This window comes from Carassius carassius, chromosome 25 (genome assembly GCF_963082965.1).
Source record: "Carassius carassius chromosome 25, fCarCar2.1, whole genome shotgun sequence".
NCBI classification, from domain to species: domain Eukaryota; kingdom Metazoa; phylum Chordata; class Actinopteri; order Cypriniformes; family Cyprinidae; genus Carassius; species Carassius carassius.
The window spans coordinates 24,159,394-24,282,815 of record NC_081779.1 but is presented as its reverse complement, the minus strand read 5'-3'; the positions used below and the strand labels follow the sequence as shown (position 1 = coordinate 24,282,815).

At 36.9% G+C, this 123,422-nt stretch overlaps 3 protein-coding genes and 2 long non-coding RNA genes across 10 annotated transcripts; 3 read left to right on the top strand and 2 right to left on the bottom strand.

Annotated features, from left to right (window-relative positions):
• Positions 1 to 6,330: 6,330 nt before the first annotated feature.
• LOC132104465 (semaphorin-4A-like) lies at positions 6,331 to 58,592 on the top strand. 2 transcript variants are annotated; one of them, XM_059509949.1, is made up of 15 exons: positions 6,331 to 6,567; positions 34,276 to 34,518; positions 47,580 to 47,740; positions 49,364 to 49,423; positions 49,546 to 49,644; positions 50,024 to 50,129; positions 51,143 to 51,265; positions 51,368 to 51,495; positions 52,500 to 52,681; positions 52,787 to 52,931; positions 53,319 to 53,508; positions 54,058 to 54,173; positions 54,933 to 55,093; positions 55,298 to 55,386; positions 57,181 to 58,592. In XM_059509949.1, the coding sequence occupies exons 2-15, from the start codon at positions 34,425 to 34,427 to the stop codon at positions 58,017 to 58,019; spliced, it is 2,493 nt and encodes an 830-aa protein (XP_059365932.1). In that variant the 5' UTR covers positions 6,331 to 6,567; positions 34,276 to 34,424; the 3' UTR covers positions 58,020 to 58,592. The 2 variants fall into 2 exon arrangements, with proteins under 2 accessions (XP_059365932.1, XP_059365931.1); XM_059509948.1 differs by having other exon boundaries at positions 57,166 to 58,592.
• A 2,413-nt stretch (positions 58,593 to 61,005) lies between these two features.
• On the top strand, positions 61,006 to 73,291 carry LOC132104464 (uncharacterized). Of its 4 annotated transcripts, none has more exons than XM_059509944.1 (9): positions 61,006 to 61,127; positions 66,806 to 66,933; positions 67,252 to 67,368; positions 67,473 to 67,529; positions 68,368 to 68,505; positions 70,905 to 70,955; positions 71,600 to 71,713; positions 72,544 to 72,609; positions 72,793 to 73,291. In XM_059509944.1, the coding sequence occupies exons 2-9, from the start codon at positions 66,838 to 66,840 to the stop codon at positions 72,925 to 72,927; spliced, it is 774 nt and encodes a 257-aa protein (XP_059365927.1). In that variant the 5' UTR covers positions 61,006 to 61,127; positions 66,806 to 66,837; the 3' UTR covers positions 72,928 to 73,291. The 4 variants fall into 4 exon arrangements, with proteins under 4 accessions (XP_059365927.1, XP_059365928.1, XP_059365929.1 ...); XM_059509945.1 differs by having other exon boundaries at positions 61,006 to 61,272; XM_059509946.1 differs by lacking the exon at positions 70,905 to 70,955.
• A 5,137-nt stretch (positions 73,292 to 78,428) lies between these two features.
• Positions 78,429 to 81,927, bottom strand: LOC132104767 (uncharacterized). The gene is made up of 4 exons (XR_009423596.1): positions 81,528 to 81,927; positions 81,299 to 81,445; positions 79,821 to 79,896; positions 78,429 to 78,759 (listed from the first exon to the last, which is right to left on the bottom strand). It is a non-coding gene; the product is annotated as an uncharacterized LOC132104767 (long non-coding RNA).
• Positions 81,928 to 94,004: 12,077 nt separating this feature from the next.
• Positions 94,005 to 97,141, top strand: LOC132104766 (DNA-directed RNA polymerase III subunit RPC7-like). 2 transcript variants are annotated; one of them, XM_059510314.1, is made up of 8 exons: positions 94,005 to 94,194; positions 94,328 to 94,446; positions 95,031 to 95,160; positions 95,385 to 95,453; positions 96,033 to 96,089; positions 96,209 to 96,279; positions 96,539 to 96,664; positions 97,011 to 97,135. In XM_059510314.1, exons 2-8 carry the CDS (start codon positions 94,330 to 94,332, stop codon positions 97,095 to 97,097), a joined length of 657 nt encoding a protein of 218 aa, XP_059366297.1. In that variant the 5' UTR covers positions 94,005 to 94,194; positions 94,328 to 94,329; the 3' UTR covers positions 97,098 to 97,135. The 2 variants fall into 2 exon arrangements, with proteins under 2 accessions (XP_059366297.1, XP_059366296.1); XM_059510313.1 differs by having other exon boundaries at positions 94,007 to 94,182; positions 94,313 to 94,446; positions 97,011 to 97,141.
• A 10,631-nt stretch (positions 97,142 to 107,772) lies between these two features.
• Positions 107,773 to 108,965, bottom strand: LOC132104765 (uncharacterized). The gene is made up of 3 exons (XR_009423594.1): positions 108,875 to 108,965; positions 108,581 to 108,751; positions 107,773 to 107,920 (listed from the first exon to the last, which is right to left on the bottom strand). It is a non-coding gene; the product is annotated as an uncharacterized LOC132104765 (long non-coding RNA).
• Positions 108,966 to 123,422: the final 14,457 nt, after the last annotated feature.

The following is a 123,422-nucleotide window of genomic DNA, read 5'->3' as shown; positions in this document are numbered from 1 at the left end:
GTATGTTCCATTTTACACATTTTTGTAAGTAATTTGTATCAGTCAAGAGTTAGTTTTATATCAGTGTTGTTGTATGTCAGTGTCACTGCAGTGAATGGACGTGTGTGCAGGTGTCGAGTCTGTTTTATGAGACCCTCATCTCTAACATCCTGCTGTCAGTGTATCTCTGTACTTTGGTCAAACCACACGGGGCTCAGATGACGGCGGAGAGGCTATGCAAGATGCCCACGCATTGTCTTTTTGGCATGCACTGTGGGTTTTCAACTCATCACAAAAGACATACAAAACCTCAAATATAGCAAAGCTTATAATTTATAAATGCGTTTAAAGTATTTTTCTTTCTTTGCTAAGAAAAGAAAGACAAAGTTAAATATATGTTCAAGTATTAGTACATTTTGTTATACAGCCTGTTGTTTCATATTTTTTAAGTTCATATCCGCATTGATTCTCTGCTTCACACTCATTCGATATATAGCATTATTTTGATTCTTTTTGATAGAAAATATTATTTATTTTTAGAATAAATTTTCAGGTCAAATTTTATCAATCACTTTTTGCCACACACATTGAACTAAAGAAAGGCTGCATTTCTAGTCGATCATCTAATTCTGGTCATTCTGCCATTCCCCTCCGTCTTGCAGGAGTCAAAATGGCATGTACAGCTTGTTCGGTGAGTGAAATAAGTGAAATGTAAATGGGTGATTCTTCAATTGGGGGCTATTTTGCCATCTTACATTTTGATGAATGAAATTTGGTTGAATTTTGTTAGAATTATGTCAAGACAATGTTTACATGCTTTGATGTAAAGATATAATAATGGCCATGACTGAGCTTAAATATAATTTGAGTATTTTATATCTATTTGCCAACTGGCACTGCAAAACGTCATTCCCATCACAACATCAAAAAGTCTCATAATGCAAAGAATGTATCAAGGAGATCATTTAAACTCATTTATCTTGCAAACATTGTTAACCTTCAACAATACGTATATTAAAAAAAAATGTTTCCATTCAGCGAATTACATATATTTTCTTGTTCTTACCATCAAAATGTGTTTTTCTGTGTTCATCAAAGCACACTTTTGTTTAATTTCTGGAAAATTATTTTTAGATGTTTTTTCTTTGAATAGGTGGATGAGTATTTCATTAGACTTTTCCTGTAGCACCTCAAGATTGAACATAAAACAGTTTTAAATGTTTGTTTGCTGTAAATTAAGCAACGTGGCGGTAATGACATACTGTTCTGGTAATGACATAGTGTTTTGGTAATGACATAAATGTAAAGTGCACTGATACATAAAGCAAATTTAAAGGCTTAAATAATGACTTCTGGTGAGTGTTGTTGAAAGAAATGGACAGATGTGAGGAGATATATAAATATGACACAACCATCAACTTGAACATGTTCATTTCAATCATGAAGAAACCATACACTATTTTCTAGAGAATCAATTGTCACAATGGGATAAAACAGCATAAACATATCCTTCATACATATTTCATAACTATGACTATTACCATTTGGTGAAATATTATATGTTTGGGTTAAAAACTCATAAAAGTTGCATTAGGTCAAAACTAACAATGCATAATGAACCTTGGTGTTTGCTTTCAAACATGTATTTGAACATTCAAAACGTGAATTAGAGATGATAAAGGGAGATGGATGGGATGTGGAGAGAAAGAGATACTGGGCCCTATTTTAAATGACAGGCATAGTGTAGTCACTCAATGAGCAAAGTGTCCTGAAGATTAACTCCAGCCATGCCATTGTGTGTCATCTGGGAGTATTGTGGTGACCCAATGTTTTTGCTTAGGATCTTGCTCATGGTATTAAAATAAGCCAATTTAATTTCATAAAGAATTGTCCTTGTTATAAAATTAGGTTTTATTTAGAATTTAGACTTTGCACTTTTCCTGCAATTTTATTTCTTTAAGTACTTCGTGTCGAATTTTGTCATTGGCTCTTTTATTGTTTTGGTTAACTCTCCATTGTTTGCGTTTCTGTCTTTGCTCCTGTTTTGAAAGTTGTGAGATTAATTTGAGCTTTCCTGTTTCTTTTCTTCTTTTGTATCTTTCCTTTTCTCTGTCAATGTACTGCTGATATTTTACAGGATCTTCCTCAATTTTTTTCTATAATCTCTAGACCTTTCAGTTTATTTCTTGGGAGCCATTCTGGTTAAAAAATAAGAAAAAATAGTTTTAGGAAGTAAGGCATCTAACTTAAGTTTCATTGTAAAATTACACTATTATGCTTCTTTAACTTAATTTATAAACACATAATATGATAAAGATAGTGACCCAGAACATGTCATTACCACCATCACTTACTTACTTTTTCAGACATCAAATAGCACTGTTCTTTCATGGCTGACATGTGCTCCCCTGCTAGTCTTTATTTCCATGGTTACGGCATAAACAAGTCTTACCCTCAAAAAAATCCTTGTTGAAATCATAGACTCTTGCAGTAATGACAGTTTTGTTGTGGACAATACTAAATTGTTAAAAATATTCACAAATTGCACACATATGAACCCAAATTATGCATCAAGTGTCTTTTTAAGTTACTGTTTAAACATATATTGTGATTTTTTAATGAACTGATAAAATTGTATCACATTTTCAGAGCAGATAAGTTTTAAAGTCTGGGTTGGGGACAAGGCCTGAGTAGCCAAATATTAGTGATGAAAACATTTTAAAAAAGGGAAATCATACTGATTTTAGTGTATAACATTTTTTGGTGGTGCAATAATGATTCGGAGTCCTTCACTTATAGATTAAGTCTTTTATAATTAAGTTCATCGACAGTTCCATTTTTTTTATTAACTAAATAAAATAAATATTCGACCAAGAAATTTGAGAAATTGAAGAATGACGCATGCACCTTTTTCAAACTAAACTCCTCTTCATTCATTAGACCTGCAGTAATAGCCTATATACAAAGTCATGCAGCATTTATGAACAATATTTTGGAATATTCTCTTGTCAAAGCAAAAATTTCCATAAAGAGAACAGCTGTAATGTGAGCTTTTCCTTTAAAGCGGAGGGGAAAATCGTCAACATTATTCGGGGGGCGGAATCCATAAATAACCAAAGCGATCTGGGAGTGTAGCTACGTGTGCTGTGCTGAATATCCACGGCACGATGCGCACACTAAATATGAGCCTGAAATATAAAACGTGTTAAGACACGAATGAAAGGACATCACCATTAGGCCTACCTCTCGAGGCCTACCATTAGCCCGCTGTGCGATCATCAACCTGCAGGCGAACTACATCACCAAAAATGAAGAAAATCAGCAAATGATTCAGCCTAAATCTGTTTTATTAATCAATAACACTTGCAAAAAAAAGTAATCAAATCACTTGCTGTAAGACTAAAACAAATGAGTCACAACAAAAGTAGACAAGTGTTTATAGAGTCAGATCAAAAAAGATAACGGTAGCCTATAACCCACTCCACTTCGGCACGCAACCATGCACAAACGAGAGCTCGAGACCCCAGCCCGCCCGCGTCAATCTGGCTGATGTTCATGCATACGCATTCTGATTTGTGAACGTTATTTCATTTTCAGTCTCTGTAAGTATGCATATGGTTTACATTGACCTGTATATTAATGCAGAATATGACAACCACACATTTAATTTTGCCACTAATAAGCTACATACACAATCAGAAATGCTACACAATAGCAAAATCTTCACATTTCTACACTTGCGCGTTGGGTAAAAGAGAAGCGCACAAGAAACCATTTGCGCCTAAAAGCCAGTTTCGAGGTCGGAGCTAAGCCTCAAATCTTCTTTGCTCATATTACTAATCTTACTACCCGCTCTCTTTGTGTTCGTTCCTGACCTATAAACCAGTGAAAGCCTGAGACGACAGTCTAGGTGATTATTCAACATACTGCTTTAAAAATAAATTGCTCAGCAAATGTTGTTTAATTAGGATACAAGTCGAGACGTAATTTTGGAGAGCTGAGAAATTAATCACCTGGGTTTCAAGTGAATTATAAGATCTACATTTGGGTCGCGTAAATCAGCGCGGAACAGGTGCGATGACTGGACAGCTGTCGCCTTTCTGTTCCTCTGAGGGACCAGTCGTGCTCCATTGTGGTGGGCAAATTTGAAATCAAGAATTGGTTATCACGGGTTTGGTGAGGGTTAGTGTTGCTCCGAGATAACAAATGTGGCTTTGAGCTCGTATAAAGGCCTGTGTCAGTTTAGATGACCGCGAACGCTAAAGTTTCACCCCTTTGGATTCACTTTGACAAGCAAAGGAGAACCGGAGGTCAATGCATTTCGAAGAATACATTTGTTGTCTCAAAAAAAGTCAGGTAAGTTTGTAGTTTTAAATTTATAAATAAGTGTTGACCTGTTGTTTAGTAAACGAATCACGACCTGCATGCAAAACTATGGGTTTCAATTCTATTTAATTCAGATTTTAAATGAAAGTTTGTAACAATCTTCTGAGCAGAAGTCGTTCATATCGCATTCAGAAGCATGTTTTGTAAAGCTGATAGTATTTGCAAAATGCCTTAGTAAATAATCCACAGCATTTTTAACAAAACCCTTTTTGAAACCTTGCTTTGCATATGGCCTTATGGTTTGTCTAATATGTGACAAATTTCCTGTTCAGGATGATCAGATATGGTCAAACTGTCACAGACTACCTTGTTTCAGTCAACAAGGAGAAAGAAAAACAGTGACTGCTAACCCCTCCCTCATGTTTGCAGCATGCACACATATGATAAAGTCATTTCTCTGTAATCATTCAGTTATTACTAACTCTGTAAGTTTAATAAGTTCTTAGTATGTGGAGTACAGAATAAAACATTAGGATAAGGTTATTAATTTGACTGTGAACTGTTAGCCAAAAGAGATGAAATAATTATTAAAGTGTTTGCAAAGCTTTGTATAATTATTTTTTTATTCTAATTAATAATATAGCAGTGAACACTCCTTCAGGTAAGACGTTCAATCTTAAAAATAAAGTTTTTTTATTAGCATGGATCCACAAAGAGCCTTTAATGTCCATAGAACATTTGCGCTGCACAAAAGGTCCTTTATAGTGGAAAAAGTTTCTTCAGATTTTCACAGTTTAAAATAAATAAATAATTAAAAATAAAAGATTAAAGATTGTATGTGGAACTAATCATGAAAATATTTGTCTAGAGAATTCATGCAAAATTCCTCTTTTGGGATCTTTATTTTTAGGAATAGTTTTGCCAAAAAATCTGAATTTGCTGAGAATTTGCTAAAACTCAGGCCATACAAGATGTAGATGAGTTTATTTCTTCATCTGAACAGATTTGTATAAATATAGCATTTCATCACTTGCTCACCAGTGGATCCTCTGCAGTGAATGGGTGCCGTCAGAAAGAGAGTCCAAACATCAGCTAAATTCAAACCATCACATCTGGACAAAATATCCATAATATATCCATATCCATAATCCGTAATAACCCAGTGGGCAACTGATGTTGAAAAGACATCAGACTGACATTAAAACTGATGCCAAGATACAGGTCAAATATGCAAATCAAACTTACATCAACATCTTGATGTGATGTTTATTTGATGTAAACTGAGCATCAAAATATATATACATTAAACCAATTTCAGTGTGGGATTAACATCCTAATTTCACTCCAATTTCCACTGGAAGAAATTGCTGCGCAAAATGAATTTAAACGTTACAGCATCTCGACTAATATTTTCATCAAATTGATATCAAGGTGCCTGCTGGGAAACACTTCCTCCAGTGAAAAAGTGCATCCTCTGTTGTTCTCCAACATCAACATCCACCAACATGCTTTACAACAGTTTTGGACTGTAAAGTAGGCTTATCTGTGCATATTTCTCTCTTAATTCAGATGAGACAACTTTTTCCTCTGGAGAAAGCAGTATTCTGAATAGAGGGCTTGTATTTTAGCTTGAAGCAACTGTTGGAAAAAAAGAAATGATAATGATAAATAGTTTCTTCCAAACACGCAGCTTTGCGCATTAATTGATGGACTGGAGTGGTGTGAATTACTTGTGGATTATTGTGATGTTTTTATAAAATGTTTGGACTCTCATTCTAATGGCAGCCATTTACTGCAGAGCATCCACTGGCGAGGAAGTGATAAAATGCTAAATTTCTATAAATCTGTTCACATGAAGAAACAAACTCGTCTTGGGTCGTCTGAGTGCGAGTAAATGGTCAATAATGTTTATTTGTGTATTTTATGGTGGGTGATTTTTTTTAAGAGTTGAATATGTTTCTCCGTGTCTTACGGCTAGGTGGCGGTGTAGTACATCTTACCTCTCTCTTCCCCGTGGGCAAAACAGTCGGCGTTTGCTTATCAACAGCGCGGACACAATAGACACAGACACGCGCGTGTACACGAGAACGTGCGGCGTTTGAAGGAAAGCGCGAGTTCTGTCTCTAAACACAGACTGTGCTTTAGATTATTAGATTACTTCGTGCAGTGACGTCAGTTCGGGGGTTTGTGATTCAGAAACAGACGGAGGACTATCATAACAACACGAGCGCAACATAACAGATCCCGGAGAAATATTTTGATGTGAGTACAAGCATTGAATAGTTGCACGGCCTTGTGAAGTGAAATAAATGGGTCGTTCTGTGTATCTGAGCACAAGACGTTGACAAATCCCAAAACTGCTGTAGTGGGCGATAATTGATAGTGAAGCATGTTTGTGGAGCGCGTGGGCTGTTATCCGAATCATTTCATTTCATGCAGAGTTGAGTTGTGCCGTCTAAACTTTTGCGTGAAACTAACATTGACTGCGGCGGGTTAATGAATGTGTGTTCAGTTAACAAAAACCTGACAAGGATGAAGAAGCACGTGCTTTCACTCTTGTTTGTCTGTGCAAGCAGGACGTGTTTTTCAGTCTTGTGTGGTTCATTTGATTGTTCTATTGTAACGTTGAACATCCCCGTGCTTGCTGAGTCTAGTTTGTAGTTTTTGTGCTTGTTCAGGTCTTGTTTACAGTAGATACATCAAGCAGACACCAAGAACACACCAGGGTTGTTTAGAAGGATATAGCTTCTGTATAAATTCACATTTCCTTTATAAAGCCATGTATCAGCTGCTACAGTATTTCTGTATCTCAGTCCAGTGTTTTCATGAAGTTGTTGAAAAACAATGGTGATCATTTTAATACAGAAGTTTAACAAAATATAAAAATATTGTAATGGATATAATCAAATGTATGGTAATGAAGTCATGCATCCACTAGCCTACCTCTAAATATTTTAGAAAAGTGTTATTTCTGAAGAAGCTCCAGCTTTTATCTAGTGCAGGGGTAGGCAAGTTCGGTCCTAGAAAGGCCACAGTTCAGCTCCAACCCTGAAAAAAAATTCACCTGCCTGTACTTTAGTAATCCTGAATGGATTGATGAGCTTGTTCAGGTGTGTTTGATTAGGGTTGAAGCTGAACTTTGCAGGTCTGCGGCTTTCTAGGACCGAACTTGCCTACCCCTGATCTAGTGCAAATTGAGAGCGATCAAATTTCTGTCTTCTGAACATGATCCAGAGGCGTGAATCACCTGTACTGTGCAGACTGTGTTGGGATTAGTCACTTTCTTCGTGTGTTTTTTTTTCCTCTCTCAGAACACAACTAAACATACATCAGAGCCTGCATGGCGTAGGATCACCAGCTATTTCGTTTGCTGGATTTTATTCATTAAACTCGTGTATGAATAGGTGGCGCTGTCAAAGGTCTTCCTAACATGAGACTCTTGAAGTGCTACACTATAGTGCATCAGCACATTGGCTCACACACCTCATTACATCACTGCTGACTGGTAATCACATCAGCTGTAGTCATGGTAACTGCACATGGGAATGAAAGCTTTCACTGGGAGAGACGTTTTTTTTCTCCTTCACTGACTCATTGCTTTTCCTCCACGGACTAAGACGTGTTGCCTGTTTGCACGCAAATGCCACCACCGTGTTTTCCTCAGGGTATCACTGAATGCTCTTCCGTAGGCAGAGTTTTCCACTTCATCTTCATGTAAGGATTGTAATAGTTCCAATGGCTGTTTTTCCCATCATGCCTTTGTTTTTGTTTTTTAAGACTCATTAATAGTTTTTGCATTGCAACATTCCTCTCAGTGTCAGTGTTAAACGGATTTCCCTTAAATTCTCATTATTGTAATGCAAAGAAAAAGCCATATTCTTTGTTCATATTATTTCATATTCAGTGATATTATCACGTTATGCTATTTCAACATTTATAACTTTTTTTTTACTCTAATACAGTAAAATTAATATAGCTCTGAGAATAATCAGTGACAGTAATGAAAGTACTAGTAAAAGTAAAACTTAAGGATGCATTAAGATAATCGAGTATAATTAGAGATAAAATGTGCTTTATTGACCCTTTGCAGGGAGTTTGATTGACAGGTGATCAGACCAATCATAAAATTGAATCTGCAATTTTGTCGATGAACAAACTTGACAGGAGAGTAGATTAATGTCATAATAAAATGGAAGAGATGATCTAACTCAACTCACAATGCTATACGATTCACAATACGATTCTCTCATGATTTATTATTATTTTTTTAACAAAATGAGATTTGAGACAAATTATAAATGAAAAGATATATAAACAAACCAAGGCTTTGCCTGTGCTCTTTTCATTTAGTTAGAGACAACCACTGGTATTTCATCTATCAATGTGCAACTAAGGTTCGAGGGAGAAATCAGTGTTTCCCACGGAATTAGATTCTATTTGTGGTGGTGTGGTGTTTGGGGACCGGGGAAAGGGGGGGTTAAGTTAAATATATCATATATTTTTAGTGACAAGTACACATTTCCATTGCCAACACTTAGGCTACGTTCACACTGCAGGCTGGAAGCGACCCAATTCCGATTTTTTTGCCCCTATGCGACCTGTATCTGATCTTTTCATGACGGTCTGAACGACACAGATCCGATCTTTTCAAATGTGACCCAGGCCACTTGGGTATGTGGTCCTGAATCCAATACGTATCAGATCTTTTGAAATGCGACCTCCGTTTGAACGGCCAGGCCACATGTATCCGACCCGTACGTCATTGATACGCTCCAAACGTCATAATTCTGCGTTGAAGTAGGCGGCAACGAGAAGATAAACTGATGAATTCTGTATTAGTGAAGCCACTCACATCAGTATCCCACCACTCCTGGCTGCGACTCCGCACCCACATGTTTCTCTGTACCAACGTTGCTAACACTGCTCCACAAAACACCATGGCCAAAAACCTTGCTCTCCTCCTTTTTAATTTTCTTCTTAAAATGAGAAGATTGTAATTGTGCTGGCTCCGTTGGGAAAATAACTTTAATATTGCAAAAAGAGCTCAGCTGTTGACTACTCTGTTGTTGACATCCATGTTTAACGTTAGCTACTTCCGCAAACAACGAGTGACGTCGTTGAGCGTTGAGTACTCTTCTGCGCACGCGGGTCACTTCTGGGTCATTTCACGTTCACACAGGAGATCACAAAAGGTCGCATTTAATTGGAAATGTGAACGACCTTGCAAAAAAATCGAATCTTTTCAAAAAATTGGAATTGAGCATTAAGCCTTGCAGTGTGAACGTAGCCATAGTGTCAGATACCTTAAAGGGATAGCTCACCCAAAAATGAAAATTCGATCATCGTTTACTCACCCTCAAGTTGTTCCAAACTAGGGATGGGACGGTATGAAAATTTAATATCACGATTATAGTGACTAAAATTATCACGATTATCAATATTATCACGGTTTTGTTGAAACGAGATGAAAGTGTTCAAAAATAGTTGATGCTCACACTGAAAACATTTCAGCAAGTTTTATATTTAATAATCAACAAACAACTAATAAAACAAGCAACTCTATGCACTTAATTTAAAGAAAGATTAAATTCTGTGGCATTTCCTTCCTTACAATGAAAAGTGTAGAAGCATAGAAAAGCATAGAAAAGTCACTGACTTTCGCCATTCCTTCTCGAAAAAAAATAAAAAAACATTGTGCGCTGCGCTTGCGTCAGACTGTTGCTGGCTGGACATGATTTAATAGTGAGTTATTAAAACCGCGATAATCAAACACGGTTTTAATAATTCATTTTTAAACGATATTACTAACCTTCAGCACATTTTATCACGGTTATCAATAAAAACGGTTATCGTCCCATCCCTATTCCAAACCTGTATGAGTTTCTTTGTTCTGCTGAACACAAAGGAAGATATTTGGAAGAATGACAGAATCAAACGGATCTCGGTCCCCACTGACTTCCATAGTAGGAAAAAATATATACTATGGTAGTCAATGGGGACCGAGATCTGTTTGGTTACAAACATTCTTCCAAATATCTTCCTTTGTGTTCAGCAGAACAAAGAAACTCATACAGGTTTGGAACAACTTGAGGGTGAGTAAACAATGATAGAATTTTCTTTTTGGGGTGAACTATCCCTTTAAAGACATTGCTATTGCTATGCCATTGCTACACTTTCTATGCTATGACTGCTCCACAGACTTCTTGTTGCAAATTTTGCTCACACACACAAACCTGGAGATGGACACACACACACACACACACACTCAAACTCACAAACTTACAACCCGAATTCCGGAAAAGTTGGGACGTTTTTTAAATTTTAATAAAATTTCATTTCATTTTCATTTCATTTATTTATTCTCTTTTCATGGTAATGCAACACAAAATGCCACAACAACAATCCACACAAACACAACAAAAATACATTCCATGACAAGAAGAACAGGAGTAGGATGAAGAAAAAAGAATCTTATAAACTCCTACCCCATTCTTATAATAAGAAGTTTCAAATTAGATGGCCTAACCGACATGAAGAAAAATAAAAAATAAATAACAACGAAAAAAAAAAAAAAAAAAAAAAAAAAATGAAAAATAACGCAGACCAGATGTAATCTACTTTCATTTTTAACAATTTTCCTTAATTTTTTGTGTTTGTTTTACTATTAATTCTGCTTACACAACACTAAACGAACACAAACAACATTAATGCAATAATGACAACTCTGGCATCAAAGACAATGACGAGACCATAATCATTCATATTATAGTTTTAAGAATTTTCACCATCATCTTTATACAAGTTCAGTATCTTCTCTTTATACTTATATTTAAATCGAACTATATTTGAACAACATTTTAAATCATTCTCTAAACAATTCCATCTTTTCACACCAGAAATTGAAACACACATTTGTTTGAGGGTATTTCCAGCAAAAGGTTGTTTAAAATCATTATTTCTTCTACTTGTCTCACTATTTATAGTAAAAAGGGTTTGCAGTCCATGTGGTAACAAGCAATGTTTTGCTTTATGAACAACTAATAAAGTTTGTAAAGAAACCAAGTCCTTCAATTTAAGTAGTCCTGACCTCAGAAACAGTCCTGTAGTATGTTCTCTTGGAGCAACTCCATTAATTATCCTTATTGCCCTTTTTTGCAAAATAAATAAGGGCATTAAATTAGTAAAATATGAATTACCCCATACCTCCAAACAATACATCAAATAGGGCAAAATAAAGGAACAATAAAGGATTCTCATTGCTTTATAATTTAACATAAACTTTACTTTACTCAAAACAGCAATATTTTTACACATTTTATTTCTTACATAGGCTATATGTGATTTCCATTTAAATTTTTCATCAATGAGTACTCCTAAAAACCTAAATTCTGACACTCTCTCAATAGTTATTCCATTTAGATTCAAACAAACATTATCAGAACATTTTTGATTCGTAAACAACATAAATTTAGTTTTACTTAAATTTAACGACAGTTTATTTTTGTTAAACCATTTCTGAAGTAGGACCAATTCTTGTTCAATAGTTTTGATTAAGATTTTTAAGTTCTTCCCCGATACAAAAAAATTTGTATCGTCCGCAAAAAGAACAAAACATAAAATCTTTGATTCATCACAGAGATCATTAATGTATAAAATAAATAATTTAGGCCCCAACACAGAGCCTTGAGGGACTCCACACTGTATTGTTTCCAACTTAGATTCATGGCCTAAATACTCTACATATTGTTGTCTATTTTCTAAATAACTAATAATCCAATTTAATACTACACCTCTAATTCCATATGTCTGTAATTTAGATATCAATATTCCATGATCGAGAGTGTCAAAGGCCTTTTTAAGGTCAATAAAAACTCCAACTGTGTGATTTTTATTCTCCAATTCTGTAGTAATATCCTCTGTGATTTTCATCAAAGCCATAGCTGTTGAGCGGGTGCTACGAAACCCAAACTGATTATCGTTTATCAAAGAATGTTTTTCAAGAAAATAATCCAATTTTTTAACAAAAAGCTTCTCCAGAATTTTTGAAAATTGGGAAAGCAAAGATATAGGCCTATAATTTGTAAGACTATGCCTATCACCAGTTTTAAAACAAGGAATAATTTTAGCCACCTTCATTTTATCTGGAAAAAAACCTGTATTAAAAGACAAATTAATTATATATTTTAATGGTCTAATAATGCAACGTAGAGTTTCTTTGACAATATACATATCTAAGCCATCACTATCACACGAATTTTTACTTTTTAATTTAGAGACAGTGGAAATAATTTCACTCTCACTAACTTCGTCAAGAAAAATGGATTGCATGACTCTGCTTTCACCTATCCAGCTTTTATTATGTAATGGTATAGTTTTGGCAAGATTTGGACCAACATTAACAAAAAATGAATTAAATTCATCAGCCATTTTTTCACCACATATCTCGACATTCTGTTCATTCATTAAATATAATGGCTGACTATAATTCATTTTACTGCCTATAACCTCCCTTAAAACTTTCCACATATTTTTGATATTATTTTTATTTTCCATCAACAAGTTTATATAATAATCTTTCTTTGCACGTCTCATTATAGTAGTCAACTTATTTTTGTAAGCTTTATATTTATTTTCTACATTTACCGTCCGATATTTTACAAAATCCCGATAAAGCTTATTCTTCTTTTTACACGATTTCAATATACCTTTCGTTAACCAAGGTTTATTATTATTTCTTGCTTTATCATTCAATATTTTTATTGGGCAATTATTATTATATAACCATAAATACTTTTTCAAAAATAATTCATATGCCTTATTTACATTATTTGTACTATAAACATTGTCCCAATGTTCTTTCATTAGATCATCCCTAAATCTATTTAATCTTTCCTCAGTTCTTAACCTAATAACTTTACTATACTTTTCTTTATTTGTTTTTACTTCACAGAAGTGAGTTACAAATATCGGTAAATGATCCGTTGTATCATTTATCAAAAGACCACTTTTGACCGTTTTTTCAAATATATTTACAAAAATATTATCAATTAACGTGGCACAACTGGAAGTTATTCGGCTAGGCTTAGTAATAGTAGGATAAAGGCCTCTACTGTACATTAAATCTAGAAAATCTAAACCACTAGTATGATTTGACACATTCAAAAGATTTATATTAAAATCCCCACAAATTATAGACACTTTATTTTCATTCAACCCAAATAATAATTGCTCCAGCTTGTTATTAAATGCTGTAATACTAGATCCTGGAGTTCTATATATACATGTGACAACAATATTCCTCTGTTTCTTCATTTCGATCTCAACAGTTAAACATTCCATTAAATCTTCTGTTGCAGTAGTCATACACTCAATTGTTTTGCATTTCAGATCACTACTAACATATAGAGCAACCCCCCCTCCTCTCTTATTAATCCGATTAACATAAAATAATTCATAACCCTCAAAATGAAATTCCACACCTTTCTCATCCGTTAACCAAGTCTCAGACAAAGCTATAACAGTAAATTTATTTTGTAATGTGTTCAAATAATCATGTATTTTACCAAAATTTGAATACAGGCTTCTACAATTCAAATGAATAAGAGAAAATGAACCAGCCGTTTCTATATTACTAATAAATTCTGCGTCTGTGTAATATTTACATGTATCATTTATATTTGGAAATAAATTAGACTCCGAGTCCAGTTCATCATAGTCATAGACACATCCTTCTGAATTTTCAGCTTGTGTAGGGATATGTTCACACACTGCGGACATTGCACTCATTTATACAAATTAGCGCTTGCCACAATGTAATCTCCACATACCTTATTCAGTATTTGTCTTTTCGTTTTCATAACTGACCAATGAAAGTCGAAGTGATTCAACGCTGGTTGTTATTTCCCCAGCAGGAGCATGTTTGCTCCTACTGTGGGGGGACTGCCATCCTACAGCCCGCAGCGCTGAGTCCCAATCCGGCTCTTTTCTTGGAACTTCCATCGTTACGCCAAAATCCTTTAATCCCTCAGCTGCTTTTCGAGGGTTTTCAAAAATTTTAGTCTTTCCATCCTGCAGAAACAGCATGAGTTTTGCGGGGTAGAGAATGCGAGACTTGATTTTCCTCTCCTGGAGTTGTTTCCTTGCACTCCTGTACTTTGCACGCTCCTTAAAAACATCGGTGGTGTAATCCTCATCAAAATATATCCGTTGATCCTTGATCCGAATGTCCTTTAGAGACCATGCAGCATATAGCACTCGTTGTTTCTCCTTAAAACTACGGAAACATACGATGATTGATCTGGTGAAGTCCGCGGCACGTCCCGTGGAGACACCTGTTGCTGCGGCGCGATGCGCCCTTTCAATGTAAATCTCTTCCCGGATATTAAGCTGCTCACGAATAAGCTTTTCTATAAACTCAATCATATTACTTCCTTCTGTTTTCTCCGGTACAGAGTAAATTCTTAAATTATTTCTCCGTGAACGGCCTTCCAGGCCCTCACACTTCTCCTCAAGGTACTTTTGTTTACACATCAAATGAAACAGCACCTTAGTCAAATCCATGTTACGATCCTCATTGTCCGCAATCCTCTGTTCGGCGTCATTCACCCTTGTTTTCAATTCTTCAAAGTTCAGTTTAATTTCGCTCACCTCCTTCCTCAGCACACCAAAATTTTCAGCCGTTTCAGTTCGAAATAATTTGAGTTCCTTCAGTATTTCTGAAGTATTATCGGCGTTACCATCGCCCGTTCCCTCCCGGCAGGTTTGGTTTCCTGGCACAATATCCAACAACTCGCCTCGTCTTTGATTTGGTCTTGGCATATTTAGGCACTCTTTTTTTTTTTTTTTTTTTTTTAAATGATAACTTGAAAGTTCAGAACTTAATACACTTTATCTGAATCCACAAGCAGTAGTCAGTCTTCAAGTTTAAGCTTTTGTTTGTCAAGCGTTACACCCTGGCACCGGCAGTGAAAATGAAACTAAAGGAAGTTCAAATCACATGAGCCAATATTTTATTCACAATAGAACATAGATAACATATTAAAAGTGTAAAATTTCTCAGTTTAAACATTTGCTATCCACTTAATTAGCTCATTTAAAATTTAATGCCTGCTACAGGTCTCAAAAAAGTTGGCACGGGGGCAACAAATGGCTAAAAAAGCAAGCAGTTTTGAAAAGATTAAGCTGGGAGAACATCTAGTGATTAAGTTAATTGATATCAGGTCTGTAACATGATTAGCTATAAAAGCTTTGTCTTAGAGAAGCAGAGTCTCTCAGAAGTAAAGATGGGCAGAGGCTCTCCAATCTGTGAAAGACTGCGTAAAAAAATTGTGGAAAACTTTAAAAACAATGTTCCTCAACGTCAAATTGCAAAGGCTTTGCAAATCTCATCATCTACAGTGCATAACATCATCAAAAGATTCAGAGAAACTGGAGAAATCTCTGTGCGTAAGGGACAAGGCCGGAGACCTTTATTGGATGCCCGTGGTCTTCGGGCTCTCAGACGACACTGCATCACTCATCGGCATGATTGTGTCAATGACATTACTAAATGGGCCCAGGAATACTTTCAGAAACCACTGTCGGTAAACACAATCCGCCGTGCCATCAGCAGATGACTACTAAAGCTCTATCATGCAAAAAGGAAGCCATATGTGAACATGGTCCAGAAGCGCCGTCGTGTCCTGTGGGCCAAGGCTCATTTAAAATGGACTATTTCAAAGTGGAATAGTGTTTTATGGTCAGACGAGTCCAAATTTGACATTCTTGTTGGAAATCACGGACGCCGTGTCCTCCGGGCTAAAGAGGAGGGAGACCTTCCAGCATGTTATCAGAGTTCAGTTCAAAAGCCAGCATCTCTGATGGTATGGGGGTGCATAAGTGCATACGGTATGGGCAGCTTGCATGTTTTGGAAGGCTCTGTGAATGCTGAAAGGTATATAAAGGTTTTAGAGCAACATATGCTTCCCTCCAAACAACGTCTATTTCAGGGAAGGCCTTGTTTATTTCAGCAGGACAATGCAAAACCACATACTGCAGCTATAACAACAGCATGGCTTCGTCGTAGAAGAGTCCGGGTGCTAACCTGGCCTGCCTGCAGTCCAGATCTTTCACCTATAGAGAACATTTGGCGCATCATTAAACGAAAAATACGTCAAAGACGACCACGAACTCTTCAGCAGCTGAAAATCTATATAAGGCAAGAATGGGACCAAATTCCAACAGCAAAACTCCAGCAACTCATAGCCTCAATGCCCAGACGTCTTCAAACTGTTTTGAAAAGAAAAGGAGATGCTACACCATGGTAAACATGCCCCGTCCCAACTATTTTGAGACCTGTAGCAGAAATCAAAATTGAAATGAGCTCATTTTGTGCATAAAATTTTAAACTTTCTCAGTTTAAACATTTGCTATGTTATCTATGTTCTATTGTGAATAAAATATTGGCTCATGTGATTTGAAAGTCTTTTAGTTTTCATTTTATTCAAATTTAAAAAACGTCCCAACTTTTCCGGAATTCGGGTTGTACTGACACATTCAAACACAGGCTCATACACTCAAACATTCAAAAAGACTCACACACACACACCGACTCAGACACACACGGGCTCACACACACACACCAAACTGGACCTGGAGGTGGACACACACACACAAACCTGGAGATTGAGGTGGACAAAAACCAACACACACCAACCTTAACCTGGAGATAATAATAATATAATGTCTAGTCTGGTGGCTGTGATATATATATATATATAAACCTACCAACGTCCGTTGCCATGATTTTTGGAATGACTGATCGCGAGAGGGAAAAAATTCCGTTTTAGTCGCATAACATCGGTTAATGGAAACGCCGTCATTTCGCAATAGTTGTTTATCGATATTTAGAAAAAAAACACAAAAGTTTTGTGCGAATCTGTAATGGAAACGCGACAGCGCTTAACATAAACTAACTTCTCAGAGTTATGTTGAGCAACAGTGTTCATTACTAACCATTCAACTCCGGATTGATTCTGGAATCTTCGCTGGGGGAATAAGCATTAAGCACCGGCAACAATCCGTCCTCTAACTAACGCATGCTCATGTTTTGATTCAGATCGTGTTCGAAGAGGAGGGGCTAGTCGTGCGTGCCTCCGTTGTCAGTTTGTGAGAGGGAGGGAGCAAGCAGTGCGCAGCTCTACAATAAAATACAATTGTACCCATATTAAATAGTTAAAAAATCTGAATCAATCCGTGGCAGTCAGCGTTGATATTGTGGCGGGCCACCACAAATTAATGAATGTGTGGGAAACCCTGGAAATAATTTCAAAGGGAAATAGTTCACCCCTTGTGGACCCCAGGCTTCAGAAGCCTGTGCTTCATCTTGTTTCTGACACTGGACTTTAGCCTCCACTCTTTGCTGTTCTTCAAAAGGTCAGATTCTCCCAGAGCAGTCAAACCTGCTTTGATTATCACTCAATTTTCCCCTCAGGTGTTTCCCTGGATACATTTCCGATGGAAAATGTCCCTGATTGGATGTAAGGGACATGCCAATTCTTAATGTAAACAGTACTGCAAAACAATACTGCAACATTTCCTGCAATAAAATCTCAAGACCATATGATGTGTCAGCTAGAGCAATGAAACATATGATTTTTTTTTTTCTTGCATGACAAAGTTGTCCATTCATAATTTATCCATTCTTTATCAGTGGTTTTCAAAACCTTGTCCTAAAAAGGACCTACAATATGGGAAGTTTACAAAATGGGAAACAACATATTTAAGTAATGGGTGAAAGACTGTAATTTACATATCCATTTTTTTTAAATGCATGATCTTACAGTAAACAAGAAGAGGAACCCTCTCAGTTAAATGAGCCGTTGTTTTATGTTTAGACTCTTTTTGACACTTTGTTGCTATCAATCTGAATCAAGTAATGCTTGTGCAGCATTGCACTTGCGTACACCTAAAACTTGTCATTTAAATTCTGTATATCATGACAGACGTGTCGATGTATGTTTAGTGCAAGGTATGGAAAGGCAGAGTATGGGATGTGATGTATATTTGATGTGTTTATCAGGCTTGTGTCACTTTTCAAGCAGTCCTGAGTGACACAAACCTTGACGCAGGGGTTAAACTTAAACATTTTGCTGAATATATTAGCATTATATACTAACATGACTGGCATTATTTGTTTCGGTGTAGTTTTCTTATAAATATTGCTCAAGCACGAAACAAAGCCCCTGTGCATTTATAGTGGACAACCAAATAGGATGTCAGATGTTTAATATCATTTATGAACTATTTTAGGGGTTAAAGTTAGGGAGTTACGCAAACTTGTGTAATCACAAAGGCCACGTGTAAAGTGGGAAGTTGGAAAATGTGCTGCTTTAAATGACATTTCTACAATTCTGGTTTGTCTTGACTGTCCCTAATTTGACTGTGGTTTAGACATTTTTGTACCAGTTTGAACCTGCTTTTGGCTTTGTTAAACCAATTACAGATACTTGTCAAGAAATTAGCAATGGCAGAGTTTTAAGGGTTTTGCTAAAGAGGAAGTTTTGCAGCACTATTCTTACTGTCTTCATCCAGAGTTAAACCAAACTCGCAAATTTATTTTGGAGAAGGTTCCTTCTTAAACTATCATTTACTAACCAAAATCAAAGTGAATTGTAGGGCTGGGTATTAAAGAGCAGGTCATATGGTATTTTAAAGTGTCCTAATATTGTGTTGGAGTCCCCTACAACAGGTTTAAATGCATCTAAGGTCAGAAAACATTGTAATTTTCTCAGAATATATACATTTGACATTAGAGTCATTTGCCAATGATTCCAAAATGATTAGTTCCTAGTAGGGATGTGCACGGATAGTCGAACATTCGAATATTCGTTCTGCTCTTATTATTCGATAAATAAAAATGATATTTGAATTTCTCAACAACAAAAAACAAAGTTCACAATACAACCTAATTTGGTCACTTTCTGTGATTCTCCACGGCATATTTGAAGATGTATGCAAGCAAAATATAATTAATGAATAAGGGGCCATTCACATATCGCGCCTAAAAACGCGTGGAAAACGCTAGGCGCGCTGCTTTCTCCTTCTCCAAAGCGCTCGGTCAGAAGCGCTCCTGAGGCGTCTGCCGTTGCTAAGCAACAATGACGCGCTCTCTCCATGAAGACGCGGAAATTTCAGCAAAGGATAAATGGATTTGCATCACAAAAAAAATCGCTTTCAGTAGCTCTGCTACTAAATTTATTTCAAAATGGCAAACCATATACAGCTATGATCAGCTCCTTCATCTTGGCTGAGCTTTCAACGTTGTTACGGGAAAAGATAAAGCTGAATGTTTAGTTCTTGTCACATGACCTGCGGTACGCTTGCGGCATTCTGAAAAGTTGAGATGTTTTTAACTCGATGCGGTGCGGACACGTGTGCATGGAAAAAACGAGCATACCGCGCACCTACATTGGAAATAACGAACTTGAGCGCGCAAAAGACGCAATATGTGAACGGCCCCTAAGAACTGCGGTCTTCTACAGTACTTCAAATATGCCGTGGAGAATCACAGAAAGTTACCGAATTCAAGAACACTGTTGCGGCATCTCTCAAGCAACGAATAAACACCGCTAACTTGGAGAATGCAGTGAAAACTCCTCTTCTCGCGTCTGCCCTAGACCCTCTGCACAAACATCTCCAGTTTCATGATGAAAACATGAGAGAAGTTAGAAAAAAAACTTTTTTGAACATTATCAGAACATTTTCCTTGATGCGAGTGGTGCGGATGCTGCCGCCGCCACCAACGATGAAGAGGATGCAGCAATGCCCACTTGTCGGAAAAGGCTGAGCCAGTTCTTCAACGATGATTACAGCGAGTCCAGCCGAGACGAGTGGGAACAGTTCTTGCTGGAGCCATGTATTCCACCAGATGAGGATCCCATTTAGTGGTGAAACGAAAACACGAAGTGCTTCACAAAACTTAGTCTCTTAGCACACCGTTGTGAGTCCCGACAACGTCTGTGCCGTCAGAGCGCGTTTTCTCCGAGGCTAGCCTTATTGTTAACAGACTAAGAAGCCGACTTTACCCCGATCATGTTTACATGCCCGTGTTTCTTAACAAGAACATGTAAAACAATAGGGAAAAAAAGCAAAAAAGATTTGCTAACAGTTGAAAAGTTAAGTGTAGGCTACGTTTCCAATAGCCTAATTGCTGCAGGATGCTTTACGTTTTTTCTCTGTTCACTTTTTTTTGGCTATTAATCTGTATGTTTGCACGCATTGTTAAAGGTTTTAGGGGTCCTTGAGCCAGTTAGCGAGTGTTACCAATGACAAAGCACCTTTACATAAAACAATAATATAGTGTACTTATAATAATGACAAAATACAAAAACACTTATGCAAGGCAAGCGAATCGTGCACACAGCTAAAGTTAAGCTGCTAAACTGTGATCACTTAAAACAATAATGGTGGATAGTAGTGCTGGGCGGTATACCGGTTCATACCGAAAACTGGTGTGTATTTTCGTAACAATATTCATTTTTCATATACCGCCATACCGATGTATTTAATTACTCAGCGTTCGGAACGAACGTTATGCTGCGCCGTGGCCGCGTGACACTGTTTCAGACGGACCCTTTACAATGTTGCACTTCTAAGCAGCGACTGCGAGGCGTGGTGAGGGTAAACTCAGCTGTGCTCTGGTGTTACGTTATAATGCCTGTTTCACACATACTCCGTCTGCAGCTTTTAAGCACCCATGTTAACGGTGTAGCCGCACTGGGTTGTACATTATAATTAACTCAAATGATATATAGGGAATTTTAATAATTAATCAGGAATATGATTAATATATATCTCATATGACAGTTACATTAAAATTATTGAAGATGAAAAATAGGTCAATTGTATATATCAATAACTCATTACAAGGCACTGTAATTTACTCATTAATATGTCAATATTCCATTCTTCATATCAATTATAGTGATATCTCTTACTGTAAATTACCGCAAATCAAACAGTGGTTTGTCCAGCAAACGGCCGTAAGATTAACTTATCAACTTTCAATAAAGTTATCACTTATAATTCAAGGAAAAATATTATCTGGCCATGAAAACATTATCCTATCATTATGAAATTTTAGTTACTAAAAAGTAAAGAGCTAAAGATCAGACATTTCATTCACTCGTGATGTGAGCGTTTAGACTGAGGCAATCATGAATTGATGTATCATTAGTTCAATTATTTAAAACCAAACTACAAATCACACAGAGTAAATATGCGTACGACAATACAGACAGTAACTTTGTACAAGACATAACGGAATCCAAATGAGGGAGAGAGAGAGAGAGAATGTAGAGTTCCAACGAATGTAGAGAGGAACTTGGTAAGTAAAAGAAATGAAAACAACGGAGATGAAAGCTCCCGAAGGAGCCATGAGAACGGCTGTTCTCTCAGCCGCCGTGCTGAGATCAACGGCGATAGAAGAGCGGAACAAGAGCGCGAAGAAGAGCAAGAGGAACAAGGAGGAACTTCCTGGGTCAGTTCTTATGGCTTGACTGTTCAACAACCAATGAACGTCAGCAATCTGAAGCTGGAAAAACGTTCCTTTGTCTCTGGGGAACCACCCCCTCGCGTGAGTTATAGCTGACAGAATTGAACATTTTTCTTAAGAAAGACTGTATTTCTGAAACGATGTAATTTGTCGTCGAGATTCGACACCATCGGATTTTTACGATTATAAAGATACCATAAATGGCATATATAACTGATATAAACATGACGTTACATTCATATGCAGAATTACACACATTTAAAGTTTGATTAACACATGATAAAACTGCAGATACTCCAATTTATATGGGGAAACATCTACTGCACAAAAAGGCAATACCCAATACATTTAGAATACATTGAGAAAATAAAAGGGTACTATTCTCTTTTCTAAGAGTTAGCTTTCCTGTCCTGTTTGTTAGGTCATAAAGTTTTACGACCTGGTCAGGGGGGTAGGGTTACAACTCATGATTCTATTTGAGAACATTAAAATTAGGAGAAACATTTCCAATTTACAAGTCAGCAATTTATAATCCTCACATAACAAGGATTAACCATTTTATGCAACACACAAACCTATTCAAAATACATATTATTAAGGACTTACATAAAGAGTGTAAAGAAAAGTTTGTGTGTGTGTGCTTGTGTGTGTGTGTGTTGTTGAATGTTTCGTTTCTCCTTTGAGGCTGATCACGTGACTGTGGAATTTTTCGTCCAGAGTGTCGTAAATAATTTAAATCCAGCCAGGCTGGCGCCAGGCATTTAGTTTAGAGAGAGTTGGATTTATATGCCTGAATTCAAAATCTACAAGCTTTGGGTTTGCATTGTTTTAGATTCAACGAACCGTGATTCATTAGTTCAGAACCAATGAATCGATGAACTGCATAACCGTTACAACGGATTCCAGCGTTCATAGGAGCGGTGCATCTGCAGCAAGGAGCGGTGCATCTGCAGCAGTGCAGCGATTTGTTAACGTACTGAGTCTTTTTTTGCTGTGCTGCATGTGCTGAATTAAAGTGAAACATGAACATGGATTGACACGGAAATGCAGTCATTTCACAATAAATGTACAGTCGTGGCCAAAAGTTTTGAGAATTACATAAGTATTAGTTTTCAAAAAGTTAGCTGCTAAACTGCTTTTAGATCTTTGTTTCAGTTGTTTCCGTGATGTACTGAAATATAATTACAAGCACTTCATACGTTTCAAAGGCTTTTATCCACAATTACATGACATTTATGCAAAGAGTCAGTATTTGCAGTGTTGGCCCTTCTTTTTCAAGACCTCTGCAATTCGACTGGGCATGCTCTCAATCAACTTCTGGGCCAAATCCTGACTGATCGCAACCCATTCTTTCATAATCACTTCTTGGAGTTTGTCAGAATTAGTGGGTTTTTGTTTGTCACCCGCCTCTTGAGGATTGACCACAAGTTCTCAATGGGATTAAGATCTGGGGAGTTTCCAGGCCATGGACCCAAAATTTCAACATTCTGGTCCCCGAGCCACTTAGTTATCACTTTTGCCTTATGGCACGGTGCTCCATCGTGCTGGAAAATGCATTGTTCTTCACCAAACTGTTGTTGGATTGTTGGAAGAAGATGCTGTTGGAGGGTGTTTTGGTACCATTCTTTATTCATGGCTGTGTTTTTGGGCAGAATTGTGAGTGAACCCACTCCCTTGGAGGATGAGAAGCAACCCCACACATGAATGGTGTCAGGATGCTTTACTGTTGGCATGACACAGGACTGATGGTAGCGTTCACCTTTTCTTCTCCGGACAAGCCTTTTTCCAGATGCCCCAAACAATCGGAAAGGGGCTTCATCGGAGAATATGACTTTGCCCCAGTCCGCAGCAGTCCATTCACTATACTTTCTGCAGAAGATCAATCTGTCCCTGATGTTTTTTTTGGAGAGAAGTGGCTTCTTTGCTGCCCTTCTTGACACCAGGCCATCTTCCAAAAGTCTTGGCCTCACTGTGCGTGCAGATGCGCTCACACCTGTCCGCTGCCATTCCTGAGCAAGCTCTGCACTGCTGGCACTCCGATCCCGCAGCTGAATCCTCTTTAGGAGACGATCCTGGCGCTTGCTGGACTTTCTTGGATGCCCTGAAGCCTTCTTTACAAGAATTGAACCTCTTTCCTTGAAGTTCTTGATGATCCTATAAATTGTTGATTTAGGTGCAATCTTAGTAACCACAATATCCTTGCCTGTGAAGCCATTTTTATGCAACGCAATGATGGCTGCACACGTTTCTTTGCAGGTCACCATGGTTAACAATGGAAGAACAAGGATTTCAAGCATCACCCTCCTTTTAACATGTCAAGTCTGCCATTCTAACCCAATCAGCCTGACATAATGATCTCCAGCCTTGTGCTCTTCAACATTCTCACCCGAGTTAACAAGACGATTACTGAAACGATCTCAGCAGGTCCTTTAATGACAGCAATGAAATGCAGTGGAAAGGTTTTTTTGGGATTAAGTTAATTTTCGTGGCAAAGAAGGACTATGCAATTCATCTGATCACTCTTCATAACATTCTGGAGTATATGCAAATTGCTATTATAAAAACTTAAGCAGCAACTTTTCCAATTTCCAATATTTATGTAATTCTCAAAACTTTTGGCCACGACTGTATACTAATTAAAGCTGTTTCACACGCACATTCACATTTAAACTAATGTCTATAACTATGAAAGATTGTTACTGTTCTGTGATTAAAGACTCACAATGCTGGAAAAAAATATATATATATTATTTTTTTTTGTTTACATATGAAATCAAAACAATGAACAAATGTGTTTGTGGACTAAACAGATGTGATTAGTAGCGGACTGCAAACACGTCTTATGTGAAAGCACAATGAGTCTGTGCCGCGGACTGCATACACACTGCAGACGGAGTATGTGTGAAACAGGCGTTACAGGGAAGATGGATGCTGCAGAACTAGTAGAACATGACACAGAAGAACTTGTGCCAAAAAGAGGAGCCTGGTCTGTTGTTTTTTAGGGTTTTTGGTTTCCAAAAATCCGACATTGACCAAACAGCCGTTTTATGCAAGTGCTGTCGGACTAAAAGCACGTCTTGGAATATCAACCAGCAGAAAATTCATTGTACACCTGATTATGCATGAACAAAAAAAAAAAAAACGTCATAAACCGGGAAACCGGCATAATATAAAAAAAAAACCGTGATATGAATTTTTGTTCAAACCGCACAGCATACGATACCGTTTGTAAACCAAAATGGGTCTACTGTAATGTCTTAAGAACTTTTAATCAGAACGCAGAAAAGTTGTATCACAGGAGCAGCAGCCTATCATTCGCTCGGCTCTCCCACATTAACCCTATAACTGCTGGTGCAGTAAAATAAACCGCAATTTCACAATGATTATAAAGTCTGTATGCTACACATTCTATATTATTAAACAAAGTAATTAGAAAAACCTCAATCTACATTAATCGACACATTCTTAGGAAATGGTGGGTTCACAGAAAATTATCAGAACTTCATCAGAGAGTAATATGCTTTACCTGGAAACCTAAAGCTGCATTGGGGATACATCGCATATTAGCACAAAAACATATATAATATAGAATTGTATAATATTGATATTTTGAGCACTCAATTGAAAATGTACATATAACGTATTAATCATACTATTTACTGGTTGTGGTTAGGAGAGCTTGTCCAAATTAAGAAGATTAGAAGCTAATAAAGATAAAAGCCAAGATTAGAGAAGCAGTCCTTGATAAAATGACTTGCACAAAAAAAAGGTTTGATGTATTTCTGTGGTATCCTTGAAGACCGCATCTTCTCAACATGATGTAAACACACTAATAGCAGAAGTGTTTGTAGCTTTGTGTTCGTATTTCGTGGGCGGGATTATGCTGGTGGTATACACCGGTAACATGCAAAAGTATTAAGACTCCTTAAGGCGACTCTCTCTTTTGAGAGACAAAATCTTTATTTATCATGCACTTTTTAAAAAAAATAAAAAATTGTTTTCATTGAAGGATAGCTACGTTATAAACCGCAAAAGAGATATTTTTCAAAAACCCATATGACCTGCTCTTTAAAAAAAATGTATCCGATACCTTGACTCCAAGACCGGTTGCTGAACGATACTTTTTTTTTATATATATACCAATTTTATGAAATCCATTTTAACAAGATGACATTACCTAATAAGGTTTTTTCTTTTCTTTTTTTTTTCAGTTTGTTGAGGTTTTTTAACTTAAAGATTGATCTCCTAAACTACTGCACAAATGTAACTGACACAATAAATCAGTGAAAATAGTTTTCAGTGCAAAATGAACAGTTTAAAGTCAGTATGTGAGTATCACTGCTGCATGCTTAAGATTTTAAAATCATTCAGCAGTTCTTTTAAAAAATGAGTATGTCCACTTAAGGAGACCAACTAGCCCTGTCTTCACTGATGATGTCCCCAGGACTAATGCCCCAGGCTACATTTACACTAGTACATTTTCGTTTTAAAACGCATAGCTTAGACAGAATCATAATTTCCATTCACTTTCCACTGACTTACATGATCTGATGTGCATTAACTGTTTCTAGCGCTGTCTGCCTGTGTTTTCTCCTTCACGATCGCTGTTCTGACACGGAGCTCATTCGGTGCTCATCTGTCAATCATATTACACGTTCATAACGCGGCCTGTCTCCGCGTTATACACTTCCAGAAAAACATTTACAGGGATGAAACACGATGCCAATAACACAATTATAACAGTATATGATTTGTATGATTCTGCCTATTTTTATAAAACTTTTATAAAAGTTTATTTTAGAAATGCTAAGCAGGTTTAGTGATTAGCTTTACATAAAAGGCTACAAATAACATATTTATGCAACATTATATGACCAAAACCCTCATTAGATCGCAGTAATTTATTAAAAACACTGGTTTAAAGTGAGTTTTGAGTAAAAGCATAGTATACATTTTATAAATGTATTATAATTTATCTTTAACACTATTCTAATTATATTCTTAAAAAAAAAAATCGAACTACCTTTCTAATCTTTTTGTATTCTATTTTCTTTTCATTTATTACGCAAGTGTGTGTGTGTGCGTGTGTGTGTGTAAAGACGCTAGCTTGCTCTATTCTTTTTTTTTATTCTATCTGTTTTTTTTTATTTATTATATTTAAAAGCCCATGCTATGTTTACTGTGTTAACCTAACTGAGACTTGTTATAGCACTTATATTTCATTGCTCTTTTTGTTGTTTTTGATTGCTTCCACTGTCCTTACTTGTAAGTTGCTTCGGATAAAAGCGTCTGCTAAATGAATAAATGTAAATAAATTGTCTTATGCAGAATTATGCTACAATGTGAATGTAACCTAACACGGCCAATCAACAGCACATGATTTAGGCAAATTACGCATGCTGCACGCTTACTGGCTCACAGATGTTGATGAGATTAACCCTTTAGTTATCAGAATTTAGTACAGAATGATTTTACTGTTTTGATACTCAATACTATCGAGGTGATTCAGTCGGTGCCTAAAAAGTCGAACTTGATACCCAGCCCTGGTGGATTGTATGTAAGTGGAGTTGGAAATATTGTAATATCCGAGTTTGGAGAAACGTGGTATTGACTTGGTCCATGTCTATTAACTTTGAGGTCAGCTATATACAATTATGCTTCCCAATGGGTTGAGGTTTTGCTGGTTAGCATGGTCCTTATAACCCCTACTAGTATATATTGTAATTATACCACCGCTCAAGCAAATGATTTGAGAAAGGAGAAACCATATCTTTCTTCATTGATGGTACTTGCATTTTCTGCAATCAATATTTAAATACTCTGCATTTATATTTTCTTGTCTGCTGCTTATCACAATAAAACTCTTGCTAACTGGACTTTGTATAAGTTCTTATGGTGTCAGTTAACTGTGTCATAGTCTCAGCCTCAGACGTCACGCCCACAGACTGTTGGGTGAAAGTCTGATGCATATGGGACACCAAATTGAAACCAATTCAGGAGTTCTGACAAAGTCGTCATTGGATTGGTTAAGTTATACAGTATTTCCGGGAGACGTGCGTGTCGTGTTCTTTAACATTCCACCTGGAAACAAAGATACCAAACCCCCCTCATGTTAGAAGAAAGTCGCCATGTTTACAACTGTGACAATGAGCGCTTATGGGGATCAGCTAAATGCTGGATTTTCAAAAATATGTGAAATATTTAAAGTTTGTGGCATAGAATCTTTAAAATATGTCCAAGAGATTTACACACTGGTCTGTTATTGTGGGGACATTTCCACTCCCCTAAACATGATGCGGCACAAAACAAAACATGATTGGTTACTTTAGCTGTCAGTCATTTGGCCTCGTTGGCAGTCCTTGGCCATTCAAAGCACCCAAGGTTACCAGATATTCTGCTGTCAGCCTGAAGGTCTGGCTACTCGAGACTAACAGTGTCATGACATAATTTTCTGTGGCTCTAAAATAAAACCTGAGCAAATCTGAGCACCAATGAGCAAAGATGGCAGAATTTCAAAATGCGCCAGCCAAGCAGCTGTCATTGAGAGCAATGCAACCAGATAGCACTCTCCAAATAATAAATATCTTTGGTTAAAACAGGAACCCGTATAGAGTTCCTGTGCAATGCTGTCACACTACATCCCATACGGTTTGTGTAATTTCACACTCTTCAGGAGTTTGCTAATCACTCATCTGTTCTCACACACAGGAAAGCTATCTTGCTCTGTTTAATCAGATGTGAATGACTCTGTAGTATTCAGTGTCTGCTGTCATATGATGGAAGTGAAGATATGACTCAGATGAAATTCCAGCTGAGTGTCATATGTGGTGGATCAAAACTGCAGTATCCAACCAACACTTCTTTTAATTTCAAATGTCCATCCAACTGGAAATGTTTTGTGTTGAAAATCTAGTCTGGTTTATAGCCTCAGGGTTTCAATGTGCTATTAATTTAAAGAAAATCGTTTTTAAATTGGATGGGATGTCTTATAGAAGAGTTGTTCAAAGTTAACTTAAGAAATTGTTTATAATTTTAAGGTAACACTTCAGTTCAAGGATCAATTCTTACTATTAACTAGTTACTTAGTAGGGCTGTGCAATATTGAAGAAAATGCCTTATTTGATTTGCTATTCGATATTGACTTATGTGTAAAATCAATAAAAATTAAATATAAAAAATTATTTAAAATTAAAATGTATATATCCATTATTTTTCACTTTCACATTCTTTCCTGGAAAAGAACCAGCAGTATTTTAGCATTACATAAAAAGTATATTTACTACTACAAGAAATATAATATATTTAAAGATATATTCTTATAAAAGTTAAGACTCTTCCACACCCTCCTAAAACACCTAATTTAAACATGCGCCCACATCTACGTCACAATGTGGGAAGATTTGCATAATTCCGCCCAAATGTTCTCGTAAAGAAAGTTGTAAACCTTTGATTCTCACTGTTGCCGCCAGTGCCATGTCGTGGAGATGCTGTTTCATTGTAAAAGAAAAAATACTTTGTTTGGCCTTCCAAAAGAGGACGCAACTAGAAATCAGTGGTTAAGTTGTATTTACAACACTGTTCCAGAACAGTTCAACCTAGTGTTGTCAAAAGACCCGGTACTTCGGTACCAAGTCGGTACTAAAAAAATTTAAATGTGACGGTACCAGGTTTCTTTAAGTACCGGTAGTACAGAGGTCCCGTTCAAACCCGGTTCAGCGCTATGATTTCCGCGAAGCAGAAAATGAGGACGGAATCTCAAAATCCAGTCATGAAAATGAAACTTACATTTTAATATGGACAGTCATAGAATTTGTCAAAGTTAGCATAAATTAATTAAATCAAATCTCCATATGGACCAGTATCTGTAAATGTTAAGCCGCAAATGTTGCTTGAAATATGAATCCGTGTTCTGCGCGTCTCTGTGTGAATTAATGAATGGCAGAGACGTGCGGGTTTGTTTACTACATAGACTGAAGCGCATGACGCTTGCATTAATTTCAGCATCTGAGCTTCAGAGTTCTCTCTCCATCAAGCGATCTTTTCAGTTTCTCACACATGCAAAAGAGAGAGAGAGAGAGAGTGAGAGTGAGAGTGAGAGTGAGAGTCTTACCACGCTGAATCGACACGCTATATGTAAACTATTCTTTATTGTCTTTTCGTGTAATGGAGTTCATTTAGAATTATTCATATTCATTTTTGAACAAGCAGAAGACATACCGGTTTCTCCGGTAGTGGGCGGAGCTAATGCGCAAATGGCAATTTCATTGGCTGGGCGCTGATTTAGTACCGTCCCTGTTTTGATTTCAGCAAATCAGTTTGACCGAACGCAGACAACGTGATTAATATTCATGAACCCAGCAGCTCATCAATTCATAGTGCACTGGATATACATTAGTATGATAGTAGAATTAGTAGTAGTATTATCTTTTAATAATAATTAATATGAATAATAATTAATATGATCTATTACTATTTTTTTTTACAGAAACCATCAATGACCAAAAATATCTTAAGCATCACCACCAGTTTTAAGTTCAGTTAAAATTACAAATATGCATTCATTAGCCTAAAAGTTCATTTTTACATAAAGGCATTGTGCTAGAAAAATTACTATTATTTAGTAAAATGTATGTGATACTGCTACTACTGTTGAAAAAATTTATAAAACTTTATTTTTTAAAGAAATAAATCACAATATTTCTTACATGTTTTTATTTTAATAGAAAATCCCCTTTATTTACCAGAAATAAAATGTTTAAATTTCATAAATTAAAAGACAAATTAAATTTGGGTAAAACTTGTTTACTGTTTTTCATAATTATATAACCTGTAGAAAAACTTTAAACACAATTGTAAATAAGTATAAAGAATGGCATTGGTTTTATTTTTAGTGCTAAAAAGTTTTTTTTTTTTAATTAAAAAAAACCCTGCGAAGTGGACATCACACGATATTCTGCCATGATTCCAGTTTGAACCTAACGTTCCATTAAAGTGCATTGAAACGTGCAAGACGTGAATTTAAATTGTATTTATTTACAGAGGTATATGATGTCACACTTGTCCGTGTGTGAAGACATTAGTGTTTGATATGGTCATTTTTCAAATCGTCTTATCGTCAGCCCGTGAGATCGACGATACACGATATTATTGTGCATGGGTGGAGCAAGAGCGAGACTCTTTGTTCTTGTCATAGCATAACTATTTGGTGTTTTAAACCGAGCAGGTGCACGCGAGAGAGAGACTATGGAATCACCAGTAATCTAAAAAATATACTTCCAAACATACTGATAAACTAACGTTAAATATAAAAATACTGTATTTAAAACAGCTAGTTCATATATAGTCGGATGCAACTGTCATATCGCGCGTCCTGTGACAAATTTGCCGCATCTACGCCTGGAAGTTATCAGTCTAAATGTTCTGCAAAATCAGTCAACGGTGAAAATCAATATTCGATTTAATTTAAAGTCCAGCAGTTTAACATTAATATTGGGCCTAAACCAACACATTAAATATAAAGTATTTAAAACTAGGGATGCACCGATCAAGATCGGCCGATCAAATGCGAATCTCATCAGTAAAGCCGGTTCTCTGATCAACGGTAAATTCCATCAGGTACGTGATTTCACATAGAGCAGCTGTTACTACACCGAGCCATTGTTAACTGACTAGCTGCGCAAATCCACGTTCATTATCAGCATTTATTTGCGCAGCTTATACTAAAACCCTGTCAAACAGAGCCTGATTACTGGACTAAGTTATCTTTCACATCTGATTGTGCTAATACTGTCAGAAACACAGAGAGTTTACATATAAACACGGTTGTTATGTCTAAACGAAGTAAATAGTTGAGAGAAAAACAGAAGCATGCCTTTGTATTAGATACATGCAGGTCTCCGTAATGTAACTCCGATTGGATTTGTCTGAAAGAACATCACGCACACCTAGGATGCTTTGAGGGTGAGTAAAACACAGGCTAATTTTCATTTTTGGGTGAACTAACCCTTTACGACCAAAGTCAGGATCCTGTTACATATGCATTTTCTTTTTCAGCTGTTTACTCTCTCTTAAGACCTAAATCGTGGTGTTTGAGGATACTTGCAAAGACCAGGATTCTGACGCATATAAGTGTGTTTATGTAATCGTTCAAATACAATAAAGCGGCAAAAAATTTGCTCCTCTCACACAGAAACTGAAACGATGCTCTAAGTTAGCTCTGTTGTTTTTCTTTCAACGGCTTAAAAATCAGTTGTTTAACTGCAGTGCTCAAAAATGTGTGTCTATGCTACAGATGTAGTCCCTCATTTAGAAACAAGCTTCTCGTTTTGTCCTGGCTGGTCGTTCTCCACCTGGTTCTATCTCCCCTTCATGCCCCGTGGTGGCGTGCAAAGATCGCAGTCATCCACATGATGAAAAAGTATTACCATAAACTATGTATTTTGCAACACCACAAAATAAACAATCAAGCATAATATGAAATGATAGACTTTTAATTTCGTCTATCCAATATATCATCATATCACTAACCCTAGGTGAGGGAGGTGAGGATGAAACTATAGAGGATAGGTGATGGGGGAGAGTGACCGTAGGTTATGCTAAAATGTGATCTTCGGAGGAGTGCGAGTTGTGTTAGGAGTCCGTTTGAGGGTTAAAGGGACGAGGAAGTGGTCTGAGATGTGGTAAAATGTTAAATTAGTGGAGAGGGCAGCAGAAGTGGTAGTGTCCTCGGGTTTGATCCAGGTCTCAGTTAGGGCCATGAGGCTGAGATTTGAATGAGTGTCAATAGATTAAATAAAGTCTGCTTTGTTTACAGCAGACTGGCAGTTCCAGAGACGAATTGGAATAGAGAGTAAAGAAGTAGAAGACATTTGGAAGAACATTGGTTCAACAGATCACAAATCTCAGTTCGGATCACTTTTTTTTTTTTTTTTTTGACGCAAGGACCCATGTTTTATCAAACTTGATTCAAGGTTATTTAGTTCAGCTGGCCACGCCTTACTAATTAGCTAAACGAGAACAAACATGACTTGCCACATATACGCAGTAAACAAAGATTTCCTAGCAACAACAACAGTGCAAAAATCAAATGAGAATGATATAAAAACACTAACAGTACGTTGAACCTATGCTGTTGACTGCTTCTCTCTAATAAATGCTAAATTAAACTAACTAACTAACTATATTTTTAATAACAAAGATAAAATAAATTACTTTTTTTTTATCTTCATCCACTTTGGCCGAAATATCTGCCATTCTTTAATAAATACCGGTGTGTGTGTGTGTGTATATATATATATATATATATATATATATATATATATATATGTTGATTTTACAAAACAAACTTTTATACCTTTTTCAAGAATGACGCTAAACATGTCTCATGGTGTAACCATCAAATAAGAAGTAATATCATGTGTATAGTTTACCTGTCACCCTAAGATTTTATACTCTAAATAATGTAAAAGAATTTTTATTCTAGAAAGTAAACAAAAAACATTCTCCTGAAATAAGAATTATTCAATTATTATATACTTTTTAAATGCACAATGGTCAAGAGAGCACTTCACATCACCAAGAGTTTAGTAAATCTTGGTTTAAGCACAAGACACCAGTCACCATGTTTCTGTTTTTGTCTTTCAGTGATTTCCATTATATACCGTATTTTCTGGACTAAAAGTCGCACTTTTTTTCATAGTTTGGCTGGTCCTGCGACTTATAGTCAGGTGCGACTTATTTATCAAAATTAATTTGACATGAACCAATAGAAAACATTACCGTCTACAGCCGTGAGAGCGCCCTCTCGCGGCTGTAGATGGTAATGTTTTCTCTTGGTTCTTGGTTCTAAATAAATGCGACTTATAGTCCAGTGCGACTTATATATGTGTTTTCCCTCATCGTGACGTATTTTTGGACTGATGCGACTTATACTCAGGTGCGACTTATAGTCCGAAAAACACGGTAGTCATAAGATAAGACATGATTCAGCATGCTTTATCCTGTAAACCCTCCAGCTTCATTGAGTTTTCCATTTCCCACTTCACATTCACTGATGAGAGAAACCCCACTCCGTGTTTTCTCCATAGCTAAATTTGCTCCCAGTTTCTGATCCGTTTTAAAGTTATTTTTATTCTATTTTGTAAATATGTAGAGATATGGCCTTATTAAATGGAAGTATAAGCATATTGATCCATTTGCACTATGCACTTTTCATGGTCACATTACAATTTATCATCACACTGACTTTCTTTTGATGGTAGTCCCTTTTTATATCCTCCCCCAGTCACTGGTGAAGATAGTCATGTGCTGATGTATGGAATCTCTTGACTTACTTAAGCTCATGCAAAAATTCTGATAGAGGAAGAGGTGACTTTAGAGGAAGTGATGACTTAGACTCGTCTAACAATATCTAACCCACTCTTAATTTTTCTGAGCAGATGAGATGACGGCAGACTCCTTTGGCAGTTTGAAGTGGTGTCCCCGTGGGTTACTCAGTGCTGAAAGGACAGGAGCAGAACCCGACAGTGACCGATAGACTGGTCTTTGGTTTCAGCTCATCTTCAGCGGCCTCTTGGTTTTCATCAGGATGGTGCATTCAGCATCACTTTGTGCCTGTCTGTCTCTTCTGACTGTCCTCAGTTGTCATTCTCATGTCCTCCCCCGACTCTCTTTTCCCATGGGTAAGTGCCATTGAATACCTTTTTTATTTTATTTGTATTTTATATTTGAATAACTTGTGAGCTGCTGACGTTCTCTTTATCTTCGGCCCATAGTGTTTATCAGAAAGTGAATTAAGATGAATTTTATAATCAAGTATAGTCTATCATTAAACGGTTTAAGTACTAAGTGCTTCGGTTTAAGTACTTTAGCTTAAACTATAATTCAAAATTTTGCATTGGCAATTCACTGAAATTAACTGTTTAATCTAATATTTATATTTTAGTTTAAGCTTTACTTGAATTAACAAACTATTTTTTTATAGTTTTAGTTTTAATTAACAGTAACAACATGGTTTCAAAATGTCTTCGCTTTTTTCTGTAAACTAATAAAAAATAAGCATGTTTATTTTTTAATATGTTAAGTGGTAAATTAATTAAAATTAAATTACATTTTATTAAATTTCACTTGAGGGCCTTTTTAGAAATGTCATAAATTATAATATATGAATAACAAAGTTTATCAGGAATTCTTTTAATGTGATCTTGTTTAAAATGAAATTAATAACCACCTACACGGCCGTGAGATGTACCCTGGTTCACTTGGTTTAGCCGTGCTCTGCAGTGACTGGTACAGGTACTTACTGAAAGACTTGGATTAGATGAGATGCTTAGATGAGATTGTGATTATGCCACAGACCTGCAAGAACATGGCTTGTGTTTTCAAATTCAGTGTAAATGCAGTTTAAAAGTTATTTGTTTTAAGAAAAGTTACTATGAAAAAGGAATACTTGATATGCTGTTGTTTTCTTTGTGTGGCTAATGTAAGAATGTCATAATCACAATTGTCCATATAGTTCCATTGGAGAAAATAGTTAATTGTAAAAAATAATAAATAATACTTATACTGATATAAAAATAATACCTATATTATCAAGAATACATCATTTCAGAATGATTTTGCAGACATTAAGCATTAGAGTCAGTCTGCACAGATTCAGTTTGCACAAAATGTTTATCCATTTTTATCATTTATTTATCTTTAAATTGCAACTGGGCTAGAAGTCTGTTAAAAATCTTTCTCCTGGACAATGATTTAGTTTTTCACTAACAAGAAAAGATAAGCAGGAAGCCTAAGAGAGATCATTACAACAAATATTGTTTCATGTAGATCATACTTTTTGCTCTAGAAAGCATTGGATGTGCGAGGAATGAAAGACCTCGCATGGATCCTCTTTAGTGGAAGGGTCTGTCCCTCACCTCAATAGGAGTTTTGGTGCAGATGTCCTTGAAAGGCCTCTTGATATATTGCTGAAACTTCTAGATAAGGTTTCATATCTCCTGTGGCCTCACAATAACTTAAACAAGGTCCTTCTCAAAGGTTATTAAAATCTAGGAATTGTAGCAGAATTTATTGCCATATAAAGCTAGAATTTATCTGACTGTCACTGTTTTAAATTTTGTTCTTATATGTTTGCTTTGGTGTGGATTAGCGGTTTACTAATTTCACTTTCAAAATATTTTTTTATTGGTATGATTGCTTAATATATACTACAGTATTGCCACAATATAAATGCAAAAAGTCAGTATGCTCCCCAAAGCAGCATTTATTTATTTTTTTATGAATGAAGTCCCTTGTTCTGAAGCAGAGTTATTTAAAAATAACAAAGCAGGGCAGAATCAGGCTGACCTGGCAAAAGTAACAAGAATCAGTTAAAAAGAGTTTCCTCTTGTTTATCTGAACAACTAAAAGACAGAGGTACAGTTGTTTAGACATGCAGATACATCAGTTTTGCTAATTCAGGTTCAGTCATTTGACTGTGAGTGTTTGCTTACTCGTCATGTAAATGGCCAGACGTGAGTGTGAAGATTACAGGGCTTAATTCAGACTCTGAGTCTCTGTTTCCCAGCGCTACCAATTACAGCACATGTCAGAGTGAGTCAGCTCACACTCATGCAGGTGATTGAGTCAGATGTGATGTCGACACATGCAAACCGATAATTACTGCAGAATGACACTAGCTGCAGAAACATGAAAATCAGACTTGACAGAATAAGCAGTAGCCTGCATCAGTATATGCTTGTTGTTTTTTGTTTTTAGCAATATGAATTTAAAATTAGGGATGCACGATATATCGGCCACCATATTCGTATCGGCCAATAAATGTAAATTTTTCTATTATCGTTTATCGAATCGATACGAGAATTTGTCCGATATCTTAGAGCCGATAAATAATGCATTATTTCCTGCAGAGACACTTCAGATGCACACCATGATGGTTTTTAATTACTTGAAATATCATTGGAAACACTTCAAAAAGGAAAATATAGTGAACTGCAATGTGCAGGGCAAGTCTGTCAGATTATAATGAGATTATAAAATAATGACGAAATCTTTGTTCGCCCATGTTTTAGCGCGTTGTTAAGGGAAGAGCGCATCCACAACGGATCCACACGACTGGCACAGTTAAGTTTGCTTGTGCATTCACAGTCTTTTGTGCAATTGTACATTGTAATATTGTTTATATTATGCATATAAATTAAATTTGTCTCATATAGAATGCGTTTGGTTAAGCTAAAGCCTATAGCTTATAGATTGTTAATAGAGTGCTTCAGTTTGCTCAAACAGCAGCTTACAATAACTATGATTGAGATCGTCATAAAAAAAAAAATATATATATATATATATATATATATAAACCATTATAATGAGAACCCTTTTATAATACGTTATCAATTTGTATGGTTTGGTTTCCGTGTTTCAGCACGTTGTTGCGGGAAGAGCCAAGAGCGCATCCACTACGGAAGTTACACATTCTGATTAGCACGTAACTTATTTCGAGTTCACGTATGCATTAGTTTTTTTTTGGTACATATATAAGTTGTAATATTATATTTATGTTGTATAAATATCTGAATATATCATGCATTTCCCTTTAAATAAGCTCACAGCACTTCAGTTTACCGGTGTTCATTCAGCTCTTTAGCTTCAGCACACGCAGCTTGAACAGCAATGCACAACATTAATAACTATAATTGGGAATGTCATAAACATACTATTATAAAGATAATATTACCTAAATAAAAATGCTGTGAATTATTTAGGTTTATTTGCCGTGTTTCAGTGCGTTGTTACAGGAAGAGCCAAGAGCGTGTCCATGACACATCTGACTATTCGGGTTGTAGTGTGGGTGTATTGCAGTATTGGAAATAGGCTACTTCTGTTTTAAACTGTGAAGGTGAGCCAGTAGATATCATACAAGCAACGTGCAAACCTTCTGCAAGTCAAACTTATGCCGGTGAACGTCTTTCACCATGATAGTGAAAGTAAAAACCGATGGCACTTTCGGCGTCTGACGACTCACACATTAACAGAACGTATTCTCTCAGAGATGACGAGAGACGAATCTCCTAATATGTTGTGTGTATATAACAGTTTTAATTTATTTCTTTAATGTTTCCCTTGTGGCCTGAACATAGTGAAAACAATGTTCAGTTCGAGTTTATTTATCCCTTGGGAAATTGGTTTTGCACTGGTGCTGCACATCACAAAAAACACTCACATAATAAACACTCATGATTACAGATTATTTAACATTAGAATAGCAGTTGGTATGAATGAGTTCTTAAACCTCCTTGTTCTCCCTCCCATTAGTCTATATCTACGTCCTTATGGAAGAATAACAAACTCTTTGTGTAATGGGTGTGATGGGCAATTGATTATCGCAAAGGCTTTTTTGACAACACGTCCTTTAAAAATGTCCTGGGGCAGTATCTGCTGAACTCCAATCACTTTCGAAGCAGTCTTTATCAGTTTGGTTATTCTGTTTCTGTTGGACAGGCTGATACAATCAAACCATACAATGTCACAATAAGAAATTACGGATTCAATAAAACTCCGATAAAACAGTGTCATTAACACTGAGCATACTTTAAAAGAGTTCATTTTTCTTAAGAAAAACATACGCTGATGAACCTTTTTACAAATGGCATCTGTGTTAGCATTAAAATTTAATTTATTATCAATAACTGTACCCAGATAACGATATTTATCCACAAACTCAATATCTCTTCCATTTATTACAGTAGGAGAGACTGAAATGGCAGATTTTCCAAAATCTAGGATCATGTCTTTGGTCTTTGATATATTTAGATTTAGGTTACATTTTGCACACCAAGAGACAAAGTCCTCCACCACTGGGCCATGAGATGTCTCCTCATTTACAAGAAGACTCACAATAACAGTATCATCCGCGAACTTTAACATATACCTATTGTCAAATGTGCTCCTACAATCATTAGTATACAAAATAAAAGAAGAGGGGAAAGAACACACCCTTGAGGCGAGCCAATAGAAGAACATAATTTGGAAGAAAGCAGACTGTTGACTCTCACACACTGGGTTCTATTTGATAAAAAATTCACGATCCATCCTACTAGATTAAGATCAAGGTTAAATAATCGAACTAATTTTTCAGCTAATACATGTGGCTTGATTGTGTTGAATGCAGATGAGAAATCAATAAAAGCTAGCCATGCCCTTGTTTTTGGGGTCTCCAGATGTTGGGCTACTAAGTGTACAAGAGTGGTTATGGCATCCTCAACCCCCCTCCCTACTCTGTACGAAAACTGGAGAGGATCCAAATTATCTTCTACATACTTAAATTTTTTCAAATGTTTTCATCAGTAGTGAGGTAAGGGCTACCGGTCTAAAATCATTTAAAACCTTCGGACTCCTACATTTCGCCACAGGAACAACTATGGCATGTTTCCAGATTTGTGGTACAATTTGAGTTCTAACTGACATATTAAAAATCTCTGTAAATATGCCACTTAGCTGTGAACTACATACACTCAACACCTTACCACTAATATTATCTGGTCCAGGGCTTTTATTTACTTTTATCCTTTTAAAAAACCTAGCCACCGTAGGAGCATCGATACTAAATACAGTAAGCCTATTGCTTTGCCCAAAGTCATACTTCACATTATCATCATCCACATCGAATCTTGGATAAAATTTATTAAGTTCATTCGCTAAACACGCATTAGATGTATACCCATTTAAGGATATCGTAGTTCTACTTCCCTGTATACCTGTCATTAGTTTCATTCCGTCCCACACCACCCTTTGATCAGCATTTAAATTTTTTTGTTCTATTTTTTCTTTATAATTATGTTTTGCCTTTGCAATAGCAGCTCTTACTTCCTTCCTAATAGCAGAATAAGCAACTTTATCACCACTTTTAAAAACAACACTTTTCTTCTTAAGAAGATTTTTCAGTTCATTATTAAACCAAGGCTTATTATTTGAATGCCTGGTGATAACCTTGGTATCAATCACATTATCGACACAGAATGAGATATAACTAGCCACCACATCAGTCAACTGATTAATATTGTCAGATGGTGCATGAAAAACAGACCAGTCCGTGCACTCAAAACATCCTTGTAGGGCCAATATACCATCCTCATTCCATACCTGGACTGTCCGTGATTCTGTGCCTCTCCTTCGCAGCACACTCTTATATGTTGGAAACAGGTGCACCACGCTGTGTTCAGAATAGAGTAAATTGTTTCCATTATTTTATTTATTTGTAAGGCTGTTTTATGTTTGATTTATGTTGAGGTGTTTAATGCATTTTAATGGGGAGACTTTTTGGTAATCGGGGTCTCAAAAATAATGTATTATGTAAATTATGTAATGTGATTTTAGATTTATTGGCCAACATATAGGTTATCGCCATATTTAAGGAATTATCGGTTATCGGCCAAAATTTTCATATCGTGCATCCCTATTTCAAATTAATAAGGTATATTTACATAATTTATTTCATCTGGTTGTGGACATTTTAAGGGTCATTTTGTTATTCCATAGGCTATATGCATTTTTAAATTTATGTGCTCTTGGTTTATGTAAACACCGTCATCGATCCAAATAAAATTTCAGTTGGATGGAATGGGGGACGTGTGTGTATAAATGCTTTTTTCCGACCATCTTCTCATTCAGATTCAAAAATATCTTGTGCAAATGCGCAGTGCCATCATATGTCTTACCAATGTTTATTTGTCTCACGTCTAACAAACTGCTATTTTTTTATGAGCTGTTTTTTTCCACAATAGTTGCTAAAAATCTCTTCTGGTGTATGTCAGCTTTCTTTTTAGAGATGTCGTAAAGAAATGAGAATATAAATGCTGATGTAGCTCCGGTGGAAGTGTCTTTCTCTGATTCCGAAAGCACACTTAATTAGTATGTGAATTGGATTGCAATGTCAAGGGTTTGTATATTCATATGAAATCAGACTGGATTCATCAATGAGAATTGTGGGTTATGATAACATATCTAGTGATAATTTAGTTTTTATGACCATTTTTCTTGCCCTTTATATTATTCTTTTAGAGCAAGTCATTTTGAATATAATTTGTAACACTTTAGTTTAGGGACCATTTCTCACTATTAACTAGCTGCTTATTACTTAGCATGCATATTACTGGAATATTGGCTGTTTATTAATACTTATAAAGTACGGCTGTGAATTTTACAAAGGCAACCCTGCCAAAAAAAAAAAAAACGTGTATTTTAACCCCGGGACGCAATTTGTATCATTTTATCATAATATTTTATTATATTAATTCATTACACACGGACTGATATATTTCAAATGTTTTTTATTTTAATGTTGATGATTATAACTAACAACTAAGGAAAATCCCAAATTCAGTATCTCAGAAAATTAGAATATAACCTAAGACCAATACAAAGAAAGGATTTGTAGAAATCTTGGCCAACTAAAAAGTATAAAAATGAAAAGTATGAGCATGTACAGCACTCAATACTTAGTTGGGGCTCCTTTTGCCTGAATTACTGCAGCAATGCGGCGTGGCATGGAGTCGATCAGTCTGTGGCACTGCTCAGGTGTTATGAGAGCCCAGGTTGCTCTGATAGTGGCCTTCAGCTCTTCTGCATTCTTGGGTCTGGCATATCACATCTTCCTCTTAATAATGCCCCATGGATTTTCTATGAGGTTAAGGTCAGGCGAGTTTGCTGGCCAATTAAGAACAGGGATACCATGGTCCTTAAACCAAGTACTGGAAGCTTTGGCACTGTGTGCAGGTGCCAAGTCCTGTTGGAAAATGAGCAGCAGGAAGCATGAAGTGCTCTAAAACTTCCTGGTATACGGCTGTGTTGACCTTCGACCTCAGAAAACAAAGTGGACCAACACCAGCAGATGACATTGCACCCCAAACCATCACTGACTGTGGAAACTTTACACTGGACCTCAAGCAATGTGGATTGTGTGCCTCTCCTCTCTTCCTCCAGACTCTGGGACCCTGATATCCAAATGAAATGCAAAATGTACTTTTATCAGAGTACATAAATGTGGACCACTCAGCAGCAGTCCAGACCTTTTTGAAGCGAGACGCTTCTGATGCTGTATGTTGTTCAAGAGTGGCTTGACACAAGGAATGCGACAGCTGAAACCCATGTCTTGCTTACATCTGTGTGTAGTTGTTCTTGAAGCACTGACTCCAGATGCAGTCCACTCTTTGTGAATCTCCCCCACATTTTTGAATGGGTTTTGTTTCACAATCCTCTCCAGGGTGCGGTTATCCCTATTGCTTGTACACTTTTTATCTACCACATCTTTTCCTTCCCTTCGCATCTCTATTAATGTGCTTGGACACAGAGCTCTGTGAACAGCCAGCCTCTTTTGGAATGACATTTTGTGTCTTGCCCTCCTTGTGCAAGGTGTCACTGGTCGTCTTTTGGACAATTGTCAAGTCAGCAGTCTTCCCCATGATTGTGTAGCCTACAGAACTAGACTGAGAGACCATTTAAAGGCTTTGCAGGTGTTTTGAGTGTTCTAATTTTCTGAGACACTGAATTTGGGATTTTTCTTAGTTGTCAGTTATAAACATCAAAATTAAAAGAAATAAACATAAACATCCCCTTTATGTGACCCTGGACCACAAAACCAGTCTTAAGTAGCACCAGGTTTGTAGGTTTGCATAATTGTAGCAGTAGCCAATAATACATTGTATTAGTCAAAATTATCGATTTTTCTTTTATGCCAAAAATCATTAGGATATTAAGTAAAGATCATGTTCCATGAAGATATTTTGTAAATTCCCTACCATAAATATTTTAAAACTTAATTTTTGATTGGTAATTGCATTACTAAGAACTTATGACTGGTTTTGTCATCACATATTTGTACATTAAACCTGGCCAAGGAGGTTTTAAATTTTTGGGCCATTATGAATAAAGTGAAACACTTATTCAAATTCTCTGGTCTGTACCGAGAGAATGTACCCTGGGGTCGCATAATTTCACAGCCGCGTGCTGACTGTCAGATCCACATTCTTTACAGGCCTCACAAACAAGAAAGCAGCTCATATGAGGAATTACAGGACTTTAGTTCAGTGAAATGCTTAAGAGGCCACAATCACAATTAAGTGCTGCTAATAAGCCAAGGTTTTCTTGGAAATTCCTCTTCCTTCCCTTTTTTGGTACCAGAGCATAGAACATTCTTAAAGACGGTATATGTCTCTTTTTTTTTTTTGTATAATCTTATTTATTTATCTAGTTATTTTGAGTAGATTGTCATTTCCCGTCTAAAATCTGTTGTTTTAAATGTTACGAAACATGTTTGGAGACTTACACTTCAACATCAAATTAACAAAACATTTGTCTCCCAGCGTCAGGAGGTGTTGATTCTGTGGAAATCAACAGAGATTTCTGTGAAGCTACAATTACACAGAAGTTGCCTTGTTTTGTGTGAGTGATATAGTGAAATTGGGTGGAGGAGAAGGAGGAGGAAAAGTTCTGCTGACGTTCTTCACGTTCAGAACTCTGTTTGGAGAAGACAGCTGGTATGCTGCGGCTCAGCTTTAGGATTAGCCTCCCCACGGAGCCCAGTGTTTTCATTTCAGGGTCATGACAGCAAGCGGAGAAGGCGTTCACATGTTCTCAGCAGAAAAAGAACTTTGGTTAGGGCAGAAATGTGTTGATTTGAATGTGACTTTAAGTTAATAAGCTTGCTTTGTCATTGAGCTTCCTGTATGACCTTGCGATCCTTGCTGTCGGCGCTTTTCCAAACACCCTGCGAAGGCATGGATGGCGGTGTGTGTTTCTGCAAGCATTGGATCAGCATTCAGATCTGAAATAGTTGCGTAACAGCACCTCTACCCTCTGTCCTTCATTCCCAGCTTTCTGTATTTTCAATCTGAAAGTTAATACATTTTAAGATTTCTCTTTATATTTGATGAGATAAATGTAACACTGACACTCTATCATTCATTCATTTAATGCATTAGGTAGTAATGGATTGGAAAAGAAACACTTTCACAAGCTGTTCATTTTTCTTTCTTTCTTTTCTCCAACTCTGTGGTTTGTTTTACGTTCAGGTATTGAACCTTGTTCATATTTGGTCTAGCAAGTTTCCTGTTGAAGGGCTGACGGATGCTAACAGAGTCGCTTTTTTTTGTAGATGGGGACTTTACTCCTTTATCTATTGAGAGATCATTTTTAGATTTAGATTTATTCTTGGGTCTACATGCATGCTTTTTTTGCATGTAGATCATAGCAGATATCACCCTGACACGCATTATGGCTGTGCATTTGTTATGGCATATTTAACCAAATTATAACACAATCAATAATTCATGCATCCACCTTCATATTTGATTCTCATTCTCATTGTTCTGCTGTCAAAGGCGTGCATTGTGGTATTATTTTTATAATACATTGTTTGCGTGTTTAAGAGATCACTGGCCTTGTATGGTTACAGTTGCAGAAGATGAGCGTTTGTAGACACATTTCAGCTTAAGCCATCTTATCTTAGTCTAGACTGACCTGATTGAGCTGAGATGTATCTGAGATGTGGTTTTATGGGAAGATAACAGCTCTGAGAAAACAGTATCAACCACATTTGAATTTACATACAGAAATGCACACACAAAATGACTGCAACCATGCAAGTCTAATAAAAGTCAAGTGTTTATTTCACACTCTATAGCCTATATAAAAAAAGAACAGGAAGTCGCTGTTGTCTTTGCACACTTCACAAATAGAGTTCTTGGAAATGAGAGTGTCTTTCATCTGGGGAGATGAGGTGTTGAATTTTAACTTGAGGTGTTAAACCAGATTTTTTTTTTTTTTTTTGATTGTAATTGCTCAGGCGCTTCAGAAATGGTAGCTATGCCGAAACAAAAATATTATCAGGATTTCTTTCCTTTTGTCTTTAACATTTCTTAAATAATCACTATTATTGTTGCTCATAGAACAAACCTCAAAGCCTAATATACTAATAAACTTCAGCTTGTATCACAACCCCGATTGATGCGTCAAGTTGTGTTATTTGTGCTTGATGAACAAATCTCTTCATCAGAGCACCAGCAGACTCAAATTCTCACCAAAACACTGCGTCATTGTCGTGAGAACTGTGTTTTTCTTTTGTCACAATTAATAAGCACTTGTTCTTGTGGAGGTTTGCCTGCCCTCCGGTGTCAGCAATTTTTATCCTAGTTTCCCTCATTATTGCGGCTTTGTTTATAATGCATCATCTGATCCTGCTTCCTAAGAAACCAGCAGTTTTGACATGCCACGTGACACCTGTCATATTTTGCATCAGCTGACACAAATACCACATTAATATGCTTGGAAAAATGTCTCAATCCCAGAGTTAAGCCACTGAGTGTTTATCAGATGTAGCTGTGTTGCTTGCTGTACTTAACCCTTAGGGTACTAAGCCCTTTTTGGTCCGTTTTCTCTATTTTTACATTTCGGCTTATAAACCATATGTAATGATGATGGACCACCATGTATTTGGTATCGATGGATTCAGAAGACCCTAAGCTACCATAAGCATGCATGCAATATGTTTATAAAGGAAGTATGAGTGAAAAATTGTACAATAAACTAGAGAATTTCAAAACAAAAATGAGATTTTTGTCATTTATTACTGAAAATCCTACCTCACACAACAAAAGTGAAAAGTTTTTGACCCAAAAATATATTTTTCAAACCCTTTGCTTGACAGAAATGGGTTAATGTTCAATCAAATGTGTAAAGAACAATTCAATAATTAACTTTATTTACAAACAGTCCTAGGCGTTTTTTCATTTTTGGGACTAAGCCCTTTTTGGTCTTTTTTCTCTATTTTTACATTTCGGCTTATAAACCATATGTAATGATGATGGACCACCATGTATTTGGTATCGATGGATTCAGAAGACCCTAAGCTACCATAAGCATGCATGCAATATGTTTATGAAGGAAGTATGAGTGAAAAATTGTACAATAAACTAGAGAATTTCAAAAACGAAAATGAGATTTTTTTTTGTCATTTATTACTGAAAAACACACAATATAGAACAGTTTTTGAAAAAAAAAAATTTCTTCAAACTCTTTGCTTGACAGAAATGTGTTATTGTTTAATCAAATGTGTAAAGAACAATTAAATAATTAACTTTTTTTACAAACAGTCCTAGGCATGCCAGTGAGCAAAGCAAGGCCAGGAGGTCTTGTTGTACACTTTGCTTGCCTTGCAGTGCTCACAGTACTTTCTGACATCTGCAGGCTTGTGTGCAGGGTTTGCTGGGTCCAAGGGACAATGGGTAGGGGTGTGCGGCGAGTTGTCCTGTCTGCATCCTGCATCAGAGCAAATACACAATCAAACTGGAAGCTTTTTTTGTGTCAATATTCAATGTAGAAAAAATAACTCCTATAAACTCATGTAACCCTATGAAACTCCACTGTACACTAAAAACACATTTCACCTCTCTTGACCTGAGCAGTTTACTTAGTTGAGTAAGTCAGTCTATTGAAACAAATTGCACACCACTCTTGAACTGAGTTTACAGGGAAAGAGTAGTATGGTACACTAAAACAAATATTTCATGCCTCAATCGCTATATGACTAAAAATCCAAAACATATACATACTCAAGATGTATGATATAATAAATTATAATGATAAAGAGGTTATTTGAAGTTACATACCAGTCCTCAAATGGATCTTCCCCATCCTGGTAAAATACTTCGTCATCTGTGTAAAAGCTGTCTGCTCCAGATTTCCCCTCGTCACTTTCCAGTAATTGTTCCAGAGCTTGTTCTGCCCTAAATCTTTTACTGCTTGCAATTTTGATAAAACAATTCTGTAATAATGCTATATCTCTCTCGAATTTATCTCTTTGTGCTCGCTAATACTCCGATCGTTCTCTGTAACACTCCGATCGCTTTCTGCTTTCTCCACCTCATGCTGATTCTCCGATCGGTTATTGATTACACCTGGCTGGAGGTCGTTTTACTATAGTCCAGCCCAGCTTTTACAAGGCTACAGCAGAGCTACAGAGTCCTCTGAATGGCTAGAATAAATCATGGTAACCTTCCTCTGATTGGGTTAGAAAAATATTCCTCCCAGCGGTTTTTACATTGGTTGTTGCGTGTTGAATCTGCCTAACATAATAGTTTTCATTGGCCTGTTTACGCAGTGGTATTGCGCAATAAGGGAAGCGTGTTTAATATACAAACTGAATACCGCTGTTTTCAGTGGAATCTGAGGAAGACGGCAAAAAAAACCGCATCTCTCTAGCATTAATAGTTTTTGAGATAACTACACATTTGTAAAAGTATGCCATTTTGGGCGGTACCGCCCAATCCGTCCCCAGAGGGTTAAATGGTACTGAACTTTTCTGCTGTTATAGACTCCTTTAGTCATAACTACAGTTATTTTGAATAATTTAGATTAAAATCACCTAATCATTTCACTTAACTTTTCACATCATGGTGAAGAGTTATCTGGGTTCTAAATCACCTCAGAATAAAATCATAATTGCATTTGGAAAATCAGGCCTTATGATGGACAGTTAATTAGGAGAAATACGATCATATGCACACTCCACCTTAACTGTCATTAATGGAATATGAAAATAATGTCACATCTTACTGATTCTGAATATTGACAACTCTTGCACTCATTCATTGGAATGAAAATAATTGGAGTTAGTGGTAACTATACAATAATTTTTTTCCCAATTATGTTTCTGGTCATTCATAGGTTTTTCTTTTCTGCTGCATCACAGGTAGTCCAGGACGTTTGCTCACTGTCTTCACAAACCCTGATGTCTACAACACCACCACACTGTTGCTTAGCAATGATGAGGACACTTTATTCGTCGGAGCACGTGATGCCGTTCTCACAATCAATGTCAGTCAGACTGATGCGATGACCTTGAAGAAAAAGGTCAGTGGGATTTTGATTTAGTACATGACTAACTGAGGGATATAATCTAGAAATCCACTTTGTCAGCACAAAAAAATCAGAGTAATGGAAACATACCAATGAAACAAAAATGTACTGTACATTATTAATGGATCATCTCTAGATGCTGTTTGGTCAATGCAGAATTCAAGCTATATCGTATTTCACATTAGTAACAGCTTCCATAGCAAATCATTATTTCTGGTGCATAGCAAACTTCTGTTATGTCAGGGACTTCAGTGTTTTGATTTATATACTATTTCATACTATTGTGTATAATATTTTATATATGCAATAAAGCACTTTAGTCATGACTATAATCAAATATAGCAAGGACTTTTCATATCTTATTGTTTGAATAGATTAAGCTGATCACAAAACAACTTTGTCAATAAATATTGGCTTTTCTTCTAAATAAAAAAGATAAATGACTTGAGATTTATTTGTTAACTTTTATTTGTTTTAAGTAATCAATGTGTTCTGAAATTGAAGTGAATTAATGTGTTTTGTTTGCATTCATGTATATATTGTGGTGTTAATGTTTTTTTTTCAGTATGATAAGATTTAAAGGGGTCATATGATGCGTTTTTTAAAGATCATAATTTTGTGTAACAGAATGTTGACATGCTTTAGTGTTAAACAAACACATTATTTTTCAAGTACTGTACATTATTGTAGGTCCTCTAAGCCCCGCCTCTCTCAAACTCAAACTATCAAAAAAGTCCCTCCTCCAGACAAGCACAGTCTGCTCTGATTGGCCAACTGACCCAGTGCATTGTGATTGGCCTAACACCGCAAACATTTGTTGGAAATGTAAAGCCCCTTTCCATAATCACGAGCTTCATCTTTCAAAATAAATGTAAAGACAGTTAATAATGTCCTAAGTTTTAATATCAGTTCAAGCCCGAAAGGGGAACAGAGTCGCGTGACAGACACAATGATGAAGCTCGTATGTGTTTGCAGTACACAAGCCACAGACGGTTAAGAAAGCTGACTCCACTGTGATGAGAGCATCTCACTAACACACACACACAGGCGCGCAAAACTCTGCATTTGAACAGTCAAAAGCAAATACTTAAATTAATAACAAATCATACTTACGGTAGCTGATTCAGAAGCGCCAGACTGTCGTAGCAAAGTCAGAATTGCCTCCTCTGGTTCACGAAACGGTCGTCCATAAAATGTGTTGCTGTTCTGTTGTAAGTAATCTTAACGATTCCTAAATGCATCTACTTTCAGAAGGCCAAATAAAGTGATTTTGTTTTCGTCTAGATACACACAGCATCTCCCTGACATGACTGCTTCAACGCTAACTGTGTTACTGAAACCACACCTGAAGTAGACATGTGGGGGGGTGTTTGAATGAGCCGTTTTAGGGGTCTCGACAGAGTCTTAACTTTGATAAAGAATATCTCGTTGGTTTTGAGACTTTAGTCTTTGCAATGTCAGGGATCTTATCTATACACAATCAGCTTGTAACACTCCAAAGAGAAAGGAAAACTTGAAAACGTATCATATGACCCCTTTAAAATAAATTTCAGCTTTCTTAGTGCTGTGATATATGCATGTTATGAATCTGACCTAGTTTTTACACTCACATTTCAGCTGGAGTGGTCTGCGTCAGAAAAAGACCTCGCTGACTGTGCCATGAAAGGCAAAATGAAGGTATAGGAAACCTACCACTTTCAGTACTGAACGGTCTGACCTTTTTGGCCCCTTATCTTAAACTGTGCAAATATTGGTCTTCATAGGCTGGTGCTTAACCTAATCACCCTTTCCACCCTCAGATGGATTGTCATAACTTCGTGAGGGTTTTGCAAGTGCTGAACTCCACCCATATGTACGCCTGTGGAACATTTGCCTTCAGCCCCCGCTGCATCTATATCGTAAGACAGACAGAATCCATCTTTTCAGTTATTTTTTCCCTTGGTTTACTCCTAGTAAACCACTTTTCTCACTTCGCAACAAACGCTAGACCAAAAGTCATGCATTTCCATTTCCAGTAGTACTCTGCTTTCATGAGTGTGAGAGAAAAAAGGTGTGTGTGTGTGTGTGTGTGTTTCTTAATGGCAATGTGCATACAAAATGCCTCCTGAATGAAACCACCACAGCCTGTGAAAGATTTTATTAATTTTCTTAATGTGTCTTGGATCAAATCTGAACAATCAGCAGGGTAAAAATGTGGTGGGAACTTTTCCCTGATCTAGTTGCTTCAAGTTCTGATCAGTGTATTAATGTGAATATACTTTGTGCTTACCTCTACAGAATTCAAATACATTTGCCATGGCTACAGGCTCGAGCGGTAAGCCAGAAGAAGGCAGAGGCCGCTGTCCTTACAACCCTTACCAGAAGAACACCGCCATAACTGTGGGTAAGCAGAGTGTTATATACGTAGCAGTGGAAACTATTGCCATGTTCCCTGATAATCTCCCACCAAGGGAAGCATATACAAAGAGAAAAGTAAAGGACTGAATACTGAGCCCTGTGGCACTCCATACTTGGAATGTTTTTGATCTGACATTTCATCAACAAATACGAACTGGTATCTTAAAAAAAACATGCAGCAACAGGAAAAATGTTACAGTGCAGTTTTGCTGATGCTGCTCTTATGGGCTAGTTGTGTGTGTGTGTGGTGTCAAAAGGACCTTGCCATAAAGACAAGAAAGATTGAACAAGAAAGAGACAGGCATATTTCCCCTCAGTGAACAGACATCATTAATCCTCTTGCTCTTAAATCCTTGTCTACTTATCTTTGGGTGGCCGACATGTGACTTCAGACATGAGGCCTGAGAATGTTCACTTTACATTTACCATTAATCAGACAGGCCTACAGCCATGCATGAAATCCCAGCTGGCACACACTTCATCCTTTGTAACGAGCATATAGTTTGCAAAAAGGTTCATATATAGTGTTTGATTTTCAAAATATCCACCAGTGCATGATTATTTGAGCTAATATTTCCCACAACCCCTATATTTATGGAATTTAAAACTTTTTTTGTATTTATGATGTTTCTCTTTGACTTTGAAGCTGGAAGTGCCACAACAGTGATTAAATGCATGAACACAGAAATTACTAATGTGCCATTTTACTTTGCCATAGACTTTTATTGAAACAAAAGAAGCAGTGTTAAGAATATCCAAGCTGTTGTTTTCCATACAAGTATATATATATATATATATATATGTATGTGTGTGTATCATAAAAGTCCATACAAGTTTCCAAAACCTAGCAAATATGAATATTTAAAACCACAAATGAGATTTTGTAATTTTTTTTAATGTTAATGAATGAAAAATTTAGATCCTAATGACTGATATTATGAATGAACGATTTTTTTGTATATGATTTAGCACAATATAATGTTTCTTTGTATGTTTCAGATGGAGAACTGTACACCGGAACAGTGGCAGACTACAGGGGAACTCGGCCTGTGATTTCACGCCACTTGAGCGAAGGCAGCCATGTAGATCTGAAACTGGATGATACGCTTGGCTGGTTAGAAGGTAAGAAAACTTTCAAAGGGAGAGAAAGATTTAATTGATTCTGAATTTGCTTTAATGTCTTCTCATAACATACAGTCTTTTCTATTCACTTCACTATTCCAGATCCTACATTCATCAGTTCCACATACGTTCCCAGTGAGGAGAAGGTTTATTTCTTCTTTAGTGAGACCGGAAAAGAATACGACTTTATTGACAAGTTAACAGTGTCTCGTGTTGCCCAAGTTTGCACCGTAAGTATTGTTTTTGATGCATTTCTTGTGCATGTGAACATGTTGTTGCTAGCATGTTTGCAGAGTAATCAAACTCAAATCACTGTTGCCAACTGTCACGCATTTGGCGTGAGACAAACACTTTCTGGCTCCGTCTCGCGCTCTCGTGCTGCCTATGTAAATCTCACGCCAAAGTGACAACCCTGCTTGCGAAATGAAACAAAGTCTCCGCTTACAAGATTTGTATGTTTTAATACTAAATTCTAACAATAAATATAGTTTTGGTGCACTTAATGTGGCGTAAACAATGAATTGTAGCATTTCAGATAAAGCCAGAGCCATGGAAAAACCAGCTTTGATATCGCCAAGTGATCCATAGAGCGCTCCAAACAAACCAGCGTTAACAATGCATTTAAATATTCATTATACAGGTATTATTTGCAGCAATTTTTAGTAAACATTACAGCATATTATGCATTGATTATTACGTCGATGACATTTAATTGTATCATTTTATTCTGGAGAGTGATGGAGAGGCAACATTAATATGTTTTTTTTTTTAAACCTCAGGTATTGCTTACTTAAAATGACCATACAGCTTAACTACTTTTTTTTTTTCAGTTAAATAAGTGTTGTTTATTTTAGTTCAATAATATCTATATAATATTTTGAGAAAGTCTTTTGGTACTAAATACTATTTGTGCAATAATTATGGTCTATTAATGACTTAAAAAATATTTTTTTCTATTACAATTAAGGTTAAAATAGAGAGAAGGGTAGTTTAAAATGATGCCAAAAAACCCTGCATTCAACAAAATACTTTTATCCCTTTTATTTTTACAGTATTCACATGGATTGATATTGAATCAAGATCGAATCCCCCCCCCCCCCCCCCTATGATAAAATCTCACTCTAAGCTGAATTTAAAAGTTGGCAACTCTGCGCAAATTAAACATTTGTTTCATTTGAGATGGATTTATTAAAATGACATTCTAAAGCTGGCGTTAATCTGTTTTTTTTTTTAGAGTGATGTGGGAGGTCAGCGTACTCTGCAAAAGCGCTGGACCACCTTTGCCAAGGCTCAGCTGCTCTGTCAAGCTGACCAAGAGCTGCCCTACAACATCCTGCAGGACATTGTCAGCCTCCCACCACCAGAGGGCTCGTCTGAGGACCAAACTCTATTCTATGGGATTTTCACTTCTCAGTGGTGAAGAAACATGCTTCAGATTATTACTCTAAATTAGTTTTACATATTTGAAACTGGAAAGGATTTATTTTATAATTAACAGTTTTTTTTGTTTTGTTTTTTAAGGCAAGTCAACTTGGGTCGCTCAGCCGTGTGTGCTTTTAGCCTCAAAGACATTAAAAAGGTGTTTACAGGACGTTACAAGGTTCTGAATCGGGACACTTTAAAATGGAGCACACGGATACAGGACCAAATGGCCAATCCTGGAGAGGTTAGTGTCACGAGTGTCCTGAGAGCACCCATTCAGTAAGATTTCCTTTTTTAAAGGAATTAATACATTTTAGTCAGCAAGAATGCTTTAAATTGATCAAAAGTGACACTAAAGACTTAAAATGTAGCAAGATTTATATTTCAAATAAATTATAATTATTTCTGAAGGATCGTGACACTGAAGGTAATGATGCTAAAAAAATAATTCTTTGCATCAAAGGAATAAATTACATTATACAATATATTAAAATAAAAAAACTGTTCTTTAAATTTTAAGGTTTCACAGTATTACTGTTTAAATTGCATTTTTGATACAATATTCCCTTATTCTGATTTCTTTTGCCATATTAAATCTAACTATTCACATTTCTGCTGTTCATGTCTGCAGTGTGGCCTCCATAATGCGTCGGACAACACTCTGCGCTTTGTGAAGGAAAACTTCCTGGCTGATAAAAGTGTTCAACCGGTCAATCAGGGCCTTGAACTGGTGTCACCTGATAGGAGCTACAGCAACATCGCAGCTCAGAGAGTTCGTGGAGCACACGGCAGAGATTACACTGTGCTTTACCTGCTCACGGGTAAATAACAGCACAATTTACACTTATACTGAGAGTGGAAATGGTTTTCTTTGTCAGTAGTCACATTATATTACTTAACAGTATTATGAAGTGTCATGGTGCGTGGTATGTCAGTTTGTTATTGTTAAACTTGCTGATTTTTTTTGCTTGAAATAAAGCAATAAAATAAATATTTGATAACTTAAATGTAAAAAGCTTAAAAAAAACTTTTTGCCTTAGAAATAAGCTGCTAATTTATTCAGTGGCAAACAGAAATATTAAAAAGGTAATAAAAACGACAAAAAGCAGATTACAAAATTACTACATTTTAAATTAAAATTTAAATGGATACTGAAAAAAAAAGATAATTCAACATATTTTGGAGATATTATTTCACATAGAATTAAAAAGAATGGATAATTATTCCTAAACACCATAAGAGCTAATGATGAGTAAAATGTTCTAGATTTAATGAAAGAAAATAACTAATGACAATTGCAATCTGAGAGAGCTATTCTTCTAACATAAAGTGCATTGGTTGATCTATCACCTTAACTGTGTACCCTGTAGAGTCTGGATACCTGCACAAAGCTGTGCTCTTGAAGAACGGAGCACACATCATTGAGGAGATCCAAGTGTTTCATCAACCTCAGCTGGTTAAAAACCTCCTGCTGTCAGTCACTAAGGTACCATCACTTCAGAGAACAACCATCGATGTGTGATTGAATTTAATCCATTTCATACTCTGACAATAAATGTGACTCCATAAACACAATCTTACTCTTTGAGCCATTAAACCAGGTTCCTTGGTTATGACCCCTGTAGTGCTAATGTTAATTACAAGTGACTGGTGAGACACAGATGGTGTTTTAGACCACTCCCATCACACTGCTCAGCCAATTAGAGTCCAGCTCTTCACGACAGGCAGATGGAGACTTGATTTTATGTGTTTTGAGTATATAATTCTGTGAATTGTTTGTTAAAGAAACAGAAACTGTTAAAGTGTTCAAACTGATTGTGTGTTACTGACCCACGAGCTGTAGTCGGCTGTGATTGAATTAGATCTGCAAGAGGTTTTCTAATCTAGTGCCTTTGTTTAGAAGCTAAAGGAATTACTTCAGAACAGCCATCAACTGTTAAAACAGCTTTTCTGAAAGTTGTAATAGAATAGAATATTAAGCTTAATTAAATAAATATCTGTTAGTTAACCTAATTTAGAGTACATGATATTAAGCTTAATTAAATAAATATCTGTTAGTTAACCTAATTCAGAGTACATGAGACAGTCTAAATATATTTAAAGTAGATTTACTGAAGAAAAGTCATAAGGGTCCCTAGTTACAGCTTAATTTTTTACATAGTAATTTAATTTATTAAAGGTATTGCAAATGAATTGACTTTGCAAGAAAGAGTGTAAAGCATGAGTGTAATTGTCTCTGTCCCAGGGTGCAGTGCTGATAGGCTCTTCAGAAGGAGTCGTTTCAGTACCCGTGTCCAACTGCTCGTACTACTGGAGCTGTGCTGAGTGTGTTTTAGCCAGAGACCCTTTCTGCGGCTGGGACCCTGTGATGAGACTCTGCACAGACATGCACACTCATGACCATCTGTAAGTATCATCACCGCCAAGTGTATTCATATCTAACATTATACTGACTCTGTTAAATATGGGGTTAGTGTAATGCGCTTTTATTCCAGATTTTAGCATTCACACTGATTAGGTTACATCAGAAAACTGTGTGCATTCATAACTGCATAGTTGGGCATAAAGCTGTTCTTTGTTATTAATGCCTTCTTTCATTGCTCTTCACAGTGTCCAGGATGTAGATGAGGGAAATGTTTCTGCGCAGTGTACATATGTGTCCTCCAGGTCACGCTCTGGCCAGTCCCAGACCTCCTCAAGTGAGTACAGTTCATGCATCAACGTATAAATGATTTCTAACCTACAGTCTCATGCATCATTTATGCTTATAAATAAACGTTTTTAATCATGTATAATTAAAATAATCATACATGATAATTAATCAGTTGCAGCTGCAAATCTTGTACTTGGCTAGCTCAGTAACAGTGCCTGAAATATTATCCCACCAATTGTGGGATGAGAAGGTGGAAACAGAGAACGGTCAAAGTGATGCAAATATCCTTACATATCAGGTGTGTCATACTCTTAAAATACTCAGGTTTTGGCTTTGTCTGCGCTGCACAGACTGATTGTTGTTTGACATCGCAGTACAGTGAAAGCTATAGAGAGCAGACGCTCCTTATGCTTTGGAAGCGCTCTCACTGTATTTTGATGTCATACACTGTTCGGTCTGCGCAGAACTGTTAAAGTCTGACACACCTGATATGTAAGGATATTTGCATCACTTTGACCGTTCTCTGTTTCCACCACCTCATCCCACAATTGGTTTATCATGTACAATGCCTGCATGTTATTGGTCAAATTACTTTTCAATCATTATCTTCAGCAAGTATGAAAAAAGGGGAAAACAAAGCCAAAACCTAGATATTTTAGGCAATCTAGAAATCCTGGCCAGGACGTGTCTGGGGGGAAAAAGAGCACGTATGGTCACCGTATCTTTAAGTGTGTTCAGTGCTGTTTATGGCACTTTCTACATACTTTTGACCTTTCCCACCTCCCATCCTGCATTCAATAATTAACAACAATAAAATCACTCAGCAATGTCAAAATGTTGGCAAAATCTGATTAAATATTTCATTCGTAATAATTAAACGTCAAACATTTTACACACAACTGTTACTGCCTAACTTTTCCATTATTTAAAAAATTTGCATTTCATAAACTTGTGGCATCCACGGCATTAAATATTAATAATTTCATTCCTTAACCTCAACAGCTTTTAGTGTTTTCATTTAACCCTTTTATTGTTAAAATAAAATGTATGGTAATTTATGTTAAATAAAAGTTTATCAGAAACTGCAAACCTGCATTTTGTGCCAAACTAGCCAGCCCACACTGAGTGATGGAAGAATTTAAGATAAATTTGTGACCAGTGTTGGGGAAAGTTACTTTTTAGAGTAATGCATTACAATACTGTATTACTCCATGAAAAAATTAACTAATTGCATTACTTTTATGGAAAGTAAAAGTATTGGGGAAACAAAATAACATCTTACTTAAAACAAATAAAATAAAAAAAAAATAAAAAAAAAAGTAACTTAGATATTTTGTTGTAAATTTAAAAGTAATGCGTTACTAGTTACTTGAAAAGTGATCTGATTATGTAACTTGCATTACTTGTAATGTGTTAGTCCAACACTGTTTGTGACCTCGTTGCCCATTCTAGTGTTCTTAAAAATGTCAATACTACTTTTTCTACTTCATTTTTATTATTTAATTGTAATTTTAGTGTCTGTAGTGCTTATTTCTAGGAAATAATCACAAATTAGAGTTTTTTAGTCATATAAAATGGGTTGCGAAAATTACAACCATATTAAATGTATATCTAATTTTGACCTCTCAAGGTGGACATGAAATATTTTCTGGATGTTAAGCACCTCCTTTACTGACTTTTATTTTAGAAAAGGGGCAATTTCTGTTGCAGTTTAACCTTGTTTAGTACTTAATCATATAAAGTGCTGTACATAGTATTGGTTTAACTTCATGTTCGTGTTTCCCGTGTGGTGTGAGTACTGACCCTTGACCCCTGACCTCCTCAGCTGTGTGTCCTCCAGGTGAAGTAGTGTCTGTGTCTCTAAACGAAGTAGTGCACCTGCAGTGCCCAGGAGCGTCACACCTCGCCAAACGCCACTGGGAGCGTCTCAACAGCCAGCTCTCGCCCAAAATCTACATTCAGTCAGACGACGGCAGCCTCCGCTTTGTGGTGACCCCGTCCACCCTGGGACACTACCTGTGCCAGTCTGTGGAGAACGGCTACACCCAAACACTGGTCGTCTATCACGTTAAGCAGAAGAGCAGCCCCACCCTCCTACCAGCCACCCCGAACCGCCCACACATCACCCCGTCCACCGAAGCAGGAAATAAAACCCCTGTCCTCACTCCCAGACTCACTGCACCCAAACAGACGGAGCCGAGGCCTAAACCAGAGGATGTGCATCCTACAGTCCCACTCAAAGATTCGCCGGTGGCCACGACGCACAAAAGCAGGAACTTTACTCGATTGCTTGGCACGGACAAGGAAAACTCCCGAATGACTGAGGCTGGTGAAAACCTCCAGCAAGCGGACAAGCCCAGCTACTTTCAGGAGCTAGTGGTGGTGTCCGTTCTGTTAGCCCTGTGCGTCAGCGCCTTGCTAATGATCGCTGTTAAGAGATTCAGGCACCTTTATCACGGCAGGACGGTCCCGCAAGCTGCTTCCTCTCGTAGGGACACCGAGAATGGTGGATGTGCAACACCCCAGGAGAGGGAGTCTCTCAGAGGACACTCACCTCATCTGGAAAAGCGAAACGGACAAGCTTTTAACGGACAGGCACATGATGGCAAATCTCCCATCACACTCCGCAACAGTTTGCTGAACAGCTCGAATGGTCACCTGCCCAACACACCCATGTGATGTGCTCGTCTAGTTTTCTAGGTTCACTATTAAACTCTTTTCTGAGCCAAATTGGGCTTCTGCAGTCGAGTCCTGTCGCTAAACCACTTTGCAGTTGCAGAGGAAAAAAATAAACTGATAAAAACGGCACATTGGACCTTTTTACAAACCTTTTTTTGGAGCTGTACGACTCAGATCTCTGTGTACTAGTGTACATTTTTCAGGTTGTTAATATTTAAGCTGTTATTTATGTGACAACTGTTTGTTTCAGTCTAAAGTGTATCAGATTTTATGCCCCTCTATAATCACTTCAAGGTCAATTTAAGTGAAATATATAAATGGTCACTTAAAGATTTTCATTGATCAACATTTTTTATTGACATCAGAAACTGTTCAATCAGTTACTTTTTTAAATATTATATTACAAATTTGGATGGACCTAAAAATCTAAGGTTAATAAAATTACCTAAAAGAGGCAGCTTCACTTCAATTAAACTGATCATCTGCCAATTTCAATTTCAACAACTTGAAATTTCCTATTTTCCGTTCTGATAAGTTCTTTCGACGTTGTTCAGAGTTGCTATATCGCACATCTTTTTTTAGTCTTTGCCTTCCAGTTTTTGAAATTTTAAGACGAGGTACATGTCTGTCTAACTTTTTCCTTTCATAGTCTTTAAAAGGACAGTTCACCCAAAAATTAAAGTTCTGTCATTTATTTAACGTAATGTTGGTAACCAAACAGTTTCCATTTCCATTAACCTCTATTCTATTGTACTGCTACTCAATGGGACTAGAAACGATTTGGTTAACTGCATTTTATTTTAATTTGGAGAAACTCATACAGGTTTTGGAATGACATGAGGGTGAATAAATGTCAGATTTATCATTTTTGGGCAAATTGTGCCTTGAATGTTGCACCAATGAAAAAAAAAATGCTTTCAAAGATGTTTTTCAAGTGGTTTAATTTAAATAAGGGAAGTCGTGGCCTAATGGTTAGAGAGTCGGACTCCCAATCGAAAGGTTGTGAGTTCGAGTCCCGGGCCAGCAGGAATTATGGGTGGGGGGAGTGCATGTACAGTTCTCTCTCCACCTTCAATACCACGACTTAGGTGCCCTTGAGCAAGGCATCGAACCCCCAACTGCTCCCCGGGCGCCGCAGCATAAATGGATGCCCACTGCTCCGGGTGTGTGTTCACAGTGTGTGTGTGTGTGTTCACTGCTCTGTGTGTGTGCATTTCGGATGGGTTAAATGCAGAGCACAAATTCTGAGTATGGGTCACCATACTTGGCTGAATGTCACTTCACTTCACTTTATTTTTTTATAAGTATTTTGTGTAACGCATATAAAAATTGTGCTGATTAGTAATGTGCAAGTATGGGTAGATGTTTTTCTATCATTTCTGTGTCAACATAAGAACATCTCAATATGAAAATAATATTAAGAAGTGTTTTGGTACGTTTGACCTGTTACAGATCTCCGACTGCTTGCTTCCTTTAATATTTACCACTCTGTCCTAACGGCAAAATGGCTCCAAAGGTGTGTGTGTTTTGCCTTTGCACAGCAGTATATTGGGCCTGATTGTAGCTATTCCAATATATTGGAAGTGACCTGAACTCAGCCTGTGGTTTGTCACCGAACGGTACGGATTTGAAGTCTTCATTCTGGGGAAATCACTTGTGAATTGTGATATTGCCAAATGTATGTTTTATAATCAAGTGACAGAGAACGTTCTGTCTGGTGGTTCAAAGTCTTATATTCTTATATTCTGTTAGTCTTTAGCTGGATAAGCGAGTCCAATCGAAGCCCAATATGTGAAGCCTGTCACAGGACTAGATGCATTCTTCTGCACGCCACTGTTTTTGAAAGATTCTGTTTATTTTTTTATGGTTTGAAAATAAAAGATACAGATTTAAAGTGTTTGAAATGTTTCTTAATTTTTTTCCCCACTAGCTGGCAGCATATGACAAAAAAATGTACGCAAAGCTGAATTTTCAGCATCATTCCTCCAGTCTCAGTGACTCATGATCCTTCAGAAATCATACTAATACACTGATTTGCTGCTTGAATGAATTGATGCTCATTAATTTTATATTTTTTCTTATTAATGTTGTTGTGTTAAGGTTCAGGATTCTTTGATTAATTGAAAGTTCAGTACTATATATATATATATATATATATATATATATATATATATATATGTGTGTGTGTATATATATGTGTATATATGTACATTCATTTTTTCTCCTTTTTATTTTACTGTCACTGTTGATTAAAGTGCTCATGCTAAATACAAGTAGGCCTTTTTTCTCACTCCAAACTTATGAATAGTAGTGTAACAGAAATATATATATATATATATTTTTTTTTATAAAATGCTATTATAGAAATATAGTATTTCTATAATAATCCTGAACCTTTCCACTAAAATATGACATTGATAATAAATCAGTATATTAGAATGATTTCTGAAGGATCATGTGACACTGAAGATAGGAGTAATGATTTTGATCAAAGGAATAAATTAAATTTTAACCTATATGATTAATATCAAATAGTAATTATATTGTAATAATATTAAACAATGTTAATGTTTTACTGTATTTTTGATCTAATATCTGCTGTCTTGGAGCATAAGAGACGAACATGAAATAAAATCTTGATTATTCCAAACTTTTAACCAGCAATGTTAATGAATTGTGCTCGGAATAATAGTTTTAGCCTGGCACAGACTATAAAATCAATTAGCAGAAAAGAAATACAAATGCATTTATGTCTGAAACGTAAGATATTGTTTATTTAACTGCAACTGCTGTTCTACAAGAAGTATCAGTCGTGCTGCTGATATTCAGAATGGAAGAAAATAAAAATAAAATAATAATATATAGTAAAGGTTACACGACAAACGTTTCGCGCCGCGCCGCATCTCTCGAGTCTGCGTCCATATCGGCGCGTCGCGTCGCGTCCGCCGCCGCCTCTCACTGCGGTACTGCGCGTCAGCCGCGCGTCACACGCCCTGAGAATTAACTAGTTGTTTCCCTTCAACCGCGACGCGGATTAAATAACTGATGCTGCACTTTTGCCTTTAAAGAATAAAAGCCGAATCAACGCGTTTCCCTTGAGCTGCAGAGGTAAGTGACATCACACGTGTGTTTGAAGGAATCTCGATTTGGGGCAGGACGCGTAAGCGCGAGCGACTCCACCTTTATATGTATGACAGCCTGAAGGTTACACGTCTTCTGGATTTGGGGATCAGTTAGACAAAACGTCAATGTGGTGTTATTAAAGCGTTATTCGTGGCCTGGTTATGCTCAGAAATAAAGTTGCATGTGTCATAGTGCGGGACAACGCGGATGTGAAGAAACGATGAAAATGCACATTTTGCCCTGCGTCTTTTTTTGGCTGCTCCTCTTACCTTCAATGCCAAGAAACCATTTAATATATCATTCGTTAAACATATGAAATACCTGTAAATGATAAAAACTGCAAAGACTCAGAAATGTGTAAAGACTCACTCTTAAAATGTTAGCATCATTATACAGATTTAAAGTGGTCTAGTGAAATATCTAATTCTGTATGCAGTAGATACTGGAAGCAATATTAAGGGTTCCTCAGACTGACACACTTGCGAAACCCTCTGGAGATTTTTATAGAGCTCTTTTGTAGATGGATTAAATATCATAAATCTACTTCAATATCTAGTGCCTAAAACCTCTCCCTATGGAGTTTTTGTAACTTGAGGACATGATTTGATTCCTCAGAGAGGCTGTCCTATTTGAAAAGATGTCTAGACACTCTTCAGAGAGGGTTCAGAGGGATGTATAAATTACTGGTTTCCATTATCTTTCATGTCAGATTAGACTTGTCCTTTTTTTTCTTTCTTTTGTTGTAAAAAATCATCTTGTCTTGTGGTACAATACCCGCTCTTTACAAAAAGTTAAAGGGACAGTCCACCTATAAATTAACACTCAATCATCAATTTATTTTAACAAACAAAATGTAACAAAATTTTAGTTCCCATTGACTTCCATCATATTGAGAAAAAAAAAAAAAAAATATATATATATATATATATATATATATATGATGGAACTCAAAGGGAACCAAAACTGTTCGGTTACTAACATTCCTCAAAATATCTCCTCAAGTTTATAAAAATATGAATGTGATTAAATGATGACAGAATATTCATTTTTAGGTGAACTATCTTTTAATAGTTAACCTAATAGACAACCTTTTATAGTAGACAAATATATAAAGCTTTAAACTAAACCCTAGTTATGTCTACAGTGATCTCAGATTGACAGTATCTTATTGAGCAAAAATATCAAAATTCAGATTTTGAGCCAATTTGCAGGTCCCATTGATCACTCTCATACGGCTTATGAGGTTGGGTTATAGAAAATAGAATTATTGACATAAAAATAACAAAGAGTAGTTAAAGTCATATTTATTTATATAGCGCTTTATACAATACAGAATGTTTCAAAACTGCTCCACAGGAATAAAGAGGAAATTAGTAGCATTATAAAGTTTCAACAATTATAAAACTAGTTAACTTTTAGATGTAAATCAGCTCTATAGAGGATAAATGCCATTATTTGGGTCAAGTGAGTCACGTGGTTCGATTCAGTTCAATGGCAGCGTCAATATTACAGTTTATCAAATTACGAAACTAATTCTATCCAGCTATACAGCAGCTCTAAAGAAGACAATAGTGTCATTATTCAGATAAGTTGACTTTAACCATGATTCAGTTCTATTCAGTAATTTCCTTATTAATGAAACGACTCCACTGAAGACAACAGCCGCATTATCCATTTCTGTTTAGTTCTCATCCAGTTGTGTCAGTGTTACAGTCAAATACATCATATTTCTGAAAGTTAATCAAGTTTCAAGTTTTTATTTATTTATATAGCACATTTAAAAACAGCAAACAGGGCTGACCAAAGTGCTGAACAATACACAAGATACAAAGCAAGGACATAACCACACATTCATGACAAAAGCTCACAATGTATTAAAAGCTAAAGAAAAGAAGTAGGTTTTAAGAGAGGATTTAAAAACAGTTAGAGATTGAGCCGCTCTGATGTAAAATGGAAGGCTGTTCCACAGCCTAGGGCCAGCAATCGCAAAGGCTCTGTCTCCTCTATTCTTTAACCGTGATCTGGGGACAGACAAAAGTTTCTGGTCACCAGACCTCAGATTTCGTGTGGGATTATGTGGACAGAGAAGCTCGGACAAATAGCTTGGTGCCAGATTATTTACGGATTTAAAAACAAAGATAAGAATTTTAAATTCAATTCTAAAATGCACTGGTAGCCAATGCAGCGATTTTAAAATAGGTGAAACATGATCAAATTTGCGTTTTCTTTTGAGGAACTTTGCAGCAGCATTCTGGACTAATTGGAGACGAGCAATAGAGTGTTTGGGTATGCCATAGTAGAGGGAGTTGCAATAATCCAACCGCGATGTAATGAGTGCATGGACAGCAATCTCTAAGGTTTTCTCAGAAAGAGAGGATCTAATCTTAGAGAGAAGACGTAGCTGGAAAAAACAAGAACTAATCACCGCATTAATTTGTTTTTCAAATTTGAAGTTCTGATCCCAGAAAACACCTAGGTTTTTAATGCAAGATGAAGCTGGAGAGAGGTGATCCAGATCAATGTTACTGCTATCAAAGTTGTCATGGGGGCCAAAGACTATAACCTCAGTTTTGGATTCATTCTGAAATAAGAAGTTTTGAGAAAACCACATTTTTACTTCTTCTAGGCATGCAAAAAGAGATTTCAGAGCAGTATCTTTGTTGCGTTTCAGAGGCAAATAAATTTGTGTATCATCTGCATAGCAGTGAAATGATACACCATGCTTTCTGAAAATGGAGCCCAGAGGAAGTAAATACAGGGAAAAAAGAATGGGTGCGAGAATAGACCCCTGCGGCACTCCACAGGAGAGTTGAACAGGCGAGGAAGAAAAATTACCAAGTTTAACAGAGAAACTTCTATTTGTTAGATATGATTTAAACCAACTGAGAACAGTTCCCTGGATGCCCACAAGATATTCTAGTCGGGATAAAAGAGTTTTATGATCAACTGTATCAAAAGCCGAGGTTAAGTCTAGCAGTATTAGGATCACTGAGTCACCAGCGTCAGTCGCTAACAGTATATCATTAGAGACCCTTAATAAAGCAGATTCGGTGCTGTGCAGAGGCTTAAAACCAGACTGGAAAGTTTCAAGAATTTGATTTGAGCTAAGAAAAGACTGGAGTTGATTAAGAACCGTTTTCTCCAATGCTTTTGTAATAAAAGGTAGTGTCGAGATCCTCAAGTGAAGGTTTCTTGAGAAGAGGTGTAACAGTAGCTTGTTTTAGGCTATCAGGGATAGTCCCTGTGCTCAAGCATTTATTCACAAAAGACACCAAACTTGTTCCAACTGAATCAAAAATTTGTTTCAAAATATGGGGAGAAAGAACATCAAGAGAGCAGAAGGAAGGTTTCAAGTGATCAACAATTTCTCTGAGAGACAGAAGAGAAACTGGGTCAAAGACGCTCCATATGGCTGAAGAACAACCCAGTTCAGGCGAGACAATAGCAGAAGGTTGTAACTGAGATCTTAGAGAGGTGATCTTCTCACAGAAAAACCTTGAGAAACCTTCACATAATGATACTGAGGGGTTTGAAATCACATTTACAGGAGGATTTAGAGCAGAATTTAACACAGAAAATAAGGCTTTTGAACTGTGATGTTTTTTTTAAATTAAATTAGAAAAAATACTTAGACTTAGCAGACATCATGGCTTTCTGAAAAGCTCTGAGGGAGTTTTTCAGCATTTCATAAGAAACTTGAAGCTTATCACTTTTCCATTTAAGTTCTAAGTTCTGCTCTTCTACATGCTCGCCTCAGAGAGCGGATGGTATCATTGAGCCATGGTTCAGTCTTAGGTTTTGACTTCTTAGTTATTAAAGGAGCAGTGGTATTTAAAACCTCGGAGCATACAGTATTGAACAGACTAAGATGTTCTTCAGCATCCAAGTCAGGTAAGGGTGACTCCAGGGACAGAGACAGACACACCTCATTAAAGGTGTTAGTGAATTCATCACGGAAACAGGGAGAAAAGGAACGAGTCCATTGTGAAGTAGGAGTAATGTGCGATCTTGAAGGAGGAAAGGACATAGAAAACAGTACAGGCATATGATCAGAGATCAGAGTGTCAAAAACCTGAACATCAGTAACGGAAATGCCATGTGAGAGTACCAGGTCCAGAGTATGACCACGAGTATGAGTGGGATCTTTCACCCACTGAACCATGTTAAATGAATTGATGAGATTTAAAAACTCCATTGTTAGAGGTTTTGACTGACAGCACACATGAATATTAAAGTCCCCTAGCAGAAGAATATTGCTGTAATTAGTTACACATTCACCTATAAAAGCAGTAAATTCACTCATAAAATCTTTCACTAGGTGAGGGGGGCGATACAACAGCGCTAACAAAACAGGATCGTCAAATTCCAGTCGCAACAGCTGTACGTCAAAGCTACTGTAGATTGTAGACGGAACAGAGCGACGGTAACTACTAAAAGTGTTTTTTAAAATCACCGCTAGACCACCCCCGCGGCCAGAAGAGCGCGGAGAGTTAAAGAATGTGCAGCCTGCCGGAATCAGCTCAGCAAAAGGACTTAAATCACCAATCTTCGTCCAAGTTTCTGTGATGCACATAAAATCCAATGCGTGGGTAGTAAAAAAGTCATTTAAGATGAACGTCTTATTGACAAGCGGCCGAGCATTAATCAGAGCCATCCTGGAAGGTGCCGATGCAGAGATCGCGGGAGAGAAGACTCTATTCAAGGATCGAAGATTTTGTAGATTAGCTCCACCGCGGCGAACACGGATCGGAGGGTAGCAGGGGATCGTCGAATAAGAGTCCTGGAGAGTGGTCCGAAGCCAGCGAACAGGTGGATCGAGCAAACGCCAACCAGCAGCACATCGGCCAACGCCTAGATTCCACGTCGTCATGGAGACGAAGCTGGATGCGCGGGTGGTGCGGCCAGCGTGTAGCGCCATTTTCAGTTTGACAGCAACTCCTCCGCGCTTGCCGCGTCTCCTGCGGCGCTTTCTGCGGGGAACACCATGATGCCAATTACGTAGATACTCTGGAATATCCCAGGTAGAGTTTGGAGAGCAGGATTGTGAACCAGCCACAGAGCTTTTTAACTCTGGGTTATATGTGGCCACGAAAGAGTCTCGAATATCCAGAAGTAACTGGCGGTCATAAACCAGAAGCGAGTAGCAGTTTGATGCAGATAGAAGCACAAAAATAGCACAAAGTAGCAGAGACATCAGACGGCATGCCACGTACACCGGCGCCATCTTTTCTGAAACAGTTCCTGAAAAGCTAATATTCTTTTAAGCCCCTTTTCAAGCACAAAAGTGATATGATGATAGTTTTTATGTTCACTTTGTCAGTTTACGTTTAGTAACGATAAATAACTATGGCTGCTTTACAAGTCATTAAACACATATTTGAGATTGTAGGTTATGAGTTCAAGAATAGTCCACTGAAAGCATTTATCTAATTTGATAACTGCATCCCTGGACCTATGGGCCTCACAAAATACCATTTCTCAAAAGCAGTAACCTTTTAATGGTCTATCAAGCACAAATGACACCATGAGCGTGACCTTTTTCAAGGTGAATATGATTTAATGTTTAGTCATCCATATTTCTGTCCAGCTCACGCTTTTTCATTCTGTCCTGCACTGTCCTCATCCTCTTCTCTTTCTGTCTCAAACGGATTCTCTGATATTAGCATAGCAAGGCCTCAAACTGACTGACATTAGCATGGGCATGGAGAGTCAGGGCCTTCTGCGCCCTGCAGGAAACCTGACCCCAAATCAGGTCCAGACATTTCAGAAGGTGGAGCCGAAAGCACTGGGGGTGAGTGTCACATTCACTGCGACAAATCTCACACCAAATCCAGGAAAACATGCACAGGAATATCTTCCAAATACCAGATGTCCAGTTATTTCGCAAAAGCCATTTTTTTGAACACCGTGAACAATATAAAAGCATGACGTTTATTGCACGGAATGGCTTTGTAATAACTGAATTTTGAAAAGTCTGAAGTTATCCAGAGTTTCAAAAGACAGACCTCATAACTGAATCTTTAAAATCAAATTTTCTTGTATAAAACCATTGAAATGGCCTTTTTGGCAGCCTGTCGAGTTCATTGAGCTGGTTGTTGTGTTGGTTCAGTCCATTCAGATCATCATCGCAGTCTTGTGCTTGTGTCTGAGCATCACCATTCTTCAGCTCTATGAAGAGGTTCACTTCTCTCCTGATCTCATTGTTGTGGTAGTGATCGTTGTTCAGGTAAGCCGAATTTCCTCATGGACTTTAAAGCAGAATGTTTAATCTGAGATGAATCCAGTTGTCACTAAGGATGTTGCAAACTTCAGTGATTCTCTTGTTATCAGTTGCTTGTGTCTGGATCCATTTTAATCCACGCTGGAAGGTTCCCGTCTCTGTTCTGGGTGAGTACAAGTTCAAGGCTTGCCGAATCAATGAAACTACCAACCTACTCACGACTCTGAACCCTCTCTAGTCAGCCTGTTTACAATTTCCATAAGTTGTCTTGTCTTGTTTTGTTTTGGAGCAGATTGTGAAGGTTTAATGCTTGTGCATAATTGATCAAAATTAGTTCTGTAGAAAAACATGGGTTTTGTCAATTTATGATTTTCTTAAAAGCTGTTTTAAGTTATGCTTTGTGTTTTGTTATCTAATTTGGGATTTTGGAGCAGACAGTGAATGTTTAATGTTTATGCATACATGATTGAAAAAGTACAACTAGATTAGGAAGCAAGCAACAGTATAGAAGAGTTTTTGTGTAAGTGCATTAGTTAAAGACTGTATTTAAGTGTGGTAGTTAAGTGCTTGCAGAAGAGGTGTTTCTTCATCTGCTTTTTGAAAGATGTGATGGTCTCAGCAGTTCTGGTGGTAGTTGGAAGAGGATGTGTTTGGTTTTGGAGCCAACAATTACATAATTACATATCCATCACACATGTGAACTAATTGAAATCTGTCAAGCTTCCGTCTATACAAAGAGAAAAGAGAGTTTACTGGGGAGTTTTGATCTAGCCCCTTCACTATTCCACTTGTGTACTTCCATTTGTGTTATTTCATAGTTTGATGACTCTCAAAATGTGTAAAAATAATCATCTTACAGAAATATGTGCATTCAAACTGTTGACTGGTATTTTCTTTCAGTGTTTTTCCAGTACTGCATGAAATGAAAATGCCATTTAATTTTTCAGTGTTTTATCAAATGACAGTAAATGAGGTGTAGAGTAACTTCTGTCCCATCATGTGAAGGTGAAAGCCACACTGGTGTCTCACCTGGTCAGTGCAGCGTTCTCCACTGCTGTTCTTATGCTGCTGTCCCGTCACCTGCCGTACCGTCAGGACACGTACCACTGTGAGCATTGCAGGAGACTGGAGATCTATGCTGTGGTGAGCTCACACATCTGCTACTCTCTGCAGCTGAGTGCCTTGCATTATGGGAAGATGGGTTTGCCTGTTTCTGCACACACATACACACATATATATATAGACCTGTAGATCTGTATGCATACAGTATATTGAAACTGAATGCATGTGGGTGAGTTTTGGGTGCATTGGGAAGGATAAAAAAACTGTAAAGTGGGTATGATGTGTTGAACTGGCCACATCAAATTTCTTGTTACAGTTTTTTCTTAAAGCACTTCCCTTGATGCCTTTTCAAAGGACTGTACCGAAGTGCAAAACGTAGCATCTTCAAAAGTTTCAATAAAAATCATTGTCTGTCAAAAAGCTAGGTTCATATACTTAATATGGTTGAAGAATTTTTGTGAATCTTCAGACCTGTTTGTCTGTTTGTTTGTTTTTTACATAGTCAAATTAGTTCTTTCAAAGTTTGATTTTTGTATTTTTTATTATATATATATATATATATATATATATATATATATATATATATATATATATATATATATATATATATACACTATAATTTCGGTTTGCTTGAACCTTACATTAAAAGTATACCTATCATATGATTAGACCTGTTTAATTTTGCAGCAGTGTAAGAGCATAATGAATTCAATGATTGTTTTGGAATGAAAATAAAGCTTTTAAGTTAATGTTGTTATTTAGTTCCAGAAGTACTGACTTCTGATTTGATGTGGGACTGTGTATATAACTTATACTTTATTAAACTGCTTTAAATTGAAAAGCAATTTAAGCAATTCGATTGGAAATTGAAAATGTGTAATTGTAATTGGTTTATCATAATGTTCAAATATTGAGATATATTTGTTACTGCTTTGTAATGTACATTTGATATATTTAGAATAAACAGAATAGTGTAATAACCACGATGAAACTGACCCTTTGCACTTGGTACAGACTTTTTTCCAATGAAGTAGAAAATGAATAAAATCAGTGACCTCAAGGTATTTGGACAGTAAAGTGAAACGGGTTTTTACACACAAAATATTTTAGATCTAAAATGGAAAATGCAAAGAATTTCCATAAAGAGCTAAAATATAAAATTATAAAATGGGACATTAGGAAATTGGAATTCTTTGTTTAAGGTTATTTATTTGGTTGTGTTTCATTATGTGTTTATTTATTTTTATTTTAGGGGCTGTAAATATTTGACTGAGAGGCTGCTCATGTTTATAATTTTACATTAACACTCTTTGGGCAAGATTTACTAACAGCTTGCACCTAACCCTCGTTTGGCATTAAAAACATTAGAAATGCAGTAAAGGATTAGCAATGAAAAGGCATGGACAGGGCATTTTTACACCTGACCTTAAAGCATATGCATTTGTAGGAATTTCCCTTTCAGATGCAACATTTATGAGAGGAGAGCATTTAACCCTTATGCGTTGTTGGGGACGTTTTCGTCCACTAGGGGGTAAAGTTGAGTCTTATTTTGGCCACAACTTTCTCTGTGTTTCAGCTTATGGAATGATTTTTGGTGACAAATCTTATTATGACACATATTTTAGGAAAATGCTTTTGAAAATGTTCAAAAACTTAACAATACAGTGTGGGCAAATTCACTACCCTTTCGTTATGTTCGCGGATGAAAACATCCACTAAATTAAACTGCTGTAAAAATGTATCAGATTTTTTTTTTTCTATTGTTGGTGGTTTTCCCTGTTGGGAAGAGATAAAATTTGTTATTTTTTTACAGTTGATCACTGTGGTGCCACCTTTAACCCATTAGATAGGCCTGTGCAAAAAAAGCTTAGTTTCTGACTTGTATATAGAGATATATGGAGTATAACAGCGAATTACATAACATAACGAAAGGGTAGTGAATTTGAACAATGCACAAGGGGTTAAATGAAGGTGATTTACTGATATTTCCAAAAATGGCATATATTAACCCACTTTACACCTATGCTATTAGTAGATAACACGCACCTGATTATCATTGGCTCTTGCTTGTTTGCTGCCCTATGCTAATCTGCACTGCTCTTAGTAGATTGTGTTGGTCATTATGGAATTGACAAGTTTGTGTCTGTGTTCTGTAATGTGGACTCTCACGCTAATGTGTGCTAACACCCTTAGTCTGACACCAACCAAAAACTCAATAGAGTGCGAAAAAGGCACTATGTTATTTCAGTAAGAAACATCTTTTATAATAGCAGTCCAGGTATATGTATGTCCTGTGGGGTTTGTCCCAATCTCAGAAGTCCAAAACCTTTCTGAGGGCACTGTAGTTTAAGGAAGCAAAAAAACTGTAACAGTTTTTCTAAATTGGCTAATTGGGAATGCTTGCAGCTACATTTGTATAAAAATAGCTTTATAGCTACATTTACAACATTATTTTGTCTTTTGTCTCTGCTTTTCCAAAGCAACAAAATTGTTTCAGGAAGTGCAGTTATACTGTCGAGAGAAATTGTAAAGTAAGTAATTCTTACCTTTGTGTTTGCTTTGTTTACATGAATGTTCTTAATTATATGCTGATAATGCAAGAAAGAAAAACAGATGAATTGAAAGTAACATTGTCCTTAAAAGGCTATCGTTGTTTCTTAAGGTGACAAAAATTGTGTGTTCACAATTTTTGAAAACAGTTCACGCACAAGGCATGTTTATTCAGGTAATCTGGGTCACCAATGTGACAGCATCTCAAAAAGTGGTCCAGTTTGCCTGAATTCACCCTACAGTTCAGGAGGAGCTTGTTTTTTCTTATATTTATCAAAAATGACCAGAGGCTTTGTGTATATTTGTAGGAGAGGGAATGCATGTCGCAGCAAGGTATGGGTCATTTTGAAGTCTGTGTTGTCAGTTTTGCACTTTGGGCCAGTTGTATGAAAATGCTTCAGAATGAAAGATACCTATAACTATCTGCAGTTGTGCTATGAAAAATCAGATGGTCACTCTTTGTAATCCTTTTTTAAATATTTAACAATATCTGCTTTACTGATGTGCTTGTCCACTTCCTCGAAGATTAAATCTCTCTGGCAACTTACAAACATGGACTTGAGCTTTGATGGCTGTGGTTATTATTTTATTTCTTTGTTTTTCTGTCTCTTTCGGCTGCTCTCAGCTCTTGATCGATGGCTTCTTGGCCACACTGGTTCTGTTTCTGGTGGTGGAGTTGGCGATCTGCATTGTAACCATTTTGTTTGGACTAAATGCTCTGGCTAAAGGTGGCGTGCAGGTCAGTTAAACTCATGCAAAATAAAATAGAAGGACTGAGAGAGTGTATTTCAATATATTCAATGATTACCTTATTAAATCCTTATAAAACACTTTTATATCACATAGCAGAATACTATAGACTGTTATCAATAAAATTACATCATCATCAACAAAAGCCATCTTTACACTGCAAAGATGGAGCAGAAGCTGTGTCTGACATGTATTTACTGTTTAATGCTGCTTAAAGGTGGCAGGTATTTACACAACAATTGCATAATGATATGAGTTAATAATGCCATATGGTACAATTATGGTACAAAGATGTCATCACTCTTGCTAAAACTCTGGTTATGATGAATTAAAAGAAATGTCTGTGATTGGATATAATTATGCAGTAAAAAAAAAATATTAAAAAAAAATATTTGATGCAATCTTTGTCAAGTCACCTTTATTTATATATTGCTTTTAACGATATAGATTGTAACAAAGCAAGCATGGACTTGTATGCATTTTTTGCTCTCATAAGCAGATTTAAATGTAATTCCACCATCAACACTTCGTGTAATTTTGCATTTCACTTTAATCCCGGTAGCCATAAGAGTTTATGAATTGTGAAGAGACATTTGCATCTTTTTCTTAAATTTATGGCACATTTTTGTTCATTTTGGTGGAATTTTTTGCCCAAAGCCTCTGTTTTTTCCAACCCTGCATGGTGTTTAATACATGTTAATTACTATAGCAGATTTTGTGAACTTCTATAATTGTGATACTTTTCAGAAATATATTTATTTGTATTTTTATATTTAATATGATGTAATATAATAGAGCGATGAACCCTGTTTTCCACAGCTTCCTGGTTTCAGACAGCGTGCTGCCCCATCTCGGCCTGAGGTGAGCACCCCTAGCCAACCTCAGGTACATCCAGAGCACCTGTATTGTAACATATGAGATTTCAGTTGAGATCCAAGCTTTCTTGGTTTTGGAAACCATCTAATGTAATGCTACAGCCAATCCATTGCTTCCTTGTCTTTTAACTCTCGGCTTGAATTTGTCAGCCAATCAAAGGTCTGTTTCTTTCCACTCATTCCAACCCTACAGGTGGAGGTGATGGTGCCAGAGGTGGAGCCAATGCCTGAGCGTGAGCCTGAACCCAGATCTGAGCCGACAGACGAAATCCCTAGCCCTCCCACTGAACCTCAAGTGGCCCCCATTGACTCTTTAACAGACGTTTGACGCTTCGTGCTCATGTGATCTGTATGTATATTGTATTAGAGATGAATGAGGCCTTAACAGCAAGGGTTTTGTATTTTACTGATGTATGACATCAACATGAAAAGGCTTTATAATATAGGCCATTATCATTATACTTAAAGGGACGGTTCAACCAAAAATAGAAATGAATTTACTCCCTCATGTTGTTTCAAACCTGACTTTCTTTAGTACACTGAAAATGGATGGGGACCAGGGCTGGTCAAGCAAAAAAATAAAAATAAATCACCATAAAAGCAAAAACAGGAATGGTTCATATAATGTGTGCACTATAAATCTGAAGTCATACATTTATGTCGTCCATTATAATATTGCTTGACTACTGTGATCTCGGTTCATGTTTACAAAAAGAGCAATTGAGACATCCTACTATTATTTTGCCCTTTTGCATTCCACTTAAGAAATAAACATTTATTAAAAGTTGTGGGTTTCGGAAGACATGAGGGTTAATTTACATTTTGGGGTGAACTATTGCTTTAATATTTTATTACCTGCTATAAAAGACTGCAGAGTTTCTTCAAGTCTGTCAGCTGATGTACTTAGTGTTTCCAAAGCAGCAGAGACTGATATTCATCTAATACTCAGGGTCAAACCTTGACACTAAATATTAAACCTCTGCAATTAATTTAGCCTGAACCACTGATTTCACCTTTCTTGTTTTATCTGCTATTGTTAACTTTCATCCTTTAAAAAAGAAGATAATTTTCTTTTGATGCTGTGATAAAACCACTCAAAAAGTAACTGACAAAAGAGATGTCCTCATCACCTTTTTTTCTTGCATCTGTTTGCATTATAAATCGTTATTGGTGCATGCTTGCATTCTTCCTTGCATATATTTAATCATTCATAGCATAAACAGTGCTGTGTATGGTGATTCTTGCAATGGCAAAACAGCTCTTATGCAGCATTTTATGAGCACTGAATCAACCCTATGTTTAGGTTTTAGGATTTAATTCTGTGTGAATTAGATTTGACTAAACATTTACACTATTTGGGGTTCCCACTGATATGGAAATCCTTGGAATTTCAAAGAAATTTAACAACTGCAATGGTCCATGTCTGGAAAAGTGAATATAGATTTCTTTCTAATTATGCACAGATATAGAATATTTAATTAGCTAAAAATATTCTAGGCGAATTTCTATAAAATCATATATATATATATATATATATATATATTTCAAATTCCTTACAACTGGAAATCTATTACATTTATTGATCAAAGAGTGTGGGGAGCTTGACAGTTCTTTGGCCGCAATGCAAACACGGCAGTTCTTGCAGTGTCTTTCGGAATGAAGTACTAGATGAAGCAAATAACATTAACAAAAACAGAAAGATCATTTGCATGACTGGTGTAAATGTAACACAACTCCAAGAAAACACCAAATGTGGCATGTATCACAGGGAAATATGTATTTAAACAATGCAAGCATGCAGAGGTGGATCCACATAATGAGAGACACTATGATCAGGTATTTGGTTTGCAAGAAGCTTATTTTAAATGTAGATTGTATATCATGCCATCTTTAAATCTTTGTCAGCTGTCATCAACAACTACAACAAACTATATTGCAGGTAATATCATGTTAACGGAGAAATGGCACTCACCACTGATCTGCAACAAATTTTTCCATCGAGCTAACAAGCAAAAAAGCTCTGTATGATTTGTTAATATATGCTAGAAATTGTAAAATATTCCCACGGTTCATTTGGCCTCTTGAGTGTTCGTAATCTGTGGAAAATCGAATGACATTATATGTATATTTAACCTCTATGCTCACAAGAGAATGAAAAATAGTAACAATATCTTAACAATAAAATACATGCAAGTTGGGCTTGCCTTTTTACTCCCTTTAAAGGAAAAAAAAAGTGTCTCCACTGTTAATATCAACCAGTGGCATGAGTTCCTCAGACAGTATGTCAATTCCTGATCTAATGTCATTGGTGCTAACACTCAAGAAAATCCATTTGGTGCAGGATGAGGTTTTGTGTCTGAGAAACCACGTTTTCATCTTTCATATAATCAATCTGTAATCTTCAAGGAGCAATGGATGATTAAATGGAGAGAGTAAGAATAGGGCTTTAATGCGTCATCTTTGGCCCTTTGTTTGCTTGCTTATTGTCTCACAAAGCTTAATAGTTCAGCTAACAGTTATTGTTGTACATTACTCACTCACCGGTCTCACGGAATGTCATTTTTAGTATCTCTCAAGTATCTGAATTCATTGTATGACAGGAAATGTTACAAATCAGTCGTGAATCTCCAAGGAAACTGTTGTTTATTACAGATCTAACAAACCAAAGCATTTTTACTTTCGTACCTCTTTTACACAGCATCTCTACATTTTCTGCCCTAACCATTTTAAGCATGCTGTTATGAGTTTCCACTAGATGATGATCAAAGAAATTAAGATGGTATTGGAGAACATTCTCATACTGTTTGAAGTACAGTGTATTTTAGTTGACTTATTAAATCACTTTTATGCACCAACAATGTGAGATTATTGTTACTTATTTCACATTTTTATCTTTTAAGTCGATAAAATGCACCTTGTAGCAGTACATTGGTGTTTATGCTGGTTCTATTCTAGTCTCTTGTTAATTTTTCACTTTTTTATGCATTAAACAAGTTTATATTGTCATGATAATTATTATTGCATAATATTAATAATATATATGCATAATTTAAAGACTATGTTTAAGGGCGATACAGGCTGGTTAATTATGCACAAAATATGCAGCTGTTTAATGAATGTCACATTAAGAACTGTTTAAATTGTTGTGATGTTTTTATCTGCTGTTTGGACGGCACCCATTCACTGCAGATGATCCATTGCTGAGCAAGTGATGTAATGCTAAATTTCTCCAAATCTGGGGATGAGGAAACAAATTTAAGAAACAAACCTTAGCGTATACGTGCAATTTCAGGAAAAATGTCATTTCTGGGTGAACTGTTGCTTTAAAATGTAAATGTTGCAATACAATCTCAGTTATTAATACTCAAATTTCAATAATTATTCAGACTCTTCTTACAGAATGTGAGAAAGTTCATGGTCGTCAGGATTTATTTTACACAAATGCTCAGGTTATAAAATAAAAACCAACAAACATTGCGATATACAGAAGGAAGGGCAGCCAGATGAGTTCCAGCGGTCCCTCATTAGTGTTGATTCAAATTGCATCTTCTTCATCACTTAGAGACAGATCGTTGTGTTAAAAACATACATAAGCAACCTAAAGGCACCTAGCAAACAATCAAACAAACATTGCACATGCTGGTGATATTGCTATATATTCCCTTGTGAAAAAGAGAAATACACTTTACCATACTTTTAAGTCAATTGCAATTAAATGAAATTATATTATACAGTAGTTTGAACTTATATTAAATGCATTGGTGCATTAATTCATTTTATTAATATTATATTAATGTACAGTTTTTTTAAACATATTTTGAATATTTGAAGTGTATATTTAATCAAATTAGGCACACTTCTTTTTCACAAGAGTGTGAATCGGAAATGTATAAAATCTCCATGCTCACAAAAGTGTTTATAAATGTGACGGTTCAAATCCTCTCTGATTAATAATCCACAAATAATGATTTAATTTTTTTCTGATCACCTTGTGATGCAAATTTGTTTCTAAAGATAGAATTAGGTGCAGCACCTCTGACTTTCAGCCAAGAAATCAACAAACACTGGTTGAAAAGTTTTGTTGCTTTAAAATACACAACTGGCATTCTATAGAAAGTAGAGACATCCGGCATTGCAGTTGTTTTCTTTTTGCTTTGGTTGTGCATGATTGTGACACACTGATAACCAGGTTTAAATGATCTCTATATATTACATATATAATGTTATATAATATAGCCCCAAAAGTATATGCCTAAAATATATAAATGTCTGTACTGGAAACAAACTCTCTGCCTTTGCTTTTAAAATGTATCTGGGAGGAATGTTGCTATATTGTGGAAGAAAATGTGGAAAGTTGGAAGAAGCATGAATGATGCAAGTTGCTGGGTTAGAGTATTGATTATTTTTAATCATCTGTATGTACTTTGAAATGATTACTAAGTCTGGAAGTCAATCATACAATAAGTTTTTGCACTGAAAAACATGAAAACCTCTCCAACTCCAACATTCAATTTGGACAATTGAAACATTTAGATTTGACTAATTCACACAAATTCAATTGGGACAATTTTTTTTTTTTTTTTTTTTTTTTTTATGTGATCAGTCAAAAGAAAATTCGAGTCGGAGAGGTCTGAATTTTTTAAATATTTTTTTAACTTTTTTTTACAGTGTGTTGAACAATTAGTATTTTGATTTACTTTTAGTGTATTTACTTTAAAATTTTAGGTTATGGATATAGGTTTTAGTATATCCGGGATGATGATGCACAAGGGAAATAAATAGAAACATCTTCTCATTTAGTTGTTGCTACTGCAACTGGCTAAACTTTCACATAATGTACGAATGCCTTGTTATCATTATCATTCATATCCATATACATAGTGCTGTTCATGTAAAATACTAAAACAATTATGACATTAAGCTAACTAAATAACCACTGACAGACAAAGCAGAATCCCAGTAAAAGAGATGCATCTGAAAGGTTAAATTATTCTTCAACTGCAGGCATATTAATATTTAGTATGCAAACAGAGTTATTTCACTCAATTAGACTGTTTTAATGAAAAGTTTAGATGTCAGAATACTGTTATTCAACGATTCATGGAATTAGTGAATAATGATACACACTTCAGAATAAAAAACTGTAATTTTTAATCCATAAATCTAAAAACATTTATGTGTCCACACAAATGTGTCAAATAGACAAAAAAAGTATTGATATTCAACATCACAGATCACTACTTTCCCAGAAACACAAAATTAGATCAATTAACCTCAAAACTGTATCGCCGGACTAAATCTCATAAATGCTGATATTCAGATGAAATTAACGAATAAATAAAACATAATTTCATCATGTAGTGTATGAACTTTATTTATAATGTAATTGATAATATATTGTTTTGCTGAAGTATTGTGCATTGAACACAACAGTTCTTCCCACAGAAAGTGTAAATAAGTGTATATGACCATACAGATAACTTGAATTTCAAATGAAAAGACATTTATGAATTGATAAACTTGTAATCTGGAGATACCAAAACCCCACATAAAGTATCAAACATAAAATCTTTAAATTCAAGAGATCTACTCTCCTTCTGTAGCCTAAGATATACTGTAAAAGACACCGGGGCAAGATGTCACACAGGGAGGTATTGACATGTAATTTAGTTGGTACAGTTTATTAATTGCAATTGCAAACTTTGTTTTCATATTTAACATGTATTGATTGTTTAACCTTTGTCACAGTTTTATAAATGTTTTTTATTTACTGTTTAAATTTCACAAACACGCCACTAATTATCATGCACACTTGATTGATTGTATGATTGTTGAAACAGTGTAAATGTTCAAAGGCTCTCTTAAGAATAAACCTAACCTGGTCAATATTTAGTGGAGTATTAAATGTGACAACTAGCCCCGATCTTATGATGTTCCACTGAAATAGAGTAAGAGATGCAAAAGTTCACAGACCCAAATCCCCATATCTGTGCTTCATAAATAGTACAGAAATAAATAGTTTTCTATTACGTTGAGTATAATACTTCTATTAGAGATGGTAATGATGCCACATTTTTAGAAACTTGCTGAAGAAACCAGCATCTATGAGAGAAACCGCTTTTCCATCCTGACTCTTCATGGCATCAGTTACTCCATGCCTCTGGAACAAAGGCCATATTATTTACATTAGTAGCAGCATATGTATGTTTGCAACAGATATTGACAACTGCGATATCACTGCGAGTGTTTAACCAAATACCATGTCTTCAAGCTGTTTCAACATGCTATGTTTTACAGTTTTCCCATGTTGACATTTGTCAGAGAAGCACTACGTACGTAGCAGGTCTTGTATTGTAAACAATGTGTGAAATACAGCAGTGTAAAGGACATGTGAAGGGTGAGTTTTAACAGCTTAAACCGCTCCCTGGACTTTGAATACTTTTTAGTCTGTTATACTTGCACCAGGGTATATGAGTATGACTCATTCAGTTTAATTTATTTGTTCATTTATTGTTCACCGATCTGAAGAATAAATCAGTCACACTCAATAACAAGAATAATCAAAACTATTTTTAATTAAAGCCAGATAATCTCAAACTATTTAAATATCCTCAAATAATTGCTTCCACTCATCACTGTATTATTTAAACAGAGCTTAAAGCAATCTGTAATGAAGCCTCTCCCTGGGAGTGCTATACATCATCTCTATTAATTTTTCGACAGCGCAGTAACATATTAATCGTGCGTGAAAGAACTGAATACATTGGGTTTAATCCTAATTCAATGGTAGCTTTATGAAATATATTTACTAGCATTAAATCCTGTCTTTGTGTTGCCATATTGAGCAAACATTATGGTCACAATGGTAAACAGTTCACTGAATGAAGGGCTTCAGCTGATGTTAACTAACGCAGTTTATGTATTTAATCTGCTTTGTGTTGTTGGTGTCTCTTTGTTCATGTTGAATAGATCTGCAGCTACGCTTTTACCTGTGAGCCTCCCTCGTAAACAAACCTGTTAGTCCCTTGGTTTCTGAGACCAGCTTGATAACATTGTAATTTAAAATAATAGTAATAATAATAATAATAATAATAATAATAATAATTCTTCTTTTGTTGGTAAATGCATGAATTATGTAGATGCCTATAATAAACATAAGTGTAACTTGTGAAGGCCTATAATAGTATTTATTGATAAAGGGTTTATTTCCACCTCTCTTACAGTGGTGTTGTGGTTTTCATCTCTGATGGTTCATGTAGATCCCGGGTTGGTTGCCATGTTGTGTTTCCGGTTCTCCCTGCAGAAGAAGAAACAATTTATTTGAGCTCATGTCAGCTGTTGTAATAGAATCGTTAGACAAACATCTTATGTTATTATAAATTTATGAATAACTATTTAATTCGCTCAATAAGATCATTGTATACAATCAAGGCATAAAAGATACACTTCACATGTGTAATGTGATATTCTCATAATTTGATCACTCAAAACCTTTGCTATAGCTCTAAGATTTTAAACTGTAGACCATAATATATATATATATTTAGATATTATTTAAGGTGGTCAGAAAAGAGAAATATTTGGCATCTATCCCACTCACAAAGCAGCCTTAGAGGAATAGTTCAACCAAAAATGAAAATTTTGCTTAAAATGTCCTCATCCTCAGGCCATTCAAGATGTAGATGAGTTTGTTTATCTATCAGTACAAAATTGGAGAAATGTATCATTCCATCACTTGTTCACCAGAGGATGCTCTGCAGTGAATGGGTGCCGTCAGAATGAGAGTCCAAACAGCTGATAAAAACATTACAATAATCCAGTCTTTGTGTAAGTAAGAGAAAAGCTGCATGTTTTTAATAAACAAATCCATCAAGATGTTTTAATTTTAAACTGTCAAGTCTGCTAAAAGTCCATTTTCCAGTGAAAAGTCCATCCCCTGTTGTCCTCTCACATCAAAATCCACCCAGTTATTTGTTTAGAACTCTTTTCAACTGTTTTCGCTTGTAAACGGTGCTTGATCTGTGCATATTTCTCCCCTGATTCAGATAAGATGACCTTTTTCACTTGAGAAAGCAACATTGTGGATAGAGGTCTCATATTTTAGCAACAGTTTAAAGATAAAAGCATCTTAATGATTTTAATCATTTTTTTAGCAGACGCTTTTATCCAAAGCGACTTACAAATGAGAACAATAATAATAATAATAATAATAATGATGGATTTGTTTCTTCCAAACACACATTGTTTGACTTCACAAGATGTTAACTGGTGGACTGGAGTGATGTGGATTACTTGTGGATTATTGTGATGTTTTTATTAGCACTCTTTCTGACGGCACCCATTCACCCAAATGCTACATTTCTCCAAATCTGTTCAGAAACTCATCTACATCTTGGGTGGCCTGAGGCAGAGTACATTTTCCCCTTTAACTCCTTTAAGTATTTTTTATTTAAATGCAATGCCAATGTAATATAACCAAAGTATTATAAATGTACATAAAAAAACATATATAAGGCATTGCTAGATTAACAATGTTAATAACTATTGAAACAGATCATCACAGACAGTCTGTGAACATGGACCATTCATTTCTGTTTGATAATCTAATTCACAATTGTCTTAAACTGATTAGAAATAAGTTTTTTTGACTAATAATAAATAAATCTTTAGTTGTACTTATATCACAGCGCTGTTCTCACCATGCTCCGGTAGTTGGGGCTCCTCTCAGGTGTGTGTGACATATATGTGGGATTGGCCAGATGTTCTTTGAAAGATGTTCTCTCATACGGCGTTACGGTTTGTGTTTCTTCCTTTTTTTCTTTTCTCCTACAGCACCAACAGCATAACTGGAGAGATGGAAATGAGGTAATGCATTATACCATATCATAGCACTGACATTGTTAAAATGTAAATGTATAAAGTATTTACCAGTAGCATGATGATGAGAAGAAGCAGGATGATGATGCACGCTAGCACTAACAATGCAATGGCCCAACCAGGAAGCCCCTGAACAATAGGTTCTGCCACCGGAGTTGAGGATCTTGGAAAAAGCCAGGCAGGTGTGACTATTTCTGCATGAAAAATATATAGACATTTTAGAATTCATTAATGATAGACATTAAGGTTTTAAACGCCATGAATCACTTACAAGATATAAACCTAAACGTGTTGGACTAATGACATTTTGTACTTGTGTTGATTGAATATGGGTGTGATAAATATGATTCAAATTCACACTGAAGAAGCAGAAGGTAGTCAGTTGATAAATACTGCATCATGGATACTCACCAGCAGTGTACTGTCTGTTGACTGCAAGACCGTTCACGTGAGTCTTATTATCTATAGCCCTCAGGAACAAATATTTGATCACAACATTGTTGATAAAAATGGTCTGGAACTGGATGGTACAATTTGCGATCACAGACCCGTTACTGAAATCAAATCAGAAACTATATTTTAATTGAATGCAATATTTAATGCAGTAACATCAACATTGTGCAAAAAAATTACATAGTTTAAAAGAATATACTTATAATGTTTTCTAAAACTTTACTGCATTTTAACTGCAGTTAAAATTGAAATCTGTTGTAGCTCATTACATTTTTATATGTAATTTCATAATTACTTCTGTCGTCTCTGAAATATGATTAAAGTGTAATGCCGAATCTACTGACAAGGTTTTACAATAAACCAAAATATACTTTAATGTCATGTTGAAACTTGTATTTAAATATCTTTGTAATTACATAATTGTAATGATGAAGTTTACATTTGGTACATTTGAAATACTTATGTAATATTAAATATCACAATGTAGAAAACAAATATAATCAAGTACTTTTCATGTGCTTCAGTATGTTAATCAACACATCAAAATATGTGCACTTCTATAAAACACAAATGGACACATGATGATTTAATATGTACTTTAAAAGTACTTTTAATGAGAAATTATTGCAATGTGCACTTTTTAGTGTTAAGAAGCCGTCATTAAAATATCCCTCTTTAGATACACACAAGTGGCATTTTCATTTCAAATTAAGCACACTTCATCACAATTTATTATTAGTTTCACACTCATTTAGGACGAACAGACCAACACAAATGATGTACCTGAAGCGCATGTTTGTCAGTCCTCTGTAGGTTTCTCTTGTGTCACAGTCAGAGCAGTTAAAGGCTAAGTCCAGCTGCCGAGATTAAACAAGATCATGCTCACAGGATCTCTCTTAGGGTCAACAACTTACATGTACTGAATATGTTGTTGCTATTATGTATATAATGGCACCTCTAATCAATAAATCTGCACTGACATTTATTCATTGATAAAACACAGGAAACACTTACAACTCCAGCAACCTCTGAATACAGGTGCTTGTACTGCTGTGAGCTTGTGTTGAGCAGAACATCGCTGAAGACACGGTTGTTGATCTCCATGCAGAGGGAGAACGAGTACAGGGGTGAAGGGTAGTTCTGGGGCTCTGCCTGGACTTCCTCGAGGACTTTTAAAAGACTGTAGGGCTCAGCACCTACAAACATAACATGACTATTCAATGCCATGTGAGTAACCATCGTGTGTGTGTGTGTGTGTGTCTATATGTATATATATATTGTAATATATATATTACAATTAGTAATGAGTAAACTGTGAACAAACATGAGAAACTGCCTTTAGGGGCTTTTTATTATGGCCTCTTTATGATCAATCACATTTTTTATAAATAAAATTTGATAAAAGTCTGATGGTGAAACATGATTGAGAATTTTTATATATTTGTATACTAAGATAGATAGATAGATAGATAGATAGATAGATAGATAGATAGATAGATAGATAGATAGATAGATAGATAGATAGATAGATAGATAGATAGATAGATAGATAGGTGAACTGAAGATACAACACTTTAAATATCTCAAGATCTGAATAACAACTCCACAAACAGCATTACCAGCTTCACTTATAGTAATACTAACCAGAATGATTTTATTTCTGTCATGCATCTACAGAAGTTCTTATAAGAATTCACAGAGGTTAAGATGTCTTATTGAAAATGTTTTTTTTTTAGATCACCATCATAGAGATCAGGGTTTGCTTCCGTTGTGCTCTTGACTCTCAACTTTTGCTGCAATACTTTATTATGCAGCAGTTACAATTGTTTTCAGAAAACATATCTGCATATATAAAGCAGATCAACAAGTCTGTTTTAATAGCAACCAACTGACTGCACTAAAATGGTTTAAGTGACCCAACTGACATAAAAATAAATAATTTGAAACATTGTTGTGGCTCGTACAGTATGTACGTACGAGCCACAGTATGTAACAGTATGTTTCTTCTATATTACTTGCTGTAAATTCACGGCAATTAGTTGCCAGGAGTTTCCTGTAAAAAGTATAGATAGATAGATAGATAGATAGATAGATAGATAGATAGATAGATAGATAGATAGATAGATAGATAGATAGATAGATAGATAGAAAATGATTGAGATCAGGCATTTTCCAAATAGCATATAATATGTAATTTTTATTTGATTTTATTTTTTATTGCAAAAATTCCTCCCATGTAGTAACCCGATGTAGTCGTATTACGCTACACACATTATATATTCTTTTAACAGCTAATTATTTTAGCACTTTTCCTAAATGGTTTATTTAATGGAATTTTTATCACTTAAAAATAGAACAGATGTGAATGTCTCAACTATTAAACTATTATTCACTGCAATCTAGCAGATTTTTAAATCACTGAATAAAATGAGGAAAAAAGTGAGTTACTGTACCATAACCATTTGTCCACAGTTTGTTATGTCTATAGTGAAATCCTCAAGTTGTTTCATTAAATGCACAAGTCGATTACCTGTTGCAGAGAACAGCAAGAAGAAGAACGCAACCCAGGTATAATGGAATCTAATGTGCCTCATGCTGAAGAAATTGAAATGGTATTGAGATTCACTGGATGGTATTCCTGAAGAGCTCCCAGTCTCCAGAGTGGTACTGATGGTAAATGAAGCATAACCTTTTATTTGCACAGCTTTTATCCACAGACAGAATGTCAGCTGTCAATCAGTCGTGGATGGAGGTGTGGCTTAATGGACCTAAAGTTAGTAACAGATGATGAATCATACTAATTCCTTTGTTTTACTCTATCCTCTTTTTCATTGTTCTTCAGTGAGATCCATGGACTTCTGTCAAAGCCATTTTGTTTGACCTGCACGCACTGCACTACTGGGTGTTTGCGTCAAAATGGTATAACATGTGTTTAACCAGGGGATTAATGTGACCGACACTGGTCTGCTGCACCCTCACCAGAGGGACACATGTTACCTCACTGCACAGGATGTGTTGCCATGGAAATATACTGCTAACAATAGGAAACTCCTTATGATACAAATCAAACTTCTGGCATAATAAAAATCTGATGTGGAGGCATGATTAAGAATTTGAGTTTTTACAGAAAATCAATTTACTTTAGTTACCTTAAATTACATGTAAAAATCTAGAAAGAAATTAAGAAGTTATTTGTAATAAAATAAACATTTCTTAAAATAAAAGCAATTCATTTTTTTTTATTAAACAAAGATTAAAATGGTAAAAAAACACAGTACTAAAACTTATGTCAAAATTCAAACAAACTGATTTATAAAAACTAATAAAAATAACACTGACATATACAGTGGGGGAAATATTGTTCCCTTTTACGTTATGTCGATGACCGACTAACTGGGATATCGCTTCAATAGACCAATCTACTTCGAGTTTAAACTAAATGAGCCAATGCACATAGGCATGCAATTATTGCATCCATCTGCCGCTGATCACAGAGTGAGTATTACAGTGGTGGCAAACCTCACAGGGAACCAACCCTCTGGGGACCATCACTCCTCTTGCACCTCTGATCCAGTGGAGCAACCCAAGGAGCCCTCTTTAAAGAGCGTACCAGTGGTATCCAGTGCTCCTCCCCCTGACCAGATGTCGATCTCAGCATCGGAGGGAGAGCTGAGATGGTGGCAAAGCCGGAATGAGATCCAGAGATGGCAGCTATGCTTTCCCAGGCCACCGAGATGGTAGGGCTCGAGTGGAATCCTCCACCGTGTCCGAGCCATCCAGGCTGGATGATTGGTTTCTCGGGGCAATCCGACACATCCTACACCGGTTGGGCAGCTGCTGCCTACACCCGTCTGCTGGCTGCAGTGCCCCAGCCTGCTCGTCGCCGAGGGCAGCCCCCTGCATCCACCCCTACTCCTGCGCCGCATCTGCAGCAGCCTCCAACAAGTGGAGCTGTAGAGCTGGGCGCAGGTAGGCTGCCCCTCCCATCCTGGCCCCCATCAAACCTGGAGGTGAGCAGAAGAGCAAGAGGCCCCGGGTACTGCTGTGGTCCCACTAGTCCCGCTTGTACGGTTTCTAAGTGCCTGGTCAGCATTGCCCAGACTGTCTCGCTGGTTTCTAAGGGCCATCAGCCTCAGCTATGCGATTCAGTTCACCCGGCATCCACGCAAGTTAAGCGGTATCCGCTTCACTACAGTGAAAGCAGCCAATGCCCCTGTTCATTGTACCCAAGAAAGGTGGCGGGTTACGACTGATTTGGATCTGCGAGTTTTGAGTCAAGCCCTTTATCAGCTACCATTCAAGATGTTGACACAGAAATGTATTTTCTGGTGCATCCATCTTCAAGACGTTCCTTCCATGCCACAGACCTTTCCTGGGGTTCACGTTCAAAGGACAGACATTTCAGTATGAGGTCCTGCCCTGCAGGCTGTCCCTGTCTCCCTGTGTCTTCATGAAAGTCGTGGAGGCAGGATCAGTTGTGTGAGCACAGGGATTTGGTGCTCCAGCACCTGAGCCTGTTGCGCGAAAATCACCGGGTCCAAGTTGCACCGGCTTGTTGCCAAACCCTCACCCCATGGTCAGATCTTGCGTTTCAACGGGCAGGGGTGCCCCTAGAGCAGATCTCCGGGCATGCTGTGGTTTACACGGATGCCTCCACCACCGGCTGGGGGGCAACGTACAATGTGCATGCAGTCTTAGGGGTTTGGACGGGCCTGCAGCTGCAGTGGCACATCAGTTGCCTAGAGTTGTTAGCAGTGCACCTTGCCTTGAATCATCTCAAAGGTCGCTTACGAGGCAAGCATGTTGCAACTCGCCCGCCACCTACTCCTTTGGAGTTGAAAGGTTCTGAGGTCACTTCGTACTGTTCACATTCCGGGCCTGCTCAACTGTACAGCCGATGAGCTGTTTCCTGCAATGCTCCCGGGAGACCTGTTTGCTTCTCCAGAGACTTCTCACTGCCAGTTGTTCTACTCCCTGAATGAGGGAACTCTCGGCATGGACGCACTGGCACACAGCTGGCAGCGGGGCTTATGCAAATATGCATTTCCCCCAGTGAGCCTTCTCGCACAGATACTGTGCAAAGTTGGGGAGGATGAGGAGCAAGGCTAGCGGTGCCGTATTGGCCCATTCGGACCTGGTTCCCCAAACTAGTGCTCCTTGAGACAGCCCTTCCTTGGCCGATTCCTCTGAGGAAGGATCTACTGACTCGGAGACGTGGCACCGTTTGGCATCCGTGTCCAGACCAAACTCCATGTCTGGTCCCTGGACGGGACGCAGAGGTTCTAGGTGACCTACCCCAGGAGGTAGTGGACACCATCACTTTGGCAGGAACACTGTCTACAAGACACGCTTATGCCTTGAAGTGGAACCTGTTTGTCGAGTGGTGTTCTTCTCGAAGAAGATGCCCGATTGCAGTCCTGCTTTCCTTTCTGCAGCAAGGGCTGGAGCGAAGGCTGTCTCCCTCCTAAGTCCAGGTTGTCTCTATTGCTGCATACCTTGACCCCGTAAATGGGAAATCTTTAGGTAAGCATGACCTCATCATCAGATTCCTTAGAGGGACCAGGAGGTTAAATCCTTCCCAGCCCCCCTCTATACCCTCTCAGGACCTGACTCTAGTGCTAAAATAACTACAGCAGGGCCCACTTGAGCCTTTGCATTCAGTTGAGCTAAAGTTTCTTTCACTGAAATCTCTGCTCCCGCTTGCACTGGCCTCCATCAAGAGGGTAGGGGACCTGCATGCATTTTCGGTCGACGATTCGTGCCTAGAGTTTGGGTCGGCTGACTCCCAGGTAATCCTGAGGCCCCGGCCCGGCTACGTGCCCAAGGTTCCCACTACACCCTTCAAAGACCAAGTGGTGAACCTGCAAGCACTGCCCCTGGAGGAGGCAGACCCAGCCCTAGCTTTGCTGTGTCCCGTCCGAGCATTGAGATGCTATGTAGACCAGACACAAAGCTTCAGGACCTCAGACCAGCTCTTTATCTGTTATGGAGGCTGGCAGAAGGGGAATGCCGTCTCTAAGCAGAGGATTGCCCACTGGATTGTGGATGCCATAACCCTGGCTTATCAGGTACAGGGTGTGCCCTACCCATTCAGGTTTCGAGCTCACTCAACTAGAAGTGTTGCATCCTCCTGGGCACTGGCTCGTGGCACCTCACTGACAGATATTTGTAGAGCTGTGGGCTGGGTGACCCCTAACACGTTCGCTAGGTTCTATAGCCTTTGTGTAGAGCCAGTATGCTCCTGTGTTCTCACCTTGAACGGGTAGTGGCACCGAGAGGCCCTGGTTACTGTCGGCTTGCTAAAACTGCTCCAGAGTGTCCATACTGTAGACCCTGTTGAGATCCTCCTTCACCCTAGACAGCTGGACACAGCGGAACGTCCGGCGTCAGACCTTCATGATGAATCTTATCTGAATCATTTTGATGTTTTTTGGCAAACTTTAAAATGGCTTGTAGCCTTCTTGAGCAGGAGGACCTTGCAGGTGCATGACATCCTTTGACAGCTCTTTGGTCTTGCCCATGGTGGTGGAAGAGGTTGGAATAGAAGATACAGATTGTGTGGACAGGTGTTTTATACACATAACAAGGTGATATTAAGAGTAACTTGGCAGTGGCAGGACTAATCTGTGATCCACTTGGGCACATAATCAGTAGGTGGGAGCCAAAAGTCTTGCTGGTTGGTAGGGGATCAAAATACTTATTTCAATCACTGAAATGCACATCAATCTCTAACTTTTATATAAAATGTTTTTCAGGATTTTTTGGTTGGTATTCTGTCTCTATACGTTAAAATAAACCTACCGTAAAAAATTACAGACCCTTCATTTCTCTGTAAGTGGACAAACTGACAAAATCAGCAGGGGATCCAATAAATATTGTCCCCACTGTATATGCTGTACAATGTTTGAGGACGAAAGTTTCAATGCTTTTTTAATTGTCTGACTTTATTCAGTGGTTCATTTGTAAAACGTCACTCCCAGGTCAGACTATACTTACATTTTGTGACTCAGGTTTCCACCCTAATATTTGACTTATGCAATAGGTAAAAAAAAATTCTCCCACACAGCTATAACAAAGGGTGTGCAAAAAAGGACATGTTGGTCACGCCAGATCCTTCTGCTATAGTTTCACTGATGTGAAATCATGTGAGGACATGCCACCATTGTGCCACCTGCTGGAGAGAGAGAGAGAGAGAGAGAGAGAGAGAGAGAGAGAGAGAAACAACATATTGGGTGAATTCAGGTAAAGTAGGTCTTTAAGCTTCCTTGTTCTGTGCTCAGTGAGTTTTCACTTTCAGAGCATAACAATGGTCTTTAATTAAAAGGACACTATTTCTTTAAATAAATAATAAATAAAGTAGTTAGCTGATGCAAAATGACACTGCGGATTGTGGCTACACCTCAAACGAGGACTGCATCATCATCTGTTAGAATGTCAACACAACATATTCTGTCAGATGTTTTGAATTGTACATTTGAATTGAGTATGAATTTTAGTCATAACCTAGTCTATCCCCTGGTTTTACAAACGTAGTCCCAGACTAAAATGTACAGTATGTCTGAGCTATTTCAACTGAAAGAAACTTGCACTTATTGATCTTAAAATATGTCAGTGCTCTTATTTTGTCTCAAGATGCACACCAGTTGTTATTATTATTTTTTTTCTAAGGCAGGTTTATAAAAATAATTCTTAAATGTCATTGAACTATGGCTTAATCTTGGCTTAATCTAAACCCTGTTTAATATGTTGTGGAATATTTTTGTTTTATAATATTTGTTAATAAACAATGTGTTTTAATCATTTCTAATTAAAATGCAGGGTTTTGATAAATCAGGGATGTCCCACGTTGGATGACTATATGAACTGAATTAAAACGGTATATTACAGCTAGACCTTAAAGTTTACTAAAGTGAAAAGAAAATAAAAGAATAGTAAATAAATAAAAGAAAGAGATGCATTCAAATCACATCCACAACCACAATCTCTATAGAATCATTAAGTGAATCTTTTATCTTTTATAATAGTTTTATCTTGTAATCTCAAACAACATTTGATTCGATTAGTGAATCCTGACCAGTGTTGAACAAGGTCAAATGTGAATTTAAAATGGGATAGGCCTAATTGTTATTTAGATATTATGAAAGTTAATATTCAGCATCGTAATATGTCTTGGTTAATAAGTTATAATAAATATTTACATTTGTAAGTTTTCAGTACCACGCCCCCGGTACAAACCCCGCCCTCCGACATGAAAGTCTTTGTAAAAATCAGTAATAATAATAATAACAACAATAATGATAATAATAATAATAATAAAGTATGTGTAGAGAGAAGTAATATTAATAATAATAATAATTATAAAAACAAATTCTGAGAAGAGAGCAGGGGGGTATTCCAGAAAGCAGGTTATGTGACTTACCCGGGTAAGTTTAGGAGTAAGTAAGCGGATAACCTCTGCTTTCGTTCCATAAACGGAGGTAACTTTCGGGGTATGTAAGTAACCATAGCAACTGACTCTCTGAGGATAACCTACTCCAGAGCAGGTTATGTTGCAGGGTTAGTTGTTTCAGAGAGGTTTCCGAGCATGGCGTGCCCTCTTGATGAGGATCCTGTGGACATAGAGGCACAGATTATATGGTTTTTTTTCGCCGTGAGAGGGTGATAAGACCAAGTATCGATGTATTTTCTTACTCTAACGAATATTTGCAGGAGCCTTCTAGGGAGTCATTAATTTAACAAACCTACTAAAACCACACATCTCAAACGTGACAAACCGCGGGTCAGCGCGGGGAGTTTTCTCTACAATGTGGCCGATGCAGAGCATGTGGGAAAGGCCACAGTGTGTAGAGAAGCTCGTACAGTATGCATGGCACTGAAACGGTTTCTCCACACTTTTGTACAGTTCCCTGGCCATAAACCTGTGCGCTTTATTAAAGAAGAATTCCACAGGGTGACAGGTTTGCTCTCAGAAATTCTGTCATCTACTTCAATTAAATAACATTTAATACGTTTATTTTGACTGCACACACGCGTAAAGGCTACACAGACTTCTTAAACTTGTAATTAATCTTAATTTCAGGGTTCCCAAACATGATTGGGTGCATTGATGGCACCCACATTCCTATTAAAGCTCCATCTATCAATGAGAGAGACTGTTAATAGGAAGTCTGTCCATATCATCAATGTGCAGGTAATAGCTATATTTTGGCTCCTTAATATTGGTGTTACAAATAATAAACATATTGCCCTCCACCGGTAATATGTGATGCAACCCACCTCATCACTAATGTTGAGGCAAAATGGCCTGGGTCTGTACATGATGCCAGAATATTAAGAGAGTCATATCTGTGCAACAAATTTCAACAGGGTACGTTTTGTTAGACAAATGCTTGTAGTCTTTATTACATTTACAAAACACCTCAAACATTACATGACACTTATGGTTACTTGCTGGGGGACAGAGGATACCCTTGCCTCCCATATATGATGACACCCTACCCTGATCCTGAGCCCGGACCACAGAAACGCTTCAATCGGTCTCACAGCAGAACATAGGCCAAGGTGGAGGTACAATAGGCATTCTGAAGGAGAGGTTTCAGTGTCTGCGTGGGCTCAGGGTCAAACCAAATAGAGCATGTGACATCACAGTTGCTTGTGTGGTACTTCACAACATTGCCACAATAAGAGGAGAGAGGCAATCCCCCCTGTCCTGATGAAGATGACTTAGAACACCCATTGAATCTAGCAGACCACAGAGATGGCAGAATGCTTAGAGACATAATTTGTGAAAATCCCTTTAATGTGTTCCATTTATTCATATCCTGAAATAAAAGAGACATGAAAGATTTGCATTTATTGCTTTACACACACACACACACACACACACACACACACACACACACACACACACACACACACACACACACATACACACACACACACACACACACACATACACACACACACACACACACACACACACACACAAACACACACACACACACACACACACACACAAAAAGGATTCATGTTCACATATGATTTTCACCTTAAGGCAATGCTCCAGTAGTTCCATTTTAAGTTTGGCCTTTTTAATGGATAGCCTTTTCTCCTCTATAGATAAGATACTCAATGTGTAAATTACTAAAGTATGACAGACACTGAATAAAGGCATTAGGAACATGCAAGAATAAAAAAAAAAAAAAAAAAGATTGACTGCATTTGGGAAGCATTTAGCCTTCTTCCTAATGACAAGAGTTAATGAATGTTTTGTCCAAACGTATGACTAAATAATCATACTAATATGGTATACCTACATTGTGCCAAGTCACTTGAGTTGTTGTGGGAGGTAGCGAAGTCTGACGAAGTGCCCTCTGGAATACCATTAACCACAGGGCGACCTTTATTAAGTGATAGAGCCAACTCCTCAGATGGGGTGAGTGGAGCTGGACCCCCACCAGTTCGGGCCTCAGCCTTCTTTCTATTAGCTATATAGGAAGAATACTGTAAAATAAACTTAAGACATTGATCTTACAACAGTTAAAATAAAATATTCACTTTTGGAGAATGTTTTTGTGTTTCATTTTGACTTGGGAAAGAGTTATTTTGGCTCCAAAAGGATTACATCTTATAAAACAAGAGGCTTAATATTTCTAGTCAATATACATTGCACTGTATTCTTAAGAAACTGATGAAGAGAAAAGTAAATGCTTGTCGAGTCATGCCACATGCTCAAAAAGACAATTGTTCAACTTTGCAAATTAACAATAGAAAGGCAAGCATATTTAAAATGTAATAAAATAAATAATAATAAAAAACGTACGCATTTACTCTGTAAGTTATTTTTTTCCAAGCCAATTGTCTTTCCTCGCATATGCAGCAGTATTTATTTTGATTTGTAAAAAAAAAAAAATTCATTAAAATGGGCTTGAACTCCTCATAAGCCAACATTAAAACTTCTAACTCCGCTTCGGAGAAATACGCGGCACGTGACTTTTCACTCTTAGTTTCCATGGTGACTCCTGAATTCGGCGTTCCATTGAAAATGCCTTTATCTGTTCGCCGTGCGCGCACATTAACTCGATGTTATTAGCAGTAGGTTGATTAAACTAACTCGACACTGGTGTTTTGGAACTGACATACCCTGAGTAAGCAGGTTTTGGGTTAATCAACCCAGAGTTCAGGGTTAATCAGATGGTAAGTTAACCAAGCTTTCTGGAATACACCCCAGGGGGGTATTCCAGAAAGCAGGTTATGTGACATACCCGGGTATGTTTAAGAGTAAGTAAGCGGATAACCAGAAATTTCGGTTCCAAAAACGGAGGTAACTTTCAGGGTATGTTAGTAGTCATAGCAACTCACTCTCTGAACTTAACCTGCTCCGGAGCAGGTTATGTTCCAGGGTTAGTTCACTTCAGCGAGCCTTCAGTGGGCGTGACACCTTATATAATATTACAATATGTAATATAGCCTATTATATATATATATATATATATATATATATATATATATATATATATATATATGTTAATGAGGAAGAGCTAATATAAGTAATAAATACGGTAATATATTATTCTAATATGATTATTTCTTTTATTGGCATATATAAGAGTTATCTATAAATTATGTATAAAGAGGTATGTATAAATTATAAAACACTATGACAAGGTAATGTTTAACTTATATAATAATATAAGTTAAACATAATAATAAAAATAATAATAAAAAGTCTGTGTAGAGAGCAGTAATAATAATAATAATAATAATAACAAAAAGTATGTGTAGAGAGCAGTAATAGTTATAATAATAAAGTCTGTGTAGAAAGACTCGTACATTAACAGATTAACACAACATTTCTCACATAAACTATTTCAGTGATATAAGTCATGTAGGAATATTTAATATGCCCCCCCCACCCAAATAAATAAATAAATAAAATACAGCATTATTAAGTTTGTTAATACCCACTTAATAACACTTGTATTAGCAATGTAATAATTTGTAACCCTAGGAACTTCTTATCAAAGACTCTTTCCGGTTGGACTGTAAAGTGAGACGGGGCGCACGTGCGCATGTGCCGGATGTAAACACAACTAGCACGTGCTCGAGTACCAGTGACTGTGCGCACTCACACATGGCCTTACATTCAGCGGCCAGCTGCGGGTCTGTGCACTCGTCCATTGGGGTCAGATCTGTCTCTTTTGTAAGCACAACTCCGCAAACGCGATCCACTGAACCTGAGACTCATTTTGGGGTAAGTTGTTTAGTGACTAATCTAAACATCACTGATTCAAATAAAGTCAGCCTTGTGGATCTCGCCGGTTTTATCGTTACTATGAATGTTTTTATTGCTAATGGCTAGTTTCATACTCGATGTCTTGCAGATTGTACAGGTGAAGTCATGGCAGACAACAGAGGTCGCGGAAGGAGCCAGTTCACCTTCAATGTAGACGCTCTCGGATTTGGGAGAGGTGATTCTTTACCCTCATCTGCACAGACGCCTTCTCCTCTTTTTCCTGTAAGTGGTTGTAGGGCAAATTGAGTGTCTTTACAATGTAATATAACACCAGTGGTTGTTATTACACATATATTATGCTATAGATGTCTAAGTAATTATTGGTTTATGAAAACTGATTGTTCTGAGGAAAACTTTGGTTTGAGATTTTGTTTCTAATGCAGTATTTTAAAGAGTGCTTTAACTGTCCAGAACAGAAGCGTTTTTGGGATTTGATGTATGTGAAATTCGTTTTTATTAAAAATTTTTGTTCTATTTTTATTTATTTAATTATTTTTATAAATAAAAAAATAGTGTATGCTGCTTTAGTATTTTTTTGAGTTTGACAGTAAAAAAGTAAATATATATATATATATATATATATTTTTTTTTTTTTTCTATTTATTTAGTATTTTATATATGCTATTTATTTTTCTTTCAGCCTTTTTAGGACATTTACTTGTAAGACTTTCATTCTTTCTTTTTAATACGAAAGGAGATATTTGTTTTTTTGCTGCTTTGGTACTTTTTTTTTTCATTAACCAGGGCGACTGACTTTCTTTCTTAAAAAAAATATTTGTTTTTTCTTTATATTATTGTTTATTCAGCCTATGCAGTTTAGGCCAGTGCCTCTGCATACAGGAGAAGAGGTGGACTACATGCTCGCTCTTAAGCAGGAGCTGAGAGCCTCCAGCAAGAACCTGCCGTTCCACATAAAAGCAGCCAGAACAAAGACAGGTAAGACGGGTCGAGGCAACGTGTGGGTGATGCATTGGTATATAATGAGTGGCCAATTCTGAGCACAAAGGATGAATATCCAGCCTGACTTGGAGAACGAGGTCCTGCAGTCTCTGAATTTGTATTTGAACTGTGGGCAGTCACTGAGATATTCAGAGCCAACGAGCCATCAGGACAGTTGAAGATCAGGTTTGAATGGCTCTCTTCATTGTTTTCTTTTTTAGATGTGGCACGTTACTCTGATAAATATCAAAACGGAGAGCCGAAGAACAACTGCATTGAATGGAGTCCAGGTGAGACTCTACAGTTGATAAAGCAGAGGAAGCCATCGCATTCAACTGGATGCTTTATGTGCATTAAAATGTATATCTGTTTAAATCTATGAATCCCACGGATTGGTATCTGACACATACTTAAAAGGTTTGGAGTCTGAATACTTTTATTAATAAAGCAAGGGCACATAAAATTATTCAAAAGTGACAGTAAAGACATTTATAATGTTTCTATTTAAAAACAAATGTTGTTCTTTTGAACACTACATTACACTAATGTATTAAATTACATTACAAAACAAATGTAAATAAAATACATTTTAGTCAATATAAAATATTAAAATAGACACTTAATAAACACTTATTTTAAATTGTATTAATGGCATACAAGTAGACATTCTGTATTATATTCGGTTTCTATTACATTTCAAAAGAAATACTCAGATTATTTAGTAATCATGAATGGAAATGAATTGGTCAGAAGATCTGACAGATTTGAATCAGTACCGTTCTTTAGTTACTGTGCTACAGCCGACTTGCTTAATAGTCAAATCTATTTAAAAGACAGCTCTCTTTAAAAAATATTCAAATTCATTCCAGACTGGAGCCGAATGCCAAAAGAGCTTTGCATTAAAGTACGGAAAACAAGGAAAACTGGTGAGAGAAACTCATATTATTATTATTATTGTTATTAATAATGCAGTCTTGATATATTAATGCTAACACGTTATAATTGGTGTAAAGCATGTTTTTCAATATTTCTGCTCCATTTTAAGCTATAGGTGCAAGACCACAACCCGCGCCAAAAGTAGCTGCTAAAAAAGAAGAGGTTCTCCAAAAACTAGAGGTACGAGTTCAACAGAAGATGTTATTTTGCATTAACTGTGCATAAGATTTTGTAACCATGCTTTTAGCATTCAAACCAATTGGGAAAAGGTATCAGATCAAGGATGAGCTAACTGAAAAACTTTAAACAGAAACTCAAATGAACAGACCGAAACAAAAAACACAAGTGCTGTTCTGTCTTCTCCTCATTTTCTGTTTTCTTCTACTCATTTTCTGTTTAATCTGTGTATGTAACTTTAATATTGTTGAATGACATTTAGACCCTTGAGAAAAGAGAAGAAGAGCAGCATTCTGAGGAAGAGGAGGATGAAGAGAAGAAGAAAAAGAATGACGAGGAGGAGGAGCCGGATGCGGATGAAGACTACGATGAAGAGGAGATTGAAGATGTAAGAAAACATCATCCTAATTTGATAATATCTTACAACCTTTGTGTTGCTGTCAGTTGCGAATTTCTTTCTTCCTTCGCTTTTTCCAAACACAAAAGGAGATGTCTGGTGCTTTGGTTCTTTGGCAGTATAAATCGCTGTTACTTTCCATTACATGGGAAAAAAAGTGCCTTAGCCCTAAAAAATGTCTTATTTCGTGTTGCACAGAGCAAAGAAAGTGAAATGAAGCTGTAGGGTGGCAGAAATGTCATTTTTCTGCTAACTATCACTCTTTAGAAATCCTATCAGTTTGGGAAGGCTCCTGGTAATGCAGTTTAAAGAACAGAATATGTGTACTGTGTTTCAGGAGACAGACTACATCATGTCCTACTTTGACAACGGAGAGGATTTTGGAGCGGATAGTGATGACAATATGGATGAAGCGGTCTACTAGTGTATTTAACAGGCATTTTATTTAAAGCTCTTCTCGCTGGAGGAGTGAAAGTATGCGTTTCAAGAAGAAGCTTGATTCAAGCCCACTCTATGTGCTACACTTACTGACTGTGATAGTGACCGGTGTTGTTAAGCTCCAGAGAGGGAGTGCTGCTGCTAAAGATGCTGTTGTGTGATTTATAAGCTGCTTCACTGATCCATACAGATACTGCTGCTGCTGCTGTTCATTGTGTGACTGAAACAAAATCTGCTCTTAATTTCAGTTTTATTATTGTAATGGGAAAGCTCTGCTTTAAAAGGCAGCACACAGAAGCCATCTTTCCTTTTTGTCAGACAGGAGAGGACACTACAGACCATCTCATGTTTACTCCTGATAATGCCTTGAATTGTGAATTACACCTGTGTAAGAGTGACTTCTCTGTTTTAAGTTTTTTTGTCTGAGTGGTTTGAGTGTGTGAATGTATAATAAATAGGAAAAAAAATAATTAAAGGTTTTTTTAGGCACGTGATCCAATTTTATTCTGAAGTTTAGTTTTTTTTTTCACTTCCATTATATGGAAAATAATGGTTTAAAAAAGCATGGACATTTTTAAAATTTTACTTTTGTGTTACAGAGAATGAAAGTTACGTAGGTTTGCATTGAATGTGAGTAAATGAATGCATTTTCGTTACAGCCGGCAGGTGGCGATAGTTCTCTTCAGTCAATGAACTGAGCTCTTACAGGGAGTCACTGATTGTAATGTAGAGCTTTAAAACCAGTGTTTCACAGTGCATGCGAGATTTCACAAAGCAATATCAACACACACACACACACACACACACACACACACACACACACACACACACACACACACACACACACACACAATAATAATAAAATAAAGCTTTAATGCTTTATTTTCACAAATGCACTTGCTGGACTTTTTAAAAAGAGTCAGATTACTACTTATTCCCTTAATAATTGGCTTTCGTAATTGTCTGTAATCCAGAATTTGTATTTTTTATTTTTTTTTTATCGAAATGCATGCCTTAGTGTGTGTTAAGCACAACGATACTAGATATTCATCATATTTTACTGCCTCATTCCTCAGTGACAGATTTGTGTTGTTCTGCGGAGCTAAAAGTTGAGCTAACAAAACTTACTGAAAAACATCAGCTATCCTCTAATATTAGACTGAATTCAATCAAATTCAATTAGCAGCACTTTGTTAGCTTGATTTGTTTGATTGACAAAGTATTATGCATGAAAAATGACAAGAAAAAGTAAATATACAATTGAACAATTACAAAGTGTCAGAAATAAGGTTTATCTATATAAATCTAAATAACAGACAATTATCATGACATTACAATTATGGTTTAAGGTTGATCAGGGAAGTAGTTGTGTTCTGAGGTTTGGGGTTTCACAAAGTGTTGAATCAGATGTGCTCTTTTTCAGCGGTCTGAAGTCAGAAAAGAGAAAACATCCTACACACTTGGGGTTATGGGACATAATCATACTTCATAGAAACTGAGGTGCATGCATTTGAAAGGAACCTCTGAATGTATCCATTTCCAGTCAGCTGGACCTCTTTAGCTCTTACAGACTGTGCATGCATTGCATCACATACATTGGTCCCTATATATGCAGTTGTATGCACACGCCTACAGTGCAACATTTTCCGTCAGGGCCTGAGAAAAACATCTTATGCAACATATGTCACACGCTGTGAAGGACAAGTGGGAAGTACAGTATAAGTCAACAAACTGAAGCAAGCACCTGAGGCACTGCCCCCTCTATCTGTGCAATGACCTATAGCACAAGTGAGACATAAACAAATGCCAGTTTAGAAACACAGAGGAACTGGTTTTCTTACTGAACACCTTTGAACGAGCATGTGACTGTGTTGAATCAACAGATATATGAAGCAATGCTTATAGCAAAGTTAAATCCCTGGAGTCTTGAAAGTAATAATGCACATGTAAAAAAAAAATATATATATACACACACACACACACACACATATATATATATATATATATATATATATATATAGGCTACACCCACACACATGCATGCACATAAATCACCTTTGGACAAAATTTGTTTTTAAAATCTAAGAAACAATTTGCATATTTGTTGAGAAGCATATTGTGATGCATCAGGCTTTTATGGCCCATAATTTATGGTTCTTAAAGTAAACTTCAGTTTAATTAGTGGCATAAACAATGCAAAATATGCAATCTGGTACATATGCTGCATATTACCATGGCCAAAAAGGTGCTGGTAACATTCTGATAGCATGTAGTATAAATAAATTATATCTTAATATTACGTTTAATTTCTAAAATCTGTCATTTCACAGTAAAAATACGTAGTAGGGTGTGCCAATGACTGCAGGACTGAACTCTCTGTTGCCTGTACTGTACTATACTGTACCGTGTCGGTGTGAAGCAGGGGTTTGTGAAATTATAGCTTCCAACAGCACCCATATATTTCACACCCATTCTCCTAGTCAGCAAGCTTAATCTGGAGGATCCCAAAAATATGTCTCGGAATGCTTTGCATTTCAGTTCATAAGCACACTTGCTTACTTCAGGCGGCTGTGACAAGTAAGAATCGTAGTTTCTCTATTAGTAAGACTCATAGGAGTAAATTATGATTGTTTGTGGGCCATCTGATTACAAAAACAGGTGAAACCGCTTGTTGTCGACGTGTATGAACACGAGTATGTGCATGTGTGTGACTTCCTCCTCCGCAGAGGCCTTGCTGTGAACTCAGCGTGCTTTTGTGGTGAGACAGAGAGAACACAGTGTACACCCACAAAACATACGTGTTTCACATTTGAATACGTCATTTTTGTTGTGTTCTTCACACTTACTTGAGGTCAACTTACCTGATGTTTTTGTAACATAAAACCGAGTGCCTTAAATGTTTGAATTGGCAAGCAAGATGCAAATAAAAGTGAAGTAAACTCTTATAACATGTTCTCCAGATCAGTATGAAGCTGGATGCTAATGCTTAAGATCTCTGCTTACCCTCCCGGTTCACTTTACAGCCATGCAGCGTCAGTGTTACTCATTTCAACATGATAAACTGGCACTAAACTATTGGATCACATTTCCAGGGCGGTACTGCCACACCATAATATGATCTCTGTTGTTATTATAAGTATATAATTGAAGGATTGTGTTGACAAGATACTGTCTGTTCTCCTATTCTCATTGGCATAAATTTTAACTTGCATATAATGCTGACACAACACACTACAAAAAAAAGTACCATGTGAAAATTAAAATGTCCTAAAAATCAAACATAGCACTTTATTAATTACAAAGTTTGTGCTTAATTATTGAAATACCGTGAACTTAAAAGAAGTGCACTTAATTGTATTTAATGTGCACTTACTGCAAATCATAAAAGTATTTATTTGTATTTTCATATTTAATAAATACTGTACTTACAGATAATATAACATTAATGAAATATAATTGCAAATAAAAGTGAGTTACATTTCATTAATTTTCTTTACACACTAAAGTACACTTAAAAAGTACATTTTTACAATTTTAGATCATTGTTTTAAAACTCTTTTCTTGTGTTTTAAAGAAGTACACTTGTTTTGCTGTGTTGACTAACATACATGAGCATTTGTACAGTATTTGTTTATCATTTTAACTGCAGTGTTACTTTATATAACATTGATATTCGTGTTTTATTAATAAGGCATGTTATTATTTTAGCATATTTTAAATGTTCTAAATTGCAGCTTTATCATAACATTGAAATTTGAAAAATATTTAAGTAAATGGCATACAATTTTCAATAGATGTGACATGAGAGTATATTTTAGTTTACCAAAAATGCTTGTCAGTAGATTCAGCAGTAACTTAAACCATATTTCAAAGACAGTAGAAATAATTATGAAATTAAATATAAAATATAAACCTAAGTCCTGTTTAATTGGGTAAAAAAAACACTCTTAAATTCACCTTATTGCACTTAATATACATTTAAACTATAATACAATAATAAATGTAATTGTAATTACGTGCAATAAAGTGTTCACAGTTAAGTATGTTCATTTAAATACAAACCCAATTCAAAAACAAGTTGGGACAGTGTACAAACTAGGAGTAAAAAAGGAATGTAATACGTTACAAATCTCATAAATTTATAATTTATAACACATTAGAATACATATAACGTATCCAATGTTGAAAGTGAGACATTTTGAAAGGTCATGCCAAATATTGGCTCATTTTGGATTTCATGAGAGCAACACATTCCCAAAAACTTGGGACAGGTAGCAATAAGAGGCCGGAAAAGCTAAACATACATATAAGGAACAGCTGGAGGACCAACTTGCAACATGATTGGGTATAAAAAGAGCCTCTCAGAGTGGCAGTGTCTCTCAGAAGTCAAGATGGGCAGAGGATCAATCTGGAACAATCTCTGTGCGTAAGGGTCAAGGGTGGAAAACCATCCTGGATGCCCGTGATCTTCAGGCCTTTAGACGGCACTGCATCACATACAGGAATGCTACTGTAATGGAAATCACAACATGGGCTCAGGAATACTTCCAGAAAACATTGTCGGTGAACACAATCCACTGTGCCATTCGCCGTTGCCGGCTAAAACTCTATAGGTCATAAGAGAAGCCATATCTAAACATGATCCTGAAGAAGCAGCCTTTTTTCTTTGGGCCAAGGCTCATTTAAAATGGACTGTGGCAAAGTGGAAAACTGTTCTGTGGTCAGAAGAATCAAAATGTGAAGTTCTTTTTGGAAAACTGGGATGACATGTCATCCGGACTAAAGAGGACTAAAATCTCTGATGTAGGGCTGTGCCAAAAATCGAATGCGATTTTCATGCACATCTCATCAGTAAAGATGCTCCTGTGATTAGAAGTATATCTCCAGCAGGTGTGTTCAGATCAGGGTTGCCAGGTTTTCACAACAAATCCTGCCCAGTTGCTTCTTAAAACTAGTCCAAAACTAGCCCAATCGCGTTTCCAGGAGGTTCCTCGATAGAAATTGCTTCCCGGGGTTAAAATATACATTTTTTGGAAGGGTTGCCTTGGTAAAATTCGCATTTTAGGGGCTAAATATCACGTTATTGGTGTTGGGGTTGCTTCAAACCGTGGACATGAAAAACAATCACAGACTTGGCAACACTGGTTCAGGTGGAGCGGCAGTTACTACACAGAGCCGTAGTCTACCGACAACTAACACAAAATCGTTTTCAAAATCAACAAAGAATCACCTTGCTATTTTAACATCGATTTTGTGTAGATTGTCAGTGAATTACGGCTTGGTGAAGTAAATGCCAACCAGTGTTGCCAAGTCTGTGGTTGTTTTTCATGTCCGCGGGTCGAAGCGACCCCAATAAAAATAACGTGATATTTAGCCCCTAAAATGCTAATTTTACCAAGGTAACCCTGCTAAAAAACGTATATTTTAACCCCGGGAAGCAATTTTTATCGGGGAACCTCCTGGAAACGCGATTGGCTAGTTTTGGACTAGTTTTGAGAAGCAACTGGGCAGGATTTGTTGTGAAAACCTGGCAACCCTGATCCGAACGCACGTGCTGGAGATATACTAGTAATTACAGAAGCGTCTTTACTGATGAGATGTGCATGAAAATCGCATTCGATTTTTTGCACAGCCCTACTCTGATGGTATGGGGTTTCATGAGTGCGTGTGGCATGGACAGCTTACACATCTGGAAAGGCACCATCAATGCTGAAAGGTATATCCAAGTTCTAGAACAACATATGCTCCCATCCAGACGTCGTCTCTTTCAGGGAAGACCTTGCCTTTTCCAACATGACAATGCCAGACCACATACTGCATCAATAACAACACCATGGCTGCGTAGAAGAAGGATCCGGGTACTGAAATGGCCAGCCTGCAGTCCAGATCTTTCACCCATAGAAAACATTTGGTGCATCATAAAGAGGAAGATGTGACAAAGAAGACCTAAGACAGTTGAGCAACTAGAAGCCTGTATTAGACAAGAATGGGACAACATTCCTATTCCTAAACTTGAGCAACTTGTCTCCTCAGTCCCCAGACGTTTGCAGACTGTTATAAAAAGAAGAGGGGATGCCACACAGTGGTAAACATGGCCTTGTCCCAACTTTTTTGAGATGTGTTGATGCCGTGAAATTTAAAATCAACTTATTTTCCCCTTAAATGATTTGTTTTCTCAGTTTAAACATTTGATATGTAATCTGTGTTGTATTCTGAATAAAATACTGAAATTTGAAACATCCACATCATTGCATTCTGTTTTTATTCACAATTTGTAGTGTCCCAACTTTATTGGAATTGTGTTTGTATTTTTTTCCCATACTCTTTTCAAAAGAATGCTTCAGTTTGCTTCTTTTTCACACGGTATGACAGGTTGCTAAAGGTTTTCTAAAAGTCTCCTTGATGTAGGGTTTGCTCTTAGGTTAATGTTGTAGAAAATGGAAGTGAGAAGAAAAGATTAGACAGTAGGATGTTTGCTTTGTCACTCTTGTCATCACCTGACATTCTCGCCCCAAGGCCACTTCTGGTGAACTTCACGATTCAAGGTTCATGTACAAATCAGCTTCATGGCAGAACGCCAAAATGAGGTCAGGACGAGCAGATTTAGACCATCATCCTGTGCTGCATCAATCCTGTTCGCTAAACTAAGAGAAAAGATTCTGCTGTGGTGAGAAAGAGAAAGATTTCGGAGGCTTGTGCGCAGATTAAACTTTAATGTACTTTAATATACTTCAAATATATTTAAATGCATGTGACGAGGTTAGAACAGCTAAATACAGTGCATTGTCTGTTCTCATCTGTCGATAGCCTGCAAAGACTTGACCGAGAAGCACTTAAAGCTTTGACTGACTTGACCGAGAAGCACTTAAAAATCTTTTATTCAGATTCTAATAGACAAACTTGTTTTACTTTGAATGCAGAAGAACAACCCATTCTCACTCCAAAGGGGTCACAAACCGAAGCATGGTCAAGCGCCCCTAGCGTCACTTTTATGACGCCAAATGTGCCTCTCGACGTCGAATATCGACGCACTACGACCTTCATTGCTTTCAGTGGGAAACTTTTGGCGTCAGAATTTCGACGGGAGGACATGAGATGTTTATCACTATGAAATCACGTTCAAGAAGTCATTCAGCACACATCGCGATACTTGCTGTCAGTTCCACAGTTTGGGTGAGTAGTCGTATATACGCTCTTTTAATGCCTTTTATAAGATGTATTCTTTCTTCTTTATTAATCAGATTAGCGCCATATGTTTAATCGCTGTATTATATCGGTCATCCGCGGCTGTCTTTGAGCTTCATTGTGTTTAAATAAATGAACACAGCTGCTAATTAGTGTGATTAAACTCTATCGGTCAAGTGACGTGCCATAGACCTTCGATCCGTTTTATATTAATTTCAGGTTCAATGATGTAAGTTGTATTTGTAGTAAAATCATGGTAATCACGACCCTTACAATAGTAGTAAATGAAATGTGAAGTTAAAACAAAGTAAATGGGACATTTACCATGTTTTTACCACAGTAACTGTAGTTTTACTATGGTATATTAATAATCAATACAACAATACAATATTCACTAAACCAGCTATGTTTGTATCACTGTAATGTTAGTGTTTTTATGTGCTTTTATATGACAGATATCACAGTTATCATATGTTCTGTACCATGCGTTTAATACCTTTTAATGTAAATCCAAAAAAACAAAAACAAATTAAAAATAAATAAATAATAAAAAAAATATTTTTTTCATCTTGCAGTTCATTCATATCAGTTTATATCTAAATATTATGCTCACAGATCACTATTAACATTCTGTTATTTAATTCAATTTTATTTTCTCTCCCCTTTTTTTTATTTTTATTTTTAGCTGAAAAGACGTAAAGGAAGCAGTCAGCCCATTGGTGTTTCTGGAGAGGTATTCCTTCAGAAATGGAGAAGACAGAAAGCTGCGGAGGCAGACATTTGCAGCAGTAAGTCTGTGATAGTTTTACCCTTTTATCAAACATTCCTGCTGTTATCATTTGTACAGCATTTGTTGTTTCTTAAACTGTTGCACTGTCCAAATACCCACACTTGCCATCTTTGCACTTGACCAATTGAGTGAGCATGATGACCATAAGTGTGTGTCGAACTTTTCATGACCTGATGACTGTGTTTCCCAATCCTGATCCTGGAGAACCCCAGCACTGCACGGTTTTGGTGGCTTATGTGTTTACAGAGATTTTTTATATCTAATTATCAATATTTCACATACTGTACAGCTTGGACAGCTTTCCGTGACCTCTTGTGAGATCTCTGCAAAAAGTCTGACGATTTATACCAAAACATGATGCATGATGGGATACACTAAGCGTTGTATAGTGCTCCGGAGCAGTATTGGAGAGGTTTAGTGTGTAAGGACGCTGCGCTTTGGCATTATTAAGACCGGGGACAGTCTTGTGCACACACTGTCACGTACACACACTCTCAAGTGGCCAAGACTGCAAGTGTGGGTATCTGGACAGGGTCAAAGTCTTAAAAATGATCCCTAAACACAGTCGCAGATCACAGACTTAATAATCCAGTTTAACACTTGTATGATATTGTCTCATCTGACACTATCAAAAGAATTCATATGACTATAGCTTGCTATTAATTACTTGCTTCTAATAATGGATGCATTTAACATTTAATTATACAGCATCTTTACAGAGGCTGCTTTTATGGTCTAAACAAAACCCAGTGTAATGTATAAGTTGCACGTAATTAATAATATTTCTTTCCTTTCTGTCTTACAGGATTGTTTGCAGATAATGCTGTTCTTCTTTTTCAGGTCTACAATAGAGCTCAACAGCTCTTTTAAGAGACAACCCTCACAAACCTTCCTAAAAACTTACACTGCACAGACTAAAACACATTTGTGAGAGAAGTCAGGAACTTTGGAGAAAGATTCTAGAGGAAGAAAGACACATTTACTGCAACAATAGATGAATTCTAGAGGCAAAAACTCCAGTCTCTGAGAACTAGACATGCTAAGTCAGTCTCATGAGCAAGTCCTTTGCCTCTGTAACTTTTTCTTAATTCTTGCAGAATTAAATTTTTATTGCAGTATTTTACTTTGTACAGATGATTTCATCAGCCAAATGAGGGGTTTTGACCAAGTGATGCTCTTGAAAGGAGTGAAAGAAGAGGATGTGGTAAATTGTCTTTAAAGAAAAAGCTTCTCTAAAGGTCTTAAAGCAGCTTGAAGAATGGTAAGTGTACAGTACTACGAGGGTCATAGTTGCTCATCCTGCTAAAATCACACAGAACATAAGCTGAGCTCTCTGTCCATTAAACAACTTCATCTGGATTGTTTGTTTTACTTTGACCAGGTCTGGGATGTTAGGACTGAGAGATCCTCTGGCTGAGAACAAGCTACACCACATCAGTGCTGGATATCAACCACAAACTGTTTCCATTAGGGGTGCACCGATCGAGATCAGCCGATCGTTATGCGCATCTCATCAGTAAAGCCGGTTGTGTAATCAGCGGTAAATTCCATCAGGTGCGTGATTTCACATAGAGCAGCTGTTACTACACAGAGCCATTGTTAACTGAGAAGATGCGCAAATCCACGTTCATCATCAGCGTTTATTTGCGCAACTAGACAGTTAACAACGGCTTTATGACAGATGTCTTTCGTGGATAGATTCGGTTAACAATAGATTAAATTTGCTACTTATTAGATTCTGTTTTATTAACGTCTACACCTTCCTCCGTTGTTCAGCTTGACAAAAATTGGGCAATATTGATGTGCACATCCCCAGCAGTCGCAGTTGTATCCAACAGATAGATTCCTCTCATTAAATATAAGACACATTTTTAAGATTTTTTTTTTTTTGACCAAAGAAAAATATATTTACTAATCAAATTATGTGCTTCTAAAATTTACATTGTATATTACATTGTGTTTTAAAGTTACAAAACAGAAATTATAAATGAATGAATGAACAAATAAATACATAAAGCATAATGAACATGCATAGTTTTGTAAGGATCTTACATTATTTATTGATATGTCAAACTCATTTAAAGACGTACCAAAATTACTCTGTCACCAAGCTCGTTTTTGCCACCATAAAGAATAAAAAGGCAGTTATGTTGTAAACGTTAACTATTTTCAGTATGATGCTTGTATTAAAAAACAAAACAGTAAATACAGTATGTCTTTCAGAGAACACTGGAAAAAGATAAATATTCTTAAAAATTAAATTGGCCAAAATGTGATACAACACAATGTAAATGTTTCAAACTCACAACATAACAACATGAAGACATGCATGTCAAGTGTGCAATATCATCTATAAAACTCTATCAGCACAGCATCAAATAAACACTGATTGACCGAACAATGGAAGACAGAGAAAGTCTTTAGGAAAACAAACACCTGCTACCTTTGACAATAACATCATTAATTCACTTAATGACTGGAACTAGGGGATGACTGTGTATGAATATCTCCTTTACTAAAACTCTTAATTAGAGTCTAAAAAATGTACTGTATGAAGCTTGAAAAAGAGAACACAATGCTTTATCAATACGAAAAATACTATTTTTAACTATTGTTTTCATCACTGGTTCTGTAATGTATTCATTATGAGCTTATAAAATTTTTATTTAAAAAAAAAGCTTATATAAAACAAAGTTACATCTTCTGCAAAAATCAAACCACTGCAAAGTCTAATCACTGATCCAGGGACCATTTCTGTGTGTGTGGGGGATAAAGAGTTAATGAGGTGAGTCCTTGTGCATGATGGAGAACTACAGTGTTATCTGCAAACAATCCTGTAAGACAGAAAGGAAGGAAATATTAAATTACATTCAACTTGTACATTACACTGGGTTTTGTTTAGACCATAAAAGCAGCCTCTGTAAAGATGCTGTATAATTAAATGTTAAATGCATCCATTATTAGAAGCAAGTAATTAATAGCAAGCTATAGTCATATGAATTCTTTTGATAGTGTCAGATGAGACAATATCATACAAAGTGTTAAACTGGATTATTAAGTCTGTGATCTGCGACTGTGTTTAGGGTTCATTTTTAAGACTTTGACCCTGTCCAGATACCCACACTTGCAGTCTTGGCCACTTGAGAGTGTGTGTACGTGACAGTGTGTGCACAAGACTGTCCCCGGTCTTAATAATGCCAAAGCACAGCGTCCTTAACACACACTAAACCTCTCCAATACTGCTCCGGAGCACTATACAACGCTTAGTGTATCCCATCATGCATCATGTTTTGGTATAAATCGTCAGACTTTTTGCAGAGATCTCACAAGAGGTCACGGAAAGCTGTCCAATGTACAGTATGTGAAATATTGATAATTAGATATAAAAAATCTCTGTAAACACATAAGTGTGTCCCATAAGGCAGTGGCTCCCAATCCTGGTCCTGGAGAACCCCAACACTGCACATTTGAGATGTCTCCCTGATCAAACACACCTGATTCAACTCATCAGCTCATCAGTGAAGACTCCAAGACCTCAAAAGTGTGTTTGTCAGATAAGAGAGACACCAAAACCGTGCAGTGCTGGGGTTCTCCAGGATCAGGATTGGGAAACACAGTCATCAGGTCATGAAAAGTTCGACACACACTTATGGTCATCATGCTCACTCAATTGGTCAAGTGCAAAGATGGCAAGTGTGGGTATTTGGACAGTGCAACAGTTTAAGAAACAACAAATGCTGTACAAATGATAACAGCAGGAATGTTTGATAAAAGGGTAAAACTATCACAGACTTACTGCTGCAAATGTCTGCCTCCGCAGCTTTCTGTCTTCTCCATTTCTGAAGGAATACCTCTCCAGAAACACCAATGGGCTGACTGCTTCCTTTACGTCTTTTCAGCTAAAAATAAAAATAATAAAAAAGGGGAGAGAAAATAAAATTGAATTATATACAGAATGTTAATAATGATCTGTGAGCATAATATTTAGATATAAACTAATATGAATGAACTGCAAGATGAAAATTTTTATTTTATTTTATTTATTTATTTTTTAATTTTTATTTTTTTGGATTTACATTAAAAGGTATTAAAAGCATGGTACAGAACATATGATAACTGTGATATCTGTCATATAAAAGCACATAAAAACACTAACATTACAGTGATACAAACATAGCTGGTTTAGTGAATATTGTATTGTTGTATTGATTATTAATATACCATAGTAAAACTACAGTTACTGTGGTAAACACATGGTAAATGTCCCGTTTACTGTTTTAACTTCACATTTCATTTACTACTATTGTAAGGGTCGTGATTACCATGATTTTACTACAAATACAACTTACATCATTGAACCTGAAATTAATATAAAACGGATCGAAGGTCTATGGCACGTCACTTGACCGATAGAGTTTAATCACACTAATTAGCAGCTGTGTTCATTTATTTAAACACAATGAAGCTCAAAGACAGCCGCGGATGACCGATATAATACAGCGATTAAACATATGGCGCTAATCTGATTAATAAAGAAGAAAGAATACATCTTATAAAAGGCATTAAAAGAGCGTATATACGACTACTCACCCAAACTGTGGAACTGACAGCAAGTATCGCGATGTGTGCTGAATGACTTCTTGAACGTGATTTCATAGTGATAAACATCTCATGTCCTCCCGTCGAAATTCTGACGCCAAAAGTTTCCCACTGAAAGCAATGAAGGTCGTAGTGCGTCGATATTCGACGCCGAGAGGCACATTTGGCGTCATAAAAGTGACGCTAGGGGCGCTTGACCATGCTTCGGTTTGTGACGCCTTTGGAGTGAGAATGGGTTGACATTTATGTCATGTTTGCTATATGGGCAAAAATGAAAGTGATTGCCCCACATGTATGCATGTATGTTCTGTATATACAGTGTGGATAGATAAATATAGATGGATACATTGATAGGACTTGTAACCCAAAGGTCATGGGATCAAGTCTCGGACTCTCTTTCATCTTCAATACCACGTTTGAGATGAGACCCTTGAGCAACACACCAAACCGCCAACTGCTCCCCGACGTCGCTGCAAAAATGGCTGCCCACTGCTCCAGGTGTGTGTGCATGCGTGTGTGTATGTGTGTGTTTCTTCATTACTCACTGCTGTGTTTGTGCGCTTGGATGGGTTAAATGCAGTGCACAAATTCTGAGTATGGTACACCATACCTGGCCACACGACTTGTAACTTTAACCTTTTTTACTTCACTTTATATAGACACACACACACAAACACACAGTTTATATTGAAAAGAATCACCCTCCTATACAATAATCACATTTTGTTGCTTCACAGTCTGAAATAAAAATGGACAATGCAAATGATAACATCCATGTGAAAGATATAACACCAACATGTCAGAAAATAAATAAATAAATATAAACATAATTAAAAACCAGAATCCCTGTGATGGAAAAAGGATCAACCCCTTGTGTAAGCACTTTGCTTGAACTACAGCCGTCTGTTGGGATTTGTCTCTGTTTCTTCTAACTTTGCACTTCTAGACTTTGCAATATTTGTCTGCTCTTCTTTGCAGAGCTGCTCAAGTTCAGTTCAGTTTAATGGTAAGTGTTTGTGGACTGCAGTCGTGGAGTCATTCCACAGATTTTCAGAGGGGGTTAAGTCTGATCTCTGATGAGGCCATGCCATTCATTCATCTTTTTCTCCTCCAACCACTGTGTGTCATTTCTGCTGTGTGCTGTGGGTCATTGTCATGTTGAAAGGTAAACCTTCGTCCCATTGACTACTTCATTAGGCCACTGGAATTTTCTTCAAAAAAAAAAAAAAAAACATTTATTAGCCTTTGCTTTAGCGTGACAGTAAATATCAGTTTACATGACCAAATATTGCTTTTGCCATTTTGGCATTAATTGTAAGGGCAAAAATAAATTAAAATAAAATAAAATGGTATAATTGTATTTTGTTTGAACAAGAAGTCTGACAACAGCCAGTGCTTCACACAGAGATCTGATGTCAACATAATCCAGTTCATCTGGAATAACATTTTTGAAGTGTCTTGGAGACATTGCCACAGGTCTTCTGGATTCAGTCCCAGTTTTTTTCTGTTTGATATCAAATAACACACTACAGTTAAAATTATAATCAAGTACTCTACATGCTTTAGTATGTTAGTTAAACATCAAACTGTGTATTACTTTAAAGCACAACAAAAGATTATTAAACCAAAGATTTAAAATGTACTTAAAAGTAAAACTTTTAATATAACATTAATACAAAGTGAACTTCTTAAAAGTGTGATCTTGCAGAGTGAACTTATGAGGCCTTTTATTTAGTTAATATATTATCTGCAAGTACAGTTGTTAAAAAAAATCCTTTTAAGATTTGAAGTACACATGGGCAGTATTGTTTGCCGATTTTGCAAGGCTCTCACAGCTATGAAATCCTCCCTTCTTCTGACTCTGATCACGTTAGTCACGTGCTGCATACCCCAGTAAACGTCTGGACTTACTTTACCAGAAACAAGTAAACCTACATTCCAAGGGCTCCATCAAATTACTAAAGATGTATGTTTTTGTACAGTTATCGCTTATCTACTGTTCTTTGCTGATTCGCTGAAAAATTCTGGGAAAGTTCTCAGAAGGCGGCTGTGACTCTTGACTCCTGTGGGAAAGCTGGGTCAGCGCCACCCTTTTCCTGCTTCCTCAGATCCAGGATCAGCCTCTCTGTTGTGCTTGAGAGAAGGTGAAGTACTGCAGTGTGCTTCCTCTTTTTGCATGGTTAACGGCTCTCACCTCCTCCTCACTCGTGATCTGACATTGATTCTATTCAAAAGGCACAATGTTCTTGTTACTGCAATAAACAGTCCAGTTAATGAGACTGAAGTAAAACAATAAACAATCACAGTGGGAGTAAAGCTTACACTATTGCTTTTTTTCATTACTTGATTGCAATATTTACAGGTAATTAAGTACTGATTGAAAGTCATGACATATCGATTAATGACGACCATTGAAATTAACAGTAATAAGGAGAAATAATGTATATTAGGACAAGGTTTATAATTGCTATTGCTCATACTTGAGGGAAGAGACTGGAACCAACTCCCCAATACTAAATACTGAACTCTGAGTCTGATCACATGTTAGTCATGTGCTGCATCATTTCATTACCCAAGAAATCGCTGCATTTTCTTTTCCTTTACCAGAAACACGTAACCCTACATTCCAATGATTCCACCAAACTCCTAAAGTTGTATGTTTTTGTACAGCTATCACTTATAAACAGTTTGAACTAAGTACTGAACTTAAGTGCATAAGTTGTCCTGCAGTACTACACATAATCTGCTTAAAGTTACAGTAAGATTCAATTCCAACATGGAGCATGTATATATATATATATATATATATATGAATTGATGAAATGATGCAGCACATGACTAACATGTGATCGGAGTCAGAGTTCAGTACTTAGTATTGGGGAGTTGGTTCCAGTCTCTACACTCAAGTATGAGCAATAGAACATTGAGCAATGAACAAAAACATTGTGTCTTTTGAATAGAATCAATATCAGATCATGAGTGAGGAGGAAATGAGAGCCGTTAACCATGCAAACAGATTATTATTATTATTGTTTTTATTATTATTATTATTTTACAGAAATATTATACATTAAAGAAAGAGTATAAATGAAAATGCAATGTCATGTTTCTGGAGACTTAAATATTATATTAATTAAATATGCAATATGCAGTAATTCAATACTATAGTTTAAATGTATATACAATGCAGTTATCTGAACCTTAGAGTGCTATTTTGACCCACTTAAGTAGGACTTAAGTGCCTCTTTATACGTAATTTCATTATTCTATTGTCTTTGAAATATGACATGTATTTACTCACAAGCATTTATGATAAACTTGCATGTCATTTAATTAATTCCGAAATTACACATTTGTAAGTGTGAAGTTGAAATTTAGTGCATTTAAAATATATTAAACTTCTTCATCAACACATCTAAACAAGTGATTATTAAAACGATGATTTAAATACTTATTTAAAGTAAACCTGAATATAAATAAACCTGAAAATAACTGACATTATTGCAAAGTGCACTTTTAAGTTTACTTAAGTGTTTCATGAAAGTAAACTCTCTTTAATAACACTTATGTGCCCTTTTATTAAAAATGTGCTTTGTGTGTTAACATGTCATTTTATTGGTTTTATCTATATCCATCCATCCATCCATCTATATATATATATATATATATATATATATATATATATATATATATATATATATATATATATATATATATATATATATATATATATATATATATATATATATATATATATATATATGTGAACATCAACGTAAATACATTAGGTTACACCAACAAAATGGCTAAGATCAGGTAGAAATAACTTATTATTATTATTTTTTACATTGTAGCATTGTTTAGTTGCTTAGACTATAATGAACTCTGGATACAGGCACTTCTATCATGATCAATGTGTGTAGTATCAGACTCATGACATGACAGTTATGCAGGATTAGCCTCATATCTCAAAATTCTCATGTTCAAAAAGCACAGCAATAATAACAATATTATTTTCGTGAACCACGTGAAAGCAGGGAAATGTGGTGATTGTTTGCATAGAGCTCTCTGATTAGGGCACTGAGGTGAAATCAGCAGACTTCAGACTAAACACAAAGCAGGAGACAAGATGTAATCCGTCGTATTACACCGCACATTATCTCTGGATTTCTCTCTTGTGTCTTTGTCCTTCCAGAATCTTTAAGTAAAGCTGCACTGCTAAGATGTTGACATATGTAGAGGCTGACGTCAGGAGAAAATGACACGCTGCCCATAAAAAGGGCCAAATCAATGCATTCGGTAAAATGAAAAACACATGTTGAGTGTCGTCACTTCCTTATTATGTCTCCGTCAGCTTCGTTCTTGCTGATAGTATAGTGATATATCATGACACTGTCTTCACACCAGGACTTGTCAGCAGCACATCAGTCTGTGGCGTAATGCCTAAATGAAGCCACAGAGTTGGCAGTTGTTGCCACTGTTTCTAATATTGGAGTAAAGGACAGAGTCATGGCTTATTCAGCTGCTGAGGTGACTGTGTGACCTGTGATCTGACTTTGAACATCACTGATTTCTGCATGAGTCTTTATGTAAATGTATGCAGATTCCCAATGGCAAGGTTTCTAAACAGGTGCTATGGAGGTTTGTTTTGATGTTTAAAGCAATAGTTCACCCAGAAATAAACATTTGCTGAAAATGTTCTCACTCTCAGGTTGTCCAACATGTAGATGAGTTTGTTTCTTAATGGGAACATATTTGTATAAATGTAGCAGTACATCACTTGCACACCAATGGGTCCTCTGGAGTGAATGGGTGCCGTCAGAATGAGAGTCCAAACAGCTGATAAACACATCACAATAATCCACACCATTCCAGTCCATCAGTTAATGTCTTGGATGACCTGAGGCTGAGTCAGTTTTCAAAATACATTAACACAGATGCTGTCTAAAAGCATCCCAAGCATGTTAAGTATGGGAGAGTCTCTGCAATTGTGAGAATCTTTCAAACAAGGAATCATGCAGAAACTTTTTTGATCTGAAAAGTTTCTGCATGTTTTCTAAAAATTCTATACATAAATTAGGATGATGGATTCACTTTGAAGCTTGTGAGTCCTTTATGCACCAGTGCTGTGTTACAGGTCCTGGGCAGTCGGGAAGACTGTAAGCAGTAATCAACTTGACATTAAATGAGAGAGAGAGACAAGAATTAGTTGTTTCCTTAACGGTCCTCTTTGTTGTCTTTTAATACGCATACACATTTGTATTTCAGAGTCAGTAAGACACTTCGAATCACAAAATTATTCATAAACATGTTGGTAAAAAATAATACACACTGTATAGATCAAATAAACAATAAATAAATGATAGCAACCTTAACCGAATGTACAGAAATGCCCTAATTCTTACAACTTCTGAATTCAGGTAAGTATCTTAAGAAAACAACTTAAGTATTTCAGGTAAGTGATACATGAGTAAGCTTTTCTATGACATACTGTAAGTGTCTTAAAATTATTAATACCATAAATAATAACAAATTGTTTGAACATTAGAACATGTAAATTACAGTTTGGTATGACAATTAATTAATTTAACTAACCTTGACATTAAATTCTCTTGGTCGGCGTCACGTCACAAATCATGTGACCTGCATAGCAACAAGCCTCCGCCGTGTTTGAAGGGTAAAACAAACCGAAGGCAATCAAGGCAAAGCCCGAGGAAAATCAAAAAGGTATCTATTCACAGAAGTTTTGTTGTGGATAATGTCAGTTATGGATACTAACGGACTACTTTGTATTAATGATGAATGATATCTGTGTATGCGAATGTATGTCGGTGGTGAGAAGTGAAGTGAATGTAATAAAACACTCATGTAAAGCGCTTTGTGACTAACGTTAGCTAACGTTACATGTATGTGAAAGGTGCTAGCAGCTATACAAATACAGATCTTCTTTCTTCTATTACAGAATGTCTTATCAATATATAGAAAGTCTACTTGCGCCTGCATTGACCAGGTACCACAGAAAGCTGTCGCTTGTAGGTTTAACGTTACAATCTTGTCCCTATCGACATCCAGCTGAGTCCTGGGAGAACAACCCAAAGGCATGGCCCAGGCTCGAGTATCCAGACATATACAATTACCTCATCAAATCCCCTGGTATGAACACCATGTGTACATACCATGTGTCCTACACTTGCAGTCATGTTTAAATACCCATCAAGCATCGATTACATTAACTATGTTCATTTAGAAAAAAAAAAAAAAAGATGTTTATTCAAAAGGCTGTATTGGGCTCAATCTGTCAGTGGCACAGCTTGTACAGTGTCAGTGAGGGACACAGTTTTTTCAAAAAAGCAAAAATAGACTAACTGCAGAAACGTATCTTATTCCCCACACAACTAGTGCATTTCATTGTTGCTTATCAGTGTAGAGCTGCCGACCATTATGCATAGCAATGTCATAACATAGCAACAGAAAATTGAGTGGCCATCTCTGCAGTGGTATTATTTTGTTATTCTTTGATTTGCCCCTCAAAATGAGAGGAGCAAACGTAATTGTAATCGGATGTAGGCCGCCATAGTTTTGTGCTGTGTGATGTAACAGCTCGTCCAATCGCCTGGAGCCATTTCTCTCTCCTTTCTGGCTCAGTTGCCTTGCTAGGTATCATATAAAATGAGAGGTTACTCCTCTTTATGCTGTTGTTTGTGCAACTAACAACACAACAGTTTTTAGGCATGATTCTCGGCAGTTTTCTCGACAGCTCTGCGCTCGTTTGTCTTCCGCTTCGTGTTGCTTAATGGCGAGCGCTTGTTTGTTTTACCCTTCGCCGCGGTTGATATGCGCGCGCAGTGCATTATGGGAGTAAAAGTCCCGGATGTCCGACCTCGAGAATGAGAGAGTTGTTTCCTTAATGGTCCTCTTTGTTGTCTGAGGATGCGCTGCAATCGTCATGGTAAACTCTACTCTCTCAACTGTCACCCAGAGTTCAGAAAATGCAGCTGAACTACACAGTGCAAACTCAAAATGAAATATATATAAATTTAATTTGTGACCCAAACTATATGTAGGGTGGTCACTGCTGTTTCTGTTCCTGTGCATGGTTGTATCTCAGTGCATAGGCAGCACAGGTCAAGGTTAGCTGACAAGCTGATATTTCCTCTTTCTAAAAGTGTTGTTGCTGGGCTGACTGTAAACAGAACATTCCGATCTCATGAGAGGAATGTGTCTGTGGCCCAACAGAAGCTCCTGCACAGCATATAGGCAATCACAAACATGTCTGTGTGCTTTTCTGCAGCATATGCTGAGCCCTCAGGCTGTTTTGATCATTTCACACATGACTTTGAACACACATCAATGGATGAGAAACAACACTAGTGATGCAATAATGAGAGTCTATCCAAGTCAAAGTTTGTCTATTTAAAAAAAAAAAAAAATCAGTTTTTTGAACTTTAGAAGGTTTTATCGAAGTATGTTAAGATGCAATGATTTCTGTCAGCATACAATGTTCTGATAACAAATAACACTGTGCTGATCTGGACAAATCTCATTTCCCTATCTTTCATCAGTTTCTCTGCCTTGTTTCAGTGCCTAAATTTGTTGATGCAGCTATTTATATTTAACAACATGTAATGTGACCTTCACTTCCCCATTTAAAAAATTCAACAAGTTCTAAGGGTTGCTGTACACAACATAAATGTAAAACTTAAAACACAAATACACTTTCATTTAAAAGTTTGTGGTCAGTAAGAAGTCTTTTGCTCACCAAGCATGCATATTTGATCAAAAGTACAGTAATATTTTGAAATGTTATTACAATTTAAAATAATTGTTTTCTACTTTAATATGACTTTATGTTTTTTTCCCTATCTCTCCAAATCAGCGTAGTGCCATTTTGGATAATATGAGCTGAATACAGGCAGCGTTTGGTCTTCGGTGTCTGCCGTGCCACAAGGATGCACTGTTTTCTTTAAAATCAAAGCATAAATACACATAGAAAACATAACCTTGTGGTGAATAAATAGTATTCTCTATTGTCTATTGCTGAATAAAGTATTCTCGTCGCTTCATAACATTACAGTTGAACCACTGATGGCAGATGGACTATTCTGATGATGCTTTTCGTACTTTTCTGGACTTTGACAGTGTATTTTACTTGTCAGTCTATGGGACAGTCACAAGCCTCCCTGTTTTCATCCAAAATATCTTAAATTGTGTTCCGAAGATGACCAAAGCTTTTAAAGGTTTGGAACGACATGGGGCTTAATGACTAGTGATTAGTGATTAAAGACAAAATGTTCATTTTGGGGGTGAAGTAGCCCTTGAACTGTAACCTGAAAAAAAAAAAAAAAACAGAAAGCTGCTATACAACAAATTACATAAAAAAGAGCTGTTAGTGCGTCCAGTTTTAGATTTACTCTTTCCATGTTTATGTCTGACCCAAACTCCATAATGTCAAGATGGTGCTCCGCTCCTTAAAAGCTGACACCCGCATTTTACACAGTACAGGCCAGAGTCAGACAGGAGATGCTGGCACACACTCACAGCGTGTTCACAGCATGCTCAAAGAGCACAGCCAATCAGCAGGAGCGTGATCAGAGCCAGCCACCAATCAGACGCATCTGGGCTGCTGTTGTGAATGAGTATACAGAAATGTAGGGAAAGTACTGTTCTCAGCCTGAAGCCAGGAAGGGTGACGTGGCTGGGGGGGAAAAAAACTGCCATTTGGCAGAACACAGGAAGTATGCGAGTGAGGAAACAGAACATTTAGTGGAATCTGTGGTGGGTCTGTCCAAATGTGCAAAGGTCATATATGCGTGTGTGTTTGTGTTTGTATATATATATATATATATATATATATATGTTTTCTTGCCAAAATATATTTTACGTTTATGCTAAATATATGTTGTAAACAGTTAAAGGGTTAGTTCACAGAAAAATGAAAATGTTGTCATAAATAACCCACCCTCATGTCGTTCCAAACCAGTGAGACCTCCGTTCATCTTTGGAACACAGTTTAAGATATTTTAGATTTAGTCCGAGAGCTCTCAGTCCCTCCATTGAAGCTGTGTGTACGGTCTACTGTCCATGTCCAGAAAGGTAAGAAAAACATCATCAAAGTAGTCCATGTGACATCAGAGGGTCAGTTAGAATATTATGAAGCATCGAAAATACATTTTGGTCCAAAAATAGCAAAAACTAAGATTCATCATTGTCTTCTCTTCCGTGTCTGTTGTGAGAGAGAGTTCAAAACAAAGCAGTTTGTAATATCCGGTTCGCGAACAAATCATTCGATGTAACCGGATCTTCTTGAACCAGTTCACCAAATCGAACTGAATCATTTGAAACGGTTCGCGTCTCCAATACGCTTTAATCCACAAATGACTTAAGGTGTTAACTTTTTTAATGTGGCTGACACTCCCTCTGAGTTCAAACAAACCAATATCCCGGAGTAATTCATTTACTCAAACAGTACACTGACTGAACTGATGTGAAGAGAGAACTGAAGATGAACACCGAGCCGAGCCAGATAACCAACAACAGACTGACTCGTTCTCGAGTCAAGAACCGGTTCTGTCGGACACGTCCGATTCGAGAACTGAGGAGCTGATGATACTGCTCATGTGTGATTCAGTGTGAAGCAGACCGACACACAGAGCGTCTGAACCGAACTGATTCTTTTGGTGATTGATTCTGAACTGATTCTGTGCTAGTGTTATGAGCGCGGGTAAACCGAAGGCTTGAATGAAGGGCAATCATCGCCAATGACGCCATTACGTCGAGCGCAAAAGAACCGGTGAACCGTTTTCTTCAACCGGTTAATTGAATCGAACTGTCCGAAAGAACCGGTTCGCGGAAAAGAGTCAATCTTTCGTTCATTATCTGGCTCGGCTCAGTGTTCATCTTCAGTTCTCTCTTCACATCAGTTCAGTCAATGTACTGTTTGAGTACATGGACTACTTTGATTATGTTTTTCTTACCTTTCTGGACATGGACAGTATACTGTGCACACAGTTTCAATGGAGGGACTGAGAGCTCTCGGACTAAATCTAACATTTTCTGTGAACTATCCCTTTAAGTTTGATTAAATTAAAATTAAAAATGTAAACTTCATATGCTTAAACATATTAGAAAATGTAAATATAATAATTATAATAACAGAAGAAGAAGAAGAAGGAGAAGAAGAAGAAGAAGAAGAAGAAGAAGAATCAGAATCAGAATCAGAATCAGAATCAGAATGAGCTTTATTGCCAGGTATGTTTACACATACGAGGAATTTGTTTTCGTGACAGAAGCTCCGCAGTACAACAGAATGACAGTGACAGAACATAAAAAACATAATAAAAGAATATACAAATACAAAAAATACAAATAAGTAGATAAGGAATGACAATATACAAATTGAAAATTGTAGGCAGGTATATTACAAAAATGCAGTTATGTATGTACATGTATATTATGTGCAAAATTTAAGTGTATACTAAGTATGTGTGTTAGATAAATTAAGTGTATGGTATATAAATATAAAGTGTAGTGTGTTCAGTGTGTATCAGCTGTTCATAAGATGGATTGCCTGAGGGAAGAAACTGTTCCTGTGTCTGGTCGTTCTGGTGTTCAGAGCTCTGTAGCGTCGACCAAATGGCAACAGTTCAAAGAGGGAGTGTGCTGGATGTGAGGGGTCCAGAGTGATTTTAACAGCCCTTTTACTCACTCTGGATAAGAACAGTTCTTGAATAGATAGGAGAGTTGAACCGAAGATTCGCTCAGCACTCCGGACTACCCTCTGTAGTCTTCTGAGGTCAGATTTAGAAGCTGAGCTGAACCAGACAGTTACTGAAGTGCAGAGGATGGATTCGATGATGGTGGAGTAGAACTGTTTCAGCAGATCCTGTGGCAGGTTAAACTTCCTCAGCTGGCGAAGGAAGTACAACCTCTGCTGGGCCTTTTTCACAATGGAAGAAAAAGAAGAAGAAATTGGAGGAAGAGGAGAAGGACAAGAAGAAGAAAAAAGAAGATGGAAAAGAAAAAGAACTATTATAGATTCTCCAAAGAAGCTTCAATTAGTTCTTAAAAGAACAAATTTTTCTTAGTTTGAAGAATGTTTAAAATAACTTTTTTTTCCGCTATAAAAAACCTTTAGTGTAAAGGAAAGATTCCATCAGTGTCCTTCATTGAACTATATATAAACGCCAATAAAGAGCTATGTTTCAGATCACTAAACCTCAGAAAACCTACTTAATCCAAAATCTTTATCCTTTTCTCACACAAAATGCCAAACATTCTTTCTGTGGGATTTCTTTTTTAATATTAGATTTTTATTAAAATCATACCTAATTTCTAGAAACTGTTGTAACATTACTATTTGCTAGAAGGGACAGATAACCAAATGGAAAAAAATGGGTTGTGTGAGAAACCATAAGGGAAAGAAGGAAGGGAAATTAAGGGAAATCATGAGCATGTATCAGGTGAATGAAAGCTTGCTGCTCAATGGGTTCAACCACTGAGAACATGCATGAGTATGTGTTGTAGCCAATCAAAAGAAGGCACGGTTATGTTAGGAAGCCAGCCAAAAAATGTGCCTCATGAGCTTACTATTTTGTGGGACTTTTGAAGCTGAACACATGAACTTTAAATAGAGTGGGACTTTTTGATCACACCAAGAGTGAAGTGAAAATGAGTCGTATTTGAAGACAAATTCCCCCTCAAGTTTAGACATCCACTGAAACAAACTGGAGCACAGCAGATCAGACAAATGAAACAAAAACTCTGGCTCAAATGGTTTATTCTGTCTATTAACCCCAGTGGCACACATTATCCTCAGATCCTGTTCCTCGAAATTTTTTCTTGCATGCGAGCGGTGGAGTTTGTTTTATTTTTTTGTGCCTGTAATACTGCCAAGTAAAGCCAGAGTTCAGGCATACTGGAGTCGGGAGACTTGGAAAGCCATTTTTGGCCGGGCTAGCCTGCTGAAATGAACACTGATTGTTTTAAAAAATATATTTTTCAGTTCACCGTTTACCGTTTGGGCTATCTAATGTTTAGATTCTCCCTTGTTTCCCAAATACCTGTGAATGTTTGGTCTGGATTGAGCTTTATTACAATTATCTGTTCTAGATTTAACCATATAACATTTAAAAAAAATTGTCCTAAATTTAAGCTAATGTATAAGAGATACAAGACATAAGATGAAAACACTATATATTCTGTATGGAAAAAATAGTACAGTGAATATGATGGTTACTACATAACTGATTGGCACATCATGGTTACCACAACATAACTATCTTTAAACTATCAGTTCAGTGAACAGAAAAGTACCTGCTCTCATATTTTTCACCAATGACTGATGTAAAGTTCTCTTACGAGAGCTCTCTCGTACTGCGTCTTAGCTAAGTCTCTTTTCACGAAATACTGAAGCAAAAAATTATCCTTAATTTTGTATTTTTGTAAAGCGCATTTGCAGCAGTACACAGCCATAGGCGAGACGGCTCGTTCGCTCATTGGCTTGTTCTGCGCAACTGCACAGCCTATCGAGCGCTTCGCGCCCTTCTTGCCACTTCCCGCCGAAACGGGTGTGGCCCAACCTATAAAAGGAGCTCGAAAAGGCTGACTAACCTGACTTTTCATCTCTTCAGCGAAGCTCGCGCATCGCTGGATCACAGAGGAGCAAGCGCCGTCTGAGAAAGCACATCAGCAGGACAAGCCATTCTGAAGCTGCTGGCATCGCCGCCTTTCACTGCCGTTCCTGCTGCGCTATCCGGCGCCTATATGCTTTCAATTCTGTTATATCCAAGCTGTTCTTTATGTGTGTGTGTGTGTTCGCCCAGTGACACACACTCGTAAAAGTGCTCGCGTCTTTTTTAAGATGCCTTCCTGCGGCTCGTCAGAGCCCCACTCAGCGAGGGAGACCGGTACGTCATCTGTGTCTCCTGCCTGGGTGAAGATCATGCAGCGCTCGCTGACGGCAGATGCCCCCACTGCGAGCTGTTGCCATGGTGACTCTGAGGACTCGCCTGGCCTTTTTCTCTGAGCCTGCATTCTCCGCTGCGCTGAGGCGCCGTAAAAGCATCGCTTCCAGCGGATTCCGGAACCGTCTTCAGCTCAACCGAGCTCGCCCGGTGGGCAGCGCCCGCTGTTTGTCGGCGCGTCGTCCGAGGAAGTCGATCTCAGGGCCGCGTCGGGGGAAGAGGACACGCGCTCTCTGGTAGCTTCGGGCAGTGAGGGCTGGGCGAGCTCCGAGGATCTCGCGCCTTCTGCTCAGAAGCCCAGCAGACGAGCTGACATCGAGAAGGAGCCGGGGCGAATGCTCGTGTTGGCCGCGATGAGTCTCGGCCGCGGGTTGTTTTGCACCAGCGCCCCCCCTCTCGTTCCCGGCTGGATGGTATTTCCCTTTCGGATGAGCGTATTTCTCAAAGCCCGCCACATTTCTTCCTGAGCTTCACGAAGAGGTGGCGAAGGCTTGGAACGCTCCATATTCAGCGCGAACTCGTTCGCCTGTCTCACTAGCATTCTCCACACTGATGATGCTAAAAACAGGAAATACCACTCACTTCCGCCGGTGGAACAGGCAATAGCGACGCACCTTTGTCCGCCCTCTGCTGGACAGCGGCAAAGGCTCGAAGGCAGACCGTCCTTTGGCCTATGGTCAGAACGGGAAAAGCTCCATCATATCAACTGCCTGGAAATGCTGGCAGTGGAGAACGCGCTGACGCGCTTTTGTCTCCATATCAAGGATCACCACGT

Excerpts from the sequence above, each read along its gene's own strand:
- LOC132104465 (XM_059509948.1), top strand. The coding sequence starts at position 34,425 with ATGGTGCATTCAGCATCACTTTGTGCCTGTCTGTCTCTTCTGACTGTC. Across the intron at positions 51,266-51,367 it reads TACGCTTGGCTGGTTAGAAG|ATCCTACATTCATCAGTTCC; the intron begins GTAAGAAAACTT and ends TCACTATTCCAG. Across the intron at positions 54,174-54,932 it reads TCCTGCTGTCAGTCACTAAG|GGTGCAGTGCTGATAGGCTC; the intron begins GTACCATCACTT and ends TCTCTGTCCCAG.
- LOC132104464 (XM_059509944.1), top strand. The coding sequence starts at position 66,838 with ATGGGCATGGAGAGTCAGGGCCTTCTGCGCCCTGCAGGAAACCTGACC. Across the intron at positions 67,530-68,367 it reads GGTTCCCGTCTCTGTTCTGG|GTGAAAGCCACACTGGTGTC; the intron begins GTGAGTACAAGT and ends CATCATGTGAAG. Across the intron at positions 72,610-72,792 it reads GCACCCCTAGCCAACCTCAG|GTGGAGGTGATGGTGCCAGA; the intron begins GTACATCCAGAG and ends CCAACCCTACAG.
- LOC132104766 (XM_059510313.1), top strand. The coding sequence starts at position 94,330 with ATGGCAGACAACAGAGGTCGCGGAAGGAGCCAGTTCACCTTCAATGTA. Across the intron at positions 96,280-96,538 it reads AGGTTCTCCAAAAACTAGAG|ACCCTTGAGAAAAGAGAAGA; the intron begins GTACGAGTTCAA and ends AATGACATTTAG. Across the intron at positions 96,665-97,010 it reads ATGAAGAGGAGATTGAAGAT|GAGACAGACTACATCATGTC; the intron begins GTAAGAAAACAT and ends ACTGTGTTTCAG.